The sequence below is a fragment of the Terrapene carolina genome, unplaced genomic scaffold, assembly GCF_002925995.2.
Source record: "Terrapene carolina triunguis isolate 2854851 unplaced genomic scaffold, T_m_triunguis-2.0 Scaffold85, whole genome shotgun sequence".
In the NCBI taxonomy this organism is placed as follows: Eukaryota; Metazoa; Chordata; order Testudines; family Emydidae; genus Terrapene; species Terrapene triunguis.
The window spans coordinates 53,348,733-53,492,911 of record NW_020664436.1 but is presented as its reverse complement, the minus strand read 5'-3'; the positions used below and the strand labels follow the sequence as shown (position 1 = coordinate 53,492,911).

General features: G+C 42.1%; 2 protein-coding genes across 2 annotated transcripts; one reads left to right on the top strand and one right to left on the bottom strand.

The window, feature by feature from the left end:
* The first annotated feature begins 34,612 nt into the window (after positions 1-34,612).
* ENPP1 (ectonucleotide pyrophosphatase/phosphodiesterase 1) lies at positions 34,613-107,553 on the top strand. Its single transcript, XM_026649808.2, has 25 exons — positions 34,613-34,881; positions 60,189-60,261; positions 61,671-61,787; positions 64,082-64,207; positions 64,656-64,716; positions 68,451-68,548; positions 77,545-77,624; positions 79,383-79,502; positions 81,220-81,329; positions 83,172-83,237; positions 84,589-84,661; positions 86,768-86,876; positions 88,615-88,746; positions 89,688-89,719; positions 92,040-92,167; positions 93,448-93,517; positions 96,129-96,216; positions 98,130-98,302; positions 98,836-98,887; positions 101,685-101,839; positions 102,473-102,608; positions 104,140-104,220; positions 105,088-105,220; positions 106,053-106,209; positions 107,235-107,553. Exons 1-25 carry the CDS (start codon positions 34,699-34,701, stop codon positions 107,400-107,402), a joined length of 2,721 nt encoding a protein of 906 aa, XP_026505593.1. The 5' UTR covers positions 34,613-34,698; the 3' UTR covers positions 107,403-107,553.
* Positions 107,554-126,619: 19,066 nt separating this feature from the next.
* On the bottom strand, positions 126,620-129,846 carry CCN2 (cellular communication network factor 2). The gene is made up of 5 exons (XM_024208261.2): positions 129,699-129,846; positions 129,348-129,570; positions 128,753-129,004; positions 128,299-128,513; positions 126,620-127,938 (listed from the first exon to the last, which is right to left on the bottom strand). Exons 1-5 carry the CDS (start codon positions 129,759-129,761, stop codon positions 127,642-127,644), a joined length of 1,050 nt encoding a protein of 349 aa, XP_024064029.1. The 5' UTR covers positions 129,762-129,846; the 3' UTR covers positions 126,620-127,641.
* Positions 129,847-144,179: the final 14,333 nt, after the last annotated feature.

Below are 144,179 nucleotides of genomic sequence, written 5' to 3'. Positions count from 1 at the left end.
ATTTAAAAAAAGGCCTTCTCATCAGCCATTTTAGAGTCAGACCAGACCCAGAAGACAAGGCTGTGCAGGAGAAGAGGAGGGTCCTAGGACCCTGAAAAGGCTGACCAAGCCCCAGTGGACTCTGAGCTAGGGAATGCACTCCACATAGGGCCTGAATGAATTAATAAGGTCCTCCGTGGCCAGTTATGTTATCTGGCTGTACCTGGGGAATAGGGCAGGCGTAATTAGAGATGAAGCCCAACTGGGGAGGAGCTGTGTAGTGATTACAAAGGCAGAAAGCTGAGAGCAGAAGGGGGCTGCAGGGAGAAAGGTTGCAATCACTCTCTGTGAGCATGCAGCAATTCTCCCAGAAAAGGCCATATTTTGGAGTTTAACATACCCACCCACATCATGTATCATTTGAAAGCTTGTTATGTACATTAAGATGAAGTATGATGTAGAGCTCTCAGGCGGGGTGAAAGTAGGCTGGTACGGGCCGGTACAGCGTACCGGTAAAAAGTGACCACCGGTACCGGCCTGTACGCAGCCACGGCAGCACTTTAATGTTGTTGCCCCTTTTGCCCGCCCTGGGCCTCCAACGGGGAAGGGGGGAAAGAGCAGCTGCCCAGGGCCAGCGATTTAAAAGAGCCCAGGGCTCTGGCTGCTACTACTGTGGCAGCGGCTGGAGCCCCAGGCCATTTAAATCACTGCTGGAGCCCCAGGAGGCGCGGGCCAGGCATCATGCCTTCCGGGTGTTGAATGTTACTTTCAACCCTCCGCTCAGGTGGTGCAGTAAGCCTGTAAGCAGGGTCGTCCCTAGTGGGGGTGCGGGGTCCGGGGCAGAAGTGACGTCACTTCTGGGATCGACCATGCCAGGGATGGGTAGGAGAGCCTGGGGGAGGCGGTGTCTCCCTAAAAAGCCAGATGTGGCTTCGCCCACACTCCACCCAGCCCCGCCCAGGGCCCCACTTCGGTGGTGCCTCTGGACTCCAGGGGGCTGGGGCCACATGACTTGCCTTCCTGGGGCTGGGGAAGCTGCAGTGGCACCTTCGTGTGCTCTCCCTCCGCTGGAAGGGGCGGGGCTGGGGGTTGCCTCTCCCAACCAGCAGTTCACCCGCAGCCTATGCGGCGCTGGCCAATCACGCCGGCCCACAGGGCCCCCCAGAGTGCAGGGCCTGGAGTGGTCGCCCCGATTCGTCGTCCCCCAAGGATGGCTCTGCCTGTAGGTGAGGTGAAACAATGGTACCCAAAATGAGAAAGTGTCATTTTTTGCACAGTTCCAGAAACACTGCAACATGACTGTGACTACAGTTTTTACTGTTCACGTTAATTTTAACACCTTAAAGTGGTTTTTATTGTCCAAAGCTACTAAACAACAATGTATTGAAAGATTTGTACTGGTTGTGCCTGGGCAAGGATTTATTTTCAAAATTGATGAAGCTGTTAAACATGTGGCAAAAATGGCAAATATCAACATTGTGTAATATACTAACATGAAATGTTTTCACACTGCATATTCTTCATTATCAAAGTATCTCACAACTGTTTATAATAGTTTGCTAGATTTTCAGCTGAAGTTTGCTGACCAGATCAATCATAAACTGAAGGTTGTGCACAAGTAGCAGTAGATGGCATCTCCATAGTTTGTACTACACAATGGGTAGATATGAATGTACTTGAATTCTTAATGTAATGCTTTTCTATTTGTAAGCATCTGTACATACAGTGTAGCATCTAGTCTGAGAGGTAGAAGACTTTAATTTGTAATTGCCTATGAATGCAGTAATAGCCTTTGAAATAGAAACTAGCTTTTTAATTCAGAGTGGTAGCCGTGTTAGTCTGTATCAGCAAAAAGAACGAGGAGTACTTGTGGCACCTTAGAGACTAACAAATTTATTTAGGCATAAGCTTTCATGGGCTAAAACCCACTTCATCGGATGCATGCAGTGGAAAATACAGTAGGAAGATATATATACACAGAGAACATGAAAAAATGGGTGATGCCATACCAACTGTAACTAGAGTAATTAATTAAGGTGAGCTATAAGGTGAGCTATTATCAGCAGGAGAAAAAAAACTTTTGTAGTGATAATCAGGATGGCCCATTTCCAACAGTTGACAAGAAGGTGTGAGTAACAGTAGGGGAAAAATAGTGTGGGGAAATAGTTTTTACTTTGTGTAATGACCCATCGACTCCCAGTCTTTATTCAAACCTAATTTAATGGTGTCCAGTTTGGAAATTAATTCCAATTCTGCAGTTTCTCATTGGAGTCTGTTTTTGAAGTTGTACTATGGATGTAGAAGCCCTCTACACCAACATTCCACACCAAGATGGACTACAAGCCATCAGGAACAGTATCCCCGATAATGTCATGGCAAACCTGATGGCTGAACTTTGACTTTGTCCTCACCCACAACTATTTCACATTTGGGGACAATGTATACCTTCAAGTCAGTGGCACTGCTATGGGTACCCGCATGGCCCCACAGTATGCCAACATTGTTATGGCTGACTTAGGACAACACTTCCTCAGCTCTCATTCCCTAATGCCCCTACTCTAGTTGCGCTACATTGATGACATCTTCATCATCTGGACCCATGGAAAAGAAGCCCTTGAGGAATTCCACCATGATTTCAAAAATTTCCATCCCACCATCAACCTCAGCCTGGACCAGTCGACACAAGAGATCCACTTCCTGGACACTACAGTGCTAATAAGCGATGGTCACATAAACACCACCCTATACCGGAGACCTACTGACCACTATACTTACCTACATGTCTCCAGCTTTCATCCAGACCACACCATACAATCCATTGTCTACAGCCAAGCTCTAAGATACAACCGCATTTGCTCCAACCCCTCAGACAGAGACAAACACCTACAAGATCTCTATCAAGCATTCTTACAACTACAATACCCACCTGTTGAAGTGAAGAAACAGATTGACAGAGCCAGACGAGTACCCAGAAGTCACCTACTACAGGACAGGCCCAACAAAGAAATTAACAGAACGCCGCTAGCCGTCACCTTCAGCCCCCAACTAAAACCTCTCTAGCGCATCATCAAGGATCTACAACCTATCCTGAAGGATGATCCCTCCCTCTCACAGATCTTGGAAGACAGGCTAGTCCTCGCTTACAGACAGCACCCCAACCTGAAGCAAATATTCACCAGCAACCACACACCACACAATAAAAACACTAACCCAGGAACCTATCCTTGCAACAAAGCCCGTTGCCAACTTTGTCCACATATCTATTCAGGGGACACCATCATAGGACCTAAACACATCAGCCACACTATCAGAGGCTCATTCATCTGCACATCTACCAATGTGATCTATGCCATCATGTGCCAGCAATGCCTCTCTGCCATGTACATTAGCCAAACCGGACAGTCTCTACACAAAAGAATAAAAGGACACAAATCAGACGTCAAGAATTATAACATTCAATAACCAGTCGGAGAACACTTCAACCTCCCTGGTCACTCAATTACAGATCTCAAAGTCGCAATATTACAACAAAAAAACTTCAACAACACACAGCTTCATATAATGAATATGAAAAAGCTATGAGAAAAAGAGGTGGGCTGACAAGAAGTAATGAAGACAATGTCCACAAACAAGTCCTTTTCTGTGCAATGAAGAGGGATGAAGAGTATGTTACAACTCTTACCAACCATGTCATCAACAATATGATAAACCCATTTGACCCTGAATCACATCCAGAGGTGCTTATCAGCATATCTACTGGACTGCATGTAACATCAGATGTACAAGAATCTTTACGAAAATAGCAGATGTTTGTGAAGAACAAATGGAGAGGTTAATGAGAGGTCCACTTGATTCTGATAGGACACATAGCTTCTTCAGCCCAGTCAAGAAATCTGGCATCAGAACTTTTGCTGACATGGTGAAGAAGACCAAATTTAAGTCTGGCAAGGAGGGACAAACACAGCAGCTATTAGTCCAGAATCTGTTTTCACAGAGCTCTGCCCTTAGCATGATGCAGAGATGATGGTTTAGAGTCCTTCTTGCCAGAGGCTTTTCCAATGGTGACATAGCAAAGTCCGTCACCTGTAGAGATGTTGAAGAAGCCCAAATACTTGGACAGTACTCAAGAGGAATTGGGTAGAAGGATACTTCTGCATGCTGTATGAGCCAATATGACTTTTGGGTCTCTTGCTGTCAAAGGAACCATAGAAATTATGTCACCCGATACAGATATTTTGGTCTTTGCTGTTCATTATTTTCCAAAAATGGATGACACAGATAACATGTATATTGAAAAATAACAAGCGTTGCTTCACATCTGTGCATGCAATTTGTGACACACTCACTCCTGACTTTGGCAACATACTTCCATGCATTAACAGGAGGCAACTCTATGTTGTCCCTATTTAGAGCGGTAAAAAACCTTGTGTTTAATGTTGTCAAAACAAAGGCAGCTTACTGCTTCAGAATTCTTGTCAAATTGGGAGAGAGTGACAGATAAGCTGAAATTTCTGCAGCAAGGAAGTTGGTAGCTGTGCTGTATGACCAGACTGTGAAAGAAAAGGAGACCCACAGAGACCTGAGTTGCATGTGCTTCAGTCCAGACATCAAAAAAGGACAAGTCACTGGCCAAACTCCCACTGTGTGAGGACAGTTTTGATAAGCATGTCAAAGGCAAATGAAGATTTGGATGTCTTCGCTCACAGGTAAACCAGGTATTGGATCACCATTGCAACATGGATGAAAAAATGTGGATGATGAACTACTTCCTGTATTCTAAAAAGGCCTGTATTCTAAAAGCATCTTGTAGAATCTCAGACCTTATTTGTGGCTCTACCAGTAGGAGTTGCTGCACAATCAACAGTGTCTGTAGCCGGAACAATCTTCCCCGCACAGAACTCTGTACATGCAAAGGTAAAGAAGACTGTGGTAACCCACACGCTCTCTACAGAGATCATAGTGCTGAACAAAAAGATGATAACGATGTTGGCTAGCAATGTCACCAGCATTATTACGTTTCAATGATACCTGCACACATTTCTTATTAAATTTTGCTTTACCCTTTAGAGTGTTGTTGTGATGCTTTGAGGTCACAAAGAAATTCAATGTTATGCTTTGAAATAATACAGAGTCATTAAACTAACGGAAATAAATGCAAATATTTCAAAGTGTTCATTTTATCATGTTGATGGTGTTGTGGTATATCCCAGGTTCTATGGTCACAGCAGCTTCACATCATCCTTCATCTTAAAGGAGACATCATAAGCTTTCAAATGATGTATGATATGTGTAGAGAAGGTACATTAAGTCAACCAAATCAGTGGTGTCTGCCAGTCATCTACTGGGAATAGAAAGTAGGGAGACTAGGTGGGGAGTGAGCCCTGGGATCCTCACCTGAGTACAGCAGGCTTCCAGGTGGCCAGAGTGGAGCAGGCTCTTCCGGGAAGCCCTGACCAAAGGGAAAAACTGGCTCTCCAAGGAGAGAGCCCTGAGAGGCATTTAATTAAGAAGGATGTAAGATCAAGTCCAGGGAGGGTAGGATGGGGGTTTTGTTTATACTTTTATGCTGGGATTTTGTTAGGAAAGTCTAGGGGAGAGGCCTGAGAGTCCCGGCCCTGAAACAAAGGAGAATCTAGAAAGGTTGTGGGTGAGCAGACCCAAGAGAGGCTGGGTAGGAAGAAGCCCCTGATGTAAGAGGATCAGGACACTAGAAAGCCCTGAGAGATGGGTGTGAGGACCATTGGACCCAGAGCTGGGGTCCAAGACTTTTTGGTGAGGACGTTTGAATGGCTGGACTCTGTTACCCTACAGAAGGGGAATGACTTTAAAGTGACCTGGCCGGAAGGCCAAGTCACGAGAAGAGGGATCACCACAGTGTTGGAGTAACAATTGGCTAGGTGGGAAGAGAGCCACTACATCACAAGAAGTGCTCTAGTGGTGAGTGAACCCCTGACTCTCAGAATGGTGAGGAAATTGGAGAGAGGGTTTTGTGTGCAGGTTTTTATTATATACCTTAGAGCGTAAATACCTCTTATGCTTTGTCTGTGAGTAAAGTGAGATTGTTAGAAATTCTTTTGTGAAGTCAGTGTATCCCTTGCTTTCACCATCACATGGTGCCTGAAAGGGGAGACAGTAACTCAGAGGGTATACAGCTTCAGTAGAATGCTGGGAAAATGCAGGCGCTACTGCAGAGGCTTGTGGGAGCTGGCACTGGTTTCAGGGTATAAGGAGTTGGACTGTGAAGTCTCATCTCTCAGGAATGGATGCTAGATACAGGATCTGTACACCCAGAGAGTGACTAGTGGCCCAGAGCCCCAGATTGTGATTAGATTCTTCTCAGACCTAGCAAGTTAAGAGCATGTTGGATCCAGTGTGTTGATCCAAGTACAGTCTGGCAAGTTCATTGTCCACGAGGACAATCAGCAAAGGTTGTAGCAAGGCTAATCGCTACATTTATGTGCAGGGAACTCTCCTGTCTTGATTCTCTGTGGGGTACTCCTTTTGAAGCTATTGGGAGTTCTGCATAAAAATCCATGGCAATAAATAGCTCCTGTTCTTACACAGAGAACTTGGTTGTTGAAGTCATGCAGTTCAGCTGAACCAGGCTCTTTCTACATGGACTGTAGTTTTCATAAACAAAGGCCTGTGTCCACGGATAAGAGCTCCTCCAGCTCCTTTAGCTGTAAAGTAAAACAGCATTGAACTCGTTCATCTCTCTCTATATAAATACCATTGTTTTCAGACATAACTGGAACTAAATTTGACTTCTATACCCTTTAATTCTATGTTACCAGAGGGAAAAACATGTCGTTGGTATCTCTTGAACTTGAGGGTAACTACAAATCTCTGGGAGTGGGAAAAAGCTGGCAGGAGAATAGTGGAGAAGAAATATTTCATAAAGGACATTCCTATGGTCTTACAGAATCCTATCACACAAGCCAACACAATGAAATGTCCATCACCCCAGCTGCTAGGGCTTGTTTCAATTACAAAAGAAATGGGAAAGTTGTTTTCAGGAAAAGAGTTGGCAGATTTGTGTCTAGCTATGAAAACTGCATCTGCAAAAAGAGTTTCCATCCCTTGGGAAACATCAGCCTTTCTGTTTAACTAAATGCTTTGCAAGAATACACAGTATACTTGAAAAATACCAGTTGTTTTAAACTTCTCCTTGCTCAGCGTCAGAAAGGCAGGATGGCTCTTCTGTGTCTGGAGTCGGTGCTGTTACACAACAGCAACAGAAGCCAAAGAGCATAGTTTACAGCACTCTTTCCCTAACTAAAAAGTTTCAACCACATCCTCCCCATCCCAGGGTACTGTGCCCCTCTAAAACTCATGCTGACTAGCAGTACAGCATGTCCTGCCAATGCCACTTAAGCTGTATCTCTGTTTTGTATCACGACAGGGGAGAAGATCAGAAAACGGCAGTGTGTGAACATGGAATAAAACAGACCTTTCAAACTCTCATCCCATGACACTTTTTAAAAGCCCATTGCAGAGCTTGTCAAAGATGCTGGATTCACAGCATTGCTGACTCAAAACCTCTTTCCACAGAATAAGCAATCTTGCCTTACTTCCTCCTCCTTCAGTAATAAAGAGAATAGTAGTTTATGCGGAACATGACATTCATATGAGCAGCACTGGACAGGCCTACATCCAGTTTTTGTACCAATATACATTTAGAAACTGATATAATTATAGCAGTGCAACCTCTAGTGTGGATGCAGTAAATGTGTTTATTTTGGTAAACGCTTAGATTTCTAAACAGATTCTGTTAAATTGGTACAAAAACTGGGTGTAGACCAGCTTGTTGTCTCAAGTTTAAAATTGCTCATGCTGCCATCCCTGCTGCCACCAATTTTGTGGATGTCTTTCATTTTTTTCTTCCAACCAGAACTGATGTATTAACTATCTATCTATATATAACATATCTAATATATGTTATCTATATCTATATAATTAACGTAATATATTCATAAGATGAAGGCTAGCACAATCCACTTAAATAAATAACTTTTAAACAAAAGTTATTTAAAAGTTAAGTGGATTGTGCTAGCCTCCATCTTAATTAATGTTAACAATTTTCTGTCTGAATACTGCAGCTGTAATCAATGAGCATAGTACTACAGCCACAAGTGGTTTGTGTCAGACTGCTTAATATAAAAACACTTAATTCAGAACTGAAGACCAGATGACTTCTACCAAAGGAAAAGGGTGATTTCCAAGGGTCTGGTAATAACTTCTTTTCACTGGCAAAACAGCTTATACAACTGTTTATGTTTTTGTTGTAGAGATATAGGTCATAAATTTTCTTTGACGTGTTGGTGGGATCCAACATACTGGTACGTAGGATCATGGACAGAGAACACATGTTGGATTGTGGGGCTGGAAGACACTTAGATTATACATTTCAAACAAAACTAGCATTACCAGAACTTCAAGGATCAGAAATCAAGCCCTCAAAAATTAGGAAATACCAACAGTTAAGATAGCTTACAGCAGGGGTTCTCACAACAATTTTTTTGGTGGCCTCATGATGCTGCCACCAACTCTTGCTGGTGGCCGCATTGACACTTTCCCCTTATTAACTTTAGAAAAAACAAATAAATATGCATGTATACACATCCAGTTCATTGCAATTTATTTATGTAGGGTTTTTTTTTTGCAGACTCAATAATAAAAATAATGCTGTGAAAAGTGATATTTTATGTTTAATATAACTTTTCACAGCAAGTCCCGGCAAGTTAAGACCTGGATGAAGGGGTGGGGGGTGAAGCAGCAGAGGCCAGGGTTGAGAAACTGCAGAATTGGAATTAATTTGCAAACTGGACACCATTAAATTAGGCTTGAATAAAGACTGGGAGTGGATGAGTCATTACACAAAGTAAAAACTATTTCCCCACACTAATTTTTCCCCTACTGTTACTCACACCTTCTTGTCAACTGTTGGAAATGGGCCATCCTGATTATCACTACAAAAGTTTTTTTTCTCCTGCTGATAATAGCCCACTTTAATTGATTAGTCTTGTTAGAGTTGGTATGGCAACACCCATTTTTTCATGTTCTCTGTGTATATATATCTTCCTACTGTATTTTCCACTGCATGCATCCGATGAAGTGGGTTTTAGCCCACAAAAGCTTATGCCCAAATAAATGTGTTAGTCTCAAAGGTGCCACAAGTACTCCTTGTTCTTTTTTCAAAATGTTTATTTTGCTAAAAGAAACAATGGAGAAGTGCAGTGTCATAAATAGATCCCAGATGTGTATATTATTGTTAATTAAGGGTTACCCCAAAATTCAGATTTGTAGAAGAGCAAAAAGCAAGGGCATCAGGCACCAGAAAAATGGAATCTAACAGAGAAATTCTTGAGTCTTGCTGAAGGGTGGATGATATATGCCAAACTAACAGACAGTTAACTACTGATAACACATCTCAGAAAGGGAGTTCCCCTTCTTCCAATTTGCTTTGAATGAGGGAATTGAAATAGCAACACTATTAATTAATAAGTGCATCATATAAAATTGCATGATATAGTAATCACTTGCAAATTGACAAAACTAGCTGATATAAAACTTCCAGTGAAACAAAGGAATATATAAAAGGAAGTTGGCTAAAAGTTTAAATGAATTTGGGATCTGTGTGTATTCTTTGTCCTCATGCCAGACGGCAATGTTCATCAACAGTGAAGGGTGGGACATTTGGCCAATGGCTATGATATTAGATATTTTGGGGGAAATAAAACCTTTAGAGCATAGTCTCTGGTGAAGATGTTCTTTTGAGCAGGAAGAGAGAGGCTCATATCCACCCCAGTGACTGCATCTTGCTGATAACCTGAGCAAAGTTGTTTAAATATCTCTATAAAAGTATATTGCAGTGCTTCCCTCTGCAGCAATTTCAGGCTGTCTTCCTGGGTTTCAGGGCATCTCCAGCACCTGGGTCTATCTCAGGGTTTGGCATTCTGAAGAGATCTTGGCTGTCCAGAAGAATCTGCTCCTGGTCGGGGTTGGGGGTCATTTGGGTGTCTTTGGTGGATGCTTGGGTGCCTTACAAGGTTCTCTCCCCCAAAAATTATCCAGAACCCCATTCTGGAGTTTGGTGGTGGCCTCCCTCGTCAAAATTCAGTCCAGCTCCTCATAGCAGAGGCAGGTGGTGGAAGCATTACTGGAGGTCCGGTTGTTGTCCCTTGTGTTATTCTAGCCACACCAGAGCTCCTTTGCATTGAGGTGGTGCTGGTCCTTCTCCTGTATTTACTCTACTAACTGCTTGCAGATTTTGGCATTCTGGTGACTTCTGTTCAGATGGGCCTGGACATGCTCCTCTCCCCAGATGTCCAGGAAGTCCAGGACCTCCCAGAAATGCAGGACATAGCTGCTATAACGGGTATGTGATTTTGGGTGTGTGAAATCGCTACAAAGGGGCACACCAGGCTGTGTGCAAGCATTTGAATGGGGAGGTGACATCCACACAAGATTACCCTGTAGCAGTAGATGGCATACAGGTAAACTGATCCAGATGAGAGGAAATGCAGGGTGGAATAGCTATGGAAGGATAGCCAAAAGTGGCATAGTTAATCCAAAATACAACAGCTGCTGCATATGTCCACACAAACCTTATCCCCAAAAATAACTAATTTCAGTCAGAGTTATTTCACTTCCAAAGCAAATAAATGAATATGGGAGAACATGCCAGATAATTGGAAAAAGGGACTTTTGTGTGTGGATGCCAGGCAGTTTATCCCCAAAAAGTAAAAATTATTCTGAAAAAACTTCCCCTGGTAGACAAGTCCTAATAGGGTGTCCTGTTAGAAGAAGAAAGAGATTATCTCACTATTTCCTTTTAAAAGGAAATAGTGAGTGTCATAGGTTTCACCCCCACTCTGAACTTTAGGGTACAGATGTGGGGACCTGCATGAGAACCCCTAAGCTTAATTACCAGCTTAGATCAGTATGCTGCCACCACCCAAATATTTGAGTCATTTGGGAAACTCTGTCTTCTCCCAGAAAATCTTTCCCTCCCAAGGGAACCCTTCCCTGGGTAGCCTTGAGAGACTCCTCCACCAATTCCCTGATGAACACCGATCCAAACCCTTGGATCTTAAAACAAGGAGAAATTAACCATCCCCCCTCCTTTTCCCCACCAATTCCTGGTGAGTCCAGATTCAACCCCCTTGGATCTTAAAACAAGGAAAAATCAATCAGGTTCTTAAAAAGAAGGCTTTTAATTAAAGAAAAGAATGGTAAAAGAAAAACCTCTGGGAGATAGCATACAAGCTGATCTCACAGACAACAGATTCAAAACGCAGGATGTTCCCCTGGGGAAAAACCTTAGTACACAAAAGAATACCCAATTTGATTATCCACCTAATGCCAAGACAAGTTACAAAACAAAATAAACATAAACCTATTTATTTCCTTCCTTAATACTCACTAGTCTGATAAGAGGCTGATTCCTTGATCTTTTCCACTCCAGCCAAACTGAAACTGTCTCTAAACAAAGGAAACTTCCCTCCTTCCTCTTGAAACATCTTGTTCCCCCATTGGTTCCTCTGCTCAGGTGTAGCTAGGCTAGGTGAACTTCTTAACCCTTTACAGGTAAAAGAGGCATTAACCCTGTTAAACAGAGGCATTATCTGTTTATGACAGTGAGAAAGCTAAGCAGTAAGAATGTTGGTAATCAAAGGTGCTTTGATTGTGTTTATGGTATATTAAATGAAATACATCTACCCTGGAAAAGGCAAGGTCACAGGGTGGGCTGGTCCTTTAAGGGTTTGGGGCTCAGCCCCTCCCCAGTCCCCCATGCCTTATCAGCTCATCCCAGGAGATGGGTTTGTGCTTGGGACTGATGGTTGGGTCAAGTGACCAGGAATCATGTGATGGTAGCCCAAGGGTGGTCCTTCATAGAAGAGAGAACTTGCTCCCTCAAAGAGGAAGAGGCAGGTAAGGGCTAGGAAAGGCATCTCTAGGGGGTCCCAGAATCAGCCTCACAGAGCTCTACGGTTTAGAAAGATCAGAGGCACTGAGAGCTGGGGCCCTCATACATGAGTAACTGAGGAGAGATCCCTACAGGGGATCCAGAAGGAAACCAGAGTCAGAGAGGAGTGGGGAAGAAGACTTACATGCCAGCCACAGGGAAAGGCCCAGTTGAAGCTACCTGCAGTGAGGAGCAGGTACAAAAATACTTCAGAGGGCACTAGGAGCCAGTGAGGGGCATGATGGATTGCTGAGTCTGGAGAGCTGTTGAGTTCTGGCTTTGAGTTAAACTGATTTTTATGTTAAGAAACCTTCTCCCAGAAAGGAAAGAACCAGTTGTGATAGTTTGTTTCCCTGAGGAGGGAGGGAAACTCAGGTGGCAGGGAAGACTTTGTTATTGGCAGTAATAAAGGGGTTCTGAGTCCAGAAAAAGGGACATGGATATAGATTTAAATGGTGAAAAAGGCTTGGCTGACTACTGGTTACAGAAAGATTGCTCAGCAGTGCATACCAGGATCCTATCATCAGTGGACTAAGAAGATTATACGTTGTTATATTATGAACCCCTAAATGTGTTGAAAGCAGATACTTGCAAGGAAATGGCAATAGAATTAGCTGTTTGTGAAAGAGGTACCTGAAAAGTACTGATTATGAAACTGCAACTTAGAAGGTAAACTAGTACAGGCAAGAACAACACCCCACTGTTGAATTACACCCTGGACAGAACAATGAAAGATATCTTGTGAAGACAAGACGTTCAACAGCTGAAGTGCGTGATCTAAGACAAGCTGGCTCCCCCAGAAGATTTTTGCAAACTACGTAGCCCAAGATATCTTGCACAGCCAGCTCATAGAATTTTCCAGGAACAAAAGCAGCAGTAAACAGCTTGTTTTCTTTTAGGATAAGATCCATGGACTAAAACTAGCATTCTGGTCGAGTCTCTTCAAATTTTTGTAAGAAATATGATGTTTTGCTTCGATTGACATCGTTACTTTTTTTTTAATAGGAACAGTCCAATGGACTGCCCCTCGAGAATTGGATATGAAGGACAGTTTTGTTCCTAACTTTTTCTTGAAAGCCAAAGAAACCTGGATGGGAGACGTATGAAGTTTTAAGCTGGCCACCTGAGAAGAGTTCTTGCAGATACCAATCTTGGATAGGCACCGTTAAATGTCTGTCTTTTTTTTTCAACTTGTTTAGGGTGCCTCCCAGCACAACTGAAAAAAGACTGTAGTTGTATCAGTCACATGCTTCATGCATCTTTGTACTACTAACTCCTGCAGTGAGCTGAACTGGGAGTTAAATAAAAGTCTGATGAATAGCTGACTTTCTCCTCAAATTAATTACTTTCTGGAAGTGGGTATTGAACTGATAATGAAGTGCATGTGCATATGTCACAGTGTCATAGACGTTGGGTGAAATCCTGGCCCCACTGATGTCAATGATGTCTTTGATTTAGCTAGGGCCAGAATTTCACCCTTTGTATCTAGATTTCTCTAACAAGTTCCAGTTTAGATATTGAAAGGTAACTTTAAACTAACAAAGTAACCCCCTTGTTGAGCACTGTACACTTATTTACCATAATTATATAGTAGATAAAGTGAAAATAAGGGCCTAATTCTCTCTTATACTAAGGCCCTTTACACTGCTCTGACATTCACTTTAAGGCCCTTCTCAGCTGCTGAAGTGGTGTAAAGCAACTTTAGTGTAAGTGAGAATGGGGATCTAGCAGCTTAAAGAGAATTCTTGAGAGTTGCACTCAGTCTTTAGGCTTCATCTTAATTGTTTGGAGTTGGCGCTAAATAATTGAGAATTCTTTAAGTCCTTGGGACAGTATAACATTTATGTGAAACTTTAAAATGTTAAAAAGGGTCATTACTATAAGTCTATAGTAGGAAAGGCGACTTCAATGGATTGGCTTGTGAGTAATTAATCAAAATTGTTCGAACATTTAGCCTGTGAATTAATGTTCACTCTTTGCTATGTTATTAAAGTCACCATTCCAGAATGGTAGTGAAATAGGAAAGTGGGTATTTACAGTACTCATGTTATGTTGATCCTCGATAACAGTCCAGATATCATTTAGACCCATGTGTCAAGTTTGTATTCACTCTAGCAACAATCCAGTGCTGTGTTATTTTCACATACTCTACGTCATTAGTTGCTGCTGTTAGGGGTAACCAATGAAGCTTTGTAAAACCACTGTTGTTCTTGAGTATTTTTCTTTTGCTAAGCAACTGAGATCCAAAGAATCCAAAAAAAAAAAGATGGTATGGGAAACTAGTTAATCAGCATTAGTTAGCCAATGTTTATTTTATACTCTTATATTTTACAGTGCTTGTCTTAATGCAGTGGTGTTGTAATAGTGATGGTTTTAGGATATTAGAGAGATAAGGTGGATGAGATAATATCTTGTATTAGACCAAGTTCAGCTGGTGAGATAAACAAGCTTTCGAGCTTGCATAGAGCTCTTCTTCAGGTCACCTTGTCTCTCTCACCAACAAAAGTTGGTGAAATAAAAGATATTATCTCATCCACCTTGTCTCTCTAAGTGTTTGTCTTTATCAGTTTAGAACAGGCTGACAGGATAGTTGAAATAGGGGAAATAGAACACCGAATTAAATGGAAGATACAGTCCAACATGGTAAGAACCCTCCTATTTAATATTCTTCCTGTGCCAAAAGGGATTCTAACTAGTTTATTTGTGATTTGGGTTTTTATGTAACCCTGAAATCCTTGTGTGATCAAAATATGTATTGTACTGTACATGGGCCTGTATACCTCACATTTCAACCAGTTTTGGCATTTAAAGTATTTTAATAGAACATAATCAGATTGCAAAAGCATATGTCCAGAGAGACTAATGTTTGGGGTTCCAAAGGCACAGGACCAATTGGTTTGTTACTCAGGTGTGCTGTAAACACAGAACCAATGGAATTATTCAGCATTTACATTGTTATAGCAGGAGGGAGAATTTGACCTATGACCTCTATATTGTGCCAGTATAACCAATGAGAAATTTTCAAATGCTCTCTGTTCTATCTAATGGAATTGTTTGCTAGATGTACATTACATGTATGTACATTGTTAAAGAAAGTGTTGCTTCTTATTTAAGAAGAATTGACATAAATGGTGAGAAGTTGTGCTCTTCTGGAATAGTCATTTCTTCCTCTGCATCCTTACTGTAGTTCAGATTTTCACCATCCTTATTCCTTACACTATACCTCCCAATCCAAGATACCCTCCTCTGTTGCAGTGACCTTTTCTTCTGGTCAAAGAGGAACAAATGGGGCTCCATTCAGCACCCATTAACAGAGCCTTTTAATGGGTTGGAGTGATTTCTAGTGAGAAATAAGATCCTGCCTATTACTACCTGTGACAAATTAGTATATGTATTTTTATCAAACTACAGACTCCATTTCGTTCTGCAAGTGCCTGTGACAGAATATACCCCTGTATTCACACCATACACACTATTGTAATAATCTTTGTACAGAGTATGCCTTGTAAGCTATTCTTTGAAAACTCATAATTTGCTAGTCATTATTGTCCTGGTACAATATGTGTGGTAGCATTGTATGTGAAGTTATTAGATTCCCCTGTATGATGTAATTAACACATGTTCCAAACCCCACAGCCCCGCTCAAAAAGAAGTTGGCAAAGAAGGTCTGTCCTAAACAAGTATCAGGAGGTAGCCGTGTTAGTCTGTATCTACAAAAACAACAAGGAGTCTGGTGGCACCTTAAAGACTAACAGATTTATTTGGGCATAAGCTTTCGTGAGTAAAAACCTCACTTCTTCGGATGCATAGAGTGAAAGTTACAGATGCAGGCATTATATACTGACACATGGAGAGCAGGGAGTTACTTCGCAAGTGGAGAACCAGTGTTGACAGGGCCAATTCAATCAGGGTGGATGTAGTCCACTCCCAATAACAGATCAGGAGGTGTCAATTCCAGGAGAGGAAAAACTGCTTTTGTAATGAGCCAGCCACTCCCAGTCCCTATTCAAGCCCAGATTAATGGTGTTGAATTTGCAAATGAATTGTAGTTCTGCTGTTTCTCTTTGCAGTCTGTTTCTGAAGTTTTTTTGTTCAATGATAGTGACTTTTAAATCTGTAATAGAATGACCAGGGAGATTGAAGTGTTCACTTACTGGCTTATGTATGTTACCATTCCTGATGTCCGATTTGTGTCCATTTATTCTTTTGCGGAGGGACTGTCCGGTTTGGCCAATGTACATGGCAGAGGGGCATTGCTGGCACATGATGGCATATATAACATTAGTGGATGTGCAGGTGAATGAGCCCTTGATGGTGTGGCTGATGTGGTTGGGTCCTCTGATGGTGTCGCCAGAGTAGATATGGGGACAGAGTAGGCAACGAGGTTTGCTACAGGGATTGGTTCCTGGGTTGGTGTTTCTGTGGTGTGGTGTGTAGTTGCTGGTGAGTATTTGCTCATTACAAAACTTGCACAGATACAGACAGACATCATCTTCCTCTCCAAATGCAAACAGATGGACATCATACCAAATGGACTGAAGGTAAAAAATCCATTGCAATCAACATACTACACTGACTATGGTGAGAGACTGTGCCACACACTCTCAAAGAAACTGAGGAACCACCTGATCAGCATCCTGTACAGCAGACAGGAGAAGATCAAGATTGAGCTCTCAGAACTGGAGACTCTCATACAATACCAACCTTCCACACAAACTTCCACGTGGCTGGACTTTACAAAAATGAGACAAGCCATTTACAATGCACACTTCACTTCTCTACAGAGGAAAAAAGACAGTAAGCTATCTAAACTCCTACCTGCCACAGGGGGCTACAACAGTGGTACCCTCAATTCATCTAACAACATTGTCAATCTTTCCAACCACACACTTAGCCCAGCAGAAGAGTCTGTCCTATCTCGGGGACTCTCTTTCTGTCCCACCATCCCCATGAACACGATACAGTTCTGCGGTGATCTGGAGGCCTACTTTCGTCGTCTCCGACTCAAGGAATATTTTCAACGCACCACTGAACAGTGCACTGACCCACAGGAACCCTCCTACCAACACTACAAGAAGAAGAACTCTGCGTGGACTCCTCCTGACGGTAGAAATGACAGACTGGACCTCTACATAGAGTGCTTCCGCAGACGTGCACAGGCTGAAATTGTGGACAGACAACATCACTTGTCCCATAACCTCAGCCGTACAGAACGCAATGCCATCCACAGCCTCAGAAACAACTCTGATATTATCATCAAAGGGGCTGACAAAGGTGGTGCTGTAGTCATAATGAACAGGTCGGATTACGAACAGGAGGCTGCCAGGCAACTCTCCAAGACCACATTCTACAGGCCACTATCCTCTGATCCCACTGAGGAATACCAAAAGAAACTACATCATCTGCTCAAGAAATTCCCAGCTACAGTACGGGAACAAATCTACATGGGCACACCCCCAGAACCCCGACCGGGGGTATTCTATCTGCTACCTAAGATCCATAAACCCGGAAACCCTGGACGCCCCATCATCTCAGGCATTGGCACTCTTACAGCAGGATTATCTGGCTATTTGGACTCTCTCCTCAGACCCTACGCTACCAGCACTCCCAGCTATCTTCGAGACACCACCGACTTCCTGAGGAAACTACAATGCATTGGTGTTCTTCCTGAAAACACCATCCTGGCCATCATGGATGTGGAAGCACTTTACACCAATATTCCACATGAGGATGGACTACAAGCTGTCAGGAACAGTATCCCTGATCAGGCCACAGCAAGCCTGGTGGCTGAGCTTTGTGACTTTGTCCTCACCCACAACCACTTCAGATTTGGGGACAACTTATACCTTCAAGTCAGTGGCACTGCTATGGGTACCCGCATGGCCCCACAGTATGCCAACATTTTTATGGCTGACTTAGAACAACGGTTCCTCAGCTCTCGTCCCCTAGTGTCCCTCCTCTACTTGCGCTACATTGATGACATCTTCATCATATGGACCCACGGAAAGGAGGCCCTTGAAGAATTCCACCTGGACTTCAACAATTTCCACCCCACCATCAACCTCAGCCTGGACCAGTCCACACAAGAGATCCACTTCCTGGACATTACAGTGCAAATAAGTGATGGCCACATAAACACCACCCTATACCGGAAACCTACTGACCGCTATACGTACCTACATGCCTCCAGCTTCCATCCAAGACACATCACACGATCCATTGTCTACAGCCAAGCCCTAAGATACAACCGGATTTGCTCCAACCCCTCAGACAGAGACAAACACCTACAAGATCTTTATCAAGCATTCGTAAACTACAATACCCACCTGGGGAAGTGAGGAAACAGATTGACTGAGCAAGACGGGTACCCAGAAATCACCTACTACAGGACAGGCCCAACAAGGACAATAACAGAACACCACTGGCCATCACATACAGCCCCCAGCTAAAACCTCTCCAGCGCATTATCCACGATCTACAACCTATCCTGGAAAATGATCTCTCACTCTCACAGACCTTGGGAGGCAGGCCAGTCCTCGCTTACAGACAACCCCCCAACCTGAAGCAAATACTCACCAGCAACTAGACACCACACCACAGAAACACCAACCCAGGAACCAATCCCTGTAGCAAACCTCGTTGCCTACTCTGTCCCCATATCTACTCTGGCGACACCATCAGAGGACCCAACCACATCAGCCACACCATCAAGGGCTCATTCACCTGCACATCCACTAATGTTATATATGCCATCATGTGCCAGCAATGCCCCTCTGCCATGTACATTGGCCAAACCGGACAGTCCCTCCGCAAAAGAATAAATGGACACAAATCGGACATCAGGAATGGTAACATACATAAGCCAGTAAGTGAACACTTCAATCTCCCTGGTCATTCTATTGCAGATTTAAAAGTCACTATCATTGAACAAAAAAACTTCAGAAACAGACTGCAAAGAGAAACAGCAGAACTACAATTCATTTGCAAATTCAACACCATTAATCTGGGCTTGAATAGGGACTGGGAGTGGCTGGCTCATTACAAAAGCAGTTTTTCCTCTCCTGGAATTGACACCTCCTCATCTGTTATTGGGAGTGGACTACATCCACCCTGATTGAATTGGCCCTGTCAACACTGGTTCTCCACTTGCGAAGTAACTCCCTGCTCTCCATGTGTCAGTATATAATGCCTGCATCTGTAACTTTCACTCTATGCATCCGAAGAAGTGAGGTTTTTACTCACGAAAGCTTATGCCCAAATAAATCTGTTAGTCTTTAAGGTGCCACCAGACTCCTTGTTGTTTTTGTCCTAAACAAAGGAATGTGTGCTCTGCTTAATTTGCATTTAAGCACTAAGCAGTCATCAAACAGAAAGGGAAGACAAAGTTCAAACAAAAACAGCAGGGAAGATCCTTCCACATAGACACTCTGACTCCTGGTTCTCAGTTGGAAATGTTTTTCAAGAGGGGGACAGAAACTATAAAAGGAAGGACAAATACCCTAAGGCACCCCTCTCTCCCTCCCTGTCCCATGCATTCACTGCACTAGAAGAGACAAAGGAAGCAGCCATTGAACTCTGGGGAAGGGTCCTGACCTGAGCCTTTGGTCAGCAATCTGCTAGAGCATGTGGTGAGAAACTTTGCTTGAATCTAACATAGTTTAAGTTAGGCATTAGCAAACATCTTATCTTTATTTTTCTTGTAACCATTTCTGACTTTTATGCCTCATTACTTGTACTCACTTAAAATCTCTCTCTTTGTAGTTAATAAACTTGTTTTACTGTTTTAATCTAATCCAGTGTGTTCAAGCTGAAGTGTCTTGGTAACCCCATTTGGGGTAACAAATGATGTGCATATTATTCTCTTAAAGAAATAATAGGCTCAATAAATTTGCTCTGCCCAGGAAGGGGCTGGGTAGTACAGGACATACGTTTCTAGGGGGAAATCTGAGACTGGGAGTATGTTGGGATGATTCTGTGGTAAACTTTAAGGCTGATAAGAGTCAAGGTGTGGCTGGCTGGCTGCAGCACACACAGATGGAGCTGGAAGTGACTTATATGCTGGAGGTTGTTTGTGAGCAGTAAGGCATTGTAAAGCGCACCCCAGGTTACAGGACAGGAGTGACATAGCTACTCATTAGTCTGGGTTGTACCCTGGTATGTCACAGCACCATTTGGATTGTAAGTCTAAACATATCTACAGTTTTGCTTTTTACCCTCCATATTGTGCTGAAAGCTCCACAGAGGTGTCAGAAGAAATTTTTGCATCAAGGGACCCAAAGTTCGGGTCTAGTCTCTGGGAGACATATATTATGTCCTGAAAATCCAACCCTTGTTTCTTGGATGATAGTTGAGAGAGCTATTAGGTGTGCTAGCCCTGAAATCCTCACTCTGTAGTTTTAGAAAGCATATTTGTTCATGAAATTTTTTTGCTGATATATTATCTTGTCCATGTGAAATAGGGTTTGTTACAGCACTGAAATACAAACTTGGCATTCCAGACTCTAGCTTCCAGTAAGAAGGCCAAGAAAGCTATTATCTTATTTCTGGAGAACTCTACAGTGACATGTAATATTTGAAATATGATACTGCTATGCAGAACACAGTGATTTTTTTATCAACTTACATTGAACTTCATTTTTGGTCATACCCTGTCCCAGACCCTTTCAATCCAGGATTGTTCTTTATTACAGCATACAGTTTTGTTCAGTCTTGTACTACGTAATTCAGAACTGGATCTGTGCTTGGATTTTCCTTTACTTATGGAGATGTGGGGCAACCACCTCCTTGCTCTCACAGAAGGATCTCACTTTGGATTTTGGGCAAATGTCTGCCAGGGATGTGTGGCTCTTACTTTATGGGCACCAGATCACCTTTATATAATTCTGATCTCCTGATCAAATACCTGCAAAACTTCAGTAACAAAGTACAAGATGTATGAAGAAACTCAGTATATCATCTGCCCCAGAATTTCTCCAAAGGGTGTGTCTAGTTACTGAATATTGAAATACTTTAGACCCTCAGTCATCCAATTCTTACAGCAAATGATTTTGTAAGTGCACAATGGTGTAGTTAAGCAATAATCCAAGTGTACTCCATGGGGAAAATACCAGACACATGCTTCGTGCGGAATTAGGAGTTCATCACCTTTCTTGTAACAGTCAAAGAAGACCAGAAAACGAGAACTCCTAACACTGATGAAATCCTTGTCAATTGGAGACTCTACCTTTGCTTCATATAATTTGTAACTAAAGGGCATTTTTCATGTGTGTTAGACACATGTATTTTTGTCCTTTGACTGCAATGTTTGCCATAGAAGAGTCTTTGGCTGTCTGAATTCAAGTTTGTAATAAAGAAATGTGGCATTTCAAAAGCACCTAAGTGACTTAAACTGACTTTCAAAGTGATTTGTGTTTCTAACTTGTGCGCCTAAGTAACATAGGCCCAAATTTGAAAGATATCTAGGCATTGCTGCACTCAACATCACAACGGCCAACTGATTTAGGATCTTAAAAGATTTAAATCCTAAATCAGCTAGGCTTTGCGATACTGATCACAGCAATTCCTAGAAAGCTTTAAAAATCTGAGCCTTAGGCACTCTTGAAAATCCCACTCAAAATATTTCTTCTCAGAAAGATTGATTTGCAGTACACTTTTTCTCTTCTTCCAGAATTTACCTTTTTAACTTTTCCTATGTGTTTTATTTTATCCTGAAGAGTTTATACTTTAAGGGCCTGTTTTTTTGCCACCCTTACCCATGTTGTCAACTTGAATTGTCAAACCAATGGGAGTAAGGGAGGACTCAACAGGAGTAAGGATGATAAAATCTGGCCCCAAGAAGACAAGCAACATATCATGGTTGGAAGAGAGTTATAGTCAATGTAACTTTTGTATAATACATTTACTTTTTTTTTTTTTTTTACTACATATCAGCTATCCCAACAGTCCTTCAACATATGCACTACTAGTTGACCAATTCCTTGTAGATGTCACAGAAGAGAGGAGAAAGTTGGAGGAGAGGGCGGTAACAATCTGGGTCAGTTCAGGGGGATACCATGTACGGATGGGGTGATGTGGAAGAAGAAATCAAGACTGTACCCATCTAATCTTGTGTTAATTTTGAACTGCAACACAGAGTTTAATTTCTAAAACTGTTATAGTTTGTATAATCAGTTGAATTGCAATGGATGTTACAGCTGCCCCCCCTGAATTTATTGACCTAGGCCATACCCAAATAACTGAAGCTCTGCTCTCTGTTTCCAATTCATTAGCACTGCCTTTAACATCACTAGACTAATAAGTGCTATTGAACTAACTCCTTGTGTTCAAGAGGCCTCGGAACTAATAGCTCTAATTCATTTTCCTTTTTCTACACAGACCTACTTTCTTATGTGCACAGTATCTGGGGAACAATGGATTTCTTCAGACTTTATTTAATGATGCATTAGAACATGGATTTTTTTCTCATTATTATCTCCGAATTGGATTTAGAGAGTAGACCTTTGCTTGCTAAAGGAGATTAAAATACAAATGATAAATTTGACTTTTGACACTAGCATATTTTGTTTCAGTAAAAGTCGCCCTGGGTAAGATTAAAGTCTCTCAGATGTTTCCCATGTTTGTCTTCTCATGTCATGTCTAGTATCTGCTGTAATAGTGACCAACACAATGCTGCAGTATTTCAGCCGCAACTGTTCAAAGGCACTTAACTGTGTTTCAGGATTAATTGAGAGGCAAACAATATTTCTGTATACTTTAGGAAAATGAAAACTTGCAAAACCAGTGTTCCGTGTTGCTAAAATATAGGTCAGTGCTACTGACTGACTGTGCCCTTCGCAGCAGTTTGCCATTATCAATACAAATAATCAAACAGTAGCAATAGCCAAAGAGCTTTTATTGACTTGCACCTGCCCAGTCCAGTGGAAAGGCTGAAATCAGTCCAGACTTTGCTAGTTTCCAATTATAGCAAAAGGCTATGACAGAGATTATATGATCAGGCAAGTTACTGTTAGACCCATGTTCTCCTTGAGGATCAGTAAAACACTTGAAAACAAGAGATGGGCTTTGCAAATTTTATTTTTTGTGGAGTTCTAAAAATAATCTGGTGTTGTAGAGAATAAAACTAAGGGCCTGTTAAACAACCAGAGACCCTCTATGGAAAACCAATGGGTTGTTACCAGATCATGATGTCTCAAATTTCTTAGCTTGGTGGGAGTTCATGACAGTTCCAGAATCTAAGTTCTTTAATGTGCGGCTTGGAATTCATCCCACTACCTGAGGCTTGGATCTTTGCCCTACTACATTCTTTCTGGTATACTGAAAATGGTAATGCTTGGCTTATTGAACATACCTGAGAATAGCTTTAACCCACATACTTCAAGCCATGGTATGTAAAGGGACAATGAATGGCATGGGATTTTTAACTTCTTGGAAAGTAGCTGTCAGAGATAAAACATTCCTTTCTGATATAGATCCATGAAAAATGTGATAAATCCAAACTGAGCCTTTTCTATTACCTTCTGATCTCATTTTGAATCCTCCTCTCCCAGTTTTTTTTATCTAGTTCTGGGAAAACTGAGAAGAATCCACAATCCCATTGCACTCTGACAGTGCTCATCCAGCAGCAGACTGTGTATATCAGGGCTACATTGTTGTGGTGGCACTAATAGTCATCGAAATGTGTGTGTGCTTGATTTTTGTTTTTTTGTGGGCAAGGAAATGTTCAATCTTGGGAAGACATACTGTGTTGTTGTTAGTTTGGGGCTATACAAGGTTCTGTGTACAGGCAGGGATCTTCGGGAAGGGAGCTGTGTGAGCAGCAGAAGAGTTTGCTCTCTGCTTTTGTCTCTGATTAGAGTCAATTCATGAGGCAGAGTTGTTCTCTGGGAGCTGGGCATTAGTGTTGAGCTGGGATTCCTGAAAGAAGGGACTGCCTTGTATACTGAAACAGACCACTTCTGTTCAAGGACTGGTATATGTGTAAAATAAAACAACTTACACTTAGAATATACTTGGACACATCACTGATTTCTCCTCCACTGAAAACTGACCTGCAAGGCCCTGGACATCTGCTCTCAGCAGAGGGGCAATACTGGTGTTGGAATAAGGGCAAACAATTTGGTCTTAGCACAAGGCACCTGGACCCATCTGACAAACACTGATCTCAATGCTCAGTTCCTGCCCTCCTGAATGAACGCAGATTATTGTGACAGTTTGTACCCCCTATGTTCATTCTTTTCATAAGACCATGATAAATTTTGTACAAAGTATGCATTGTGGTATTGTTTGAAAACTTGTAATCTGCTGAACATTATTGTCTTGGTAAACTATGTCTGTCAACAGTGTGAGTAAAATTATAAGATTCTACTGTATGACATTGCTGAGACATGTTCCAAGTTTAGAAAAGCAGGCAAAAAAACGGTTCCTGAGAGACAAAAGGAAAACTGATGCCGTGGCCAGATGTCAACATAATCAAATGGACTATCACCTGATTAAGCGCCCATTCTTGGGCAGGAAGAAGGGTGTGAGCAAGAAATTTATATATTGGCAAAGAAACAGCTGGGGGTTCCCATCCCCCAGACCTCCTGTCTCCTGAACCACAACTGGAGATGATTTTAAAAGGGAAAAGAGAACTCTCAGAAATGAGAAGAGAAGCCCCAAAACACTCCTCCCTTTCTCTGCTCGTGGTATCAATGACACCTGAAGGAACACTGAACTGGGGGAGAGAGTTCAGCCAATAAAGATTAACAAAAGCAGGTGGTGAGAAAAACTTTTGCCTTAAATTAAATTAGTTTGCTAAGTTAGATGTTAATTTGTGCTTTACCTTTTTTAAATTTGTAACCAATTCTGACTTTTATGCCTCATTACTTGTAATCACATAAAATCTTTCTTTCTATAGTTGATAAACTTGTTTTATTGTTTTATCTAAATCAGTGCATTTGGATTGAAGTGTTTAGGAACCTCCATTTGAGGCAACAGGGTTTGTGCATATCATTTTCTATTATTGAAATGACAGACTTTCTATGAGCTTGTATTGTCCAGAAGAAAAGAGCTGCACAGTACAAGATGCACATTTCAGGGGGAAAGTCTCGGACTGCAAGTTTGCTGGTGTTGCCCTATAATATAATTCTTGAGTGACTGGCTATAGCAGTCATACAACATAGAGAGAATTACATGCTGGGGGCTGTTTGTGAACAGACCAGGAGTGGTTGTTCTCACAGCAAAGCAGTGAAAGAGGCACCCAGGTTGGAGAGTTGAGGGGACATGGCTGTTAAACAGTCCAGATTGTACCCTGGGTAATGTCACAACTGTCATCCTAACAACTGAATTAACTTTATCTGAAGTGTATTTATATTTGTGCAGGAAGACCAGTATGAAGAGCCTTATGTTCCTGGGGGCCATATAAGTGCCTATAGATAGAGTCTCAAAGATTGTTCCGTGATGGATTATGGTCAACAATTTTTTCTATTCCCTACTGCTTTCCTTTGGACTCCAATCTCTCTCTCTCTCTCTCTCAAGATATGCTTGCTGTCAGAGGATACAGTGGAAATGCTACGTGACCTTTGGCCTATGGGTAACAATATTTTAGAAAACATTTTCTTCCATGCATGGCAGTAAAGTAAAAATGTAAAGACTCTGTGGGATGCAGCTGAGGCTGTACCATGCCAAAAGTTGGTTATGGCATGGTGAAGGTTCAAGTTGGATAGGCACATCTTAACTGGTTGAGAATTAGGCAAATTTCCCATCACTATGTTTCCTTCTTTCTTCTTGGTGCAGATTATAATTAATCCTTAGTATTAATGATTCTTATTTACTTGTACAGAACTACAGCTGTGCATGATTATTTCCATGCATAAAACATCATAAAGTTCTCAATGTATTTTCTCCTAAGAGCTATTATTGGAATAAGTGAGTAATGTTTTGGGTTCTATTTTGTTTTCAAAAATGGAGAGTAGATTAATAGTTCCCAATGCAATTTATTAACTTGAAAGAAATTTATTAACTTGAGGAGCTAGCGAACAGTGGAGTTTTGCAAGGTGAAGGAGGTGCAACTACGTGACCCTGGAGGTGAGTTTGTTGTCTGTTTGTTTGTTGTTGTGTGCTTGCCACATGCCATGTGCCTGCTTGACTGACATTTATAATGTAGTCTGTTTGGGGTGGCTGTGTGCTGAGCTTAGCAGCCTGCTAGGCGAGGTGGAGAGCTTCTTAATGAGGCTCTAGCTTGCCATCCTTTGATCCCCAATCCCTTTAGGATCCCTGAACAAGGGAACAGGGCTACTCAGGGGAACAGGGGTTTAAAATGCCAGCTCCTAAGCAACCAGAGGAGCTAACAAACAGGGGAGTTATGTGAGGGAGCTTAGGTATATCTAGCTTTCATGCTCCCTCTCTAACATTCTCTAAACTTAGGCCAATAAACACCCGCTCCAAAACGAAAAATAGCAGCAAAAGCAAAAATAATGCCAGCAGAAGTCCAGCAGCAGAGTGTGGGCTATCCAGTTTATTGCACTGAATGCAGCATGTACGATTACCTGCCTGATGGGCAGGTGGCGTATCTGTTCATTCGGTGCAAGCAGCTCATGGCCCTCCGAGACTGAGTACAGGCTCCAGAGTGACTGAATTGGTGGAGCTAAGGGAGACAGAGAGATATACCGAGGAGACCTTCTGGGACAGTGTCTGACAGCCTCTGTGCTGTTGAGGAGAATGAAAATCTCAAGGAAGGAGAACATTAAATGGGAGTAGAGGGAAATGATCCCATAGTTGGGACTTTCCTTCCAGATGATGTCATAGTATCCTCTCACACTGAGGATACCCCTCTGGGGGAGGGGACCCATTTTTAGGAAGAGACAGGTAATGGTAATGGAGGATTTGATTTTTAGAAATATAGATAGTTGGGTTTGTGCTGACCAGGAAAATCGCATGGTGAATTGCCTGCTTGGTGCAAATGTTGTAGATCTTTTGAGACATCTAGACAGACTTATGAACAGTGCTGAGGAGGAGCCGGTGGTCATAGTACATGTAGGTATCAATGACATAAGGAAATGTAGGAGAGAGGTCCTGGAGGCCAAATTTAGGCTGCTAGGTAAGAGATTAAAGTTCAGGACCTCCATGGTAGCATTGTCTGAAATGCTTCCAGTTTCACGTGCAGGGTAAGTTAGACAGGCAGAACTGCAGGGTCTCAATGCATAGATGAAACGATGGTGTGGGGAGGAGGGTTTTATTAGGAACATGATTCCTTTTGGGAAAGGAGGGAAGGATGGGGTTCACCTAAACTAAAAAAGAACCAGACTGCTCTCATTCACTCCCCTGGGACATGCAGGCACAGCCAATATGTTTGCAGTGCATCTGGAACCCTTTTCCACCATAGAATATCCAAGTGACTGGCTCTGCACACAAATAGTGATTCTGCTTTCAGTGGAGTCAATGGCAAACCTCCTATTCACTGAAATAGGCACAGGACTGAGCCTACGGTGAGTAAGGCTGGCCTGGGAAGGGGTAAGACCTTGCTAAACTAATTCAGCACATCTTCCAAAAAAACTTTGCTGTACAATTAAGCTGCATAGTGGACAGTGGAACACAGCAAGGACATGGAACAGGCAAAACAACTTCTCTCTATAGAACCTTCCATGGATCACAAGTGAGAGACCTCCTTTCTATTGATTCATAGTAGAATCACTAGTCTAGGGCTGCCACTAGTCACCCTTAGGGTATGTCTACACTACGAGAGTAGTTCGATTTTACTTAAATCAAATTAGTGGAACCGATATTACAAAGTCGAACGTGGGTATCCACACTAAGGACAGTAATTTGACTTTGTGAGTCCACACTAACGGGGCAAGCGTCGACATTGGAAGCGGTGCACTGTGGGCAGCTATCCCACAGTTCCCGCAGTCCCCACTGCCCATTGGAATTCTGGGTTGAGCTCCCAATGCCTGCTGGGGAAAAAAATGTGTTGAGGGTGGTTTTGGGTAACTGTCATCATTCAACCGTCACTCCCGCCCTCCCTCCCTGAAAGCGCCGGCGGGCAATCAGTTTGCGCACTTTTCTGGTGAGTGACAGCGCGGACGCCACAGCACTGCGAGCATGGAGCCCGCTGCGACCATTGTTGGAGTTATGGCCGTTGTCAACACCTCGCACCTTATCATCCACCTTTTTCAGAGGCAGATGCTGAGAAATCGGGCGAGGAGGCTACGGCAGCGCGGTGAGGACATTAAGTCTGAGAGTGGCACAGATCTCTCACAAAGCACGGGACCCCGCGCCGTGGACATCATGGTGGCAATGGGTCATGTTGATGCTGTGGAACGGCGATTCTGGGCCTGGGAAACAAGCACGGACTGGTGGGACCGCATAGTGCTGCAGGTCTGGGATGAATCACAGTGGCTGTGAAACTTTCGCATGCGGAAGGGAACTTTCCTTGAACTTTGTGAGTTGCTGTCCCCTGCCCTGAAGCGCGAGGACACCCGGATGCGAGCAGCCCTGACTGTCCAGAAGCGAGTGGCCATAGCCCTGTGGAAGCTTGCAACGCCAGACAGCTACCGGTCAGTCGCAAACCACTTTGGCGTGGGCAAATCTACCATGGGGGTTGCTGTGATGCAAGTAGCCAACGCAATCGTTGAGCTACTGCTCTCAAAGGTAGTGACCCTGGGAAACGTGCAGGTCATCACAGATGGCTTCGCCGCGATGGGATTCCCAAACTGCGGTGGGGCTATAGATGGAACTCACATCCCTATCCTGGGACCGGAGCACCAGGCCAGCCAGTACATTAACAGAAAGGGCTACTTTTCAATGGTGCTGCAAGCACTGGTGGACCATAGGGGATGTTTTACCAACATCAACGTCGGATGGCTGGGCAAGGTTCATGACGCTCGTGTTTTCAGGAACTCAGGTCTGTTTAGACGGCTGCAGGAAGGTATTTACTTCCCGGACCACAAAATAACTGTTGGGGATGTGGAGATGCCTATAGTGATCCTTGGGGACCCAGCCTACCCGCTAATGCCCTGGGTCATGAAGCCCTATACAGGCACCCTGGACAGTGAAAAAGAACTCTTCAACTACCGGCTGAGCAAGTGCAGAATGGTGGTGGAGTGTGCTTTTGGACATCTCAAGGGGAGATGGAGAAGCTTACTGACTCGCTCTGATCTCAGCGAAACCAATATCCCCATTGTTATTGCAGCTTGCTGTGTGCTCCACAATCTCTGTGAGAGCAAGGGGGAGACGTTTATGGTGGGGTGGGAGGTTGAGGCACATCGCCTGGCTGCTGATTACGCCCAACCAGACAGCCGGGCGATTAGAAGAGCCCAGCGGGACGCGCTGTGCATCCGGAAGGCTTTGAAAGCTAGGTTCCACAGTGAGCAGGGTAACCTGTGACTATTAATTTTGTTTAAAGAGAAGCTGAACCTGCCACCGTTTCTTGTTAATGTTGACTATCCTCTCCAGTTACATACCCCCTTCACCCCGTTTCCCCCCTTCCAACACACCTTAAAAAATAAAATAAATGGAACTTTGTTCATTAAGACCGTTTTCTTTATTAAGGGTTTTGTGGTAAAGGGTTGAAACTGGGATGCAGACTGTGGTGGGGAGCGGGTGTAGTGATGGAAAGGACGCTTCTAAACTCGAGGAATGACAGGCTCCTGCTCCTAGAGTGGTCCGCAGTGGTGGACTGGTTGTTTCAACGGAGCCAGCCACCCCTCCTTTTCGGGACTCTGTGTGTGGGGGCTATGTGACTTTGTGGCGGGGGAGGACGGTTACAGATCCCCTGCTGTGTGGCTCTGACATCCAGGCTAAGGACCGGTGCATAAGATCTGTAACCACCCTCCCCCGCCACAAACTCACATAGCCCCCCACACACAGAACATGAAAACCACCTCCCAGACTGACCAGGGTGCCTAGTGACTGCAATGTGTGTGTGACCTGCTGCTGAACCTGCCCCCGTGTCTGTACCCTGGTAAAGGTGACTGTCCTCTCCAATTACCAACCCCCTTTCCCCCCTTCAGACACACTCTCCTCTAAAAGAACCTGACGGAAACAGTAATTAACAGAAACGTATTTTTTATTAACAACTACACAGTTAGGGGATGACACTGGGACGGGGGCTTGGGTGAGGTGCTTTTGGAGTGAAGGAAAGGACTTATCAAAACTTTGGGAGTGAGAGCCGTCTGGTACTTGAGCAGTCCGCAGGGGTGGAGTGACTGTTTTCACGGCCCCTGCCGCCCCTCCTTCTTGGGACTTTGGGTGAGGGGGGGATGGGACTTTGTGGCAGGGGAGTGCGGTTAGAGATAGACTGCAGCGGGGCTCTGTCCTCCTGCCTCCGGTCCTGCAGAACATCTACAAGGCGCCGGAGTGTGTCCGTTTGCTCCCTCATTAGTCCAAGCAGCGTTTGAGTCGCCTGCTGGTCTTCCTGCCGCCACCTGTCCTCCTGTTCGCTGTGTGATCGCTGGTACTGCGACATGCTCTCCCTCCACTGGGTCTGCTGTGCCGCCTCGGCTCGGGAGCAGCCCATAAGTTCGGAGAACATCTCATCCCGTGTCCTTCTCTTACGGCGCCTAATCTGCACCAGCCTCTGGGAGGGGGATGCCGGGGTAGGTCGCAGCTGTGGGATGGGAAAAAGGGAGTGAATTCCTCACAAAGATACATTTTTGTGAACAATGAACACAGTCTTTCTCTGTGAACAAGAACATGCACAGCACCTATCACATGTGCACTCAGGACAAGGTCGAATTTTCGGCCTTCCCATTCACTGCCTGGGGTCTTGAAGTACAGATCACACAAGCGGGGCAGGACAGCGGAATTTGGGTAGCAGGCGGACATGGTAAGCCGTAGACTTTTGGCTGCTGAAAGCTCAATTTATAGCAGTGCCCTCCTTTCACGTTCAAAGCAATGCCCCTAGCGTTGGCCAGTTCCTGCTGCCAGCAATCCGGCCAGCATGAACTCTGCCCCTGTCCCACCCCCCTCGCGGCTGTCCCCGGGAAAGATCCCTGTATGCTGCCCCTGTCCCGCCTCCACCGCGTGGCTGTAAACCGCCGGTTACAGTTATGTAAAGGAACAGGCAATCAGTCCCAATACTAACATTCCCCTAATTTAAAGCAGGTCACCATGAGTGATATCACTCTGATGAGGATTTCGGACACCGAGAAAGACCGCATGCTGCGTGAATGCCAGCAAAAACCAGGGCCGTATGTGGCCATGCTGTGCGAGGCACTGATCCCAGAGTACCTGCTGATAGCCTGGCGAGGAAAAGTTTCCTACCATGGAGGACGCAATAAGGCCGCTCTCCCCAGGAACCTGATGCAAAGGCTTTCAAATTACCTCCAGGAGAGCTTCGTGGAGATGTCCCAGGAGGATTTCAGTTCTATCCCCAGACATATTGACCTAATTTTCCAGTAGCTGCACTGTCAAGGACTAAAAAGTAGAGCGCCTAGGGCAAACTAATCATGAGAAACTGGACATAGTGAGATACTTTTGCAGTACTTGCACTGCCAAGGATTAAAAAGTTAAGCGCCTAGGGCAAAGTAATCATGAAAAACCCATTGTTAATATTCCATTCCTGTTCTGTTCCAAATAAATGTTTACATGTTTAAAACACTTACCGACTGATCCTTCCCCTGATTCAGGGTCACGGTTAACGCCTTGGGAGGGTTGGTACGGGATCTCCGTGAGGGTGATGAAGAGATCCTGGCTGTCGGGGAAATCAGCATTTTAAGCGCTGTCGACTGCCTCGTCCTCCTCATCTCCTTTCTCATCTTCCCCGTCCGCGAACATCTCCGAGGAAGCGGCCGTCGACAATACCCCATTGTCAGAGTCCACGGTCAGTGGTGGGGTAGTGGTGGCGGCCGCACCTAGAATGCAATGTAGTGCCTCGTAGAAACGGCATGTCTGGGGCTGGGATCCGGAGCGTCCGTTTGCCGCTTTGGTCTTCTGGTAGCCTTGTCTCAGGTCCTTGATTTTCACGCGGCACTGCGTTGCATCCCGGCTGTATCCTCTCTCCGTCATGGCTTTGGAGATCTTCTCGTAGATCTTCGCATTCCGTTTTTTCGATCGCAGCTCCGAAAGCACGGACTCATCGCCCTACACAGCGATCAGATCCAAGACTTCCCGATCAGTCCATGCTGGGGCCCTCTTTCTATTCTGCGATTGCATGGTCACCTCTGCTGGAGAGCTCTGCATCGTTGCCAGTGCTGCTGAGCTCACCACGATGTCCAAACAGGAAGTGAGATTCAAACTGGCCAGACAGGAAAAGGAATTCAAATTTTCCCGGGCCATTTCCTGTGTGGCTGGTCAGAGCATCCGAGCTCGGACTGCTGTCCAGAGCGTCAACAGAGTGGTGCACTGTGGGATAGTTCCCGGAGCTATTAGCGTCGAATTCCATCCACACCTACCCAAATTCGACATGGCCATGTCGAATTTAGCGCTACTCCCCTCGTCGGGGAGGAGTACAGAAATCAATTTAAAGAGACCTCTATGTCGAACTAAATAGCTTTGTTGTGTGGACGGGTGCAGGGTTAATTCGATTTAACGCTGCTAAATTCGACATAATCTCCTAGTGTAGACCAGGCCTTAGTATTTTGCCAGGAGGCTGGTGAGGGGTAGGGGAATGCAGGGAATTAGAAAGTGTTCTGGCAGGGATATGATGATGAGAGGCACTGGCCTGTATTATGCAAGTCAAACACTAGAGAATTGAATGGCCCCTTCTGGCCTTGAATCTTTCTATAAATGGGAACTATGTATAATGTGGAAAAATGGAGGGGGAAGGGATACAGGCAGAGATGGTGCTGGGAACGGAAGGAGGGGGTGAGAAATGGGAATTTTTAGGTAATACAGTGAAAGTGTCATTTAAATTATCTTAATCTTGCTGAGGTCAGAATTAAAATTGTTCAGTACAGTGTGACTGTGGAGAGTTGGATGTGTGTAACATTACTGGGCTTTAAAGAGAGTTTGTTGAGCAAATATAGAGTATATGTGAGCGCATCTGGATGTCAAGGTGTTTACTTGATAGGGTGAGTGGATTGTGATGGGTTGGGTCCTAAATTCTAACTGGTGATTGCCATGCTTTTAGAGATCACATTTATGAAATGCCCTTGAGTAACCTTAGTATGCATTAACCATTTTAGGTAGTGTGCATGTGTCTGTCTAGCCAAACAACAAAATTGCAACTAAATACTAAAGTCAAGGGCTGCCTGATTTACGGTAAAGCTGCCCTATGCCATTGTTGAATATCTTCCTGGTTTTAAACACTTAATTAGAACACCCACCCGGCATTGCCAAGAAATGGAAAAGAAACTAAACAACAGACAGTGGAAAACACATGCACTAAAGTAGCAGTTTGCAAACTTCTTAAGCTGAGCCCCCCTCCCCCCTTTGAGTTACAATTTTTGGTTGTGTATGCCCCCCCAGATAAAAATAGACACATACAAAGGATGCTTGATAGCCCACTCGTAAACCTAACATAGACTTTAACACAATTTAATTACCTACATCTGTAAGTTGCATATACACAGATACTCACAAATGGCACACCTGAAGTTTGCAGTGTACTGCTTCCATGTTGAATACCTGTCCCTCCCCCCTTGGGTTTTCAGGGTGGGGGAAGATGCATGCAAAGGTCACTGGGGGCAGAGCCAGTACTGGGCACGGAGACTGCCGGGAGCGGAAATTAGCGTGGCCACAGCAGATGTTGACACTGATCCAGTGGCGTTGGAACAATTTGTATGGTGGGGATGCTGAAAGCCATTGAACAAAACTGCAAACCCTGTACATGATGGAAACCACTTCAAGCCAGGAGGTTCTGCCAGACCCCTAGTTCCAGCTCTAGGTTGCCCACTGAGGTGAGTCAGGGGTGGAAGTGTCACTCCCTCCCTGCCCCCCCGGGGGCTAGCACAGGCCCTGCCATGCAGGGCTGGCATGAGCCACCTGGCTTTGCTGCTCCCCCCTCCCCCCCAGGCCCCCCTAGGGGTGTACACTCTGCAGCTTGAAAACCTCTGCACTAAAGCAGTATCTCGAGCTATTACGCTCCCTTTTCTGGGACTGTAGCGAACTGTTAGCAGAAAATATCCCAGTAGAGGAGCTCCTGTGGAGGGTGGTGCTGCACCTGAGAGCAAAGCAAGGCCAGCTTCAAAAGACAGACAGCGTGACAAGACTGGCCCCGAAAACCTTCCTCTCCTCCTGCTGGGACTGAAACCAGGGAGTAAAGAGTTAACACTGTGGCAGGGGTCCCTTTACCAGGAAAGGCAGGAGGAGCAGTTCCCATCGTCTTCAGCTTGACTGAAGGCCCCCCCCCCCCCCCCATGTCTCTGCTTCATTGTGTCCAGAGCTGGGGGGCAGGGGCTGCAGGGGAAGCCTGGGCACATAAGAGGGGAAAGCTTTTCCAGCCGCAAAGGAAAGCAGCGTGGCTCTCCCTGGTAGCCACCCTCCTCCGCCCGCGTCTATTTGGAGCCACGTTATCTCATTCCCGCAGGCGCGACGCGTTTAGCCACTTGGGACAGGGCGTGGGGGGCGGAAGGGCACGGAGTGGGGCGCCGCGTCCTCCTTGGTGAGAGGCGAGCAGAAAACGGGGCAGCGTAAAGAAGCGCGGAGGGAAACGCCGCCTAATACCAGCAACACCCACAATGCAGACAGCCGCGGGCCGGGAAGCCGCATTGGTTGGAGCGGGAGAGCGGGGGAAGCCGCCAGGCGTGCTCCTGGCCAGCAGGGAGGCGGGGCCGGCCGGGGGCTGCTCTGTCACCCTATTAATAGCGGCGTCCGGAGACAGCGCCGCGGGGACCATGGAGGCAGACGGGAACGCCAAGGGGAGCCTGCCCGGGAAGCGCAGCCTCAGCCACGGAGCGGAGCAGCAGGCGGCGGCGGCTGTGCCCATGATCCCAGCCATGGAGCTCGCCCAGGAGCCGGAGAAAGCAGCGCTTAGAGGCAAAAGCAAGAACCCCAACACCTATACAGTGCTCTCCCTGGTAAGAGGCGAGCGAGGTGCTAGGGGCTCTGGGACAGGTGCCTCTAGAGGGCCGGGTCCCGCTGCTCTGCAGAGGGAGCCAGGAATAGCCACAGGTAGGACTTTAGTCCCCTGCTGCAGCGTCCTGGTGCTCCCCTGCTACACTGGCCATAAGGAGCAGGGCAGCCCCGCTTAGTGGTTACAAAGGTCCCCCTGGTGAGTGCTGAAATTCTGCAGAGGAATAAAAAAGCCTGCTGCTGAGCAACCTCCGCTCCTCTGTCTTTGATTCAGCACCATTTCCCCCCTCTGGAGGGCGTACGGGGAACTAGCAATTAAACCATAACATTCAAGAACACAGAACGAGGTGGTGCTTTAATGTGCATGGCTGATGTAGCCAGTGTGGGTAAGTTAGATATACCCAGGCAGAAATGCCAAGTGCCTCACTTTATCTTGCATTCATTTAACTCTGGATTGAAAAACATCTTGTGCGAAGGGCTTTGCCATGTGCTTCAACAGGGAATTTAAAAAAAAAACCTTCTGTCACAAGCTGAGATCCTCGTAGTCGGAGAACAGGAGGCTGAGCCATGAACTGGGGTTCTAATAGTTGCTCTACTCATTGCCTGGCTTTAGGGGAGTCAGTCAGAGCTCTCCAGGTCCAACCGGGAAATTGACCCATTGTTGTCAATGGTTGTCTGCGGTGGGTCATCCTGTTCTGTAAACGGCTCAACTGTTGGGAGGCACAGAACAGTTTTCAGCACGACCGACTCTTCAAGAACACTCCGAGTGGTAGTGCTGAAAACAGTTTCATCCTGCCTCGATTAGCAGTTCAGAGAGTGTTACACAGTTCTGTCAGAAATTATTTTATCTTCTATTTTTATACGTAATAGCCTATCTGAAAGAGATCCCCCCCCCATCTATTTTCCCTGTTGCATTTAATAGCACTCATTTTCACTGCTTCCTCTCTGAACTCGGTTGGTTTTTCCCTATTGTGGGTGTTTGGCAATGCAACCTGGGAGAGGAAAATAGACAAAACTGTGACTGAAAAATTTGTAGTGGACCAGAAGGTGCAGTACCAGAAACTACTTTTAAATTAATTTTTGAAGTTATGTCAATTAGAAGTTTATGGTGTCCCTTGAAACCATTTTCAGTCCTGTTTCAAGGAGACCCATTGCTGAAAGTGGTTGTTAGTAAAGCATCAGTTCCCTAGTACAGTTGCATCTCCCCTGCTCTCATTTTTGCCATCTGTACAATGAAGATAATAATAACATTCATACCTCACAGGGTTGTTATGAGGCTAAAATGATTAATATATATAAAGAGCTTTGGCATCCTTGGGAGGAAGGCACTATAGAAATACAAAATATTGCTTTTGCTTGTGTGTGCATAAGCAGTAATTTTAAAGTACAGTATGTTAAGGCCTACAGCTTTGAGGTACCTTTTCAAATATATATATGAACTTGCACCCTGTTTGATAATTAGTGCTAACATACAAACACTGCTGACACTTTAAAATGAACTGTGTGCCACCTCACAATTGCCTTTAAAAATCTTTAGCTGTTAGCTGTACATTGATCATATGCATACCTGTCTGATGTGTGAACTGTGCATAATCACTTGTGAGTCTTTTTAAATCTTGTCGTAGGTAGTGTAATTATATTATATGCTAAATTCACCCCAGAGTTTTGGGCAGTTTTTTCTGCTGTAGAACTTACTGGCAACCCCACTGGTGAAAAGCCTTCTCTGTGTGTGTGTGATGGAGGGCGGAAGGAGGTGTGGCATTGGAAGGTGGTTACAGCCATACTCTGGGGTTAACTATAGAAGGTCAGCACAGCCCCAAAATTGCTTGGTGCTTGCTGGAAAGGGCTGATGGTGAAAACTTGGCTCACTTTTTCAAGGCACCTGATTCAAAGCAGGGACTTGAACCTAGCTCTCCCACATCCCATGTGCATATCCTAACCACCAGCTTGTCGCATATGTTGGGGTGTGTGGGTGTCCTCTCACTCTGTTCTGACTCCTGTTCAATCTATTCCACTTTATATTAATAATTTAAATATTAATTGGTCCAGAGAACAAGACACTGACTGTGTACTCCAGTGGTTATGGCATTCACCTAGAACAGAGATTCTCAAACTGTGGTCCGTGGACCACCAGTGGTCCGCGAGCTCCATTCACGTGGTCCACGGGTAGTTCCATCTAAGGTGCATGCCTGGGTGGCCGCACACAAGAGAATGACGGGCCACCCACCTAGATTAGTGGAGCTGCGCAGTCGTGGCTCCACTAATTAGGTGCCTGGACCCTGGAGAAGATGCACATGTAAGGTGAGGTGGTGGCCTGGGGGAAATACGGGGTAAGTAGGAGGGGGCAGTGGAGTGAGAAGAAGGGGTGGGGGGACATGCAGGGCTGTGGCGGCCAGAGAAAGAGGCGACTTTTCCTAGCTCCAGGGCTGCAGCTGCCAGGGAGAGACAGCCCTCCTTCCCAGCCTCAGCTCGGGAGCTGCTGTGGCAGGGGCGAGACCCCACCCACTCCTTCCCAGCCCAGCTTGGGGGCTGCTGCAGCAGGGGAGAGAGGGCACATCCATCGCATTAGAAAGGTAAGACTACTGATAATAAAATATGAGTTGTGTGCTTTTATTTGTAGTACAAAATAACATTAATTATTATTAAGGTTTTTTTTATATAGTGCTTTTATCCAAAGCGCTTTGCAATAGTTAGCTAACGGTACAAACAACATTTGGAAAGATCATTAAGTGGTCCCAGATGAAGACCCTGCTCTCAATCAGGTGTCTAACTTGTGTGATACTGGCTATTGTATTATCTATTTTTGTTTTTTTTCATAGAAACATTTCATAACATTTCTGTTCTGTCCTAATGCCGAATGGGAACATTTTTGATATCTCAACATTTTTCATGGAATGGGAAAACTTTCCCACCCAGTTCTATGCTTACGAGCTTTGGAGAACAAGGATGGACCTAAACATGCTTGAAGGTAACATGTGCTTAAGTGCTCTGCTAAATCAGAGCCCTATTTGCTCAACCAGTGTTTTCCCTCAGACTTGTCACAGTATTCATCCCCCACTGAGGATTACATACATAGAGAGTCTGAAATTTTAAATGAAGCATTTTTGAGTAATCCAAGCACAAATAAAATTTTGGGTTTTTTTTAAATCTCTTTAAAAATATGACTTGCCCTTCACGTTTGCTGCTGTTGCTGACACTCTGATAACTCAGAATAGTCACACACAATTTACAAAACTTTCCAAAAAAATGGGGGTGATGTTAGACTGAGAAAAAGTATGAGTATTTGTAGTCAAAGGGTCCTGAAAAGTGGTGTTAGAAATGAAAGTCTCTCCCTTAAACATGGCTATAATGGAGAGATTGTCTCTCCAGTGCTTTTAGGGAGAATATTTCTAGTTGTAGATGTAACAATATGTGCAATGATTTCATACCCAGCTGTGCTAGGATTTTTATAAATACTGAACAATGCATTTGATTCAGGACTGATGATCAGAGAGCACTTGCATTAAGGTTTTCACTTCTTCAGAAAGCAACAGGGCTCATTTACATTCTCCTCTCTCTAGCTTCAGGTTACTCCCACAGATGTCAATGGGAGTTGTGCATACATAGGGCATCATGTGGCTTGCCCCAGTCACAAGGGTGCAAGGCCCAAATTACAGAAGAACTGCATAGCTTCTGTGTGGAGGGGAACAGGCTATGGGGACTCTACCTGTGGGGTTGGGGTGGTGGTTTCACAAGCCCTTATAAGATGCAGAGCAGTACTTAGCAAAGGTACGCCATACAGGAACGTACAGTGGCTGATGGAGGTTTGTGGACAGAACAAAAAGTGGTGTGGAGTTACACCTCCGTGAACTGGGACTGTATTTGGTTCATTGACTATAAATGTGGGGAGTTCTGTGCTTTGGATGAAAAATATCTCACATGGACCATCCATATGAACCTGAGTCAGAAATGGTCTTTAGCATAAATAGAGGGCCAGATCCTTGGCTGGTGTGAATTGATGTATTCTATTGATTTCTATGGATGGATGTCAGTTTTCTCTAGCTGAAGATCTGGCCCAAAGAGTGAAAAAATTGTTGACTAGTGGCCAGATCATTCTCTCCACTAATGGACTCGGATCAGGGTGGAGGGGGAAAAAATGGCGAGAGACACACTTCTGTGGCATTGTTCCCCTTCCCACCCATTGGTGAAAATCAAGTCTCCATGCTTTTTATTGATCTGTCACCTGCCTTTGATACCATTGATTATGAGTTGTTGTTGACTTGCCTGCACACCCTGATCGGGCTGCTCTTCAGTGGCTTCAGAGAGATCTCCGTGGGTAATTGTGGGCAATTGCTCCTCTCCCCAAAATCTCTCAAGTGTGGTGTGCCACAGGGTGCCATTCTGTCACCTTCCTCCTGAAATAGAATTATTCTACTTAACTGCCGGGGGCAAATTTGTCACGTACACATGGGAGATAGAAGAAGGGCAACATGCAGCGTCAGCTATATCTTAACTCAGGAAGTTCCTTTGAGAGGAAATGTAGCCAAACTCCAAACCTGGAGACAATGGAACTTTCTGTGCCTGCATTCTGTAGATAAGTAACTGCTTGGTTTGCAAAATAACACAAGGGGGGAGCAAGTAGATGAACAATAAGGGGTCATAAGAGGGGCAGATACATGTAGCTTGCTAATTATGTATGGTAATGATAGCAAATTTTGGCCAATCATAGAGCGATAGATTATCATAGTCAACTGCATATAATGCTTTGGTGTAAGTGTTTTCTTTGTTCTTGTTGACTTATGAGCTCGAACCCAATTGCAATTGAAATAAACGGATCGCCCCTCCCGGGGCTCCTTGCTTAATTAGCTGTGTCCGTCTCTCCTTATTCCTCAGCTGGAACGGACAGGAATTTCTATGACACTCCTGAGTCCTGTACAACATGTATATGGGCTATTAATAAGGTTAATAAGACATGAGGTTTGTGTCTTCAGTTTGCTGATGATACTCAACTGTATGTCTCAGTCTCCACCAACTCAGATGATGTGCCTCAATCAGTGTCTACCAGAGATCGGTGCATGGATGAGGGTGAGCTGGCTGAGGCTCAATCCTGACAAGAATTAAGTGATAATGGTGTTTTGAGGGAAACAGATTGAAGAGATGGCAGAAATACTAGCCTCTTTGAGGGAGTTCATCTACCATTAGTGAGCAGGGCTGGAAACTTAGTGGACTCTAGACCACTAGCTACTATTTGATCATACTGCAGCAGTAATCCAGTCAGCTTTTTGCCACCTATGTCTGGGTAGGTGGCTGCAGCCTTTCATTTAGGATGCAGACCTTGCCATTGTTACCTCAAAATTAAACTATTGCAATGTGCTCTACATGGGGCTGCATCTTAAAAACATTTGGTGATTGAAGCTAGTACAGACTGTGGTGGCTTGCTTACTAAGGGCATCTTGCTGGGAGCACATGGTATCAACTCTCAACCTTTACTAGCTGCCTGTTGGTCTCTGGGTTTAGGGGGTTGGTTATGACCTATAAAGCTCTCAGTGGCCTAAAACCGGCTACCCTAAAGGATTACCTCTCTTCCCATACCATACTGACACAGCTCAGGTCAGCATAGAACAAGTTGGATCTCTCTCATTAAAACAGAGTAGGTGGCAGCATGCTCTCTGTGAAGGATCTGGCACTCCGGAACTTGCTTCCTCCCGCCATGGTCCAAAGTAGCTCAAATCTGGTGACCTTCTGGGCATGATGCAAAACATACCTCTTTGCTAGGGAATTTGGAGAGGGCCAAGGGTGTGCTTCCCAGGACGATGAAGGGTGGAAAAGAGGTGTGTGTGTGTGTTGCTGTTGGGGTTTTGCTGGAATACTAAATGTGTAGGTTGCTTAGAATCTTGTATACGCATCTTTTTAATTATTATTTAAATCAAATTAAATAAATATCACAAAGAAGACCTTCCATGAGAACCCGGTGGGGAAGGGAAGGAGTTGGGGATTGCTAGGTCTTCCCCTAGAAATCCATGAAAAAACATATGTAACCTAGTGTTAAGATTATGCTGTCAGGTTGATTATTTTCTTTCCCCCACTGCAATTGGGGATGCACTGGGAGTCACAACCAATGGAGGTGTACATGGGAGGTTACTGTGACTGGGTGAGCCAGGAAGCAGCACAGGGGCTCCAAAGAAATGTCCTTTGCCTCTCACAGAGCACCTGAGTTTGGGTAGATCTTTGGACTGAGTTCTAATTCTGTGGGGAAGCCTCTCCAAGGAGGATGATCACACAGAAACCGAAGTCCAAACTATGGATTTTCCAGTCCTGCACTTAAAACCAACCTACACAATGTGTCTCGGTACTTAATAATTTAGAAGTAAGAAAAAACACGATTGTGAGGAGTCACATTGGGTTTGAGCCAAAAGTCCACTGAAATCATTGGGAATTCTCCTCTCTCTAGCTACTGCCATTGATTTCAGTGGGCTTTGAATTATGCCCTTGTGGTATAATTGTCAGTTCTGCTCCAGTAGCTCTGATTAGAAGATTCAACAAAAGCAGCCCAGAGGCAGTGTGATACAACGTTTAGGGGACAGGGCTGGGACTCAAGAGACCTGGATTCTGTTTTTGACTCTGCCACTGACCTCCTGTGTGATCCAAGGAATGGAAAACCTACCTTATGGGAGGAGACTCAAAGAGCGTGGCTTGTTCAGGCTAACCAAAAGAAGGCTATGGGGAGATAGCATTGTTCTCTATAAATACATCAGAGGGATAAATACCAGGGAGGGAGAGGAGTTACTTAAATTAAACACCAATATGCACACAAGAACAAATGGATATAAACTGGCCATCACGTTTAGGCTCGAAATTAGATGAAGGTTTCTAGCCATCAGAGGAGTGAAGTTCTGGAACATCCTTCCAAGGGGAGCAGTGGGGGCGAAAAACCTGACTGGCTTTAGGACTGAGCGTGATAAGTTTATGGAGGTAATGGTATGATGGGACTGCCTACGATGGCATGTGGCCCATCAGCGACTGCCAGGAGCAAAAATCCCCAACTGCTGGAGATGGGACACTAGATGGGGAGAGCTCTGAGTTACTACAGAGAATTCTTTCCCAGGTATTTGCCTGATGGGTCTTGCCCACATGCTCAGAGTCTAACTGATTGCCATATTTGGGGTCGAGAAGGAATTTCCCCCCAGGTCAGATTGGCTGAGACCCTGGGGATTTTTTTGCCTTCCTCTATAGCAGTGGTTTCCAAACTTGTTCTGCCGCTTGTGCAGGGAAAGCCCCTGGCGGGCTGGGCCGGTTTGTTTACCTGCTGCATCCGCAGGTTCGGCCGATCGCGGCTCCCAGTGGCCACGGTTCACTGCTGCAGGCCAATGGGAGCTGCTGGAAGTGACAGCCAGTATGTCCCTCGGTCTGTGCCGCTTCCAGCAGCTCCCATTGGCCTGGAGCAGCGAACCGTGGCCACTGGGGAGCCGTGATCAGCCAAACCTGCGGACGCGGCAGGTAAACAAACCGGCCCGGCCCGCCAGGGGCTTTCCCTGCACAAGCAGCGGAACAAGTTTGGGAACCACTGCTCTACAGCAAGAGTCACGGGTCACTTGCAGATTTAAACTACCGTAAATAGTGAATTCTAACTTGAAGTCTTTAAACCATGATTTGAAGACTTCAGTCACTCAGCCAGAGATTAGGGGTCTATTACAGGAGTGGGTGAAGTTCTGTGGCCTGCAGTGTACAGGAGGTCGGACTAGATGATCACAATGATCCCTTCTGACTTTAAAGTCTATGAGTGAGTCTATGAATCTTGGGCAAGTCACTTCCCTTCTGAGAATCTGTTTCCACTCCTGTCCTTTGTCTATCTTGTCTTTTTTGACTGTAAGTTCTTTGGGACAAGGACACTCATACTATGGGTTTGTACAGTGCCTAGCGCAATGGGCCCCTGCTTTCCGGTGGGGCTTTCAGGGGCTACTTCAATACAATACATAATAATAATAGTAATGTTGTTGATATCCACAAAATTTCTAAAGGATGCCCCTGAAAAGTAATAAGTAGACAAAACAGAAGGTCAGAGTAACTAATGCTGGGATACCAAATGGAGTTTAAAATTGCTATTTCAGACTACCCATTAAAGCTCCATGATATGCTGAATTTTGAAATTTTATGTGCTCTGGGGGGGGGGGGGGGGGGGGGTCTCAGTTAAAAATATTGCTGGTCTTCCTGAAGTATTCTTTTATTTTGCAAGTAAGGTGAATAGCAATATGTCGGAACAAGGACATTATGTAATAATTTTTTTGCCTTTGTTTTTGCAACATTACAACTTTCCTGCTTCAACAATAATTTTATGTTTGAATTTTAAAGGTGTTAATTTTTTTATTGTAAAAAAATAAATAAAAAGTACCAGTTTCAAATTGAATGGGTCCGCTGATTCCTTTTTTATTATATCCCCCAACATGTCTATGTACACTGTTACCCACTCTATTTAATTAAAATGAGAAAATATTAACTTTTAGGAGTTTTAAGAACACAGTCACTTTTGATTTTGTTTTTCTGGTAATCTCATTTTCCAAAGGTGGCTTTGAATATAACACAGCCTATAGAATTTGTTTTAGCTCCTCATTAAGCTTATAGAAATCGTGTGTGTGGTGTACAATTTCTATACTTTTGGATCAGAAGGTGTGTGTGTGGTGGGTATTGGAGTTGGGTGTTGGAGAGACAAGAAGTTAAGGAGTAATCCTTCTCCTTCAGAGCAGGGAAAATCTAGGAAAGCTAATTGTTCCTCTAAGTTATGACCCTTTTTAGCTCTATTTATTTTTCAGTTTTTACTTGCTCAAATGAAATAGCTATCCCACATATCTGATGGTAGAGGGCAAGTACTGATGCGAAGTTGAAACATTATTTGAAGGAGTACTGCTTGGAGCTGAGGCTTTGTTTATATTTAGAAAGTTGATTGGTTCATTTGGATAGGGTATTAGTCTGGGTTCCGTTTCCTGCTCTGCCACAGCCTTCATGTATGACTGTGGGAAAATTAGTCACTTAGTCTCTCTGGGTATGTCTACACTGCAGTAAAAGATTCATGGCACAGCGATGGCTGGCCCAGGTCAGCTGACGACCCAGGCTCATAGGGTTTTAAAATTGCAGTGTAGACATTCAGGCTTGGGCTGGAGCCTGGGCTCTGACACCCTGTGAGGTGGGAGGGTCTCAGAGGCCAGGCTTTAGCCCAAGCCTGAACGTTTACACTGCTATTTTTGGCCCTGCAGCTGGAGCCCTGTGAGCCGGAGTTAGCTGACCAGCTGACCCGGGCTCTGAGACTTGGTGCGACTGTTTTTTTGTCTCAGTATAGACACATCCACTGTGTCTCAGTTATTTATCTGTAAAATTGGGACAATAGACATTTTCTATCTCAAAGGGGTGTTGTGAGGTTCTCAGATACCAGAGTAATGGGGTCCATATAAATATTTTGGTTTGCTATACCTGCATTAGGGGTTATAATTAGATACACTGCTGCAACTTTTCCAATATAGATGAGGTCTGAAAGAGATAAAAATCTAGTTCATGCAAGGCTTACTTCTGATTTATTGCTGAGTCAAATTCTTCCTTGGAGTAACTCTACTGACATCAGTGGAAACTCATAAGGGGTGAATTGTTCCAGTTTGTTTTGCCATGGAAGCTGGATATCTGCTGAATTAGGTAAAAATTACAGAGAATGACAATATAGTTGTGGGAGCAGGCTCAAAATTCTTCCAGGTTTTTCAAAACTTTACTATTGACTTGCCACTAGCCATCAGTATGTGCTCCAAATAAACAATATGGGTGAATTAAATGGGAGTATTAGCATTAACTTCAATGGGGCTAGGACATCTCTCCATATTTTTACATAGGCTTTCCTAGCTAGATATCATAAATTAGGATATCAGGCCAGTTCCAAGTTAGTGTGTTTAACATTTTGAACATATAAAGCACTATATAAGCATTATTATTATGGTTACAAATAGGTTGGGTGAACCTTACAAAGTAACTTTTGTGAACATTAGTTCAAATAAAGAATGCAAAATTCAATGGCATTTCCAGTCTCTCTGTGGACATTCAGATGAGCTGCCAGACAAAATGTCACAAATATTAATGCAAATACATATTTATAGTAACTCCTCGCTTAACATTGTAGTTACGTTCCTGAAAAATGCTACTTTAAGCGAAACAATGTTAAGCAAATCCAATTTCCCCATAAGAAGTAAGGTAAATGGGGTTAGGTTCCAGGGAAACTTTTTTACATATATACACACATACTATATACAGTATAAGTTTTAAACAAACAATTTAATACTGTACACAGCAATGATGATTGTGAAGCTTGGTTGAGGTGGTGGAGCAAGAGGGTGGGATATTTCCTAGGGAATGCCTTGCTGCTAAATGATCAACTAACACTCGGCTGATCTATCAAGGGTTAACACATTGTTGTTAATGTAGCCTCATGCTCTACAAGGCAGCACAAATGGAGGGAGGGGAGACAGCATGGCAGAGAGAGACAGACACACATACCCTGTGTGTGAGAGAGAGACACGCATTGCCCCTTTAAGCATGCTGACCCCACTCTAAGTACACTGCCTTTTTAAGTAGATCAGCAAGTTGAGACAGCAGCTGCTGCCAGCAACTTTCCTCCATCCTGAGCCCTGTCCTGTGTCCCCCCCCCCCCTCACCCCCTGCTCTGTGGAGATCCGGTAAAGGAGCTGGGGGGGATGGCAGGAGGGGAAGGGAGGGGGACACCCTGACATTAGCACCCTTCTTCCCTCTTCCCTCTTTCCCTCTCCCCCTCCCCCCGCACAGCAAGCAGGAGGCTCCCGGGAGCAGCTCCAAGGCAGAGGATAGGCGCAGCACATGGCAGTGGGGGGAGGGACACCTGAACTGCTGGCAATTGATAGCCTGCTGGGTGGCTGCCTCACAGGGAACTTAGGGGAGCTGATAGGGGGGCTGCCGGCCCACCCTGGTTCCAAGCGCCCACCAGCTAGCTTCAACCGGCTGCTCTTTCTGCAAGCAGTGGACAAAGCAGGCGGCTGCCAAACAGCGTTATAAGGGTGCATTGCGCAACTTTAAACGAACTTGTTCTCTAATTGATCAGCAACGTAACAACGTTAATCGGGGCGACATTAAGTGAGGAGTTACTGTACATAATTTTATGCTGGAAATTCATGTAGCAATCTTACGGTATGTCTACACTACAGGATTAATCCGAATTTAGATAATTCGAATTTAGGAAAGAGGTTGTATAAATTCGATTGTGCGCGGCCACACTAAGCACCTTAATTCGGTTTTAAACCATATTAATTCGGTGGTGTGCGGCCACACTACCCCATTAACTTAAACACAGTAATTCGGTGGTGTGCGTCCACACTAACCCTAATTCGAATTAACAAAATCGATTTAGGCGCTACTCCGTTCGTCGAGGTGGAGTACAGAAATCGATTTAAAGGGCCCTTTAATTCGAATTAACTGGCTCTGTAGTGTGGACGGGTGAAGGGTTAATTCGGATTAAGGCAGCTAAATCCGAATTAAGGTCCTAGTGTAGACCAGGCCTTAGAAACTGCTGGTGGATTTAAGTCATCAATTTAGGAAATAGAAGCAATAGTTTTTGATGACCGGTCACACAACATGAAAAGCTAACTATGTGTAGCGAATACTTGAAATAATAGTCACAGTTAACTGTTGTTGAACAATCCAGATGTGGAAATGTGTTCTCATACACTATTTGTCTAGATGATAGTGATAAAACTGCCTGTGTTTTGTCCATATTAAAACTCCTATAATTCTTACTGTCAGTGGAGCTGCACTGGTGTTAGAAATGGTGGGAAATTTTAGGAAAAAATGACTAATGTAGAGAAGACTGTTTTGCCATAGAGCACTGTTTTACCATCTGAGTCATTGGCCTAACTGTATAAACTCTTTGAGAGAGGCAAAATAGGTGAGGTAATATCTTTCTTGGACCAGCTTCTGTCCGTGGAAAGTTCAAGCTTTCGAGATACACAGAGCTCTTATTCAGGTCTGGGGAAGGAAGCTGAGTGTCTGAGCTAAAAATAAGTTGGGACAGATTCAGGGTGGATTTGATTTGAATCATGATTTAAATCACTAGTCAGGAAAACTTGATTTAATCGTGGATTTCTACATAAAAGTGCATTCTTGTTGGTTGTTATAACCTTAATACATATTCTTCACAACTCAGAGATAGATGTAGGTTTCATTTTTAGAAGGTACACACTATACATTTTTAAAGTGATTTATTTTGAAAACTTTTCAGATTAGTTTTACAGCTATATCAGAAAACGAATGTTTGGTTATTTCATTTACCAAAGGTAATTGAAGCAGATATTTATGAAGTCACTGGGAGGTAAACTATCTCCAATTCAACAGGTTAATCATTAATATTTGGAGGATTTTCTTGCCATGCTGCATTAGGAGGAGAACATCACCGGACAGACATTTCAATTGTTTTATTTAACTAAAACAACAACGTTATGTATTCTGGATTTTTTTCTTCAACAGCAAACATAATATTTTAACAAAACAAGCATATGAATTTTTGAATTTAGTTAAACATTCAAGTTTTTTAAAATCAGGTTTGTTTTTGTTAAAATTGGTTTTTAACTAAAATAGTTAAATGGAATATTTTTTAAAAAACAAAAAAAAAATTAAATTGACTGTCAGCCAGGTCAACATGAGAAACTTAATATTGATTTCTGCAGCTAACTCAGTCGTCTTCACCTTCATTTTCCTGTTTGTTCATAATCTGGAAAAGAAAAACAAGCTTTCATGCTTTTTCAGGTCCCAAACATTTTCTCAATTTGGAACGAATTAGCCTAAAGGAAGAAAATATTCTACACCGGCAGAAGAAGCTCCTGCTGTTAAAAGTAATATTATCACTTCAACAGTCTCTCAATCCAACTGCTTACATGACTTCCACCAGTTCACTGGTGTGACTTTCTTTAAAACATCATCAGCAAACATATATTTCTTGAATGGTTCACCCTTAGCTCTGAAGTTTATTATAGTTGGCATTATGGAGGGATGATTGCTGGCTGTCCATGTCATAGCCAACTCCTCTTCTTCGGCAGTTAAGGTTTGACCCTGGTACCGAGTATTGAGAATATTTGCAAGAAAATGAGCTGGAGATAGTGCTTGTCCCATTCGTTTTTTTTAATGCTTGTAATTTAACTCTGTCATTGCATATTACTCTTTTAAAGATCTGACTCAGTTCCTTCCAAATTTCAACAGCATCAGCAATAAAACAGCTATTTCCCTGCATTTTGTTCGAGGCTACAAAAATAGGTTTCAGGGTACTTGGCATGTGTTCAACATTTCTCTTAAGCCCAATGTTGAGACCTTTGGCTGTGACAGTGCCATCTATTTTTTCACAATTTTGTTCACAAACTATCATCAGATTAGGCCAGTTCTTAATATAGTGCTCAAAACAGTCCACTATTGAGTTCCATCCAGGGTCGGCTCTAACTTTTTTACTGCCCCAAGCAGCAAAAAAAAGCCCCCCCCCCCCGCCGGCCGCGCCGCGCCCCCCCCCCCGCCGCGCGCCGCCCCCCCCCACCGAGTGTTAAAGACTGTTTAAACTCTTTGAGTAAGGCCATGTCTACAGTACCACTTTTGTCAGCAAAACTTATGTCACTCAGGGGTGTGAAAAAATACCCTCCTGAGCCATATAAGTTTCGTCCCCATATGTGGTAGTGTGCACAGCTTTATGTTGGTAAGAGAGCTTCTCCTACCAACATAGCACTGCCTGTAGGGGTCTGTTTAATTATGTTGACGGGAGAGCCCTCTCCCGTTGGCATAGAGCAGCTACATGAGAGATCTTCCAGTGATGCAGCTGCATCAGTTCAGCTGTGCTGCTGTAAGATCTCTGGTGTATACATAGCCTTAATCAGAGAAATAGAAGGCAGGGGAAATGAGAGGGGTGGACAAGGTGGGTGAGGTAATATCTTTTATTGGGCCAACGAACTCCACAGAGCTCTTCTTCACCTCTTTAGGTGTACAAGTTTTATGATGTAATCATAAAAAAACAAGAGAAAAGCACAATAGCAGCATTTTCGAATGCCTCTTACATAGGGTTGCCAACAGTCCCTTATAACAAGGGACGTCCCCTATTTTTTCATCTCTGTGCAACAAGATCAGGAGTTGCTGAGCTTCAAAAAGCAGTAAGAAACACCCCAGTGAGTGTAGGTGAGTACTTTTTATTATTAATAAATACAATTAATAATAATTATAATATTGGTAGGAGGGGTGGGGCAGGAGTGCTAAGAAAACAGTTCCATGTTTTTGAAATACAGTGTTGGAAATACATAAGGCTACATTTCTAGAGCATTTTATTAATGTGCAGTGTAATAATATATAGGATCAAAATCACTTATTATATATGCAAAACATGGCAAGGTTCAAACTAAGAAGGAATGTGGTGGGCCAGATCTTAGGCCCTGCTCTGGCTGTTTTGCTGTGCTCTGGCAGTGCAAAGTGGCCAACCCCCCTCCACAGGGATTCTACCTTTGTCCTCAGTGGGTATAGACCAGCTGTAGTGGTGTCTATACCATACTTTTGGCCTCTGGGTAGGGGGGATGGCCAAAGGAATTCCTATGGTTTGCCGATGCCCTGCTACTAGAATGACCCCTGGGGATTATGGGCAGCTGGGTGTACTATAAATCAGAACAACCTTCAGGCTTATGCTGGAGACTGGTTTTAGGACAAGAAGAGTGTAACGGTGACTTAAGGCCACATTTCCTGTTACTTCTGCCTCCATTCATGCACAGAATGCAGCTTGGCTGGACTAGAGGTATAGGCTCAGCGTAGGACTGGCAGTACATTTACACATGCTGCTATGTATTATGTTATAACTATTGAAAGCAGGTGGTATGCAATGCTCTTTGTTTTTTCTTTGGTTATGATTCACTATTGTTGGGATTTAGGGTGACCAGCTGTGTCTGGTTTTCAACCGGAACATCTGTCAAAAAGGGACCTTGGCGGCTCCGGTCAGCACCGCCGATCGGGTCATTACAAATCTGGTTGGTGGTGCTGTGGAGCTAAAGCAGGCTAGTCCCTACCTGTCCTGGCTCCGTGCTGCACCCTGGAAGTGGCCAGCGGGTCCGGCTCCTAGGTGGGAGGGCCATGAGGCTCGGTGCTGCCCGAGCACCGGCTCCGCACTCCCGTTGGCCGGGAACCACTGCCAATGGGATCTGCAGGGGTGGTGCCTGCGGGCAAGAGCAGTGCATAGAGCTGCCTGAGTGCCTCCGCCTAGAAGCTGGACCTGCCGACTGGCAGGAAGCCTGCCGTAGCCCTCACCGCTGCGCCGCTGACTGGGAGCTGACGGAGGTAAGCCCGTGCCCCAACCCCCTGCCCCAGCCTAGAGCCCCCTCCCATACCCTGAACCCCTCTGCCCCACCCCACCCCAGCCTGCAGGCCCCTCCTGCACCCCAAACCTATATCCCCAGCCCCACCCCAGAGCCCGCACCCCCCGAAGGAGCCCTCACCCCCCGGACCCCAACTCCCTGCCTCAACCTGCAGCCCACTCCCACACCCTGAACCCTGAAATCAGTTTGTCATCTCTCTGGCTGCCAAAGCAGTCTCTGACGTCTCTGTGTTTAAGTATTTAGAAAGCTTTGTATGTCAGTGTCTCCCACAGGTAAATGTAAAGAAATGTCCCATCATACGAAAAGTTATCACTCGTTGGTAAACTCCCTAAAGGCTGTTTATAATGGCTCACAATGACTTCAGCTACTTTTAAGGGTTCTTCCCCCTTGAATGACCTTAGGTGGAAATAGCGTGCAATAATAGTCCTGGAATGTTCCGTTTAGATGCTAATAATAGTTTTGGGAGTGTTAAGTTTAGATGCCAAGACTCCATGTTTCTTTGTGAAACAGAACTAACTATGTACATCTGTTAAAATAACCCTCCCTTTTCAGTTCAAAGGAGGTTGTAGACATGCAAACTTCAGCTTGCGCCTGATGTTTTTGCATATTGCTGTAAGGATAATCCAGCCGCTTCAAATGCATTGCTTTAGGGCAGTGGTTCTTAACCTTTACTGCAGCCTGCACCCCTTTGGTTCTCAAAATATGTTCTCGCACCACTTATCAAAAATCAAAATATGTTCTTGCACCCCTTAAACCTAGATATATTTTTGTTTGTATATTCCAGTAATCATTAAAAAATGCATAATGTTAATAAATACATAGGTTTGATGAAACAAAGTAGTTGTACTTACGTGCCTGTGCTTAATTTGTGTTTTCAATGACTTACTTTCTAAAAATATCTGGCATGTCTCGCACCCCCAGAAAGGGCATCTCGCACCCCCAGGGAGTGCATGCACCCCAGGTTAAGAACCACTGCTTTAAGGTAACCAGGATTACCAAATGTGCAGCTCCCACACCTCTGATTTGCAAGCACTCTCTAGTGGTCAGACAGAATCAGTGTGTTGACTTTAACACCTGACCTCCAACCTCACACTCTCTCCATTCCCAAGATGGTAGATTACAAGTAGACATTTAATATGCGCCAACATGGGAATATGTCTGAAGATGCTTAAGAAAAATACTTAGAAACCTGAAATAAATATAAAATATTACATTTACATCTGTTTGATACATTAATCCAGGGCTTCTCAAATTTAATTGCACTGCAACCCACTTCTGACAACAAAAATTATTACAGGACCCCAGGAAAGGGGATCGAAGCCTGAGGCCCTCCCCCCCACCCACGTGCCTTGGCAAGCGCTGAAGCTTGAGGGCTTCAGCCCTGGGAGATGGGGCTTGGTCTTTAGCTTCAGCCCCAGGCCCCAGCAAGTTTAACGACAGACCTGGCGACCCCATTAAGTTGGGGTCGCGATCCACAGTTTATCTAAAGAGTGGGTGTTCAGTGAACTACCCAGTTCTGACACAATATAGGACTGCCCCTCCCTACACATCTCTGTGGCTCATATGCCTTTTCACCTAACTTCAGTTCAGTAAATTTGATTGGTATGATGCAGATGTTGCCAAAGGAGAATACAGAACTATCAAGTATCTTTCTGTTTGCGATATAAAACTGTTGAGCCATCCATCCATTCAATCTCCTTTTGGAAGTTACAAGAAGACAGATAGACTTTGCTCTGTGTTAAACAGGTAACCCCAGCTTCTTCTACACAACATGATCATTAAAGGCTACCTCTCTTCTATGGCAGGTTGCAGAACAGGTTTTCCTCTTTGACATGACTTATTTCTTATTCTTATTCTTATTTGTTTCTTATTCGTAATTTCTATTGTGCTATGTTTGTATTTATATTTTACTGACAAATAAAAGACATGCTACCTTCCCCAAAGAACTTGCAATATTAAGTTCCACCTGATGTGTGCTACACTGATAGCACAAAGCAGTGAAAACCTAGTGGATCTCCCCTTCTCAGGATTTCACAAGTGTTGGGGAATTCTCTGGGTGGTGTAGAGCTGGCATAGGAGAAAGGGTGAGACCCTCCGGACTAGCCCATATAGCGATGGCATGACATCTGGAGACAGTAAACCATGGAAAACAAGGATTAAATAAATGAGGCTGCTTTGTTAATTACGCTTGTCTTGGTTGGAAGGCTTGGGTTGAACTGGGGAGAGGTTGAGTTTTGCTGGGGACAAAAACACTGAGAAAGAGGAAAGACTTTAGGGTAGAGAGTGAGAGGACCATTAGGTGCATGGTAGGTACAGGAAGTAAGGAAGGACAATAGAGGGAGAGTGGGGAGTTGGAAGGGAAGGAGACATTTATTTCAAAATGATTATAATTAACTATGATTTTAGCAGATTTCTTGGGATTGGAATCAGGATGGGAAATACTAGAGAGCTGTCAGCGCAAAAGAAGTGATAGAAGAGAAAAGTGGAGAGAGAGAGGAGGAAAGATAGAGGGGTAGTGCTAGGACAGGGCAAAAGAGAGTGAGATTCTGAATGAACAGGGAAGCAAAGGGGGGCAGGGGGCAAGCAATGGTGAGAAACTTCTCTGTAAATCACCCAGTAAGACACTGTCTGGAATCAGGACTTGCAGCTGAACCTGAGACCAGCTAGCTGACCTACAGCCAAACACCCTGATCAACCAGACTCCCTGAGAGGCATCACCAGGTCTGCTCTTAAGCCCAGCACCAGCCCAGGCTGGTGGCTGCTCAACATTTACGCCTGTAGCTGCGATCACTTCTGTGCTTGCCTTGTTCCAAGCCATACTTCTGCCCTGCCCCAGTCCACTCCAGCCCTGCTTGTTTCCTGACTCTGGCTCTGACACTCAGCTTTGACTCCTGGTTCCTGACTCTGGCTTTCATCATTAGGCATGACCACCCACTGCTTGGCCCATGATAGTGGTGCTCTGGTTCAGGATGGATAAGCTCCTTGGAATTCCAGGGTGTCATATCTGCAATATTCACATTATCCCTATCTTAGTCTCTGTTCCTGCTTCTTTGGAGTCAATGGTGAGATTCCCATTGACTTCAGTTCTGCAGAATCAGATCCTTAGTGAGTGACATATGCGAAACTGCTGCCTAATCGTGGTGTCACTATGCCATCTGTCAAACTCAAAATAAGGATCTTTCCAAATGTCTTCTGGATTACAGCTTTTGCATCTATCCAATCATCTGACAACACTCATCATGTTTATAGGCTAAGGCTTTTCCTGTGTCCTCCCACATAGAGGAAGCAGTGAGATGAAAGATTCATCCTTAGAGGAAATATTGTTTTGTTCCAAAACAAACACACACAAATGCCTTAAAAAACAGCATATTTTTCTTACTGTCCCGTTTTGTTTTGAAAACTTTCTCAAATACTGTTTATCATAGCAACTCTCTCTGGCATTTCAGCTAAATTATATCTGGAAATTACAGGACATGACAAGGTCAAGGGGAACGTCCACTGATGCCAAGCTCTGGGTTTTTTTTAACTTTATTTACCTTCTGCTTTTGACTAGATTCATATGATGCTTCTCCCCAACAACCAAACCCTTTTTTTTACATTTTTTTTTTATTTTCTTTATATTTTTGGCATCTTTAGTTCTCATGAAAGGTGCTAATTTGACAACTCTGTACACTGTTTATCCAGAGACCAGGCACAGGGAGCCGTAGTGTCCTGGCAGTGAGCCTCAACCCTTGTCTGGAGGCAGCATCTTGATGAGTAAGAGAGCTGTTCAGGGGCCTTGCCTATCTGGTCCTTGGCCTCTCTGCTGAGATTGCCCTAATGATGGCAGTTTTGTGGGTGTTATGAGACCTTTTCCTTAGGCAATGCCGTGGGGACTAAAACTTGGCCATAAGTGGTATACTGAGTAGCAATTGTAAATGTTGTGGAAATGGGGGCATGATCCAAAGCCCACTGAAGCCAGTGAAAAGGCTCCTATTGTCTTCAGTAGTCAGACCCTTAATTCAGATCCACATAAGTTACTAAATATTAGGTGGTAACAATTTTATTTTGCTGTGTTGGAGTTAGCTGGCAGTTTGTGGGTGAACTGTCCCATTACCAAGCTACTGAGACATCCAGCCCTCTTCAGCAAGCCTTACTTTTAAGCTATGGGAAGAAAATACCTTAGGATTCTGTAATAGAAATGATTGCTATACAACATCACAGGCATGAAAAAGTGCTTTTTTTATGATGGTGTAACTTAAAAAGATAGAGACTAATTAAAAAAAGCCCAGTAAATAAATATCCAAGGTAATGGGTGAATGCAAGTTTGCAGATCCTCAGTTGGTATAAATTAGCGTAGTTCACCAGCTGAGGATCTGGCCCAAGTTTTTTTCCATGCTGTGTATTTACTGTGAGTTTCTGGCTTGTCTTAAACAGAAGACTATTTTTGTAATGTGTTTGTGGTTTGTGGTGCTGTGAAGCTGCCCAAATTTGGCATGCATGAGGACCCCAGAACATGAATCAGTGTGATTCAACAGTAACATTACTATTTGAATTAGACTTCCTGACCACAGTGAAGGACTCATTTACTTTGGTGACCAGGATCATATTGTGGGTACTGCTTGTTAAGATGAGTTCTAGTCATATTATTTGGAGGTACAAGATGGGGTGGTTAGCTGCCAAAATAACACCAATGATTTGTGGATCGTGTTGTGGTATTTATGCCTCGTCTAGGTTTTATCTAAACATCTTCAGGTTGTTTTTTTACAAATTGTAATATTACCACTTTAGAGCGGGTGGTCCTGCACTTACATTTGTTTTGTTGTATGGCTTTGATGTCACAATTAAATCGATTGATTGTTTCTAAATGTTTCTTTTAATTGAATATGGACTTGTATTGTCTGTTAAGTGTTATTAGTCAGGGGCTGTGTAATTCTGACATATACTGTACCGCATCCACGTATTCTTTTTTAATGTTGTTTCTTAATAGATTGGACATCATAAATCCAGAGTGATTTCTGAATTTTTGTAAAGGGAAATCATGCCTCACCAATAACCTAGAATTCTTTGAGGGGGGTCGACAAGCATGTGGACAAGGGAGATCCAGTGGATATAGTGTACTTAGATTTTCAGAAATCCTTTGCAAGGTCCCTCACCAAAGGCTCTTAGGCAAAGTAAGCTGTCAGGGGATAAAAAGGAAAGTCCTCTCATGGATCAGTAATTAGTTAAAAGATAGGAAACAAAGGGTAGGAATATATGATCAGTTTTCAGAATGGAGAGAGGTAAATAGTGGTGTCCCCTGGGGGTCTATACTGGAACTAGTACTGTTCAACATATTCATAAATGATTTGGAAAAAGGGGTAAAGAGTAAGGTGGCAAATTTTGCAGATGATACAAAACTACTTAAGATAGTTAAGTCCAAAGCAGACTGCGAAGAGCTACAAAGGCATCTCAAAAAACTGGGTGACTGGGCAACAAAATGGCAGATGAAATTCAAGGTTCATAAATGTAAAGTAGTGCACGTTGGAAAACACAATCCCAACTATACATATAAAATGATGGGGTCTAAATTAGCTGTTACCACTCAAGAAAGATCTTGGAGTCATTGTGGATAGTTCTCTTAAAATATTCACTCAATGTGCAGCGGCAGTCAAAAAAGCTAACAGAATGTTAGGAATCATTAGGAAAGGGATAGATAATAAGACAGAAAATATCATATTGCCTCTGTTTAAATCCATGGTACGCCCACATCTTGAATACTGAATGCAGATCTGGTCGCCCCATCTCAAAAAAGATACTGGAATTGGAAAAGGTTCAGAAAAGGGCAACAAAAATGATTAGGGGTATGGAACAGCTTCTGTATAAGGAGAGAGTAATAAGATTGAGAATTTTCAGCTTGGAAAAGAGACAACTAAGAGGGTATATGATAGAGGTCTATAAAATCATGACTGGTGTGGAGAAAGTAAAGAAGGAAGTGTTATTTACTCCTCAACACAAGAACTAAGGGTCAACAACTGAAATTAATAGGCAGCATGTTTAAAACAAACAAAAGGAAGTATTTCTTCACACAATGCACTGTCAACCTGTGGAACTCTTTGCCGGAGGATGTTGGGAAGGCACAGACTATAACAGGGTTCAAAAAAGAACTAGATAAGTTCATGGAGGATAGGTCCATCAATGACTATTAGCCAGGATGGGCAGCGATGGTGTCCCTAGTGTCTCTGTTTCCCAGAAGTTGGGAATGGGCAACAGGATGGACCACTTGATTACTTGTTCTGTTCATTTCCTCTGAAGCGCCTGGCATTGGCCACTGTCGGAAGACAGGATACCGGGCTAGATGGACCTTTGGTCTGACACAGTATGGCCATTCTTATGTTCTTCTACAAATTCAAGGGGTTGCCTTGTGTTACCCGTTACTCGAATATCTATAGCTAACTATAAAAATGTTTTTCTTTTAGTTAAAGAGCTCATAGTTAACTGAGCCATGAGCTTGTAAAGTATTGAAAAGATTTTCACCACAGCATAATACATAAATAATCCATAACGTTAGAGTTCAAAGGACTAATTCTGCAACTTGTTTCCTTGACAACTACTCCCCTCCCACAAAGCAAAGTTTCGTCAAGTAGATAAAGGCTACTCTTTCCAGGAAATATTTACCTGAAATTTGAGACTGTTTCCTAAAACTTTTTTCCCCTTCTGTTTTCCACCTGCTCTTGCCACCCCAAAGCATTTTCTGAAGTAAAGATCTTTTTATTGGCACACTGTTGCCTTAAACTGTTTTCCTTTCCAGTGTTCAATGTGCAGCACATTATTATGCTATTTACTAGTGCACTTATGGAGTTGATGGGTTCGCTCTAATTAGTATAGAGTTGATAGATGGTAATATATGCACTTTTTTTAAAGATTTTATGGACCTGATCCAATGCTCAGTGAAGTCAGTGGGACTCTCTGGACTCAAATGGATATTGTACCTGGCCCTAAATATTTGCGCATCCACCACATAAATCTTGAATGATAAAGAAGAATTGTAATTCATTGAGGATCCAAAATCAAAATGTATGAGATGGGCTGTGGTCAATCAAGTCTGACACCTCACAGTAGGTTACCACATTTCAGGCTAACACTAGTAATAGTAACTAGGAAGTGGAAAGGCTTTTTATGCCTAAAAATAATAAATAAATGGAATACTTAGTCTTTGTTACGGGACATGCTGCTTTTGAGGTTTATGGCCAATGGGATAGCTTAGCTGCCAGTGTTTTAACACCCTAACGGGGAGGAGCGGATGAAATGAAGAGAACCTAAAATGATGGATTTTGTAAAACTGGAAATTAAGAAGCTGTTATGGCAAACCAGCTAACCTGTGTATAACTCATAGCAATTTAACAAGAGACATTGCAATTGTAATCAGGACAATTGACTTGTGTGTGGATATCAAATAAATGTTAATTAGGCTAGCAACCCAGGGGTCGGCAACCTTTGGCACCCGGCCTATCAGGGTAAAGCTGCTGGTGGGCTGGGCCAGTTTGTTTATCTGGAGCGTCCGCAGGCACAGAGCCCTGCAGCTCCCACTGGCCATGGTTCGCTGTTCCTGGCCAATGGGAGCTGCGGGAAGCGGCGCGGGCTGAGGGATGTGCTAGCCACAGCTTTCCACAGTTCCCATTGGCCAGCGAACCATGGCCAGTGGGAACTGCGGGGCTCCGTGCCTTCGGACGCTCCAGATAAACAAACCGGCCCGGCCCGCCAGAGGCTTTACACTGATGGGCTGGGTATCAAAGGTTGCTGACCTCTGCTCTAACCAATTTACTTGTATTGATAAGAATCAAAGAGTAGAGACTAAGTGTATTTGTCTGAGGTTACCTACTTCCTGTTAGAAGAAACTAAATTAGCTTGTAGATGCTAAGTCCCTTTCATGTCTTAATTGCCTTTATATTATTCATGTGACTGTGTTCAGTTAACCTGAAGATCAAAGATGTGAGACCCTGCAGGAAACTCGTAATATTATCTATAGCAGGGGTCAGCAACCTTTCAGAAGTGGTGTGCCGAGTCTTCATTTATTCACTCTAATTTAAGGTTTCATGTGCCAGTAATACATTTTAACATTTTTAGAAGGTCTCTTTCTATAAGTCTATAATGTATAATGAAACTATTGTTGTATGTAAAGTAAATAAGGTTTTAAAAATGTTTAAGAAACTTCATTTAAAATTAAATTAAAATGCAGAGTCCCCCGGACCGGTGGCTAGGACCTGGGTAGTGTGAGTGCCACTGAAAATCAGCACGCGTGCCATAGGTTGCCTATCCCTGACCTATAGTGTCTTCAGCTTCTCTATCCCTGTTATAATGAATGACAGGCAGTTCCCATATATAAACCAGTGTAACTAGATTACCTGTGTATGCGTAGGAAATGGAATGTTAACTTCAAAGGATGGGTCAGTGTGTGCTCAACAAAAAAGGAGGCTACAGTCACATGCTGTGCTCAAAACACTTGACAGCCTGTTTCAGCTACAAAAGAGAAACCTCTGGCCTGATTCTGCATCTCTAGTATGCTGACCTTTAAACAGTAAAGTTTGAGACGTGGGACTAAGATCTTCCAAGAAGTTACTTGGAATACCCTGGAAAATGCATGGAAAGACTCTAACAGACTCTACATTCTGACCTGTTGAAATGATTCAAGAGAGACTTTTGTGCAAACCAGAAAAGTCACCATCAATGCTACAATTCTGATCTGAGAACTTGGCAATCTCTTGTAACGTACATGATTCTTTAACCATTCAATAATTCTTTTTTTCCCTTTTATTAATACATCTTTAGTTAGTTACTAAGGGTTGGCTGACAGTAGGGGTGAAAGAAAAATTGAACTCTTGCCATTACGGGGGCCGGCTCTGTCCCCACTCGAGCGGGAGGGGCCTCGGGCAGAAGGGGCGGGGTGGGGGTCAGCGTCCCCAGCCAGCCCATCTGAGCTGCCTGGCTCGGGCCGCCTGGAGCTCCAGCAGCGATTTAAAGGGCTCGGGGCTCTGGCTGCTGCCATGGTAGCGGCAGTGGCGGCCAGAGCCCCGGGCCCTTTTAAATCGCTGGTCCTGGGACAGCTGCAACTTTTGCCCGCCCCCACCATGTTTAAAGCCTTCTGGGGGAAGGGGGGGCAAAAGGGGCAACGACATTAAAGTGCTGCCACGGCAGCGCTTTAAAGTCAGCTGTATGAGCCAGTACCGGCGGCCACTTTTTACCGGTACACTGTACCGGCCCGTACCGCCTTACTTTCACCCCTGGCTGACCACATAATATTTGGGTAAGATTTGAAATACATATTGACCTGGGGGTAAGTGTCTGATCCGTTGGGAATGGTAGAACCTCATGTATTGTGAATTGGGTTTTCAGTAACCTCTCATCATATAACACCAGTTTGTCTGGATGGGAATGAAGGGCTGGAATGCCTAAAGGGGACTGCGTTTTAGCTTCTGGTAAACCAGTGTGGTTCTACAGAACCCCTGTTACTGACTTGATTAATCTAATTATAGAATAAATCACCAATTTTTGGTGTGTCTGCCCTGTTTCTTGCAGTCTGCCCTGAGTGTGGCATTCTCAGTGTCTTCCATTCGAGGCACCAGTCACAGAAGCATTTAAAAGTCAACTTTTTCATTTTGGGGAAGGAAAAGCATTGTAAGCAATTGACATAGGACAGTATCTGGTCCTAATATTTTTAAAAGGAAGATGAAAGAAGTAAAGGTCCTGTCGTGTAATCTTGACTTATGTGAATGGTCTCATTGAAATCAACAGGATTACTTGCACAAGTAAAGACTACTTGTGTGAGTAATGGCTATGGGATTGGTCTCCTAATCTGTAAATTTATCAGCTTCTGCAGGCTTGCATGACTTAATATAGACTGGATAATTAAATTTTCATTACCTAAAAGAGGGGTTTCAAAATGACCTACAGTGACATTTAACTCCGTTTTTATTTTCTTTCCTCTATTACAGGTACTGTCTGCCTGTGTGCTAACCATAATCCTAGGATGTATATTTGGACTGAAGCCTAGCTGTTCAAGAGATGGTAAGTAATGTGATTCTCCAGTATAAATAGTCTGAGGAATTCCTTTTTAAAATTCATCAGGAGGTTATCAGAGTATCATCCTTATGTTGCAGGGAAAGGCAGTTGTGTGCCTTACCTGAAGTAGTTTCAATTGCCAGCACCTTAGTCCAAGGACTTGCCTGTGGGAATTCCTGTGGGTCTCTTCTAGTTCATTGGTGTCTTTCCCTCTCACTTCCCCCCCCCCCCGTCCCTCCCACTATAAGGTTTGCTCAGACAGGAGACTGGGAGGTTGTATTCTAGGAACTGGAACAAATGAGGAAACAATTTGACTAGTGAAATGAGTAAATCCTCCATCAAAGAAATCCAAGAGGGAGTGGATTGTGACAGATTCTGACCAGACTCAGAACACAGAAATGCCATTGAGTTGAGTGTAAGGCCTTTTCAAGCTCAGGCAATAATCCTGTGATGATATTTACCCTGATGCTCCAATTACTGTTAAATCCCCACTGGAATCTGTTTGATATTGTTCTACCATTTTACTCAGGCTTTGCAGAGAGAAACAGGATTTTTTTCGTGACCGATTAACTGATCAGCAGAAGGAGATGAGGTGGACACTTGATTCAGCAGTTGACTTCCATCCTCTATTTGTCTTTCTCTTTTAGTAACTGTGAAATACTTATGTCAGACCTTGTAGATGGGGGCTAGTACATGTGATTTTATTTATCAGTAAATAAAGCAGCTACCTATATACACCTTTACCACGATATAACGCTACCCGATATAACACAAATTCGGATATAACATGGTAAAGCAGTGCTCCGGGGGGCCAGGACTGCGCACTCCGGCGGATCAAAGCAAGTTCGATATAACGCAGTTTTACCTATAACACGGTAAGATTTTTTTGGCTCCCGAGGACAGTGTTATATCGAGGTAGAGGTGTGTGTGTGTATATATATATACATCTCACCATGATAGCTAACTTTAGGCAACCACAGGATATTGGAAAACTAGAATAAACACATCTATCTAAATAGTGGTACAATAAAGCTGTGTCATTCCCTACAATGATCTTATTGATGTTCTAGGCATATTGACCAATTCAGGATTAATGTTTAGCCATTGACATCTAAATTCCCACCTCGTATTCCCTACCAGCATCCTAATAGCCACACACTGCTTGTTTGAAAGAAACAATAGAAAAGACATGAAGGAATGTTAATCATAATACTTTTAGTCCTTAATCATACCCCTATCTGGAATAATTATAATGGTACAAAGTCTGTGTCTAGAGCAAGTGCTAGTTTTCTGTCCTTTGCAAATATTTAGATCTTGTTACCATTGTGTGTGAGTTCTGCCCTACTTTTTGCTAATAGCTGCTAAGTTCCTAATACTGAGATTACTGAAAGTAATGACACTGTCCAATATTTCAGTCAAAACTTGCAAAGGCCGTTGCTTTGAGAGGACATTTGGAAGCTGCCGCTGTGATGGAGATTGCGTTGAACTTGGAAATTGCTGCTTAGATTTCCAGGAAGCATGTATACAGCCAGGTAAGAGTGAAAACATTGGGGAGACAAAGGAAGCAGTTACATCATCTACCTTATAAATTACTGCCACCGGCGGGAGTGCTAGTGAAGACAGGTCATCATCAGCTCCTGGCTGTTTAAACATCATGTTGCTGAGACCTGCTGTAAGAACATTGTGGTTAAAATGCCATTGATCTGTCTATGCTAGTGATTCCATGATTGCTTTCATTGATGGAGCTGCAGTGGTTACTAATATTTTAATTTTATTATTATTATGGCAGCAAAGTCCTGTATCTGGCACAGGCAGCACTGGCTGGCATGGGGGGAAACACAGGAGGGCCCCTCCCATTCTCTGTTCCTTTATGCCCACTCCCCACCAAAATGAAAAAGGAAGCGCATAGAAGCTCTGGGGAGACTGCTCTCCCTCCCCACTAGAGCTGAACAGTAATGGGACTTTCCATTCATTGAAAAATTCTGAGATTTTGAAGTATTTTTGTTCCATAGCAAAACATCTCAGTTTTTTATGTGCAGTAGCTGCCTGGCCCAGCAGCCACCCAGTGGACCTAAAGAGCGACATGTGCCTGATTCAGGAAAACACCTGAAAAAAACCTGACACAAACTATGAGCTTGATCTGGCTTTCATTCCAGTAACCAAGAGTTTCACCATTGACAATAGTGAGAATAGGATTGGGCACTGTGGCCTCGATTCAGGAAAGCACTTTAACATGTGCTCCATCACTACTCAGGACAGCTCTTGAAGTGAACCATTATGGGAAGGCCGGATTAAGCCTGCTTGCTATGAAAGATATAAATTGCCGCTACTTTGGGAAATCCATACAAGGCTGCCTTTTATTGTCCTTGATCTGTGGCAATATAACGATACAGTGTCATATGGTATCACTTATAAGTGGCTGTTATTGCTTTGTGCTCTGTTATGCATGTGTGGACTCCTTAAAACTCATCTTTGCTTGTGGATCAGGAGGCAGAATTTAGCCCTTAATTTTTACATTACTCTTGCATGTATACCTTACCTTAGACCTTAGTCCATCCTGTGCTTTGCTGCACATTGGGCTACCCACATTTGCCATCCTGGCCTGTCAACTGCCCTTCTCTCCAGATCTTCCCATTTCATATTGAGGTGCTTGATGTCATTCAGAACTGTTCGTTTCCATGTTATTCATGGTCTTCCTCTCTTTCTTCTTGCGTTTTCTGGCTTTCATTCAAGAGCGGTATTTGGTAAGCGTTCTTTTTCCATTCTCAGCACATGTCCCAGCCACTGATGTCTTCTTTTGTAGATTATTTGTGAGAGGATATCTTGTTCAGTCATTTTTATGACTTCTTCATTCGTCTTCCTATCTCTGTTATTCCCAATATTCTTCTCAGACATTTGTGATGAAATGCATCCAGCTTTTGCATATCTTTCTTGGTAAGTTGCCATATCTCACCGCTTTATGTTGTGATGGCGATAACAAATGCTTTGTACACCATTCAGTTTTGTCTTGAGGGAGATGTTTTTGAGTCTTCCAAATGCAGCATTTGCCTTCCCGATTCTTCTACTTATTTCCTCGGAACTAATACCATCTTGTCCACCTTCTCCAGTTTCTCTTCTTCAATTTTGATTTCTGTCCCTATAGTCCCCATTAACATGACTTTACATTTCTTTGCATTGTATCTCAAACCTATCTTCTCCATTACTTCTTTTACTTGGTTTGTGCATTTCACTGATCAGAGCCATGTCGTCAGCAAAGTCTAGATCAAATAGCCTTGCATTGTTTCATTTTAGACCATATGTAACAGTGTCATATTGTTTTAATCCATAGTCGATGACTAGCATAAAGGAGACAGGATGCACCCCTGCCTTACACCTGTCTTGATGCTGAATGGATTACTCAATCCATTTTCCATTTTAATGCAGCATTTTGAGTTGGTGTAGAATGCCTTCATAATGTTAATTAATTTTGTTGGAATTCCTTATTGTTCCATAATTTTCCACATTGTTTCTCTGTTTACACTATCAAATTGATGGCAAGACTGCCTTGGAATTCAGTTGTGTTCTCAGTAATCCGTCTCAGGGTGAAAATAGCGTCTGTGCCCAATCTCCCTTGTCTAAATCGAGATTGTTGTTCACGTAGGATGGTGCCAGTGCCGATCCCAAGCCCGGATCAGAAAGGAGGAGGGTTGGTCAATGGGGCGGCTTCCCGTCACCGTTTATATATATATATATATATATAAGTTCTAGCTACAGAAACTACTCACATAAACCTGCATGTAGACAAGAACTAAAAATTGTACTTTTTGCATTTGATTTCTGCTTGTAGCTCATATATGGACCTGCAATATGTTCCGGTGTGGAGAGAAGAGGCGGCCAGAGAATCGTTGCTCCTGTTCAGATGATTGTGTGGAAAACAAAGATTGTTGTGTCAATTATTATATAGTTTGCCAAGGTAAATTCCCATCTTACCTTCCCAACCACACCCTTCTTGTTTGAAAGGAACAATAGAAAAGTTACAATTAACATTGCTTTCTAACTCTTTTAGTCCTTAGTCATACTGTTAACAGGAATAATGATAACAGTACAAAACTTGTATCTAGAGCATGCCCTAGTTTTCTCATTTTTTCAAATCGTTAGATTTTGTTACCATTGTTGCTTGACTTCTGACCAACTTTTTGCTAATGGCTGTTAAGTTCTTACTACTAAGATTACTACAAGTAATGATGATGCCACCTGAGAAGTCCTGGCCTTTCATCCTAACGGTGTGAAAACTGAAAGAAATATTTTTTGCCCCCCACCCCCCCTTTTTAGAAATTGTGATGGACATTTAGCAGATCAATTTTATTTAATTTAATATGAGAACTGTACAATATTTCTTAATGTGACTGTACCTATTTTAGGAGCGAAAAGTTGGGTTGAAGAAAAATGTGAGGACATTAATGAACCCCAGTGCCCATCAGGGTAAGGATAGTCTCTCTTTATTTGGAAGTTTGCATTTAAAACAATATTTTTAAGGGTAATGTTATCTCAGTTTACAATCAAACAAACCACTCCTTACCTTATAATAGTAATTATACTCCATTATTATTTATAGTGTACCAGTAACATTACAAATATAGTTGTTTTTATCCTGGTAAAAGGTTCAATATACAAGCACCATTTTATAACAATCTCCCATAAATGTCCAATCCTGCAAGGTGCTGGGTGCTCTCTTCTTCCATCTCAGAATCATGCCGCATTGGGCCTTTTAAGGTAACAAATTTCTTGCTGTGGTATAAATGGTAGATATTCCAGGCTTTTGAACTAAAAACAATTGTGCTCTGTGCAACCAACTAGAGAGGCGTGGGAGTCAATTGAAGTATTATTCAGGGCTGTCAAGTGTCATGCATCTTGCATGCCCTGTCATCCCTGCATGCAGCTCAGCCTGAATCTTACCTCTGGCTGACCTGTAAACTGCAGCAGCAGTGGGCTCTTTTGGTTGCTAGAGGCCACTGTGAAGCATGGAGACGGGAAGCCAGGTGGCCCATAGGACTCCTGTGGCTGCTTTCCCAGTAGGAGTTGAGCATGGAGGGGTCAAGCAGCAATGAGAGGAAATTAAGGGGTGGCAGCAGCAGCTAGTATCCCCACTGGCAAGGCCAGAAGATAATGGGACTCAGTACTGACTCCAGCCAGACACAGCTGCCCTCCCAGACAGCACAACCCCAGCACCCATTCAACTCCTACTACACACCTACCCCAGTGCCCCCTAAGCAGTAGTCAGGCAACTACCCTATACATGCTCCAGCACCCTAGAATCCATCCACCTAATCCAGCAACCCCAGCTGATGTCCCTATAGGCATTAGGTTTTGGGCAGTTCCATGTTCTACATACCACCACTGCTAGGTGGAAGGTGTATTGACCATACGTGGAATTTTATGATCATATGCAAATTATCTACAGTATGCAAATTAGTTCCTTAAAAATGTGCATAAAATGTCACCATATGGAGCTGCCAAGATTAGTGTAGCTTCTATAGTTCTTATACTTTATAGATTAAATCAGTTCAAACTCTCAGAATTGTTTGTTTGTTTTGGTTTTGGTTTTTACCTTGGAGGACCAAGCCACATCTGGCAATTTAGTAAAACTGACTTTCAAACATAAGGATAATTACACTAGCCAACAGCAAATTATTTACTTGAGGTTTCAGGAATTTTGCCATTCAAGTCTTGTTTGGGATTCAGTCTGGGCTGTGAGCACCGGCTTCTGAAACCAAAATAGCTACGTTATATTTACTATGGATATGCCACATGCATGGGTGTTTGGGACCACTGTGCAGATGTCTTCACAGTCCCTACTTACTCCAAATGGAATAATTTTTAAAATATTTTTTGCCCATCTCTTCCTAATTTGTTCCCATTATGTGGATCAGTTGGGTTATTACGTATGAAATACTTAAATACATAAGGAAAATGCAGCATGAATAATTGAAAATGCTAACTGACCTTTGTAAAAGTTTTAATTAGAGGAGTTCATATTTCACATTGAGGAATCTGTGCTATCAACATAGCTCAGTATATCTCTGAGGCAGCAGGTGTGCCATGTGGTCCAGCTTCCACATCAGGCCTACTTCTGCAGTCTTTACCTAAGCCACGTTTCCATTGTGTAAGGAGTGAGAGATCAAGTCTATTACATCAACAATGAGCATGAGTACAAGTTACAGCTGCCAATGGGTAGTAAGAAAAAAGACCTGCATTTCATGCACATATTTTGACCTATGAGATGATCAAAAAATGAGCCTTAAAACTAGTCAGTTGCAGACTTTTGTGGGATGATTGGCTTTTACATTTAGATAATGTCAAAAGGTTTCATTTTGACTATCGATTTGTTTAATTTTGCTTTAACGTTGAATATAATATGTATTATAAAATTATTATAATTTTATGTTTAGATGTTATTGGAAACAATTTTTTCCCCCCATTGAAACATTTCAGCAACGAAATGATTCTACCATATATGGAAAAAAATTATGTTTACAAAAATAAATATTTGGGAATTTCCTTTCCACAAAATACTTTTAAATGTTGACTTTCTGTTCCGGTTTGGAACATAAACAACTTTTGAAATGTCAGCATTTCCCACAGAAAGAAATTCCAGTTTCTATCCAGCTCTAATTCCACCTCCCTTTTGGCCCCCACCTTCGTGAGTGAAGAGGCCTTGCTGAGCCTGTCTGGGGTTTTGAGAGTTAATTCCCATCCAGGGTTCAGAGGCAACTCAAAGGAGTTGCTATCAGCTGCAAGCTAACTTGGTGCTGCTGAGTTCTACACCTTAAAAGAAGGGGTTGTCATCCTCAGAAGCCAGACAAGATCAGCAGAAGCTGATCAGAAGCCAGAGCAATGGCATAAAACATAGGAGCTACCATTTATGGTTTGTGCTTTTTGTTCTAGCAGTTTTGAGTTTACTGCATGGAAGGAATACTCAGCTAGAGACTTTTACCAAACTAGTGTCTATTGGTGTTCAACCAGAAACTCTTCCATAAAACCCAGTCCAGAAAGGTGATGTGTGTTCTAGTTTGAGTCAGACAGACAGACAGAGCCCCCCACCAATGATAACAAATGAAAACTGCATGCCCCGTTCCTAGAGTGGGGATAAACAAGAATGCAAGTGAATCTTGCTCAGCGCTCACTTTGAGCTAATAGAATTGCTCTTGGGTCTCTACAACAACTGGACTTTTTTGTATTTTGAGTGTGTCAAAGTGTTTCCTAATGTACCGTTACTTACTTGGTGTTTCCTTGTCATGCTTGCATATTTTGTGCTTTTAAATCACTCTTAATTCTTTGTTTTGGGTTGCATTGGGTGGGTTCTGATGGTCCAGAGTAGAATAAGGCTCTGATCCTACAAATACTTAAGCGTGTGCTTAACGTTACTCACCTGAGTAATCCCACAGACTTCAACGGGACTGATCACATGCTTAGAGTTAAGCATGTATTGAAGTCTCTGCAGGATCTGGGCCTACATGATTTATGCAAAGGGATAAATTATTTTTTTCTGAAAAGAAAAATCCTTGTCTTTTCCTGTGGTGGTGGAGAAAGAATGTGTCGGATATCCTTAAGTTTCAGGTTAGGCTATCTCAAGGGGGCAAAATATGTAAATACCAATCTTTTCTCTGGCTGATTCAGAGAAGGGATTTGAATCCACATCTCTTACCTCTAAGGTGAGTGCCTTAATCAGGCTATAGAGTTATTTTTGCTATTTGGCGCAATTGACTTTTAAGCATTTATACAAAGTTGACCAACTCCAACAGGAGCGAGAGCGATCAATTAACTGCAGAATGACCTATAGCCTGGTTGTTAAGAGTGCTGGCCTGGAAGAGAGAAGATCTGAGTTCAAGTCTCTGCCCCAGAATGGGCTTTAAACCCCCATTTATCATGGCCCAGGCAAGTATGTTAACCATTGGGCTAAACCTTATAAAAGAGCTGAAAGACAAACTTTGCTGACCTTGAAAAACTTTTCTCCAGCAGAAACTATCAGGTCAAATTTATGAATAGTTTCTAGTCGACTGGAACTGCATTTTTCAGCAAACAAACGTTGAAAAATTTCTGCCCAGCTGTAATTGTGAACATTAATGAGTATCTGTTTAGCTCTTTACACTGAAAAAGCAGTGTAAAGATATTAAATTCCATGTTTTTCTTTTACTCTCTTATTTCTAATTGTTCAGGTTTGCAAAACCCCCAGTTTTGTTGTTTTCTTCAGATGGCTTCAGAGCAGAGTATTTGCACACCTGGGGTGGACTTCTTCCTGTTATTAGCAAATTACGTGAGTAGATTCTCTGTCCAAGCAATAACATGACATTTAATTAATTAAGCTATCCATTGTTTTAAGAGTACAAGGAGAACTCTTTTAAACATTTCACCAGGAGCTGGCCAAGTATTCTTTGGGCTCTCAGTGAGAGACTGAAAATGGTTGAGCAGCCCTTTCTGTGGTTGAGCAGTGATAGTTTTGCAAAATAAAAAAGCAGTTAGATGTGATGTTTTGACTCCATACCATTTCTAAAGTATGATTCAGCCTGCAGAGTGACTTATATTTAGATGGGGAGGTGACAAAATAATGGAAAGAGGGGTAGAAAGTATTTCAATATTTTGAGAAGGAAAGCGGGGTGGAGAAAATATGAGAAATGACTAATAAAATGCAAGAGCTGATGCATGGAGTAGGAAAATGATGATATTTGAGTGAGGAGTTTCATTTTGTTAAGTGAATGAGTGACTAGAAGCGGCCATAGTCTTAGTGCTTTTTTCAACAGGTTTTGTGGTGTTTTACAGAATATAAACTTTTAGTTGTTTTCTTTCTTTTTTTTTTTAAAGCCCAATGTTTTTATCCCTTATAACTATAAGGATAATTGAAACATAAGGCATACAACCAAACTCTTGACCACTTGTAAAAATTCCATGGTACTTGCCTGAGTAGCAATGTCAGGCTTGCTGTGCTGTCCAAATTACAATCTGGAGTGACTACATTCTGTTTATCTAAAAATAACAAGTGAAAACATTCTCTCCTTAGATATTAAAAATGTATACACTTGGACTGAGATTGAGATGGAAATAGGAGATAGACTTGTTGAAAGTCTCTGGGTAAGGATAAAAGGGGTAAAAAACAAGTGATGCCATGGTAGGGGGTCTATTACAGACCACCTAAACAGGAAGAAGGGGTGAATGAGGCTTTTTTTAAACCGCTAACAAAATCATCCAAAGCACTTGGTGGTGATGGGGGACTTTAACTACCCAGACATCTGTTGGGAAAATAACACAGCAGGGCACAGATTATCCAACAAGTTATTGGAATGTATTGGAGACAATTTTTTATTTCAGAAGGTGGAGACAGCTACCAGGGGAGAGGCTGTTCTAGATTTGATTTTGACAAATAGGGAGGAACTAGTTGAGAATTTGAAAGTGGAAGGCAGCTTGAGTGAAAGTGATCATGAAATGATAGAGTTCATGATTCTAAGGAATGGTAGGAGGGAGAACAGCAAAATAAAGACAATGGATTTCAAGAAGGCAGACTTTAGCAAACTTAGGGAGTTGGTAGGTAAGATCCCATGGGAACCAATCTAAGGGGAAAAACAATAGAAGACAGTTGGCAGGTTTTCAAAGAGACATTAAGTGCACAAGAGCAAACTATCCCACTGTGCAGGAAAGATAGGAAGTATGGCAAGAAACCACCCTGTCTTAACCAGGAGATCTTCAATGACCTAAAAATCAAAAAAGAGTCCTACAAAAAGTGGAAACTAGGTCAAGTTACAAGGGATGAATATAAACAAATAACACAACTATGTAGGGACAAAATTAGAACTGCCAAGGCACAAAACGAGATCAAACTAGCTAGAGACATAAAGGGTAACAAGAAAACATTCTACAAATACATTAGAAGCAAGAGGAAGACCAAGGACAGGGTAGGCCCGTTACTCAATAAGCGGGGAAAAATAGCAACAGGAAATGTGGAAGGTGATTAATGACTTCTTTGTTTCGGTTTTCACCAAGAAGGTTGGTGGTGATTGGATGTCTAATGTAGTGAATGCCAGTGAAAATGAGGTAGGGTCAGAAGAGGATAAAATAGGGAAAGAACAAGTTAAAAATTACTTGGACAAATTAGATGTCTTCAAGTCACCAGGGCCTGATGAAATGCATCCTAGAATACTCAAGGAGCTGACTGAGGAGATGTCTGAGCCTTAGTGATTATCTTTGAGAAGTCCTGGAAGATGGGAGAGATTCCAGAAGACTGGATAAGGGTAAATATAGTGCCTATCTATAAAAAGGGAAATAAGGACAACCCAGGGAATTACAGACCAATCAGCTTAACTTCTGTACCCAGAAAGATAATGGAGCAAGTAATTAAGCAATCAGTTTGCAAACATCTAGAAGATAATAATGTGATTAAGTAACCGTCAGCATGGATTTGTCAAAAATAAATCATGTCAAACCAACCTGATAGCTTTCTTTGACAGGGTAACAAGCCTTGTGGATGGGTGTGTGTTGATTTTAGTAAAGCTTTTGATACTGTCCCGCATGACCTTCTCATAAATAAACTATGGAAATTGAACCTAGATGGAACTACTATAAGGTGGGTGCAAAACTGGTTGGAAAACCATTCCCAGAGCATAGTTATCAGTGGTTCACAGTCATGCTGGAAGGGTATAACGAGTGGGGTCCCACAGGGATCAGTTCTGGGTCCGGTTCTGTTCAATATCTTCATCAATGATTTAGATAATGGCATAGAGAGTACACTTATAACATTTGTGGACGATACCAAGCTGGGAGGGGTTGCAAGTGCTTTGGAGGATAGGATTAAAATTCAAAATGATCTGGACAAACTGGAGAAATGATCTGAAGTAAATAGGATGAAATTCAATAAGGACAAATGCAAAGTATTCCATTTAGGAAGGAACAATCAGTTGCACACACAAAAAATGGGAAATAACTGCCTAGGAAGGAGTACTGCAGAAAGGAATCTGGGGGTCATAGTGGATCACAAGCTAAATATAAGTCAACAGTGTAACACACTGTTGCAAAAAAAAGCAAACATCATTCTGGGATGTATTAGCAGGAATGTTGTAAGCAAGACATGAGAAGTACTTCTTCTGCTCTATTCCGCGCTGATTAGGCCTCATCTGGCGTATTGTGTCCTGTTCTGGGCACCACATTTCAGGAAGGATGTGGACAAATTGGAGAGAGTCTAGAGAAGAGCAACAAAAATGATTAAAGGTCTAGAAAACATGACCTATGAGGGAAGATTGAAAAAAATGGGTTTGTTTAGTATGGAGAAGAGAAGAGAAGACTGAGAGAGGACATAACAGTTCTCAAGTATGTAAAAGGTTGTTACAGGGAGGAGGAGGAAGAAAAAAAATTTTTTTTTAACTTTTGAGGTAGGACAAGAAGCAATGGGCTTAAATTGCAGCAAGGGCAGTTTAGGTTGGACATTAAGAAAAACTTCCTAACTGTCAGGGTAGTTAAGCACTGGAATACATTGCCTAGAGAAGTTGTGGAATCTCCATCATTGGAGATTTTTAAGAGCATGTTAGATAAAAACCTGTCAGGAAAGGTCTAGATAATTAGCCCTGCCACAAGTGCAGGGGACTGGACTAGATGACCTCTCAAGGTCCCTTCCAGTTCTATAATATTCATCACAATTAGAGCTGACTGGAGGATGACAATTCCATATCACTGCAACTTTCAAAGTTTTGAAAATTTGTTTCAATTTTGTACTGAACCAAATCAAAATCTTTCAAACACTTTAATGAAATAAAATTATGTCAAAAAGTCCATTTTTGATTAAAAGCTGAGCTTTTTTTAAGGTTCAGGGCACTCCTGATGAGAGAGACTAACTTTCACATTCTCTAGTCTAGTGACATGGGTACTGGCCTGAGATGTGGGTGATCCAGGTTTGAGCCTGCTCTGCCTGACTCAGAGCAGAGCTTTTCATCCCAGATCACTCTGAATCAGACAGAGCGGGTTTGAAGTTGGGTCTCCCACATCCCAGGCCAGTGCCATGCCATTAAGCTAGTGAGGGCAAGAGTTAGTCTGTCTCTGGTCACTTTGGACCAGAGAGCCTTGGACCTATGAAAACTTTAAAACTGATAATGTTTTGGCTTTGATGAAATTTCATTTAGTTGGAAATGTTGTGACCAGCTGAAGTCACATCCTGTTATGTAAAATAGTGGGGGATGTTGTTCAGCGATAGACACCTTTTACCTTATTGGTGCCTGCATTTAATTTGCAGGTTAAATGATTTATGGTATGTATATGCTGGGATGTGGAATATAGCCCAATTTTGGCTGTCAATGCATGGGGGCACAAGGAGGATAGGATATGATGCAAGGAGCCTTAGCCTCTCCTTCATGCCCTGTGCGGAGGACAGCCACAGTATGGATAGGGAGTGCAAGCCCTGTGCTAGCCTGGAGCCAGCAGTAGCACTATCTGACCCAAAGGGGGATGAAGTTGGGGTAAACAGGCCTCACCTCCACACTGACCAGCAGAGCTGGGCCAGCACGAGAGAGGAGATACATGATGGACCCTTTCAAAGTTTGAGGCTCCTGATGTAGTGTGCACAACTGTGGGCCCTTGGAGGAATTCTGGCAGAGTGTCTTCATCTGCTACTGTTACAGCACAATGACTACTCATCTTCTCCATGATTTAGTCAAAGGACTGAAGCCTGATGAAAGCCATTGATGTCAATGGCAAGAATCCCATTGATTTAAGTGGTCTTTGATTTTGGCCTATAGTTTGTAATGAAACATTCTGGAATGGTAGGTGCTATATGTAAATTATTGTCATTTAATATTGTAAATCAATGTGTTGCTAACTTATTTTCATAACACACTTAATAAATTAATAGCACCACATAGCCTCTGATCTGGCAAATAGTTACACACAGGAGTAACTATTCATGCATATGTATTTGCAGGACTGGGACCCATGGATATAAAATTCCTATTCATTCCACTTAAGAGTTAGGATTTAAATAGCCAAATTGGGGTCATCAGAAGCCCCCATAGAACAATGTCTCTGCAGCATTCATTATTAGACATGGGGAAAAAAACATATTTTTTCCACTTTATTTTTGTAACTAAGATTTTATTAAAATATGTATAATTACAAACAAAACACAGTTTTTGTTCATAAAGATAAGTGGGTGCAATTCTACTCCATTTCTTGAATCAATATCAGTTTTAAACTGGAACATAAATAACAATTCATCAACAATAGCCATTCTAGGGTCCTGATCCAGAGAACCCTTATGCATGTGCCTAACTTTACAGTGTATAGTGCTGCCGAAGTCAGTGGGACTACTGATGTCATAAAGTTAAGCCTGTGGACAAGTGTTTGCTAGATGAGGGCCTAAATTCCCTGCTGGACAACCAGCAACTTATGATATATTATAGGAAGAAATGATTAAAAATGTCTGTTTCTGGTAGAATATTAAAAAACAATGAATAAATTGCTTCACAATTGATGGGAAAATGTCAGATGCACTTCATTTGCAGGACACATTCATTTATAATACTGGTTAAATGATGGGGAAAAAATCACAATAAAAACCCCACCAAAATTCATCAGACAAATTAACGAAGCAAAACAATAACTATAGTTTCCTTCCATAATACATACCCCCTTGTGGAGGGCTGCCATCATCCTGACCGTCCATCTGTAAGGTGCCAGAGGTAAGGGGTTGGCATTCAGAGGTCTTCCAGGAGTGTGTATTGTTACAACCTGGCCCAGTCTCCCTGGATGGTCACCAGTCTGTTGTGAGTGGACACAAATGCTAGGTCCATGTGTTACTAAGCCAACTGGGTTTCGGCTGAGACTAGTCATTGTTCCTAGCTCTGGTCTCTAGGGCATACACCCAGGCTCTAACCTTTTTTCTGAGCCCTTCCTTAGGACATGGGACTCCACGTTCCAGCTGCCTCAGACCTCCCAGGCCTCCTAGTTGCTTGCACACACTCCCTCAGAGTTCCACCTAGCTATGGGCACTGTGGCTTCTAGTTTAACCACCACAGGACAACATGGCAGGAAAGCAAAGAACACAGGCTTAGCAAAGAAATTTCTTAACCACAGTCACTTTACTCTTTAACAGCACTAAAGTGACAGATCTTTGCAAATTCATAAGTCTGAGATGCACTCTCCCCTAGATTGATCTCACCCCTTCTATGAGTCCGAGGTCTTGTCTGCATTTCAGGCTAGCCAGATTTCCTCTTCCTCCAGCAGTCTTCTTGCATGTGGTGATAGATGGCCCTACTCACAGAGAAGCCCTCTTTTATAAAGTCTTGCTTCCTTTTTGGCCATGTGCTCCACTGCTATGCTTATCCCTTCACCCCTCTGGGCTCTTGTGTAGAGAGTCCATTGTTCCTTGGCAATAGGCTGGTAATTGAAAGACCCTCAGTGGCCCTAGATTGTTGTCTTGATGGCTTCTTAGAGATCACATCTTTCCTGGGCAGGGTAGCTTACTAGAATACATTGCAATAAGCTTGCTTTGAGCAAGGTTAGACATGAGTTCATCATATAACAAAAAATGGATGTCCTAATCCAAACTGGAGGTGACAAATTGGAGTTCACAGTTTGACCCAGATATATCCCACTCTGTCACATGTACATTTTGGTTTGGGAAAAGAGGGTTGCAGATTTCTTTGACTCTTCAATACATCAATTTTCAAACAAATCCTCTTTTTGTCTTCAACTTTATCTGGCTTTGAAATATGGGAAGTGAGCCAAGTAGGATAGAAGACAAAGTAAAGTCCTTGCCAAAATCCCCATGGATTTTGGTTAACAAATCCTCAAGATTTATATTTTCAGCCTTTGAAAAATAGCATCTGGGGAGACAGCTAGGACAAGTTTGGAAATACTTGAAGGGGTCACTATGTCCCAGAGCACCAGAAAGACTTGGTAGGGAGGATGCCTTTTATTATACTCTAAAAAAGGAATATTATGAATTTTAGGAGAGGGTTTGGCCTGTTCTTATTTTATCTAAATTTGTTTTTCTCCAGTTGATGCCTAGTCCAGAGCCCATTGAAAGCAACACGAGACTTTTTCCAGTGGATTCAATGTGTCTTAGATCAGGTTCGGCGGAAGTAGCAAAATAACATGTTGGATATAAAGATTTCTTGAACTCGGCCAACATCTATACTATACTGAACGTATGGGAGAGAATGATCCAAAGTGCATGCATAGATTACAGAGCAGAAAATCAATCTGATGAATCATTAACTTTACGCTTATCTTTATCTTTTACACAACGGGTAGGCAACCTATGGCATGGCACGCGAGCTGATTTTCAGTGGCACTCACACTGCCAGGGTCCTGGCCACTGGTCCGGAGGGCTCTGCATTTTAATTTAATTTTAAATGAAGCTTCTTAAACATTTTAAAAACCTTATTTACTTTACATACAACAAAAGTTTAGTTATATATTATAGACTTATAGAAAGAGACCTTCTAAAAACATTAAAATGTATTACCGGCATGTGAAACCTTAAATTAGAGTGAATAAATGAAGACTTGGCACACCACTTCTGAAAGGTTGCCGACCCCTGCTTTACACACAACTTTTGGTCTTTGTGTGGTATTTTTTTATACTTTAGTGAGGGTTATTTTCCTAATTTTCAGAAGAAGAGAACACCTATTTAGGTGCTTGAGTATAGATTTAGGCAACTTGCTTAAGGAATCCAAATTTGACCATTTTGGCCTAACATGAATGACTTTTCATTCTAATATATATTGTCAGTGATTTTTTTTTAAAAAAGAGACCCACAATTTTATGGCAAGAACATAAGTTTGAGGTTATGCCTAGAGAACATGATAAATACTCCCTTTTATGGGATGTGTATATAAACTGAAAGCAAAGTAAATAGCAATTTGTGACATACCCTTAAGAGACCTGGGGCAAGACAGCATTTATAGCCTTCAGTCAAAAGCTACTTTGCTTCTGGGAACTCCCAGACTGAAATCATTATTGGTGCTCACACTGCACAGCACTCTCACCAGCTGCCAGATCAGTGTTCTAATTGGAACAGCATAACTTCTTTGGTCATTCCTGTATACATCTGCACCAGATATTGTTCAAAAGACCTGATTCTTTGACCATTGACTTCAGTGGTCAAAGATCAGCCCCATAAGGAGTATCTAGAATGCATTTCTACTACTAGCTGTTAAGTCAAATGTTACTTGTTCATTTCTGACATAAATACAGAACATGCTCATTTAAAGTTGTGCAATGCTCCCTTATAATGTTGTTTGGCAGCTGCCTGCTTTGTCCACTGCTTGCAGGAAGAGCAGCCCGTTGCAGCTAGCTGGTGGGGGGCTTTGAACCAGGGTGGACCGGCAGCCCCCCATCAGCTCCCCGCTCCCCTAAGTTCCCTGTGCAGCAGCCACCCAGCAGGCTACCAGTTGCCAGCAGTTCAGCTGTCTCTTCCCCCACTGCCATGATCTGCTCTTGCCCTCTGCCTTGGAGCTGCTCCTGGGAGCCTCCTGCTTGCTGTGCAGGGGAGGGGGGAAGAGGAGGGCTAATGTCAGGGTGTCCCCCTCTCCCCCTATTCCTCCCCGCCCCACTCCATATAGAGCAGGGTGGGGACAGGACAGGGCTCAGGACAGAGAGAGCTTGCTGGCCGCAGCTGCTGTCTCAACTTCCTGATCTTTTTAAAGGCAGTGTACTTAGAGTGGTGTCAGCGTACTTAAAGGGGCAATGTGAATCTCACTCTCTCTCCCACACACAGGCTGTGTTTCTCTGTCTCTGTCTGCCATGCTGTCTCCCCTAATTCCATTTGTGCTGCCTTGTAGAGTATGAGGCTACATTAACAACAGCGTGTTAACCCTTGAGGGCTCAGCCGAATGCTATTCCATCATTTAGCAGTAAGGCATTCCCTGGGAAATATCGCACCCTCTTCCACCCTCTAACTTCACCACCTCCATCAAACTTCACAATCATCATTGCTGTGTACAATATTAAATTGTTTGTTTAAAACTTATACTGTGTGTGTGTGTATACAGTATATATAGTTTTTTGTCTGGTGAAAAAAATTTCCCTGGGACCTAACCCCTGCCCCCATTTACATTAATTCTTATGGGGAAATTGGATTCGCTTAACATCATTTCGCTTAAAGTTGCATTTTTCAGGAACATAACTACAACATTAAGCGGGGAGTTACTGTATAAATTCTAGAATGTTGAAGAGTGCAAACTCTACAGGGGTATAATTTTTAAAACTGAATGTATACATAGTTGAGTCTTGTGAAATTTTTTCACTTTTGTAACTTTACATTTTTCCCCCTAGAAAAATGTGGAACATACACTCCCAACATGAGACCAGTGTATCCAACAAAAACGTTCCCCAATCACTACACCATTGTCACAGTAAGAACTTCTGTGTTTTTCTCTCTAGAAGATACATTGTTCTGAATTTATTCAATTCCAGGGGAAACAGGATTTGTGGATTATTAAACCCAACAAGAAAAATACTTAAGATTTCCCACAGGACTATGAAAATGTAGATTCCACACTTTTCTTCTTTTCTCTTCATGCTAAGATCTGGCTTAATGTGTGACAATCACTATATAAAGACTACTTATGCCTGGTTAGATTAACTTGATCCTGATAATTAATAAAAACTATCCAATACCAGGTGTAAGAATTCCTGTGGCATTATAAATTGGTATGCTTCTTCACTTTGTGCATTGGTATGAATCTGGCATAATCTGCTGAATCACAGTTTTGGCCAGTGGAGTAGAAGCAAGCTAGGTTCTTTTCTCATTCCTTTTCTTTGGGAAGATATGTGCCTTATGCCCCTCCCATGGAACAGAAATTGTGACATTAAGTAGACATAAATGAGGTCTGAAATGGAACCAGCAATCTGAATATCTCATGAGTTTTGAAGGTGTGAGGAGATCTAAGGCTGTCTGGGATTCAAATCTGGTTCAGAAGCAGCCCAAGGGTGGAAGGTGTCACAAACAACTGATCTCTAAAGTTTCTCCCATCTTGAATATATACAGGAGAAAATAAACCAATTTAAAAAAAAAAAAAAAAGCTTCCAAAACTGGATTGTGTCTTATTGCCTTCTATGGTATATCAGCAGACTCCCTTGAGCTTCATGGTCAAAGAGTTTAGAACTCAAATTAAGACTGATGGAATCACAGCCTCACTGCCTTCTGCTCCTGACTCATCAGTGCTGTTGCCTCTTTGGGTGGCGTGGCAGTGGATGCTGTTATGTGCACAGTCTCTGGGTCTCTACTTATTTTTTTAAAAGTTGTTTAATGCCCCCCCTCCCCACAAGACACACACTCCCAAATTTGAAGAGGTGACCTGGTAGAAAGAGTTTTGCTCTGCCACCATGTAATGGGGTCTCCCCTAACCTGTCATCAGACCATCCTCTGCCTCAGTTCTCCCACTCTTATGAAAGCTGGAGAACTAACTCTCCAGATAGTGTGTAAATAAAGCTCCCCACTGTCACTATGCCATTCCTTTTTCTGAGGCATGTATTTATTCAATCACAAACACAGTTCAACATCAATCAAAATAGGTAAACCAGGCACACAGCAGGTATCCCCAGTCTGGCCTTTCACCTAGCTGGAGTGGTAAGCTCCCTTCCGGCTCCTTTCCCTGTCACAGGGTCTCCTCAGAAGCCTCCCTACTCCTTGCAGCTCCCCATTCCTCACCATTGAGCTACTTGTTGGTTGGTTATCTTATGGAGGCATCTAGTCACAGGTGGGGATCCTCCCAACTGCTTCATGAAGGCCATCCCATTCTGTGGCAAACCAGCTGTGCTACCCTTAAGATGTCAGGCTAAGGTTATGCCTTCCATTTAGGCTCTGTTTTGCCTGAATGCCTCTAAAAGAGCATAAGAGAAAACTATAGCAAGTAGGCTGTAAATTCAGCCAGAAGAGGTCAAGCCAAATTCAGACTTGGTGTAAGTCAATAGACTTGCATCCACTTACACAAAGTCTGAAAAATGCTGCGTTACCTTTGAGAAGTGTCAGTCTGTATTTGATCTTTGTAGCAGTGAAATGTGACCCTGTTAGATCGTTCTGTGACTTGTGGCATTTATAGTGACGTGTACATAAGGATTTCTATAAAAAAGATTTTCTTTTTTATACAATGGCACAATCTTAATTGTAGGGGCTGTATCCAGAATCCCATGGTATAATTGATAACAAGATCTACGACCCCCATAGAAATGTTTCCTTCACACTTAGAAATGAAGAGAAGTTTAATCCACAGTGGTACCAAGGACAGCCTGTAAGTATTAATAACTAATATACTGCTATGAGACACAAGAGATAGTGGTTATGTTGTTTAGTTATTTCTCAGGAAAATGGTGATACTGAGAAACAATGTTATAGAGAAAACAACAAGGAGTCCTTGTGGCACCTTAGAGACTAAAAAACTTATTTGAACATAAGCTTTTGGGAGCTAGAACCCAGACTGGGAGTGATTGGGTCATTACAAAACCTAAACTTAATTTCCCCAATACTAATTTCTCCCTACTGTTTCTCACACCTTCTTGTCAATTGTCTGTAATGGGCCACTCTCTTACCACTTCAAAAGTTATTTTTCCTCCCTTGGTATCCTGCTGTTAATTGATTTATCTCATTAGACTGACCTCATACTTGGTAAAGCATCCCCCATCCTTTCATGTATTTATACCTGCTCCTGTATTTTTCACTTCATCTGATGAAGTGGGTTCTAGCCCACGAAAGCTTATGCCCAAATAAATTTGTTAGTCTCTAAGGTGCCACAAGGACTCCTCGTTGTTTTTGCTGATACAGATTAACATGGCTACCACTCTGAAAAAAGTTACAGAGAGCATTTCCAAGGCAGCCAAGAAGCTGTCACTCAGCATAACTACATGATTACATTGTTGCAGCTGTAAAATGGATTTGAAATAGCTTACAAGTAAACTGCAATAATGAAAAAAATAGGTGGCAGGATTTTTGTTAATTATCTTATTTATATGATTTTTATGGCAATTACCCCCGTTTAGAACATTTTCATTATTTTCAGCCTCCTCTCCAGCCCCCCTCCAAAAACTATAATTCTGTAGAATGGTTCCAGTCCAAGGTCCCTGTGGATCCTAAGTGGGAAAGGCATCTTGGTACAGTCCAACTCCTCGAATACCGAGAGCTTGAAAAGTCATCTAGCATTTTCACACACTCCAGCTGCAGTGGCCCAAAGATTCCCACCCTTCCTCCTCCTCTCTTTTCTGCCTGGGAAATAATGCATTAGAAAGAACTAAAACTAACAGTTTGTGTGTGTTTTTGCCTTTCTTTTTTCCATTTCTCTGGCTTTTATGTCTGTCTCTAACTCTTCTCTCTCCATCCTCTGTCTCTTACCATTTCTTCCTCCCCTCCAGCCTATGCTACTTATCTTCCCTTCACTAGGTCTCCCATTTATCATCCTCTCCCAACTTAGTTTCAGCTTCCTCTTTTCACCCAACTTGCCGTATTATTGCCAACCTAAACATTCAAAAATCATGAATTAGGCCTCAAAAAATCATGATCTTGGCTTAAAAATCATGAGGTTTTTCAAAAAATACGTTTTTGGTTCTTATTTTCCTTTTGGGTTTTGAACCTTTAGGTTATTCTCAGGCAGGGCCAGCTCCAGGGTTTTTGCTGCCCCAAGCGGCACAAAAAAAAAAAAAAAAAAGCCCCCGGCCGGCGCGTCGGCGGGAGGGCCTTCGCTCCGAGCGGGAGTGAGGGACAGTCCTCCGAATTGCCGCCGAATAGCTGGACGTGCTGCCCCTCTCCGGAGTGGCCGCCCCAAGCACCTGCTTGGCAAGCTGGTGCCTGGAGCCGGCCCTGTTCTCAGGTCACCTTTTCAAGCTTTTCTCCACAACCCTGAATGCTAGAACTTGTTTTTTTTAAATGAAAGTGGAAATTCTCGTGAAATAACAGAACTCCAGGAGCTGGGGCTTTATGACAAACACTAAATAATTATACTTGTCCTCATCCCACAGCTCTGGCTGACAGCTATGCATCAAGGTCTAAAAGCTGGTACATTCTTCTGGCCTGGATCAGATGTGAGAATTAATGGAACTTTTCCAGACTTGTATAGAAAGTACAATGGGTATGTAAAACATCATGGGGTGTGTGTGTGTGTGTGTTTCTTTGGTAGAGCAATAAATTAGGGGAGAGGTAATCAATTATTTTATGTCAAGGTCCACATGTCTTGGTCATGGTCCAGACTCCAGAGAAAATAATACAAAAATAATAACAATAATGATGATAATAAGTAAATAAAAAGATTTCAAAGTCTGTTCAAAAGCATCTGGCGGTCTGGAGTTGGCTCGTGGTCTGCCCATTGACTACCCTTGAATTAGAGTGTGAGAGAGTGTCAGAGAAATAAAACATGTAGGTTGGTTCTGCTTCCTTTCCTGGTTTGGATCAGCTTTCACAAAACGATAGATGACAGACAGAGGATAAATATCTTCCTGCTTACTAATATAGTCCTGCACATTGTGAAAAAGCAGAATCCCACTAGCCAGAGCCTGCATTTTCCATGATGCATGTTGTGTAACTGGCTGAAGAACCTATTATGCTATAACATGGTGTGGAAAAGTATGTTTATAGGAGAGGTATTCAAAAAATTTGCCATTTAAATCTGGTGATGCTTTGATGTCTTCTATTTACACTTGGTGCAAATATTTCACAAATACCTAGATTCTAACATTGATCACTCAATCTGAGCTCTTCCCTTACATGAAGTGGAAAAATCTTTACATGATATTGTCTATGTACTTGAAAAACTATGTAATGAGATAGTTATGGAAAACATTTCACTGTCAAATTAACCTTATTGCAAGTTTTCAAGGTATTTCACAGTAAGGGAGTAGCCTTTATGGTCAACTGTTAATCATACCTATGAATAAACATTTCTCTGCAGTGGAAAATTTTTTATGTGCATTTGAGAATCATCATTAATAATATCAAAATCTTCCCTGAGGTCCTCAATCTTCTTCTTCTCAGGTCCTATTTTTCTTGTCACGTAGATTCTTACTGTTGGTTGCTTGTGGGACATTCTACATGTTTCTCCAGCTAGTTGAACAGGATCACTTGGAATTGCATTGTGTCATTCAAGCTACAACTGTCATCAGCAACAAGTGGTGCTGCCTCAGGCTACGTCCTCACTACAGGGGGCGGGAGGTTGATTTAAGATACGCAAATTCAGCTACGCGAATAGCGTAGCTGAATTCGATGTATCGGAGCCGACTTACCCCACTGTGAGGACGGCGGCAAATTGACCTCCGCGGCTCCCCCATCGACGGCGCTTACTCCTATCTCCGCTGGTGGAGTAGAAGCGTCGATTCGGGGATTGATTGTCGCGTCCCGACGAGACGCGATAATTCGATCCCCGAGAGATCGATTTCTACCCGCCGATTCAGGCGGGTAGTGTAGACCTGCCCTGAGTAACATATAGGCTGTTTTCAGTGGGTGTATACTAATCTATGATTGTCAGTCTACTTCAGAGTTTTGATTCCAGATTTTACCTATGTATGGTCATTATAAACTTGGCATCTGGGCTCACATTATAAACACCAGGATGGTTTTAAAAATACAGTATATGGGACAAATCCTTCTCCTCTTATGTGATCATGCCTGGTGAAATCAGTAGGATTGCTTGTATGAGGAAGGCAGGCAAGATTTAGGCCCTTATCCAAACTCATGGAAGTTAGAGACTCCTGTTGACTTCAATGGGCTTTAGATCAGGCCCTTAGCCTTGTATTGGTAAAATTTGCCATCACTGTAGTACTCCAAATAATTAATCTAGATATATTTAAAGGATATCCAACTTTAATGTTGCCAAGTGATTTCAATTATGTTTGTTGAAATGAAGACAGGTTTCTTAATTCACGTGAACATAATTTTCAGTTCTTTGAAATACAGTTGCTATTGTATTGTTCTGATACAGTTCAATCCCATTTGAAGAAAGGGTGATAGCTATTCTTCATTGGCTGCAGTTACCTAAAGATGAAAGGTAGGTATTAAATTTCAAATGTAAAGCTCGTGTTTACAGTGTTAGAATAATGAAATAATAATTAACAAATACAATGCAATGTAAATGTTGTTTATATTTAATATAATACCTTGTGTGCATTATTTCAATAACTTCATAAAAACATAAGAATGGCCATACTGGGTCAGACCAATGGTCCATCTATCCCTGTATCCTGTCTTCTGACAGTAGCAATGCCAGATGCTTCTGAGGGGATGAACAGAACAGGGCAATTATCAAGTGATCCATCCCCTGTCGACCAGTCCCAGAATCTGGCAATCCAAGGTTTATGGGATTGCATCCCTGACTATCTTGGCTAATAGCCATTGATGGACCTATCTAATTCTAATTATCTAATTCTTTTTTGAACCCAATTATACTTTTTGTCTTCGCAACATCCCCGGCAATGATTTCCATAGGTTGACTGTGCATTGTGTGAAGAAATAGTTCCTTTTTGTTTCTTTAAACCTGCTGCTTATTAATTTCACTGTGTTATATGACAGGGTAAATAACACTTCCTTATTCACTTTCTCCACACCAGTCATAATTTTATAGACCTCTGTCATATCCCCCCTTAGTCATCTCTTTTCCAAGCTGAAAAGTCCCAGTCTTTTTAATCTCTCCTCATATGGAAGCTGATCCATACCCCTAGTCATTTTTGTTGCCCTTCTTCGTACTTTTTCCATTTCTAATATATCCTTTTTGAAAGTGGGTGACCAGAACTGCACAAAGAATTCAAGGTGTGGGCGTACCATGAATTTATGTAGTGGCATTGTGATATTTTCTGTCTTATTATTTATCACTTGCCTAATGGTTCCTAACATTCTGTTAACTTTTTGGACTGCCATTGCACATTGCGGATGTTTTTAGAGATCTGTCTATGATGACTGCAAGATCTCTTTCTTGTGTGGTAACAGCTAATTTAGATCCCATCATTTTTGTGTGGATAGTTGGGATTATGTTCTCCCATGTGCATTACTTTGCATTTATCAACATTGAATTTCATCTTCCATTTTGCTGCCCAGTCACCCAGTTTTATGAGATCCCTTTGTAACTCTCCGCAGTCTGCTTTGGATGTAACTATCTTGAGTAATTTTGTATTGTTTGCAAATTTTACCACCTTTTCCCAGATCATTTACAATCAACAAATTAGTTGTTTCAAGCCTGTTTCTAAGCAAATTGTCTATTTCTTTCCCTTCTTTTAAAATGTTTCCTCACTAAATAATGCACAGTTGTTTCTATTATTTAATATCCATTGTTGAATTATAATTTTTTCTGGACTATTTTTCAATGTGTATGTAAAATATTACATTTTTGGTGCTGTTTGATATAGACCACACTTTTACACTCTGTATTTAGAAGAACCAGATACCTCCGGCCATCGTTTTGGACCAGTCAGCAGTGGAGTAAGTAGGCGGTTTTGTTTTGTTTTGTTTTAAAGCTCTGTATTGAGTTAGTGATGAGGCTTTGTATAGCATGTTAAATTAACACCCATAAACTGGAGCACTCATCTGCAGTGTATTTACTAGAACAAGGACTTTGTGGGAGGGTGAACATGACCTAACATACATAGTAAAAGGGCATTTAATAAATGTGCTGTTTTCAATGCTAACAAATTAGGTACTATCTTTTATTTATAATTTAAAATTGCAAATGCGGAGGAGGTTGTAAATGGTGTATCTTTTGTCTCCCTCTCCCCTTTCCCCACTCATCATATGCTAGTTCTCCCTTTTGACAAAAAATACTAGAAATTTTTGGAAAGGAAAAAAAAAAAAGTTTTTCATGAACATTATCAGTTTAGGGGAAAAAAACAAACACTTCTCATTTTGTAAAAAAAAGTGGATGGGGGAGGTGGGCTGAATGAAACATTTAAACCAGCTCTAATCTTAGTCCACTTCTGTGGATGGCTATTCACGTTGTAACTGGCATGGTTGCTGGCTGTCTCAGACTACAGTTAGGTGGATATGAATGATATCTCCCTCCATGTCAGACTTTGGCCATTTTGGCATAGGGCAGAGGTTCTCGACCTTTTTCTTTCTGAGGCCCCGCCCCCAACATGCTATAAAAACTCCATAGCTCCACCTGTGCCACAACAACTGTTTTTCTGCATATAAAAGCCAGGGCCGACACTAGGGGGTACCAAGCAGGGCAGTTGCCCGTGGCCCCATGCCACAGGGTCTACCACAAAGCTACATTGCTCAGCCTTTTGCTTCCGCCCTGGATGGCAGAGCTCAGGGCCCCGGGCTTCAGCTCCATGCAGTGGGGCTTCGACTTTCTCCCCTGGGCCCCAGTGAGTCTAATGCTGGCCCTGTTTGGCGGACCCCCCGAAACATGCTCATGGCTCGCAGGGGGCCCTGGACCCCTGATTAAGAACCACTGGCATAGGGGAAGCAGATATTACCACTGTCTGTGCTGTACCCATTCAGCAAATAAGAGAAGCCTTCATTTTCTGGGATGGGTCAATATTACATCCTTCAGTAAATGCACTTACAAAAACAAGAAGAGGTTGAAGGGGGAAAAAACTATTCAGTGATTTGGGAACATTAGAGAATGGTACTATCTTGAACTCAGGAAAAGTTTTGGCATCTATAACTGACTTTTCCAGATTTTACTGGAGCTATTAACAGCAAGAGGCTTTCAATTTCTCTTGTGGGGGGCTTTCACTGAACACTGTTTCTCTGATAATACTGAAAGATCAATGTAGTTCTTTAGTTGATTAACTGCCAACGAGAGCTCGACAGTGGTGTCTCTGTCTCCCCTCTCCTCTCCCCCGCTTCTTAGGTAATATAAAACTCAGTTATCCTTATCTTTGGTTAGTAAATAAAACAACATAGATTACATATGTCAAAAACACTTTGAAGAATAAAAAGCACTGTAAGGACATCTGAGTAGCTCTGTAAGAGCATGATTCTGCAACCCTTACTCACACTGAGTAGAATTACTTATGCAAGTAGTCCCATCAAATAATGTAACTAGCTGATTATAAATATTAATTGCTCGTATTGATTACTTATGCATCTAAATTATTCTTGCAAGTAGTCCCACAGAGTCCACTGTCACGAAGTACTAAACATGAAAAAGGTTGAAGAATTGAGCTATAGGATGGCATTTCTTTTGGTTTAAAATTAAATTTTCAACCAATGATTAAGACTCCAAGTCACTAGTCCATCCCTATGTTCCCAGTTAAAATGATCCAAATGACAGAAGTATATAATTTATTTGAAGACGAAACTGATTGGACTATCTTTTTATAAGAAATTCTCATTTTAAACAAATAGCTCATGCTTAACCTGAAGTGAAATCTTGGGTCTGACCATGAAATCCTTATTCCCATGTATAGTTCAACTGAAACCTATGCGAATACTTATGTGAATAGAGTTTGCAGCAAGAAGTCTTTTATTTGTATATGGGCCATACTGTGTCTTACATTTTACATTCACCAAATACAGATATATTAATTCATTTCTAAATGCTTAAAATCTATTTTACATCACCACATTTCTATTCTGCAGGTCATTCTTGCACTACAGAGAGTGGACAACATAGTTGGGATGCTGATGGATGGTCTCAAACAAATGAATTTGCACAAATGCCTAAACATTATTCTTCTATCTGATCATGGTAAATTGATGTGTACACAGTGGCAAAATGAGGACAGACACATGCATGGAATTAAGTGGCAGGCTGCAACTTTTATTCACCTTTAGCACAGGGAAGGGGCACTACCTGCCCATCACCCACACTCTTCTATACCAGATATTTAATTGATTCTAGTGTGGGGGTTACAGGGCTTATTATCAATATAACCCTTAACTCGGGGTAGGTTCTCCTCAGCCTACCCCCCAGGACTCCGTCCTAGCACCATCCTTGCTGCAAGAGGGACAGAGGATGCAGAAGGGTGCGGACCTCAGGCGTGAAGGCCACTAAGTCTGACCTTGGCCCACAAAGGCCACAAGGTCTCACTCGATCCCATGAGCCCAAGGCCCATCACCAAAATGCCATTTTTTTTACCTCTGGGAACCATTCATTTTATCCTCTTAACTGCACTGGAAACCTGCCACAAACTGTGATGAATTAACAACTCAACCCAAGTACATCCGTTATATATTAATCACATTCCTGCCTAACCCACTGTGGTTTGAAGGTGCCTCTAGGAAATTGAAAAACTCCCTGGCCCTTTGCCAACTGGCCCATGGGAGAAAAGATTCCTTCCTGACCCCTAAATGGTCAATCAGTTGGACCCACAGACTCTGTAAGGCTTGGTTCCCATTCCTAGTTTAAGGAGAGTAGGCTGGGGCTGATGGAATGGAGCCAAAAGAGGCTCCACACGGTCCCCACGCCAGGTTAAATCCTGCGAGCTGGGGAATGCTGGCCAATCAGCACCTCTACCCTCCCAGCTGGCCAATGGCTGCAAGAGACTAATGTCAGACGAAGTTACTTTTGGTGTCCCTCAGCAAGTGTTTCCCTCTCTCACTGCTGGGACTGTCCATTTTCACCAGTGGCTTCATCAAGTTCTCTCACACATTGAAGCAGGTGGTGGCATTTTGTTTTCATAGTAGACATGCTTAAAGTCCGATGTCAGCTTTTGTACAGAAGAATATTCTGGACCTGATTCTTATTTACGCCCCAGCCCCTTTATAGCTCTCTGGTGGTGTAAGTGGGCCTTAATGTAAATTACATTTTACAGGGCCAGAGCAGTGTAAAGGGTCCTCATTGTACCTGAGAATCAGGCCTTTTATTGTTAATTTGTGGAGTTGGTGGGGGGAATGAAATAATTCACTTTCTTTTCAGATGCTGCACCCAACTCTCTCTTTCCCCATTCCAGCTTAAGTGATTTCAAAGCAATAGAGTCCATTATAATTAATAAAAACTAGTTATATTCCTAAAACATCCTGTTTTTGTTCTTCTTAAGTAGTCACTGTGGTGTGCGTATACACACTGCACAAATGAAGCCGAAAGCCACAGCCATGGCCTATTATTTCCACTAGTTGCCTCTGACCTGTCTTTTACTGTAGGGCTATGTGTATAAAACTTAGATTTCTGACTACAGCCCAGAACTGAAAAGTTATCCATTCTGCTGGTCCAACCCCCACAGTATCCTTTATTTTTCTCCTTCAGTAGGGAAAATCTATTGCAGTTTTCTTGTGAAAACTGTCATGAGGGAATGTTACTGGGCTGCTGAAAGGGTAGATATTTATGTACCTATGAGTTCACATTTCCTTTCAGCTGTCCAGATGTCTTGTGCTTGGTGATCAGGAAAGCCACATTTTCTCTTTGTACAAAACAGCTACATGTTCTGTTATCAGTATTGCAGATTTGTACCTACCTCTTTTAAAAATAACACTTTTCCCTTTTGCAGGCATGGAAACAGCTAGCTGTAGTAAAACAGCATATCTGAACACATACATGGAGAATGTTCAAGATATCACAATAATTCCTGGCCCTGCAGCTCGCTTAAGACCCCAAAATGTTCCAGATGAGTATTTCTCTTGTATGTAGTTGCTAAACTAATTTGTGTTACTTGATTATCTATTTCTAAACTTTTTAAAATTAAGTGAGGATTAATTTGTATAGAATATACTGATATTCCTCAGATTCAGTACAAGCTTACGGAGAAATTGAACCATAAGGGTTGGGGAAACTGTTATGACCTAGAAGCATAAATCTTCTGCTCTTAAAGGCATTTAAAGACCTAGTTCACTTACATGTGTAGCTGGGGCCCTTAATCTCTATATGGTTTAGCCAAACACAAGTTATTGGATTCAATACAGGGGTAACTAGGAGAAATGTAATGGCCTGTGATATACAGGAGGTCAAACTAGATGACTTAATGGTCCCTTCTGGCCTTAAACTCTATGAATCTTTCCTAGTCTGGACCCTATCCTTTTCCAAGGAAGGTTGCTGGATTAAATTCATTTTTTTTTCTTTTGGTGGGATTTTTCCTTGGAAGTTTATTAAAAACATGTTTATAAACACTTTACCAAAGCTAAGTTATGTCAAGAAAACTCCAAGCTATTAGACTAGCACAACAGTTACTGCTTCTTATGTGCACATTGCAATAAATTCTGGAATGTCAAATTCTAGTTGGCAACATCCTTTTCTGTCAACACCATTTAAACGATAAATATCTGAACATTACAAGTAAATAACCAAAGTGATTGGAGAGAAGAGAATGTGAAGGAAACCTCCCCTAAAAAGAAAGCTAGTTAAAAAGTATAGCTTGAAGATTTTCTTACTGATTTTGTTTTTACTATTGGTTGCTTGGTTTTCAAACAGGAAAAATAAGTTGCTTACATTTAGAAATGATTTTTAACCTAGATGACTGCATTATGTGGTATTGAATCAGTATTCCATATTTGGAAGCCTTTTATTTTGCATCTTTTTTTTTTTTTTAAACTTTAGGTGACTAATTTTTACATCTGACTCTTCCAGTTGATTACCAGCGTGTTACCAGACAACTTACAGTAAGTGTTGTCTTTAGTGTTGGCTCATGCTTCTTAATTCATATTGACATTTATTATTATTTTTACAGCAGCAGTATGCTAGGCTCCTTATATAATATATGAAAAGAGAGGGTCACTGCCCCCAAAAGGTTACTACCCAATTCTAGATATGACACAATGACAGGAAGAGAAACAATAGGGAGAAAAGTGGACAAGGGTTACAGTAATAAGAGTTATAAGAAATAGCCAGTAGGATTTGTCAAGAACAAATCATGCCAAACCTACCTAATTTCCTTCTTTAACAGGGTTACTGGTCTAGTGGGTATGAGGAAAACAGTAGCCACGGTGTGTCTTGATTTCAGTAAGGCTTTTGACACAGTCCCACCTGACATTCTAATAAGCAAACTAGGGAAATGTGGTCTAGATTAAATTACAATAAGGCATGTGCACAACTGGTTGAAAAACTGTACTCAAAGAAAAGTTACCAGTGGTTTGCTATGAAAGTGGGAGGGCATATCTAGTGGGGTGCCACAGAGGTCAGTCCTAGGTCCAGTACTACTCAATAGTCAATATTTTCACTAATGACTTGGAAAATGGAGTGGAGAGTATTCTTATAAAATTAGTGGATGACACCAAGCTGGGAAGGGTCACAAGCAAATTGGAGGGTAAGATTAGACTTCAGAACGACCTTGACAAATTAGAGAACTGAAATCAACAAGATTAAATTCATTAAAGACAAGTGCAAAGTATTACGCTTAAGAAGGAAAAATCAAATGCACAACTACAAAATAGGGAATAACTGGCTAGGTGGTAGTACTGCTGGAAAGGATTTGGCGGTTATAATAGTCAACAATGTAATGCAGTTGAGGAAAAAGGCAAATATGATTCTGAGATGTATTAATGGTAATGGTATATGTAAGACATGGGAGGTAATGGTCCTGCTCTACTCAGCAATGGCGAGGCCTCAGCTGGAGTACTGTGTCTAATTCTTGGTGCCACACTTTAGGAAAGATGTGGACAAATTGGAGACATTCCAGAGGACAGAAACAAAAATGATAAAAAGGTTTCGAAAACCTGACCTATGAGGAAGGTTAAAAAAACTGGGCATGTTTAGTCTTGAGAAAAGAAAACTGAAGGGGGACCTGGTAATAGTCTTCAAATATGTTCAGGGCCCTTTTAAAGAGGATGCTGATCCATTGTTCTCCATGTCCACTGAAGGTAGGACAAGAAGTAATGGGCTTAATCTGCAGCAAAGGCGGTTTTGGGTAGATATTGGGAAAAAGTTTGTAAATATAAGGATAGTTAAGGACTGGAATAAGCTTCCAAGGGAGGTTGTGAAACCCTAGAGGCTTTTAAGAACAGGTTGGACAAACATCTGTCAGGGATGATCTAGGTTTACTTGGGTCTGCCTCAGTGGAGGGGGCCAAAGTTGATGACCTTTTGAGTTCCCTTCCAGCTCTACATTTCTATGATTGTGACCTCAGTGACTCACTTTTGGCTGATACTTGACTTAAGTTTTGTGTGTCATTCATTAGTCTTTTCTATTTTTAACGCCTCTCTCAGCTGACATTGCATCATACTCACTGTCCAGAACACCCCATGCAGAAACCTCCTTATTGGCCTCATCAGGATTTTCTAGTCCCTTCTGTCCCCATCTCTGACTCCAAGCATGGTGGGAAATGGTGTCAGAGGGCTCTGGTAGCTATTATTATTGTAGTTTGTAGGGTAGGACCCCCTAAGTGGCTCAGTCTGGTATTCCAGGAGCTGGCAAACTCGAAGTGGGGATTACATAAAGGAAAAGGGAATGTTGGTGGGGGAGAATATTAAATATCCATGGGTGACCAATATATTAAAACCTTTGTATGTGTATGATTTTTCCATAATAGAGTGTTGCAGCATTCTCAGACTGGACAATTAAACACCACTAGACTTTGACATCCTGTTCATGTGACGCCTCTTACATAAGAGAGACCTCAATGAATAAAGGTCTTAATACCAGCCAGTGTTATCAAGTCCAATGTGGTCAGAACCTCATCAGAAAAAGGAGCAAAAAATTAGATAATTAAAAAAAAATTAGTTGACAACATCCCTTAAATATAACTGTTAAAATGCATATTGACCGATTCTCAAATGTAAGTAACTGATATTTATGCACCATCCAATAGGTCTTTGAGTGTGATGGAAAGACTCCCATTGACTTTAACAGGAGTTGGACAAGACCCTTTGTCGTTAAAGCACTGCTAAGCACTTAGTTTCTGATGTTCATAAGAATTTATGCATGATGGTCATGACTAGTTTTTTCACACATTATTAAATGTATATCTTAATTTAAAAATTTCAGTGCATAGACCCAGATCAGCATTTCAAAGCATTTATGAAAGAGCTCTTACCCAAGCGTTTTCACTACGTCAACAACGACCGAATTGAACGAGTACATTTTTACTTAGACCCCCAGTGGCAACTCGCTCGGTAAGTTACCATTCATCAGTATTTGATTATACAGTAAAGAGTTTCTTGACTTGTTCTTTTGCTTTGGAGGAGAAAAATTAAAACAAATGAATGGTTCTAGATTGACAGCCATTGGAGACTGAGGTCTCTGTTTAGCCACAGAACAGGTGTAGCACAAAATAAGCTTTTTCCTACAGTGCCCTTGTCCCTGATTTGGTGGGATCACCTTAGTCTATATAAATTTCTCCTTGCTAAATATTCCTAAGGTGTTGGTGGGTTTTGTGATGTGGATACTTGTCAATTAAGACCCCATTTCTGGAAAGCACTTAAATACCTGCTTAATTCCCAAAGCATGTGCTTAAAGTTAAGCATGCGTATAACACTTACCCTGGACACCTACTTCTCTGTTGCTGCTGGCGGCAAAAACTGCCTTCAGAGCTGGGCATCTGGCCAGCAGCAGTTGCCACTTTCTGGCCACCCAGCTCTGAAGGCAGCACTGCCACCAGCAGCAGTGCAGAAATAATCCGGGGTGGGGTGCTAGGATGCCCGAGAGCAGCCCCTGGCATATGTCCTCACCCACCAGGGAATGCTTCCCAGGACAGGTGGAGGATCTGGGGCTCCCCACAGCGGCCTGGACTGACCCGCTACAGCCGGGCTCCTAGGCACCACCCCCCGCAGTCACTGCTCTCCAAGGACTCTGCCAGCCCCAGAGGCAGGTCCCCCCACATAGGCTGTGAGCAGTCGAAGGGTGGTGGGGAGCTGAGGAGCAGCCACAGCCCCAGGGTCCTGAGCAGCAGCAGCAGGAATAGACGAGGGAGCTCCATGGCTTCCCGCACCATGGCACCAGCCAGTGCAGCAGCCATCCCATGCTGCCTAACTCTGGCTTCCAGCCTCCAACCTGGCCAGGGGTCATGGCCTCGGGGGAAGAGGCGGGGCTGGCACTTAATTGAGGAGGAGCAGGGGGCAGGACTATGGAGAGGGGTGGGGCGTCCTAGCAAGGGAGGGTGCAGCCACCCCTCATTTTCTGTGTAGTCCACCTCAACCCACCCACTGGGAAGAGGCTGGCGCTACCCATGACTTGCAGAGATTATATCTGCAGATGACAGCCTCTATTCTTCAAAATTTAAAGGTTTACTCCTGCAGAGCTTACAGACTCTGTAGGCCCCTGGGGTATAGACTTCACTTTAGTTAATGTCCCCTTTTATATGCAGACAAACAAAGCTACTGAATATATTTTTACATAAATGCATTTTATAACATAAGTATTATTGGTTACATACCCTGTGACTTCTTTTAAATAGAAAACCATCTGAAATCAAATATTGCAGTGGTGGATTCCATGGCTCAGACAATCGCTTCATGAGTATGCAGGTAAGATTCAGAAAATGGTAACGCTTATGATAACTTAATTCACCTTATTCACAGGTTGCAAGGGATGATTTTCGTGCATATGTTTGTTTAATCCAGGACACACCCTGTGACGGGGTGTACCAGGCCTTTGTGGCCCCCTGCTGCAGGCCATGCTGTTCTGCCACACCCTGCCCCAGGAAGCAGTGAGGTGGGAGAAAAAGAGAAGCAAAGATGGGTTCTCCTTGCTTGCTTAGAGAGGCCTCAATGGAGCAACCATCTTGGAAGCCACAGCCAAACTGAGCCCAGCAGGCTGAGATAAAAGGATCTGTAGAGCCTTAGCGGGTCAGTTCCTGGCTGGGATGAGAGGAGTGAAGAAGGGGGATGGAGCTAGAGAATAACCTGTGGATGCTGGCCCTGAGATAAGGATGGAGATAAAGGGCCTGGCAGGAAGAGGCCCGTGGAAGTAGCAGCTATGGATTAGAGTAAATAGTACAGTATGTGGTTGCAGTTTATAGGGTCCCTGGGTTGGAACCCAGAGTTCCCCTACTAGCCATAGGTAAAGTGTTATAAACCCCAAGAAGGGGACAGGTCTTATTTGGGAGCCCGAATAAAGGGCCCAGAGCTAGGACTGATGACCCTGGCAAGGGCAAATATGCTATATAGTTATTGGACTCTTTTGAACCCCATCTGGGGTATTATTTGGACTTTGTGTCTTGGCTGGAGGGCCAAGTTGCTGAAGACCATCAAGGTCAGCTGGCAGCCTAGAGTGGTCAGGAAGGCATTTAACTTATAAGAAAAGGGGAGAGTAAAAAGACGGAAGATATGAGCACTCAGCACAAAATCAAGATGCTGAGAATAAAATGAATCAAGGATAAAGTTTGCAGATGACACAAAAATTGGGGGAATGGTAAATAATGAAGAGGACAGGTCACTGATAAAGAGCAATCTGGATTACTTGGTGTAAACTTGGCACAAGCAAACAATATACATTTTAATACAGCTAGGTACAAAGAATGTAGACCATTCTCACATGATAGGGGTTCTATTCTGGGAAGCAGTGACTCTGAAAAAGATTTCAGGATCATCAGTTGAACATGAACTCCCAATGCGATGTTGTGGCCAAAAGAGCTAATGCAATTCTTGAATGTATAAACACGGACTCTTGAATAGAAGTAGAGAGGTTATTTTACATCAATATTTGACACTGGTGCGACCACTGCTGGAGTACTGTGTCCCGTTCTGGTGCCTACAGTTCAAGAAGGATGTTAATGATAAATGGGAGAGGGTTCAGAGAACTATTAGAGGATTAGAAAACGTGTCCTATAGTGAAGAGAAGAGAAGGTTAATGGGTGACTTCATTAGTTTATAAGTATGGGAAAGAAATATTTAATCACTGAAATATTTATTTGTAACTTGAAGCTAGACAAATTCAGATGGAAAACAAGGTGTAAATATTTAATGGTGAAAGTAATTAAGCACTGGAATATTGTGCCAGGGTTTGTGGTGAATTCTCCGTCACAGACAATTTTTAAATCAAGATTGGCTATTTTTTTAAAAGCTATGCTCTAGGAATTACTTGAGGAAGTTCTATGGCCAGTGTTATACAGGAGGTCAGACTAGATGATCACAATTGTCCCTTCTGCCTTGGAATGTATGAATGTTTCTGTTCATTTCTGTGCTCCTTCTATAGAGCTGGAGTTAGTAAATACAATGGAAATTTGACTCTTACTTCAGAAACCTGTACATGCCTTCAACAATTATGTATTGTTGAGATCAAACTGTCTTAAAAGTCATAGTTAAACATATGTAATTGACTTTACCCCATATTTGTATTATTCACCTAACCTGGCCAACTAGCCTTCCCAATCCCCCCCCTCACAAGAGGAAGGATTGTTTTATGGTTAATTCAAAGGGACTGAAAGCTACACATGGGTTCTTTTATCAGCTCTGCCACAGAGCTTGTGTGACCTTGAGAAAGTGACTGAATCTGAGATTGTGATCATTGTTTGCAAAGAGCTTTTAGATCTTGCCGAGGAAGGTGATATAGAAGGGAAACAGTATTATATTGCTTCTGCGAAGATGGGTGTGATCTATTGGGTGTGCAGTTTTCATGCAGAAAGAGAAAACAATGAGTGCCTCAGACTAACGGCTTGCAAATAAGCTGTTCAGGTGACGTATGCCAGTCATGTTGGGCCAACTGTTACACTATGTTCCTTTTAAGTGATTTTATTTAAGTAAACATATGGAAGCGGAATTAATTTGCTCAAAAGGAGGGAACTTTCATACATCACAAGGTTTACATTTGCTGAAGATAACTTTTAAAGCCAGCTGTGAATCAAACTCAGATTTGCTCAGACTTGTCCACCTCCTACATCTTCTGCAAATGCTTCTTCTACCTCTTAAAATTTCTTCCATGATTAGCCCTTTGTTGTCATGTGAAACATATATCTTTAAAAAAGAAATCTGCACCTAGTTCAGTCCATGGCACACTGTATATGTTTATCATCAAAGATGCGGTGATTAAAATGTAAATGGATAAAAGTGATTTCAGTTTATGTAATAATATGTACACTTTTTTTACTGTAATATTCCTTAAAGACAAAAGTAAATTGGAGTTTTGTTTAAACTGTAGGCTCTCTTTATTGGCTTTGGACCTGGATTCAAGTTCAAGACTCAAGTTGACCCATTTGAAAATATTGAAATCTATAATTTAATATGTGGTAAGAATAAGCAATCTTTTTTTCCCTCATGAGCCTGTGAAAACCTCTTGGGCATAAAAATAAAAATCTTAATAAACACGTGTTTAAATCTCTGATGAAGCTTCTCCCTTAGAGCCTAATGTGTTTCATAAATTTGAAGTCATGTGTATTCCTCAGAAAGATCAGACCCCTAGAGTAAAAAAGCAGATTAATATGAACTCTCTTTCTGATTGGAACAATTTAACTTTTGACATAAAAGAATTAAAACAATCTGTCCTGCCCCTGCCAAAAAGTAGCCTTTCTAGATTACTTGATTGATGTGTTTCCTGCTTTCCTTGCATGCCTGTGTGCTCACCTACTGCACATCATCATGTAATTTATTCAGGACACTTGTCTCTTTATTTCCTGTAACATTACTATTTATTGCACCCGCAACATCAACCTAAGATCTCTTTCTGTAAACTGGATGCCTCGTTGGCTCCTTTGCTCTCCCCTCATATTATGGTATCTCTTCTTCCCTTTTACTTTTCTCTGTTCTTGGTTTCCTTAGCTCACCACTGTCTTCCATTGTCTGTCTATAATCCTCCACATCTCTCTCTCCACCTGCTAGTTCCCTCTATGTCCCCGGGGGTCTCCACCTGTCTTTCCACCCTCTGAAGCACAGTTGCCAACTTTCACGCAGTAAATAAGCACCCAACTTTCACAATAAGCCAAAAATCAAGCTAATCCTATTTCAAAACAAGGCCAAACCAAGCCAATCCCTAAGAACCCCAAGACTCTGCGACTAGATCCTCCTGGCATGCAGTCTTGGACTGTGGTGGGCCTGCTGTGCACCTCGACTCTTTCCTCCCCTTGCCCCTGCTTGCCATCCCCCCCCCCATGCCACTGTTTGCCAGCAGCCGATCAAAAAAAAAAAAGCAACAAGCTACAAGCCAAAAACTAGTCAACAAGCAACTCACAAGCCAATTAAGCCAAAAACAAGCCCAATTTCTGCATTTTTTTCATGGGTTTGGCATGTCTGCTCTAAAGCCTCCCCTGAAAACTCCTTCTTCCCTTTTTTTTCTCTGGAATTCTATTACCAAAGGCCTTGATCCAGAAAAACACTTAAGCCTGTGAATAGTCCCACTGAAGTCAGTGGGAAAGCTCTGGTGCCTAAATGTTTTAGTGGATCAGGGCCATTGGCAGGAAGCCGTGTCCCTTTTTCTCTTACTTGCACATACGTTGTTGCTTCCTTTTGGGACTGTTGCTACTATCATTGATGAAGAATATAGTAGACCAGTCACTAGTTAAACTCCACTACAGCTATGCAAGCTTCTCCCTTGAGCTATCACCTCTTATGGGGAGAGGCAAGAGTGGAAGTCTGTATTGGCAACTCAGAGGAGCCAGTTCAGCTGTAGGCCCTAGTGCCTTCAACAGGTACCCATGCCAGCATCTCAACTTTCAGAAGATAATTGATCAGGAGTTCCCCCAAAACCTGGGTGCTCAATAGCCACCAACTTTGTGCACCAATTATTAGCCACTATTTCAGATTTGGAGGCTACAAGTTCAACTCCCACAAGGTGCAAGTGTTGTGTGTGTTTGTTTTTTTACATAGGGGAGCATTGTCCCTTCCCTCTCCACTATCAGGAGGCAGGTGGATGAGAAATGGTGTCTCCCTCCTTCACTACAAGTGACCATCACAAGTGGTAGCTGGCTGTGAAAGCAGCTACATAAATCTGCCACCTGACTTAGTTTGACTGCATGGAGTACTAAGACAGAAACAGGCAATGCTGCAATCATGGCACCCACATGAGTATAGTCACAGCCAAACTCTAATACTGCCATGTATTTTTTAGTCAAATAACTTTGTTAGTCTCTAAGGTGCCACAAGTACTCCTGTTCTTATTATATATTTTTTTGGTTCCCCCTTAATGTTCAGTTTGAATTGTTTGTAGATTTGCTTGGTATAACACCAGCCTACAACAACGGAACTCATGGAAGCCTAAACCACCTTTTAAAGAATCCTGTTTACATTCCAAGACATCCAGAGGAAGGAAGTCATCCATCTGTATATCCTCTCATGAAAGCCACCTCTTCATTGGACATTGGTTGCTCATGTGATTTGGCAGTAAGTAATTCAGATGGATAAAACTGCTGAGCCAAAATAATTTGTTTGTAATTATGTCTGAAACTGTATACTCCTGACTGTGATCACTACATTCATAATTTTGCCATCTGTAGGCCTGATAGAGTGCCCATTGACATCAATGGAAATATTTCTATTGATTTTAATGAGCAATAGGTATAGAGGGCCTGATCTACCTTTTCACGTAGGACCAAATGCTGCCATTGGAAGGCAAGGTTTGACAGAAAAGCACTGAACTCTTTCCTTCTTGACTTTATCATATGGGAATCTTCCTCCTGTGGAGGATAGTTGTATATAAAATTGAAGACTTTATTTTCTTAATTTAAACCTTGATTATGCATGCTGTCGATGGGCAGCCCTCCAGTTGACTTCACTGGGAGTTCCTGTGTGGAAGGCTTGTGGAACAGAGGGCTTGAATTTGTTAACAAAGGGTTTTGTATATTTATTGTTGAGAACTCTTGGCAGGGAATCGTGCTCTATACAACAAATAGTAGCATCCTATGTTTGTTTTATAGGGCTTGCCCATAAGGGATTTTCAGCAACAGTTAAATCACACTGCATCAGAAGGTAAGCATTTTATTTTATAGGAGAAAATGGTTTGTTTGTGTGTGTGTGTGTGTGTGTGTGTGTTTTAAATAAAAATATTTTTTATTTAAAAGTTTGACCAATGCCTAGATTTATCCTGAGTCCTACTCAAGTACATGGGCTGAACAACGAATCTCATCTTTTACTGGTATTTACCTGAACTATTCATCTTTACAAATAGATCCCTCTGTCTTGTAAACTGCTGTTCTTTAAAACTCTATTACTATGCAGTATATTTTTATAGAAATGTAGTCTATATTTGAGGCCATTACTACATGGTTGCTCTGTTAAATACAGAACTGATATGGCATATAGGGCAATCTACTTCTTGATTATCTAGATATACTTGAATTCTCCTATGGTAGGTTTTGAATTTGACAACATGGGATACATAAGAATTTCATGAGGAAAAATTAGCTAGGAAAACCCCGCAAATGTTAATGCCTAGATGCCTGCATATATGATGAAACATAGAAGATCTTTAGACAATCTAGAGTATTAGTCATAAGAATAAAATAGGTATATTTACATGGTCAATAGTATATCTGCATTACTGTGATTTGTAATAGAATATATTCTGTTATGACCATATTGAAGCTGTTTTTTCCCTTTTAAATGAGCCTTTGACCAATATCCGGTGACTAAGTCATCAGAACTAAAACCTAACTAATGGTCATGTGGAATGCATCTGCTGGCATTAATAATATCAAAAATAGATTCAGGTTGATTAAAATGTCAGAAAGTTCAATAAGTTGATATGGACCTCGTTCTGTGTTTGTATTCAAGACAGAGGTGACATCACCACCTCCCATGAAAATAAATTCTGTGCCCATGAGTAACTCCCATTAATAGCTATAGGGTTATGTCCCCATTGAAGGCAGGATTAGACATTTTTTGTCCATTCATGAATAACTGGATGCTTTGGCAGATATGTGTAGACTGCTGTGGTGTAGGCCGTGGGATAAGAGTTTTTCATGAGTCTACTCAACAATAACAGCAGATACTTTAAAAACATACCCCAGAACCTCTTAAAATTCTTGCTTTCAGTATTTTGTAGCACTCATGCAGATGATCAACAAAATGAGATCCACTTAGTAACTTTTTAGGCCTGATCCTGGGAATTTTGCTTGAGTTCCCAATTCAGCAAGATATTCAGTGGGTAGTCCCATTGAAGTTATTCGGACTATGACTTGCTTAAAGTTAAGCATATCCTTAAATACCTTGCTGAATGGGCCTGAGTCAATGGGTGCAGGATCAGGCCCATAATTCCAATTGACTCACTTTTGTAAAGATGTAAGTCTAAGGGCCTGATCCTGCACCCATTGACATTAATGTTATTGTCTTCAATGGAAGCAGGACTGTTCTACACATTTAACAGTTTAGATAACAATACTCCAGTAATTCAGATCTTGATATTAAAAGTTATAGTGACTACACTTACCAAATACAGTAGAACCTCAGAGTTACGAACACCAGAATTACAAATTGACAGGTCAACCACACATCTCATTTGGAACCAGAAGTACACAGAGCAGAGACCAAAAAAAGAAAGAAAGAAAGAAAGGCAAATACAGTATAGTATTATGTTAAATGTAAACTACTAAAAAAATAAAGGGAAAGTCAAAAAAAATTAACAAGGTAAGGAAACCTTTTCTGTGCTTGTTTCATTTAAATTAAGATTGTTAAAAGCAGCATTTTTCTTCTGCATGGTAAAGTTTCAAGGCTGTATTAAGTCAGTGTTCAGTTGTAAACTTTTGAAAGAACAACCATAATGTTTTGTTCCGAGTTACGAACATTTCAGAGTTACAAATAACCTCCAATCCCGAGGTGTTCGTAACTCTGGGATTCTACTGTACAAGTGAAAGGAGTCACTACAGATTAAAAAAAACCACAGTGATTATTGTGCAGAAAGCAAACCGATAAATCCCTTCTGGATTGTAAAGAAAAGAATAGTTCATAGCCACACAGGGAAAGGAGCCACACACAATTACAGTGGTGCAAAAACATTAAAATGTTCACTGTCCTGAATTATTCTGCACTGTATGGAGAAATTAGGCACACTTTTTATTAGAGTGACTGTAATTACACTGTACTGTAGTTGCATTGCAATTACGGTGTAAATATATTGTAATGGCACTTTTTCCTGCTTTCTCGGGCCAGTTGGTAGAAAAAGGGTGTAAGGAACAGTCTCTGGCTATGACAGTAATTCATTGTGGAACTAAATGCACATCCTTATGAAGGACTAACCAACATTTCACTAAGTCATTGATTAATGAAAGGATTTAAAAGAGAGACATTGAAATCAAAGTCAATTATATGACTTACTGCTTCAGTAAGACTGAAGTCTGTCCCTATCCTTTCAACATATTCCAAACCTATCAACTAGTCATTGTTTCTCCCTAAACACTAAGAGTGGTGGGTTCCAGAAGAAACACTTGAACTGAAACACCCATCCAAATTTTGGGGAAATTTAGGACCATCTCTAATTTTAAATGGTTACTCTATACTGGCAAAATGCATTACTTCCTCTTTGAGTTTAATTCTACTATATATTTAAATATCAGATATTGGTTATTTGCCAATCTATTGCATGATCATGGAAGTGCTCTGCAGGCTAGTACCTTTCTCTTCCTCTTGTCTTAATCATGATTTTTCTGTGTGGTAGTTGGAAATTGTGGCAAGAACTTGCCATCACAAGAAATATGAAGGTGCACTGCAGAAAATGTTAACAAATATGCAAAGCGTATAGAACTTGTAATAACCCCTGTTTCTGCTCTAGTAAAGAAGATCGAGAAATACAGTTTGCCTTATGGGAGGCCCAGGGTTCTACAGCAGAGAAGCACATATTACCTCCTTTACCATCACCAGTATGTGAGTGGATACAGCCAGGATCTCAATATGACTTTGTGGAGTGCTTACACTGTTAGCAAATATGTAAGTATTTGCTGGCTTCTGTAATGCTTTGTTCTTCCTCCTTTAAAGTAAAATAGACTGAAACACACATGATGGTATAGAAAATTACTTTATTTCATAGAAATATTTTTCTTAGAGTGGCCTTAGATTAAAAACAATTTAGGATCAGCAGAGAATGTTATTCAGTCTGATTACTTGGAGAAATTGCAGGATTTTCAATAAATATGTGTTATTTAAAATACTACGTATCATACAAAAATATACTTAAGAATAAGCTACAGGGAAACAAATACTTCACAAAAAATAAAATCCAGGACTGCTAAATCACTTCACTGCCACAACACCTCCCGAAGGCTCTCAGGCACTTCTAACATGCACATCTAGGTTTTCTTTTGATAAGGGAAATTCTTCCCACAGCACATGAAATGCCTCAGTTCTGTCGTCTTATTTATAAGATACTCATATGAAGCAATTTTTGCCTCATCAAAATAAGGACGCAAGAACATTTAATCCTTCTTAAACTTAGTCTCCTCACACAACTAAGGACAATTGCAGACAATTTTTTAGGGTTTTGTAAACACAAATATGGAAGTGAACCATGATGGTGACTCAGCTATTTGTACAGCAAATTATTATTCTTTTTCTGTTCAATAGGATAACCGGACTGCCTCTGTGGAAAACTTGTCCAACTGTTTACATGTGGACATTCGTATCCCTTCTAGTTCTAGCAAGACTTGTTCATTTTACAAAAATCACCATCAACTGAACTACGGATTCCTTTTCCCTCCAAGTAAATTCACCGTCGTCTTCACACAACTTGTCTGAGTTCTGTCATCCCTATGTTTTGTTCATGCAATAGTGGAAGGGGGCACCCTTTGTAATAAAAAGATCCAGGGAATTAACTGAAGGCATGAGGTTGCTACTGCTAAGCCATTTGCAGTATAGTCCATTTCAATCTACCATTTATGCTAACATGCAAGGAATAGGAATCTCCAAACTTTACTTTGGCAGTTGGCAGGATGCCCAAGATGTTCTTACTCCCAGGATTTCACCCAGTATTGGTCTAGCTGTAAATTTTTTGCAAGTGATTTTCTTCCTTTGCTTTATTCAAATCACTTGCAAAAAATTTACAGCTAGACCAATACTGGGTGAAATCCTGGCTCCACTGAAGTTGATGGAAATTTTGCCATTGACTTTAGTAAGGCCAGGATTTCACCAGCTGTGAAAAGTGTAACTGGCTAGGCCTGCCCTCTTAGTTACAGTGTATTGGTTCACTAGATGAAAACCTTTGCATCAGAACATTCTTCATCCCTTTAAACAACAGCATGGAATTATTTCCACCGTCCTTCTGGAGGTTTGCGAGGTAGTCAAGTTTCTAACATGGCACCTCACGCAGAAAGGGCGGGAAAGTTTATGAACTCTGAATCAAGTCTTATGAATTGGGAAAATACAAATAGTGCAAGTTTCAAACTTTCTTCCTAAGTGGCGGTTACTATTTAAAAAAACCCACAGTTTGTGTACAGGAATGCTCATGTCAAATACTAGGGTGTAGCATTCAGTGGGAAACTTCCTTCAATCAACTAGAATTGACCTCATTTTATATCTGAAATACAGTATTGTCCCATATCAAGTCTTCAGTAAAATAATTAATTGTTTGCACTTAAATATTTTGGGCCTGATTCTCTAACACTTTGTGTAACTATTTATACCTGTTCAAAGTGAATGTGAAACACTGCTATTCTGCTCCAGTAGCATTTTACCCCTACTTTGCACAGATATAAACGGCTACACAAGGTGCTGGGCAGGTATTATTGGTATTATTTGGTATTATTTCTTTTTGATTATTTGAGCATCTACACTAAGTTTTGGGTGCTAGGGCAGAATCTTCTAGGTTTAGATAGAGCTGAGCCCTTCTGCTTTTTTTTATCTATTCTGCAGGCAGAATGACTTGGTAGTAGGCCCTAAAACTCATGCAGTGATCCAGAGGTGACCAGTGAAATCTAAAAGTGTGCACTGATTTTTACATTTTCAGGAATGTGTCCACTTTATATTTGACAACTGCACTTACTGGAGCTGCTGCCTAGATTGCTTCATTCTCTATGCACCTGGTCCAACACCCATTTAAGAGAATGAACAGACCCCTGCATTGACTTCAGTGAGAGCAGAATCAGGCCCCAAGTGCATTTACTCTTTTGAAATAGGTCAGACCCACAATAACATTTTTAAGTTGATCTATTTAACCTCCATGTAGCTGGCATCTCATGGCTTTCCAAGTGACCCTACAAAGTAATGAATAGTTGTTTATCATTCATTTCTTTTAGATCTAAGAAAAGACACAAGGAAGAGTTCCTATGAAGTCCGACTTAACAGCAACATTGTTCCTATGTATCATGAGTTTAAAGGTAATTATGTATATTTATTTACATGCAAAAGCATTGCTGATTTGCTTGTTTCCAAATCATTGCAAAAGATCCCAGGCTCAGCTGCCTCTGTAAATTAAGTCACAGCCAAGATAATTGGTAACAATTGGGCCAGACTGTGAACTCCTTGCTTACATGGACGAGAAGTTACTCATTTGAGTAGTTTCACTAAAGTCAGTGGAATTGCTCATGTGAATAACTGCTCGCCACAATGAGTTTGGGGTTCCCAGTCTCTGGTCCCATGTAAACAAAGGCCCAGAACTCATTTCTTAATTTAACATTTTACAATGTTTTGTTGCTTATTTTTCCTCCTGTCTGAATTTCACCTGTGTGTATTTTGGGCAGAGTGTCTTTAATGGACATGGATAAAGTTAAATAATTGACACCAGTTCCTAGTTTAGGAATGCTTTCTAGGCTCAAATATGGTCTTGTACCTGAGTTTCTTATCTGAAATCTAGTCTGCTGTAGTAATAAGGGCAACAATCTCACATCTAGCAGAGAAGGGATGTGCAAGCTAGACATGCATGAGTGAGGTGGCGCATGAGGTGCATGTAGGGCACAGGGGGATTGAGTTGGTATCTGAGAAACTAGGTACAGAACTACTCCCCCTGCTAAGCAGGTCTGCCTCAGCCTAGTACAGTTATATTTCACATGGGGAACATAAGATGGCTCACTCTTAACTGGGACATCAGTCTCTCAGAGGTATGGGGAGAACTTTGGAGACTAACAATAAACACCTCTTTTCTTCTATCTTCATCATAGCTGTCTGTATACTGATAAATACACAGTGCAATTATTTTCAAAAATTCTCCCCGACATAACATTTCCCACTACCATATTGTATTCCAGTGTTATGGAACTATTTCTATGATGTTCTGCTGCCAAAATACACTCTGGAAAGAAATGGTGTCAATGTAGTCAGTGGCCCCGTGTTCGATTATGACTCCAATGGGCTGTACGATACTCCAGAAAAAGTGAAGAGGTGGGAATTTTCTCCTTTCTAATGCTGATTTTTTTTCTTTCCTTTTTTTATCATTTCATAATAATTATGACACTAGTTGCCAAAAAATTATCTCCCAAGAGGAGCTCCTGGATACAGGATACATCAGCTAATGTGTAGGCAGTCACATAGCTGAAAACACATCACTTTAAAGCTAATAGCCCAACAAAAGAGAAGGTAAAAAGAAAAAAACACCCCAGAAGTATGGAATCACAAACCCTGTATGTTAGGTCCACCTGGGAGCTGTGGCAGCTGTAAGAATGGGGTTTTACCTAGAACTCCATGAGACTGCCTCCAGTACTGGAGGAAACAGGAGCAAATGAAGGAGCCCATTGTCTTTGGTAGTCTGATTCCTTCCTGATTCAGAGTAACTGGCTAAGTTCTATTGATAGACTTCTCTGTAAAAATTTGCTATTTTCTTATAGTTGGCAAGATTGGTTCAAAATAACAGATGAGCTGGGCGTTCCTTTAACTGAGCCAGAGCTCTGAACTCTGCCAATAATCTACTTTAGATTCTCACCTATTTTTATGACAAATCATGGTTTTCCCTTTTTGAGACCATCACTAGACCTACTCTTTAGACCATCAAGCCAGCCAAACTCGGCTTGTGTGACAGCAGTCTAGAATGCCCTTCAAAGCTCAGAGTATTCTACTGGCATATTCTAGTGCTAGCCTTCTGAAGGTTTCCCTTGGGCCAAGGAGGTTAATAAAACCTGTTTGCTAAAGTACACCAGGTGTCATTGTGTCTTTGCGCTACATTAATTTGATAGTTTTAGAGGAAGTAGATCTAAAACACCACCTCTTTGCATTTCAGATTAACCCGTGACCCAGAAGTTCTGGTTCCAACTCACTATTTCATTGTGCTGACGAGTTGTAAAAATATTTCCCAGACCCCACTGCAGTGTGAAGGGGCTCTAGATGCCTTATCTTTCATTGTACCTCACAGGCCAGACAACAGTGAAAGCTGTACAGTAAGTAGCCTTTGTTTAGCGCCATGTATATATCTGAAGCCAGGCCTGACTCACACTGCAGACAGAGCAGTGATGAATTAGTTAATGGCTGTAAAGTCCTTTGAGGTATTTTATAATGGTGTCCTAGAGTGAGATTAAACAATTTCATTTACAAAGGTGGGTTTATAGAAGTGTGGTATATCTATTTACATGTGAAAGTAGCTATGTTGTGTGCTTTGCTCTTTTGAATTGTAAAGAGTGGCTGGGTTACAGCTGGTGGGTTTGAAACACAATAGAGTGAGAGAATCTTATTATGACACTTCAACAGAGACATCTATAGTATCAGCACCAAATCACAGTAGTTGACACACAAATCCATTACTGTTGACATGATTACCTCCCCTGCCACTGGATTCCACATTTTTATAACTCAGTAGGTTAAAATCAGTTGCATTTTGAGTTTACAAGGTCACTTTGCTAAATTAATACTGCCTGTTATACAAGACAGCCAACTTTAATTTTAATTTTTAATATTTGATAATGGGCTCTTCAATCTGGCAGAGAAAGGCATAACGATCCAATGGCTGGAAGTTGAAGCTAGACAAATACAGACTGGAAATAAGGCATACATTTTTAACTGAGAGTAAATAACCATTGGAATAATGTACCAAGGATTGTGGTGGATTCTCTATCATTGACAACTTTTAAATCAAGATTGGATGTTTTTCTAAAAGATCTGCTCTAGGAATTATTTGGGGGAAGTCCTATGGTCTTTGTTATGCAGGAGGTCAGACTAGATGATCACAATGGTCCCTTCTGGCCTTGGAATCTATGAAACTGTGAAAACAAGATCAGGTGCTATGTTTAGCTATATTTGTAAATGCTTGATATCCACTGATCTCTTCAACTTCTTGGTTAGGTTGTGTGAAAATTTGTTGCCTTAACTTCTACAAAACAGCCTTCCACTAGCATATTGTATGTGTAATCCTTGGAACAGAATTCTGCAGAATATCCCTAATTTTTCTCTTGTTTCTCTATCCCAACAGAGACACAAACGTGACTTTTTGTGGGTTGAAGAGCGAATGAGGTTTCATACAGCCCGGGTCAGAGATGTAGAACTTCTCACTGGACTCAGCTTCTACCAAGACAGAAAACAGCCAGTGTCTGATATTTTACAGTTAAAAACATATTTACCAACTTTTCCCATGGAGTGAAATTCACAACTCATTTTGTAAATACACTATTTTATCTACAGGAAAAAAAGTCTTTAAATGAGCTGGAACACTTACTGAGAGCCGTTGACCATATTGAGAATTGGAAAGAATCTGTGCCACATTCATATCTCAGGGATATTTGATGGACTAAGTATAACACAGAAAGACCGCTCCTGTTGGTCTTACTCCCACTTGAATGTGGTAGAATTGTGTCTGTTATTAAAGCCAATCTGCCAGCATTTGAACTTTATATACAGAAACACTGAGAATAAAATTATAATGGCACCTTCTAAATCTTTTTAATTACATTGGAGTGGAAGAAGTTTATAAGGGAGGGATAATTATCAATATTTTGATCAAAAATAGAGACAATTGGCAAGTATGTTAAAGTCCTGGAAAGCCATTAAAATCCTGATTAATGTAGCATACACAGTGGTTCCTTTTCATTCTGGCTTCTAAGGGGGGGAGAACGTCTAGTGAATTAGACATTGAGCATTGTTCTATTAAAATATCATTCAATGTACTGCATAAAGCTATATTGCATGTGTTATGGCATCCACCCCCAAGTGGGTCATCAGTAAAGGAAGAGCGTAAGACTTTCAGCACCAGGGCACAGGCCTCTAGCTAAAGCAATATCTTTTTTAACTGGTAGCTGTAGTAGACCAGGAACTAAAGAGAAATATGCAGTTACACACGCGTTCTGTGACTATGTTGGATGTGGTGCTTCAGAGTACATGTATAATAAGAAATGAATCAAATAGAATCTAAGAACAGTTTTGGAGAATTATTTCACTCCAGATGAACCTAGATTTGATTAATACATTTTGTTTCTTAAAGGTTCAAGGTGGTTTTTAGAGTTGGTGGAATAAATTTGTCATTTTAAGGAAAACTGACATTTTGGGGGGAAAATGCCATTGCCCAGAGGACCATTGCTTTCATTTTCATTAATAGTGAAAGATGATTTCCCCCCTCCCCCCCCCCACTAACATTCAAGGCTGATTTTTTTTTCCTGAACCCCTTTTCAGCACAGTATGTCCCTAGAGAGGCACCAACTGACTAGATCCCATCTGCATTTCCAGCTGTGTCCTTATTCCCCAATATACCTAAATTGCTGTTCACTTACCTTGCATGCAGATACAAAGCCAGATGCAAAGCCACCAAGGGCAGCCAGCCAGCTGTCTTGGAAGCTGTAGTACTGCACAACCAGCTACTGGTGATGCAATATGCCGTCACTTCCATAATATTCCCACTTGGTCTCCTTTGGTCTATAAAGACTAGACTCTCTACATAGGATTTCTTTTATAATCAGTGATAAATTTCTACTTTTTTAAAACCACAAACTACATTAAAAGAATGTAGAGTCTGTGGCAGAGCACTAGAGAGAGAGATTTATGCTCTTGTTTAGCCTAGAAATGTAGGAGCTTGATCCAAACCCCATTGAAGTCAATGGAAGCTTTTCCAGTGACTTCAGTAGAACTGGATCAGGCCCCTAGACTTTCTCCTTTCACTGTGTGTATTTTCTTGAGCTCTTCTGTCACAAGCATAACATTCTCCTAAAGTAGTTTCACTGTGTGAAGTGCAAGTGTGTTGCAGCAACATTGCATCATGACTGTGATAGCATTATTTAGTGTAACGGCTTTGTAACATCAACTTTGACAAATAAAAAGCATAAGCTGTTGCAGTTTGTTTCCATTTTTATGCCAGATACCTTGGTCAGTCAAATACAAACGCCAATATATGGATCTCCTTCTTAACAGGGTCAGATTACAGCAGAGTCTAAGAGTCCATTAAAAAACGGTTTCTAGCCTTTATGGGGCGTATCCACGGTAGGATAAAATTTACCTTTTATCCTAGTATAGACACTTTTATGATCAAGAATTTCTCCATAACCACATAACCAAAGTATAAACAAGACTGTTTCTCTTCAGCTCCTACCTGTAGTTTATCAACTTCTATCCGCTTCTCTTTACTAGAACATACCAAATCCCTATTAATAGATCTTCCCCTAAGGGATGTCTCTGAACTGTGGGATCCTCCACACCTGTCAGCTTTCCTGCAGCTCTCGGGGCGGAGACGAGAGAGGAGGCTGGATTGGGAATCTGAAGAGGGAGAGGAGACCGTGAACCAGAGTGGAGGGTTCTGAGACTGGGAGATGGTGGGAGAAATGGGGTGGGAGGACCAGAAGTCAGTTGTCTGGGGAGGAACACTGAGATCGGACAAGGAGCTGTGGAGTGGGAGAGATTGGGACTAAGTGTAGGAGGGGAAAGGAACTGGGAGTGGGTAGGGGATTGGGATTCAGCGAGCCTCTTGGGGGAGTCTAGAACTGACTGGGGAAAGAGATGGGGACTAGGCTGAGAAGCCTGAGGAATATAAACTGGGACTGGGCAAGTAGCTAGGCTGGGGAAGAGACAGGACTAGGACAGGTTGGAGTGGCAAATGGGGGTCAAGTTTGGGAGGGGGGAATGGACTAAAGAATCTATCCATTAGAACAGGGGTTCTCAACCTTTGAGGCTCCCCCAACATGCAATAAAAACTCCACGGCTCACCTGTGCCACAACTGTTTTTCTGTATATAAAAGCCAGGGCCGGCATTAGGGAGTAGCAAGCAGGGCAATTGCTCAGGGCCCCACACCATAGGAGGCACCGTGAAGCTAAGTTGCTCAGGCTTTGGCTTCAGCCCTGGGTGGTGGGGGTCAGAGCCCCGATCTGTAGTCCCGGGCAGTGGGGCTTTGGCTTTCTGCCCTGGGCCCTAGAGACTAGAATTCTTGGTGACCCTCCTGAAACCTGCTCATGGCTCCACAAGGGGCCCCGGACTCCTGGTTGAGAACCACTGCACTAGAGGACACACTCCTTTAGAGACTGAAATGGAACCCAGGATTTCTGAATCTCACCATGCCTCTGAAATCAATAAATATCTGTGAAACCTTCAGGTGAATTGTGTGTCATCCCTCTCCAGTGCAGGTCCACACAGAGCAGTGGTGGGCAACCTGCGGCCCGCGGGCTGCACACAGCCTGTCAGGGCAAGCCGCCAGATCATTTACATTTGCACAGCCGCCCGCAGCTCCCAGTGGCTGCAGTTTGCTGTTCCTGGCCAATGGGAGCTGTGGGAAATTCATCTAAATAAACACATGGGGTGAGATTTTTCAAAGAAAATGCCTAGTGGATTTGGACACCCAGCTTCAATAGATTTGTAATAGGAATGGTCAACCCAGCCCCTCTAGGTGGCTTTGAAAGTTCCACCTTTAAAACAGAGCAGACATTAGCAAGAGGTTGCTTCCTAAAATGGTCATATTACCCAAGGCCTGTTTAGCACTCAGACCCTTCAACTTCATACAGGAGCTATGAGCTAATGAGGGAACATAAATTATCAATACAGGGAATTGTTTTATTTGACAATTTAATACGGCAACTTTAGTGGCTAACTTTTCTATTGTGGTTGTTTTAATAATATATATCACATTGGACCCTGAGGAAAAAAATATATGATAAAACTAAACCGCTCCCAATAGAATGTGAACATCCTACTTTTGAATGTTAATGGCAAGTGCTTTAGCAACCAGACTGAAATATGTTAGCTAACAGACTTTGACAATCTTGGTTAACAGAGATATACTTTTCATCTGTGAATGCCAGGAACCACTGTCAATAGTATGGAAAAATACAAATTGTATTAAAATTCTTTAAAACTCGAATAAATGTAATGGATTGTCAAGATCACCATGGATCTAACATTTCATGACAACAAAGTTTGGAAGACAAAGTTTGCAGTTTGTCTGTAAATTTCTCCCTCAATAGGGCACAAATTACCATAAATGTAACCCCTTTTGTGACTGTGAAGTTGGCCCACAAGAGCTGCAGAACTGTGCTCCAGAATTGTAGCTTTCTTTTAAAAAAGAGTTTCAAGTCCTTATGATTGCGAAGAGAACCTTCCCAATGTGATCTGGATGTAAATAACACAGCAATATCGTCCGAAGTCTGCACATAGCCAGAAACATTAGCCGTAAGTCTTAATTGTACTCTTTTATCTTAGTGGGCCATTAACCCTGAAACCTACAGATGACAGTTTAAAATGCCATTGACTTTTTCATTGGTGATCGTTTTAGCAGAAACTAGCATGACTGGCTTCCTGAGGATGCCTCTGACCTAAGGGGGAATCCCTATGTACTTCAACAGATTGCTAAAATAATGCACTACATTTCCCATCATGCTTCAATTCCTGGGTCAAAGTTCAAGGACCGCAGAGTCCTTCTCCAGATACATAAAGTTCACTTTGCTGCTGTTTTTCCTTCCATGTAGGATGCTCTAGGGCAAAGATAAGGTGAGTAAAATGGTTCCTAGATTTACCTTGTGATGTAAAATATAAACAGTTTAAAATTAACAGAATAAGAAAAGTGCCTTCTTGAAACAAAGGGCATTCATGGTTTGCTTACACAGTACTGGTAACATCACGATTTTTTTGAATCTCCTTTCTGAATCTACATATCTATGTACTCGTCCACTACCATCAAACAGTATCATTTCAGGGCTTAAACTCTACCTTAAATGCATGCAGACAAATGTGGTCCACTCCACTAAGCGCTTGTAGTGGAGCTTCACTTATCATGTAACTAGAACGGGGCGAATAATAGATTTTTTTGCTTCAGTGGCTAAGCCAAAAAACAAACAAACAAAATGGGGTCAAATGAAATGTTTCATTCTTCTTCGAGTGCTGTCCCTGTGAGTGCTCCACTCTAGGTGACAGTGCGTCCCAGCACCGTTGATTGGAGATCTTCGGTGGCAGTGCCTGGTCGGGACCCACGCGCTCAGCTATTGTCTCGCAGCATCGTTAGTCTGCCTTGAGTGTGCGCGTCCTGCACCCCCCTAAGTTCCTTCTCAATCGTCCTCGGCTGAAGACGGGACTCGGGGCAGTGCTCATCTCTTCCCTGGTTACTGTAGGAAATAAGTAGAGAAAAATAGAAATAGAACGCCTTCATGCCTCCACCTTTACAGAACATGGACGACTTTAAGCAATTCTAGGAACTTTTCAAGAGAGTGGCACTCAGCCAGGACATCCCTTTGGAGGAAGTCCAGGTGACACAACATAAACTCCTCAAAATCCTCCAACCCTCTGCACCCTCAAAGATTGCACTACCCATAAATGAGGCCCTCATAGAACCAGCTGATACTCTCTGGCAGACCCCATCTCCATCCCACCAACATGCAAGAAAACTGAAGGTAAATACTATGTGCCCACGAAGGACATCGATTTCTTTTTTCCCACCCACAACCCAATTATCTTGTGGTGGATGCAGCGACGCACAGAACAAAGCAGCCACAATACTGGCCCACTCTGCAAGACAAGGACCTCAAACACCTTGACCTCCTGGGCCACAAGGTTTATACCTCTTCCACTCTACAATTTAGAATAGCAAATTATTCTGCCCTCCTCGCAAGCTCTGACTATGACAACTACAACAAGCTCTTTGATTTTGCCTCCCATATCCCGGAGGACAGGAGAGCGGACTTTGTCAGTCCTGTCAAAGGATAATTGGTGTCTAGGGCAGCACTACAAGCGTCCATGGACATGGCAGACACAGCAGCTCGCACCACTGCCACTGCAGCGGTGATGCGCTGGTCTTACTGGCTGTCTGCATCCGGTATCCCCAAAGATCTGCAGACCAAAGTGGAGGATCTTCCCTTTGATAAAGATGAACTCTTTTCCAAAACAAAAGATGAAGTCCTTCACACTATGAAAGACTCAAGGACCGCTTTGCGCACACTGGGCATATACCCATCCCTCCCCAAGAGACAACAGTATCAACCTTATCAGAGGCCCCGTGCACAACAATATCACTGACCCCAGTCCAGACCGTATGATACTGGGAGAAACCGCAACAGACCTCCTAGGTGCAAGCAAAACCATGCGCAACCAACTACTTCCCACCCATTGGGAAACAAACAGCAATTTTGAAGTGCTGGTCGGGGGTCTGCGCAAAGACCCCTTGACTCCGCTGCCTATTTGCTCATTTGGCCACTGCCTCCAGGCTTTCCACCATGTCTGGTAACAGATCACGCAGGACCGCTGGGTCCTGGAAATAGTTCAGTCAGGTTATTCCATCCCTTTCCTATCTTCCCCGCCCACCCTTCCCCGTCCCTCTTCAGCGACCCCTCTCATGAGCACCTCCTCTGTGTAGAGGTGGCTCATCTTCTCCACCTAGATGCAGTGGAACATGTACCAATGCAACATCAGGGAAAAGGGTTCTATTCCCACTACTTTCTGACCCAAAAGAAAAGCGGGGGATGGAGACCTATACTAGACCTACTGAACAAATTTGTATGTGTACAAAAATTCAAGGTGGTCACATTGGGCACAATAATACCCACGCTGGAATAAGGGGACTGGTTCACAGCCCTTGACCTACAAGACACCTATTTCCATATATCCATTCATCCAGCACACAGACACTTCCTGCGATTCACACTCAGACACGACCACTTTCAATACAGTGTACTTCCATTCGGTCTCTCCACAGCACCAAGGGTATTCTCCAAGACCCTACCTGTAGTTGTAGCCCACCTCTGCAAACACGGGATTATACTTTCCCTCTACTTAGACGACTGCCTTATCAAAGCCAACTCCTAGGATGAGCCGTTAAAAGTGACGAACTTTACCATCTCCCTCTTCCACAGTCTAGGCTTGCAAATAAATTTCCAAAAATCCACCCTGATACCTACACAGCAGATACCGTTCATTGGAGCTCACCTGGACTCAATTCGAACCAGAGCCTCGCTTCCACACACCAAATTCCTCACTATTACGCATCTCATATGCACAATCTCTGTTTGCTCCAGAATACGGGCATGGACCTGCCTACAGCTTCTTGATCACATGGCAGCCACCACCTTTGTGGTCAAATACGCCAGGCTGCACATGAGATGCCTTCAGGGTTGGCTCAACTCCAACTACAAACCCAGCAGACACAGTTTCTGCATAACACTGACTCCGCCAGCGAAGGTATTGGCCTTCCTACATTGGTGGACAAAACCAGAGAACCTATGCACGGGTGTTCCCTTCCACCCACACTCCCCAGTACTCATGCTCACCATGGACGCTTCCCTGATAGGTTGGGGAGTGCACCTAGGCGAACACAAGGTACAGAGCCGCTGGTCCCTATCAAAGATGCGTCTGCACATCAATCTTCTAAAACTCAGAGCCGTCAGGTACGCTTGCCTTCACTTTCTTCCCACCATAAAGAACAAGTCCATCCAAGTTCTGACGGACAATATAGCATATATATTCTACATCAACAAGCAGGGGAGAGCACGATGTCACTCCCTATGCACAGAAGCCATCCGATTATGGAATTGGTGCATACAACATCACATAGAAATCACCGCTTCCTACCTGCCTGGGTGTCACAACACTACTGCCGACACACTCAGCAGACACTTCTCCAAAGAACATGAATGGGAATTACACCCCACGATACACTGACAGCTCTTCTCCCACTGGGGCACTCCATCGATAGATCTGTTTGCTACTCCTCAAAACTGCAAATGCCATCTATTTTGCTCCAGAGTGGGACTCGGGAACGCATCTGTAGGGGATGCGTTCCTCATTCCTTGGAACAACTCCCTCATTTATGCTTTTCCTCTGATCCCACTGATACACAGGGTTCTATCAAGATCACAGAGGACAAGGCCCACGTCATACTTATTGCCCCAGTTTGACCCAGACAGACATGGTATCCTTACCTGCTACTCATGTCCATCCATCCTTCAAGGACTCTCCCCGACAGGCCAGATCTGCTCTCCCAGAACTGCAATCGGCTTCTCCATCCGCAGCTCCAAAAACTCCATCTGACGGCTTGGTTCCTTCATGGTTTCAATCCCACAAATTAACCTGCTCGGAACAGGTCCAATATATCCTCCTGCACAGTAGAAGACTCCACTCGTAAGACTTACCTGGAAAAGTGAAAACGCTTCTCCATCTGGTGCTTCCACAGATGCCTGACACCCCAGACTGCAACCCTCCCTGATATCTTAGACTACCTTTTTGAACTAAAACAGGATGGGCTTTCGCTCAGTTCTATCAGAGTACACCTCGCGGCCCTTACCACTTTCCATGACACGCTGGACAGCTATTCACTTTTTGCCTACCCCACGCAAATTCTCTACCCTGAGATTCATTCACCAGTAGCCTCCTGGAATCTTAATCTAGTTCTCCGTGGCCTCATGAAACCTCCTTTCGAGCCTCTGGTTACCTCATCCCTGCTCCATATGTCTATGAAAGTGGCTTTCTTGGTTGCCATAACTTCAACGAGAAGAGTTGGTGAAATAAGTGCCCTGATGGCCTACCCTCCCTACACCATTTCTCCAAAGACAAGGTTACTATGCGACCCCACCCCAAATTCTTCCCCTAAGTGGTGTCTACCTTCCACCTTAACCAGCCAATACACTTACCTGTATTCTATCCCAAGCCTCACATGACTCCACAGGAAGCGGCATTACATACCCTCAATGTCCGATGGGCTCTTGCATTCTATCTTGACAGAACTAAATCATTTCGTAAATCCCCTAGGCTATTTGTTTCCACTACCGAGAGATCAAAGGGTGATGCTATCTCTAAGCAAAGACTCTCCAAGTGGATCTCGGACTGCATCAGATCCTGCTACCAGACCCAGAATGTTCAACCACCAGAGAGTGTCAGAACTCATTCTACTAGAGCAATGTCTACATCCGTAGCCTTCCTCCACAATGTACCTATTACAGACATAAGCAAGGCAGCCACGTGGACATCTGACCACATGTTTGCCAAACATTATGCTATCACACGGGATACCACGGTAGACGCCACAGTTGGCCATACAGTACTGTCTACTGTCATTACTGCCACAACTCCAAAATCCCAACCAACCATATACATTTAATTTATGCCATTAGTGTAATTCTCAGATATATTTCAGTCCACAATTTTCTACCAGTGGTTGTAGCTTGAAGAATAAGCAACATATTATACTTCTTAGATGTCTTAAAAAAAAAAAAGAAAAGAAACAGCAATTGAGCTATTGTGTTCCAAACACATTTCTAAAGTGTAACTTTTTTTTTTTTTTTTGCTTCTTGATAACCAGTGTGGGGGATCAGAAGCACAGTTTGTGACTGGTTGGGAGGTTTAACTTCAGTGTTACCCACCAGCTTGGGAGTATCTGCTCTCCCTTTTGCAGCCTGCCCTGACCTTGGCATGTCCAGTGAGGGAGTATCTGCTCTCCCTTTTGCAGCCTGCCCTGACCTTGGCATGTCCAGTGAGGGAGTATCTGCTCTCCCTTTTGCAGCCTGCCCTGACCTTGGCATGTCCAGTGAGGGCTGCCCCGGGCATCCCCGGTCACAGGGCAGAAGTCAGTTCTGAGAGTGTCAGATCCTGTTCAAGTATCGGGGGTAGCCGTGTTAGTCTATATCCACAAAAACAACAAGGAGTCCGGTGGCACCTTAAAGACTAACAGATTTATTTGGGCATAAACTTTTGTGGGTAAAAAAACTTACATCTGCATCTGAAGAAATGAGGTTTTTTTTACCCACGAAAGCTTATGCCCAAATAAATCTGTTAGTCTTTAAGATCCTGTTCAAGTCTGTCCCCACCCAACACTGAGATCCTAGGAGCATCCTCAAGGAGCTGCTGAGTCTCAGATGGCCACGCAGGCTCTGTGTGTGTCACAGAGCAAATCACAGCAAAGTTCGCTCTGAAGGCAACAGAAACAGCCTTGAGCTGTTTTCATCTACCTTAGCGCAACCATTGCACTAAACGTGGTTCAGCCCTTTTGCAAATATGCCGTAGTGACCACAAGGTGTCAGTGTAATCTAAGAAGACAAGCTACTGTTCTAGTATTTGAAAAACTGCTGAACTGTAACCTCTTGAATCATAGGAAGATATTGAATGAGAGGTCACTGAAAAGAGATATATAGCACGTGATAGGTACATAGTATGTGTTAGTTTAAGGATTTGAGGAGTTATTGCTTTGATCTTGAATCAAGGTGCTAATATGAAAAATAAGTAAAAACTAGGTTAGAATATAGTGTATTTCTACTACACAGGATATAGAACAACATTGTATATCAAAAGTGCTCAAATATTGCCCCACCAAGGGCTGCAGTAACCTACCTAAATTCTCACATAAAATAAAACAGAGCAGATTGCACTTGCCTTCATCTTTAACAGGGAAGGGCAGCCAAGTGAGACTACAGGTTCCTTCATTCTCTTGGGAGGAGCTGGATCCTCTTGTAGAAAGGTGTAGTTGTGTTAGCCCCACAGGTCAGAATTTGGCTGCCTCTGGTGTCAGTCTATGAACAAAACACAAATTCCAGAATCTGTATAATGGGTTCTGATGAATATAAGATATATTTAAAAAAAAACTTTTTAGAGAACAAACAGTGAGTACCGTTGAGAATTTGGAACAAATGTCTCTTATCTCTCAGAACCTTCTCCAAATGAAACATTAGACAGAGGTCTTATCAGCAGGCTTTGTTGTGGTTACTCATTTGGACTCAGTTACTATGGTGTAGCTGCCATGTCTGTCTGCATCCAGTCACTTGCTAATAAATGTGCAATTCATTGCTTCTAAATTGCTTTGGGACTTTCCATAAACAGTCTCTAATTTTGTCTTGAAACAAAAGGTACCTAAAAGCAAAATAAAAGAACTTGCATTTGTGTTCTGCTTATTAAAAACCCATCTACAATAGCTGCACCTAAAATGTTTCTACTAGCTTCTACCAGTTTGATGGAATTTCTTATACACCTAAGGGGAATACTGTTAGAATGTACTAAATTTTATCTTATTAAGTAATAATTACTGATATACAAACAAATATTAAGTTATAAAGAACTCTATTCTCTAGCTTTATCTGCCTGTATTACTACACATTATTTATACAGGAAACATAAGGTTATTGCCCTAAGAGGTGTACAGTCAAAGAGTTTGTCTACATAGAAAGTATTGCCACTTGAATTGTACCAGTTTAGGTAAAACAGTGAGCCTCCCATAGTGTGGGTATAGTTATACTGGTATAAAAGTGCTTATACTGGTATAGTTTATTCTAGGCCATGTCAATGCTACAGAGCCGTGGCCAATATAACTGTGCCAGCAGAGCCCCCTACTGTAGATGAAATATAAGCAGGCAGATGGAGTTCTGCCAGCATAGCTACACCACCTCCCTAAGGACAATAGCTCAGCCAGCAAAACTTCATAGTGTAGACCAGGCCCCTGTTCGGGAAGTGAAATAAACTATATATTGTAAGGTACCTTTATGCTGTTATAATTGCATCATGTGTCCGCACTAGGATTTATACCAGCATAACTGCTGGATTTTTAAAAAATCACACTCCTAGCAGACAGTAATGCCAGTGTCTCTGTAGTATAGACTGCTCTAAGAGTCTGCCCCTGCATCCCTTACTCATATGAACAACCCTGTTGTCTCCACCCCTAACTCATTTTCCAATACTTTGTAATATTACTAATGAAATGTCTGCATTTTCTCTTCATGCCTTCTTCATGTCTCCCTTTCTACCCTAAAGTTGTCCCTTTTGTTGTTCTCTTTATCTAATTTGAGTCCTGGTCCCATTGAGACGATGCAGGGGTAATAATGCCTGTACCTGATCTACACTAGTGGTTTGACTAGTGCAAGTGCTGGTGCATTTCCACCACTGCTAGATCTCTAGTGGGAGAGTAACTGAAAATCTTCAATGGAGATGAAGCCATACAGTGAAGAATTTAGGAGCTGCTTGAGAGTCTAGAGGATGTTCTGCTCAAAGATGGTATTGAAATAGTGACTGCAATGAAAGAACTTTTTGCTCATCGGCTGCATCTTGGTATGGGTATGTGGTAGGCACAGAGGAGGAAAGGAGAGATTGCCATTCAGTGACACCATGCTTAGAACGTAGTAAAGCAACACTGATAAAACCATGTAAGCCTTGTCCATGGTGCAGCTTACACCATTGCTACCACCAGGTTGTGAATTACACTTACAAATTTACTAGTCTAGACAAAACCCAAGATGAAACTGATAGAAAAATCCAGTGCAATTCATTCAGAGGCAGCCACAAAAATAAGACAAGCTAGCATGCTTCATTAACTCTTACAGAGACAAAGTGCGTGAGGTAATATCTTTTATTGGACCAAATTCAGTTGGTGAGAGAGACAAGCTTTTAAGCTACACAGAGCATTTCAGGTCCTTTTAAGCTTGAAAGCTCGTCTCTCACCAACTGAAGTTGGTCCAACAAAAGATATTACTTCACCAACCTTGTCTCTGTAATATCCTTTGACCAGCACAGCTGCAACACTGCCTCCATTAACTCTTGGCATATCAGATGTCACAAATAGATAATTTAATCTAATAGGTGCAGATAGCTATTTCACCTTGGCACAAGTCTAGCCTTAGAAGAATGTATGCAAATGGACAAAGGGCAGATGCTATTCCCCCCCCCCCCCCCCCCCGTAAATCGTTCACATTTCCATTGCGCTGTGTCTTCTCACATATATGGTACCCGGGAGAATATACATTTGGGAGAGAAGCCAAAACAATGGTACTTTGCCACTGAAAACAAGGAACTCCACTGCTGAAATAGCTTTAGGGGACAATTCAAGAGTAGAATTTTTAGTGAGATGAAAATAAAGTAACAAAGGCCTTGGTTGTGCTGTGTATGTGCAGAGCATCACAAAGGTAGGCATGGAACTGCATTGTGCCAAAGGGAGCCTTAGCTGTACCCTATTCTGGGGTGCAGCTCCTACGTCCACACTATGAGGATGACTGTCAGATGGGTAGACCTATGGGCCTGCCTCTTCCCCTGTCCTATCTTACCCTCATTGGGATACTGTGGAGACCTAGGAGAGTAGAGACAGAGCAGTCCACGTGTTCCCTCAAAAAAAGGGGCTGCAATTCTATTTGACTTTTACCTGGTGGGTTGGGGGAGGCTGTTCATGATCTTGTTTGCCCTCCTTTCTTTCCTCCTCTGCCCTGCAGGTAAGGCCATGCACAATCTGTTCAGAAGTTCTCAGGGTGTTTACTGCTAGCTTAAAATGCTATGGCTCTTCAGTAAAAAAAACTACACCACTCCACTCAGCAGTACCTGGTAAAACATTTGGAAGAAAAGCCAAGAAATGACGTGTCATGTAGATTGAACTACCCCCTCACTCCTAACCTCTCTAGCTCAGCAAGGCACCCAGCTTGCTCCATGCATGGCTGTGACTTACCTGTTCTCTGTTAATAAACAAAGGACTTCCATCTCTGTGGTGGTCAGTCTTCACCAACACTAAACTAACTAATAAATCATTGAGCATAGAGTCTAAAAAAGGATTGGCCATTTATATAGATATCAGAAACAGCCGCAGTTATAAGGGATTTAAACAGAAAAACCAAAAACAAACGGTAAGAGTTCTGCAAGGCATCTGCACTACTTGTGCTTCAAGGCATGAACCAAAGTTATAACTTATTCTATAACTAAAACCCTATGTTTTTGTCTGAAACAGCTGGTACTGGCCACTGTCAGAGACAGGATTTTGGACTAGATGGACCACTGGGGTGATCTAGACTGGCAATTCCTATATTCCTAATGAAAAGTAAATACAGGGTTTGGTTTGGGGAGAACAAACGATTTTATCCTACTTCATCTTCTGGTACATTATATTGGGCCAAATCCTGAAGTCCTTACTCAGTTAAAAGTGAAGCCATTGGGTGCCTTGTCTGATTAAGGATTGAGTAAAGACTTCAGGATTTTTCACACTGTAATTTGAGAAATAAAGGGATATTTAGCACTGTAACATATTACAGTATCATTAATAATATGTCTAACATCTTTCTGGATATCACATATCTCTAGGGTTAAAGCTTGAGTAGCATATTAATATTTCAAAGGCTTATTTTCTGAATTCTATACAACTACCTTTTGCTTATCAGCCACAAAAACTTCTCAGTTGCCTAGTAGGTTATAATTTTAGCCATTCACAATATGTTTTCCTATGTAATTCAGCTAAATTTCCAAATTCTTGTGTTCATCTCAATAACGTATTACCCTGCTTGTCCACTAGATGCCAGTCTCTGTCTTTTCCTGATATGGAAGTACAGCATTAGATGATGCAGAGAAGAATATCTCTGAGACTAACAAATTTTTATTTGGGCATAAGCTTTCGTGGGCTAAAACCCACTTCATCAGCTGCACGTAGTGGAAAATACAGTAGGCAGGTATATATACACAGTACATGAAAAGATGAGAGTTGCCTTACCGAGTGGGGGGGGTCAGTGCTAATGAGATAATTCAATTAAAGTGGAAGTGGGCTATTCTCAACAGTAGAATACTAAGCGAGGAAAAATCACTTTTGTAGTGGTAATGAGGCCAATGTAATCAGGGTGTCCCATTTCAAACAGTTGACAAGAGTAACAGTAGCGGGAAATTAGTAAGGGGAAATTAGTTTTTGTAGTGACCCATCCACTCCCAGTCTTTATTCAGGCCTAATTTGATGGTGTCCAGTTTGCAAATTAATTCCAGGTCTGCAGTTTCTCGTTGGAGTCTGTTTTTGAAGTTTTTTTGTTGAAGAATTGCAACTTTTAAGTCTGTTATTGAGTGTCCAGGGAGATTGAAGTGTTCTCCGACTGGTTTTTGAATGTTATAATTCTTGACGTCTGATTTGTATCCATTTATTCTTTTGCGTAGAGACTGTTCAGTTTGGCCAATGTACATGGCAGAGGGGCATTGCTGGCACATGATGGCATATATCACATTGGTAGATGTGGAGGTGAACAAGCTTCTGATGGTGTGGCTGATGTGGTTAGGTCCTATGATGGTGTCAAGGGACAGCAATGCCCCTCTGCCATGTACATTGGCCAAACCAGACAGCCTTTATGCAAAAGAACTATGGTAGTCTAACCCAGCTGAGGATCTGGCCCCTGTTGTATAAATCAGTTACATGCTCTTTTTTTCTGAAAAGGAAAAAGTTCGTGTTAGCTGCTGAAAACTAGTAAAAAATTTTCTATACCTTTCATAGGATTAACTTAAAAAGACAAGCAAATGTTTGGAGTGCATTTCTCTTTCTGACCCAGCCAGTTTTGCCTGAGTGATAAATGCAGGCACATCAAATCTAAAATCTTGTCTACCCGAGAGAAAATGCACAGTGCTATGAACCTTTTGGTTCTTATAGCATGATTATAAAATGCCTTGCATCCCTACACACAAGTGTTTCCAGGGGCATATATACCATACCAGATTGGACTTGCTCTTGGCAAATCTAAATACCATTTCAGTGCTAATGGAGATAGCTTGCTGGTGTAACAGGACAAACAGTTAAATATTCCTCTTCTTTCTGTCTTGCAGTGCACCTGAAGCTTTTCACTGCTTCTGGCATATATTCTGGGAGCTATGGGGGAAGTACCCAGAGGGCACTGTGACTGAAATGGCTTAGATTAGAACACACCATTGTTTATGGGGGACAAAACTGCAACAATGCAGAACACAAGTCAGCATGATGAGTGTGAGCATACTCCATCTATGTTTCATTTGGGAATGGTTCAACTTCCTAGAGTAGACATGGTTTAAGGGTAATTAGCAGCTGAAGGGCCAGATCCTATAATCTCTCTCCTAAATTCCTACAATCTGCTTCTGCTCACCTAATGGTCAATCCGCAATACAATTACAGCTGTATCGAAATCCAATTGCCAAGAGTTATCTTCTGACACAGGAACAATACAGTTTCATTCTTCTAGTGCAGATGTGACATTAATCATGTTCCTGAATTCTGTTAAAGCTTTGAATGTGTCAAGAGCTTTAGCACACTTTGGGGAAAGGTTCCCTGAAGAAATTTCTGGTATTTCCTGGTTCCAGTCAGACTGAAAATACTGTAAGAATGTGGTGGTTTTTGGTACTTCCATTTATGGGCATATGTGAATTAGAGGGAGGGGAACAAGTGGAAAATGGAACCAAAAAATGTTAACTGAGCTACTTTTCTCAGATTCTCCTTGGTTTTGGGGCAAAGCCTTGCATTGGTATTTCATCCTAACTGGCTGGACAATTTTTTTTTTTTTTTTTGGTAACTACTTCCATATGGAGGCATATAAAGTATACTACCTCATGAATGAGTTAAAGCCACATTTTAGCTTTGTTTCTAAAGAAGCTGGGGATTCAGGGATAGGGTACAAAGTGAGGAAGGTGGGATCAAGTTACATGTTGTCATGGAATATTCCTGTTCTTTTACTTGTTTTGTGTCCTTAATGTTTAGCATAACAGCTAGAGTGCTTTCTTACAGCACAGTGTTTGGTAAAGACGTTACACTACAAGAAGGAATGCAAATGACCTAACTGCTGTTTGCTATTTCTAGTCGTGTGTCCAAAAGCCAATTTTCTCAATTGACTCCCTTTCTTTGTGATTCAAACAACTGGATTCTGTTCAAAAAGCTTATTTGTTCCTATGTGGTTACAGATCATTAAAAGTGGCTCATTCTTGAAGAGGTTCTTAATAGGTGTCTTCTGGATGTTTGTTAGTTATGAGGAATCTGACAAAATTCCACCTGGAGAACAATGCCTGCCTCATATGAGGGGGATGTAATCCATGTCTGTAGTTCACATCTGTATTGTGTTAGAATGCTGAGCTGCAAACCATGTAAGTGCATCGTGGGTGCCCATGGAACAAAATACTGAAATGGGGAAAGTAGCTCATGTTTTTTGACAAGTCAGTTGACACTCTGGTCTGCTGCCATATAGATTGCTTCTTCTAATGCCTAACTGAGTAATGTTCATTAAATCAGTGTCAAATAAGTGGTGGCATTCTAATTACTATAGTATTAATGTAGCAGAACATTCATTGGAATGAATATACTTAAATACAGTAAACAAAAGTTTTTTAAAAATGCTGACACATCAAATCCATGTGGTAGAGCTTTCTGAAGAAGCAAACTAGATGGAAACTGATTTTTTTAAAATTATGTTATTTCCTTCTTACCGCCCCATTCCTAGAACATGATTCCTGTTATGGGCACTTTCTGCTTTTACTGATTTCTAAATCATAAGCATGAGGGCAGAAAGCAGGGAACAATATTAAGGTTGAGAGGCCTACATTTTAACCTATTTTTACTCTTAGGATTCCATATAATTTAAACATGCACTTCTTGATTCCAGAAAATGTGTGTGTCTTCGGAAGGAAGTGCTACAACAATACAATGCATAATTACATTCCCATGAGGCCCTGCAACAACGTATTCAGGATACTGGGTTTCTCTATTAATATGGCTGCACCGATCTACGTTACAAAATGGCAGTCATGATCTTGGGGCGAGAGAAATGCAGATCTTAATGTATTACAGTTACACATGACATTGTTGACTTTTTACATAATACTTGAGAGGCACAACTTGTCAAGCAACTTATAATAAGCATCACTTTTGCCACTTATGACCTCTAGTGACAGTAGTAAGTGTTCATTAGAAATGTAACAACATAGGGAATTTTCATCCATTTACAGTATTTTATTTTTACTAAATTTGAACTTTTTTTTAATAGGAACACTAACAATGTCAAACACCAAACCTCTAGGGTCATTACTCCCATCACCTGCTTATTAGACAGTGATTATCTTTTCAACTTTAGAGCATTTACAGTGATAACTGTGGCTGAAGTCCAGGTATGTTTTTGTCTTTCAGGTAGAAATGACAGTTCTGCTATTACTGGGGGAGGTGGGATGGAACTGAGGTAGTGGTTGCTTAAACAGTCCTTCTGGTTATGTGAATGTAGAGTGTTTCCAGAGTGAACAGAGAGCTGCTACACCATATTCATAACCTGCAAGGAAAATACTGGAGAGTCAGAGGAACTATTAGAGGCAGAGGATACCCAAAATATTTCAGATGGGCACAGAAAACCACTTCCTCATGCCAGCTGCATTCCTCACATTTTTGAGAGGAAGGGGAAATGCTTCTACTGATCCAGTGTCTACTGATCTCACTGGAAAGAGTCTCATTGACGTCAACAGGCTTTAGGTAACCCCAGTTAGTCTGTCATTAATGCAGACTTGGTGTAGTGTCCAGTTGACCCAAGTTCCAATTTAAATCAGTGGCCATTTGAGGGTGCTCAGCATATTGCAGGCTCAAACTTTTTTTCAGCTGACACTCTTGTCTAACTGCCCCAGGGAAACGCTGGGCTAAACTTGGCTTCCCGAAAGTGATTCTTGTTAGAAAGTACCTGGATATCTGAAACAAGAAAATGCTTCAAATGCTGAAGTTGGTTTTAAAGTTCCTACTTTTAAAAGAGTATAAAAATGTATGTTACTCTGATGACGGAATTAACACAGGGTTGAAGTTCATAGCTAGTATTTGGGGTACAGATGGCTCATCTCTTGACTTACTCTGTTTTGCTTACCTAAGATGGGTTTTAAGATCCCATCCGGCACCTTTTAATAATACCTAGCTCCCTTCATCAGTTGATCTCAGAGTGCTTTACCAAGGAGGTCAGTATCACCATTTTACCAATGGGGAAAACTGAGGCACAACAGTGAAGTAACTTGCCCAAGGCCACCCAGCAGACCAGAGGTAGGACCAGGAATAGAATCAAGGTCTCCTGAATCTCTGTGCAGGGCTCTATCCATTAAGCCACATTATTGTCTTCATACAAACAGAAATCCCACTGGCTCTTCAATGGAAGTTTTACCAAAGTAAAGACTTCTTGATTTGACCCCAAAATGAGACACTGTTTCAATTTAATGATGCTTTAAAAATATTCCCTATAATTTAGCTCAGAAGGAATCTAGGTGCTTAACTATTAAAAAAAGTCCAGTAACACTGAACAGCTTACATAGATGTTGCATAGCATAGTGCTGAGATACCATCATGACAAGCATGACATAAAAACCTAGATAGCTGAAGTCTAAAGCCACTTAGTGCTATAATATACATGTCCTAATTACTGATGAACCAGCTGTGTCTTAACAGTGTTGAGTTCAACCCTCCAGGACCCCTATTTAAAGTTTGAAAGACTAAATGCCCTCCCCCACCCCCATCCCATCTTTCATTGACCTATCAGTGATTATGAGCTGGCAAGTTTGTGTTGAAAGAGACATGAAGTTTAATTCTCAGTGTATTGATTTCTGGGGAACAAAAACAAAAAACCCACCAACAAAACATTGATTTTTATATATCACAAAATAAACACTTGTATTGATGAATATGTAGGAAGGGAGGGGGATAGTGTTGCGCAAATGAAATTCCAAGTCATTTATATAAAAAATATAATACTTTATTTTCAACTAGAAAGGTGCAAACATGTAACTTTTGGTCACACTTCTCAACAAATAAACTGTTCAAAGAACAGCCACAGTCAAAGAAAGAAACAAATGCTCCCAGGTGGATAAACTGATCAGCTACAAAAGAGCCATTCATTTTACTTAAAGCCATTTGTTCACTAAAGCTGAGGCAACCATATTTTTACCATACAAATGGATGTTTCCCAAGGATGCAGACACCTCATCTTTAGCAAACAATCTGTCTTGATTTTGATTCACTGGTCACCCTAACTGAACAATTTCCATTAGAGGATCTATTTCATGCTTTGAATGCATTGTCAGACAAGCTTTACGTCCTACCTATTTCTTTCAAAACAAACAAAAAAAAGCTAACATTAAAGTATCAAAGCATTAACAAAGGCACAAAACTTTAAATTAATTTAGATAACTGTACATATATATACAGTATTTACAATATTAATAAAAATCTAGCTTGTTACAGGCAAATTAACTGCCACAAGCTGTCCAGTCAAATAGACATGATTCTGATTCTTCTTGAACAAGTCATTTGAATCAGTGTCAAAGCTGAAACATTACAGTCCTGACCAACAGAACACATTTTACTTAGCATCTTGCTGGGTAATGATTTACATTCCAGCCATTGCTGTCACTCAACCAGTGTCAGCACACATGCTAAGGGTCTCTTCTTCAATTGCACTACTAAGTGGAACACACGTTACCATACTAAGGGAACATTGATCTTCCTGCATATGCCCCCTAGTACTCCCTAAACACCACTCCATGAACAGTGTCCTCTGAAGCTGTGCTTTGCTGTGGTCCCATGAGCCATTTTACTTTCTTCTTCAAACCAATGTTTGGGGTCGGAAGACAATTTGTCTTAAGTCACATGGAACAGTCTGAACTTTTTGGAAACAGATTTAAATACTTTGTGCTATCGAATCATGTTTACAAAATGAGATGCCAATCAGGTCAAGTTGAGAGCCTAGTGTCTCCTGCTTTATGCCATGTCTCCATACATCTTTCTGTAGTACAGAGACTCAAAGATGTCATTGTCTCCAGGGCAGTTGTAGTGGCATGCACAGGTCTTGATGAACATCATTCTCCTCTTCATGACCTCACCGTCAGGGCATTTGAACTCCACAGGAAGAGTGGCTGTTCTGTGGGGGGTGCAGCAACGTCCATCAGTGCAGACCCCACAGAATTTAGCTCGATAGGTCTTCACACTGGTACAGCCAGAGAGCTCAAACTTGATGGGCTTGGAGATTTTGGGGGTGCGAATGCACTTTTTGCCTTTCTGTGGGGCAACAAATGAAAAAAGTTTAGAAGCCTTATTTAAAAGATTGTACAATTTCCATTCATATTTCTATCCATTAATTTCATCCTGTTATTATATGCAAAGAAGTTAATATTCTGATCCTCATGAAGGTTTCACATGCAAACAAGACAGTTTAAATAGTGTTCAAATTGTATTATACTTATCTAATGGCTAAAATAGGTGCATTTATTTATAACAATTCTTAAATATTCACTACTGGGATGAGACCTCATATAATATTTACTTGGTTCTGAAAGTGGATAAGTTAGAGCTATACATCTGTAAAACTGGGTCTATGCTGAAACATCCTTAGAAGTGTATATTAGATGGCATATTTACCTTGATATTTTCCTCCAAGTCTGCCTCACAAGGTCTGACCATGCAGAGTCTGCTTTGCTTCTCCAGTCTGCAGAAGGCATTGTCATTGGTGACTCTGGTGGAGATGCCCATTCCACAGGTCTTTGAGCAAGCACTCCATTCCGTGGTCTGGACCAGGCAGTTGGCACGCATCATCATTGCCTGGTCAGGTCCGTAAGTGTCTTCTGGTCTGTAAGCTGTGGAGCACAGGTCAATAGGATGAGATTGTGGCAGAGAGAAATAGTGCAGATGCTATCCTCTCAGTGTATTAATGTTGCACAAGCATAGGATCATATTTATCCTTGGTGTGATTCCACTGAAGGCACTGGAGTCACATCAGGGCTGAATCTGGTCCATTAGGATAATCATCACTGCACTGTGTATTTCAATTTACTGCATTGGCAGGCCAACAACATTCATTAAGATCTCAACTCACCGGCTAGAGCGGGTCCAACCGCCGTCTGTTCTCGGAGCTCATCGCACACCCATTCCTCGCAGCACTTCCCAGGGAGCTTAACTCTTCGTGGGGAAGGGCAGTCTGGGCTGGGCAGCCGGACATCCATGCTGCACAGGGGCACGCACCCCACCGCCCCGTCCAGGCAAGTGCACTGGTATTTGCAGCTGCTCTGGAAGGACTCCCCGCTCCTGTACACCATCCCTCCGAACACACAAGGGGCGCCGTCCCGAGCTGCAGACAGTGAGAGAGGGACAGCCGGACATAAGAACTGGAAAGGCAGCAGCCCAGCCACTCGCGCTGCCACTGTGGGGAGGGCGCGCAGCAGGAGCTGGGGGGGCCGTAGTTTCCACGGCTCCTGCTGAGGGGGAGGAGGCGGGGATGACAAGATCACCGCTGGGCAATGGAGCTGTGCCCTGTAGAGAGAACCCACTCTCCCATAGAAGGCAGCCAGAGGGGGGTTGGGCATGAATTGGACGAGGTCACTTTTAAAGGCTCCAGCACCCCAGATCTCGGCCCTCCCCGCTCACTGCCGCCCCCCGCGGGGAGAAGCAGAGCCCCCCCGGACGCCACTTACCGGTGCACACGCCGATCTTGCGGTTGGCCGGCGAGCCGAAGTCGCAGAAGAGCCCCTTGTGGTGGTCGCAGGGGTCCCGCTCGGTGCACAGCTCGCCCAGCTGCTTGGCGCACACCCTGCAGCAGCCGCAGCCGTCCTGCACCAGGCTCACCCCAGCCGGGCACATGGGGGGCGGCCCCGCCCCGCACTGGCACTGCCCGCTGCAGTCCTGGCCGGACACCTCCTGCAGCGAGAAGGAGACGGGAGGGGGTCAGGGGAGCCCGCCTCGCTGCGCTTCGGATCCCCGCGTCCCCAGCGACCCTCCCTCCAGTCCTTCAGCTGGGGAGGCGGGCGAGGGGGGGAGGCACTTACCGAGCAGAGGAGGGCGACAAGCAGCGCCACGGCGAAGCTGCTGGGTCCCATTCGTGCGGCCATGCTCGGCAGCGGCTCTCGGCAATAGACGGGGCAAAGGCTCCTCGGCTTGTCTGTCCTGCGGGCGGAGGGAGTCTGAGCCAGTGGGCCGTGGTGTTGAGCTGGGTTCCCTGTCTGCTGTCCGATCGCCTCGCGAAGTTCCCGTCTCTCTGGCAGGAGCGTTGTTCTATGGGTCTGAAGCAGGGAGCCTGGTTGCTTTTATACACTCCAGGCGCCCCGGGCTCGCCAATCGGCTGAATGGAGTCCTACACAAACAGCGACATTCCTGACATTCCTCCCCACCTTCCTGCCTCATCAACTCGCACCGGATTGATCCTGACCCCTTGACACTCAGCATTCCTCCTGTCTGCAAAAGCTGGCACACTTCAGCACACAAAAAAGGCGCTGTATTTCCATCACCAAATGGCATTTTCCCCCTTCCAGCCTCATACTCCTGATTTTATATGATGTAAAATACCTTTTAAAATTATTTTTAGATGACAAACCTCTGTTTCAAACTGCTTTTGCTTTGCCCACCCTACCTCCAAATTACATAAATCGTATTAACAGGCACTTCACTACAAGATACAAACTCCTGGGAATTCTGAACCAGCTAAGACGTCTTAAATATCTATCGGGACAGGATACATTTGAACCACCACCAGCAGCCCTGGTAACAAGAAAGGAGCTGTTTTAAAACCCACAGGAGTTCAAAAGAAACTGCATGTAAAATCTGTTATAAACTCAGCATTCTTCATTACGGAAGGAGAAACTTTTTCATACTAACTATTGCTGCTGCTGCTTATAATATTATCTGAGAAGGTGTAATTTAGAGGGAAAGTAATTCATGGATACTGTTAATCAAGTTTATTGGCTTATAATAGCTGAGACTAATTTGCTATAATTAAAAATTAACCTTTTACTTGAATGGGAGGTTCCATTATTCTGTCTTTCAAGGAAGCACATTCTTTGATATTAAATTATTCCAGAGAAAAATACTCATCAATAGTAGATAAGAATCTGTTGTTCGATTCAACACAAGCGATTAATGCTGTGACAGGCAGCTAGTTCAAGTGGTGGGGGGGAGCAGGGAGAAAGATTGTGGGGATGGTTGCTAGGAACAACCATGGGAATTCTTTTTCTTTCTTTTTTTTTTCTTGGCTAGAAAATACAAGACACTACTAATTTTAAAAGGTGGATTGCTCTCTACTGACTTATTTAGAGAGTGGGTGACTAGCCTTCCCTAGATACACACTTTTTCAACTTTGGCAACCAGTTTTGGAGCACTGAACACTCTGGGCATTTTGTTACTACCAAAAAAAGTCATAATTATATCATGAGGATTGGTTATAAATTGAGTCTGTGTGTTACTGAATCATACTGAATATTTGAAATGTGTTCCTTTCCCAATAGATGTTCTCTATGAATAGAGAGAGTGCCTATTTACCCTGAAATACTTGGCACAATGAAGTGAGGCTGAAGTGTGGAAGAAGTGTCTCTTATTTCCCACTGCCTGCCTGCAGCTGTCATTTGTGAGTAACACATTCCTAGGGCATCTCTGCTTCCCTCTTGCTGATTATGCCTCATAAGATTAAAAATCAGTTTGGCTTGTCACCAAAACCTGTAGCTCTTAAGTATCTTGGTCCTTATTAAATAATCATGAACCAGGTTGTTCTTATTTATTTCAGCAGGAAGGATGGCTTCCCAATCCTGCATCATTTGTCTGTGCAGTGATGTCATGTTGATTGACCCCAGCTTTAACACAATGAATGCCAGCATGTTGACTTTTGACCTGTTTAAGTATGCTTGTGTTTATTGAGACAGACAGAGTTAATGCACTTTGTTAGGCAAATTGAAGTCTAGATGATGGATATTTTTAAAAAGATGTTTGCATATAACCACTCCCTCCTCCCACACTTTCACACTTGTGATACAGCAACATGGAATTACAGTTTTACTAAATTCAGAAAGTGATCTCATCTCTTCTACTGAATTTTAACAGACTGAATCAGTCCAATTCCATTATAAATAACATCACTGGCAAATGGTTATTTATGTTATCAACAATTCACACTCTGGGCCTAATTTTCAAAGATAGTGGCCTTTACGAGAAACCTTAATCCTACTTTTGGATGCTCAGATTGATTCTTGGGCTAAATTCTGTCCTCAGATACATACATCACTGGCTTGTTGCTTTTCTGAGGGCAACATTTGACCTTTAGGCATGTTAATGGCCATTCTATAGACCCTATCCAGCTTTTATGGAAACTAATGGTAATCTTTTATTAACTTTAATGGGAGTTAGACTGGGCTGTAGTACTGAGGTGCTGATCTGAATGCCCAAATGCAAGATTTGATTGTCCTGTTTAGACACTAGCATATGAAATTTGGGTCAGTAATGTGGTAGCTGATCTGTGAAGAGTGGTGAAATGATAAACATAATCTCTCCTGTGTGTGTGTGTGTGTAACTTCCATTAATGTCACTGGGGAGACTGGGTATGTGTGGAGGGGAGAATGTACCTCAAAATCTCTCTAATTTAAAAATCCAATATTCTATATTGTACTGCAAAAGTGTATTTATCTTCTTGGCACTCCTCTTTGCCTTTAAATTAAGGTTCTTGGCACTCCTCTTTGCCTTCAAGTTAAGGTTATGCCATTGCTTCTGCTAAAAATCCCAGTTTTTCATAAAGAAAGTATATCTTTGCTATTTAAAAAAATCCAGAGGAATAGTTATGGTAAATAATACATTTCCAAACTTCTGAAGCTTCCCAAAATCCATATTTACCTAAAGACTGTGATGACCCCAGTACTGGGTAAATAATATGCATACCAAACTATGTATAACATGCATACCAAAATGCAAATGTAACCAGGTAAACAGACTGCCTTTTAAAAATGCCTAAATATGGTAGGAGATCATCAGAGAGAGGCTCTAGACATGTTTCATAGCTTTCTGTGTAAGAATTTTTTTCAGAGAAATAATTTTTTTTATTAAACAAAAACCTAAGAAGTTCATTGACAGAAAAAGTATGTTTTAAAGTAACAAAACACCAGAAAGCCAGGAAATCCAAAGTGAAGGGCCAAGTCTGTCCTTAATTCAAATCACATAATGGGCCAAATACAGCTGTCCTCATCCATCTGTTGTTCATTGTCTGCAGTAAGAGTTTGGCTGCAGGACTAATTCTGTGCTTGCTGTGTAAATTGGGAGTAACCTCACTGGAATCTAAGGTGTTTCACCAGTGTAAATATGCCCAGAATCCAACCCTGCAGAATTTGGCTTCATGTTGTTTTATTTCTTTCACTGTTTATAAATGACTCATCGAGTGTGTGTGTGTGTGTGTGTGTGTGTGTGTGTGTGTGTGTACATGTACAGGGGAGGAAGTAAAGTGGAAATAGGGGCTTCTTATAACATTACGCTTCTCTAGCCTATCCTTATTGATGAACAGTATGTCGTGGTTTGAAGAACTACATCTTGGAGTTGATTCATAAAAGGTTAAAATGCACTAATATTGAGTTATATACAGGTGTTTATACAGCAAATGCTTTTTGGCCAGTATATTTTTTCTGGTGAAATTAAGAATTCACTATGTTGGCAGCACAACCCTATTGACACAGCTATACCCGGTATGTGTGTGCCTGCATCAGCTTCAGTTGGTACAGTTCCTTTGGTTAAGTCTTGTAAAATGTACAGGTGTGGATATGCTACATTCTTTCCCTTATGTTTTTCCTTTTTTTTTTTTCCTTCCCCCCAAAAAGTTCACTTGATCAAGTATCAGACATACTGAAACCTGGCAGGACTACAGGAAAGTGGCTAGACTTGGAGTGTTTGTGTACTTAAAGAAGGAATCTTGCACATTTTCAACTTTCAGTCTCAGATATTTTCTTATAAGAGCAATTGGAAGTCTGAGCCAGCCCTCAAAGCGGAAATCAATAGCTCCCAGAGAAACATACCCAAGGAATGTGAATCTGATCCAGGAACCATACGCAATGCACATACAGTACCGTCTTCCTTATAGGAAGTCTGGCCGTATATGGACATGTGTACCCTGAGCTATTTTTCATCATGATGGTCTTGTAGTTGGCTATAGACATTTCTAGTTTGCCTCAAGTTTAACAATGTACATTAATTTCCCTCCCCAAAAGCCCTCCAGAATATTTCTTAAATTGTAATAGATATTATCCTAAAATCCTAAGGGATCCAGTTAAACTTACATTAACATGTATTTGTTTAAAATAAAGATACTGCAGAAGTGGAAATGAAGTAAAAATAAAAAGCTATACTCTGTCTTGAATTTGCTGCCCTTCTGTTTGTCTTTCTTAGAATTCATGTGATGACTCATTCTGTATAGCCACAGGTATAGAAAGTGCTCAGGTACAATAACTGCTACAGATTCACTAACTTTTTGCGGTGGGGGGGGGGGTTCATGAATTTGCGAAGGCAGAGAAAAATGGAGAGAAAACACTTCTTTTTCCTAAGAACTGTCAAGCAGCTTTTCCATGTTTTCCATCTAATTTATTCCCTCTGTATAACTATAATACTGTGGGCTAGATCCTCAGCTGGTGTACATTTTCTTAAATGAAACTTCACCAATTTACACCCACAAATCCTGCCAATGAGATTTTACTTGTTAATGGCATTAACTCTTCTTAGAAGCATACAGGCAAAGAGAGACTGGATGGTGTGGGGGATGGCTTCTGACCTACAAAGGTGTTTATTACTAAATTGCTGGTTCAAATCCAATACTAAAGACACAGAGTTAGATTCTATGTTGATGGAGCTTCTTTTTGAAATCAAAATCACCAGCAGAGAATTTGGCCTCAAATTGTTACCCCGGAGACCAGCTGTGGAATTAAGTAGGGTTCAGCAGCATGAGTAAGGCTATGCCATAATGTGTAACTCCCTATTCATAGACCTGAGTTCATTCTTATTCCTCAGTCATAGATATTGTCACTTAAATCTGTGATATTTTATTACTTGAAGTGTCACTAGAAGGGTTGCTTTAAACTTCTGGCTTAATTTTCTGAAAAGTCACCACTGTTTTTCATGGACATGTGTGGTCTTAAAGTGGTAAAGTGATTACTGGAAATAAAATAATCTTAATCATGAGAGTATTCCAAACATATGTAAAACTATCTATATTAAGTCAAGATTACCTTTAAAGTGAACTGAAAGGCATTTTATCTGCCAAGACCCAGGTCCAGAGCATCTGGATTTCCCCTGAAACATCTGATGGCACCATTAACAGTGGAGGGAGCTGCATTTATTGCACTAATGTAGATGTCAGAAATGTCATTAGTATTTGACGGGAAAAACAGAGCCCTTAACACAGGTCATGGCATGTGAGTGAGGAGGGAATTGATTCTCAATTATCAGGCTCTATTTATTCCCAGGTTTTGCTCGCGGGTATAGGATTTCCAGCAGTTGTAAGCCCAACTAGTGTGGGATTGCAATGACTCAAAACAATCCCTCCTCACCCTGCTTTGACAACGGCTTGAACAGTCCAAAAAAGTGAGTGGAGCTGGCTGAAGATGGGACATGCTATACCCGGTATGTGTGTGCCTGCATCAGCTTCAGTTGATACAGTTCCTTTGGTTAAGCCTCTGGATTCAGTTCAGTCCCCTAGGCAACCTTTGATGTCCTCTCCTGGAGGATCCCCTTGGGAGAGTGGTGATGGAAACACTGCCTGCCTTCCCTCTCCTGAAGGCTAATGCCCTTGGTGGCACAGCAGGAAGGTGCCCCCCTTCCTGATCTCCTACATCAGCAAATCAATCCCATTTTGTTTTAAAATGCATTTGCTCACATTTTCTAAAGTTTGCACATAAATTCTATTAGGGCCAAACCAAGGGTATTTTGCTGAGTTAGGCATGTAGGATGGGCCCCTTGTTGACGTAACATCTTAGGAGTTCTTATTTCATGTACAATATTATTTTTAGTTCATTTTTAAACTTTAATGTCTTCCATTTGCAATATAAAGGATGTCGTGGTACGCATGAATTTCTCCTGCCGCTGTTCTTGTATGCTTCTTCTTGGTCCTGAATCACCCATTCTGGTATTATTGGAAGTCCTAGCATGTTGTAATAAAAACAGTGAGACTTGGTCACATCCCAAGGGAGGTCTGAAATCCATTGTGATCATTTTACTGCTCTGCATACCAAAGCCATTATGAATTTCTCTCTCTTACCCTTGCTGCAGGAGTGCGATTAAGGCAATCCCATACATATTTGAGCAATATGCTCATCTGACAGAATGTTGAAAATAAAGGCCAAAATGTTTGAATGTGTGTCTATACCTAGGCACCTCAGTCCCTACTTAGACACTTAGGGAAAAGTGGCTAAGCTTCCAGAAAATTTTGCCCAATCAATAAACTTTTTGTATTGAGCCACAGAATGACAGAAAGTCATTGGGTCACCCACTCTGTCTCTGTCATTGAAAAAGAACAAGAAAAAGAAGAAAAAGTGTTGCAAGAACTGATGGTTTGACAGTTTGATGCATAATGACAGTTCTGTTGCATCAATGAGACAGGAATGTCTGTTTTCAGGAGCTCTATCTGTGAATATCAAATTAACATACAGCAGTAACTTCTGTTGTAACTATAGAATTTATGTGCATATGTAAAGGTGGGAAAGTCTTATATGGACAATATGCTTATTTCTAGTGTTTGAACAATTTTGTTGATTGAAAATGATTGTCCCACACCCTCATCACTCTGGATCCATTTTTTCTTTCTCTGTCTTAATAAAAGTATATGGTGTCCCTTTAGGTCAAGTGATAGAGGCCCGTCCTTTTGGAGAAAGGGCACTTGAACTCCACCCATAGAGTCATAGATTCCAAGGCCAGCCCAGAAGGGACCATTGTGATCATCTATTTTCGCATTTTGTGTTACTAGACTTGGAAGGATTAGGGTATTTTTTTTTGGTAAATATCAGTAAACATCAATTTCACTATACACACACAAACCCACGGAAACATATGTCCATCACTAATAGTAGAAATTTACAGATAGGCAAAGTAAGAAAAATGCTTCTTGAGTACTTATTAGAATTTGATTTTTATATTTTTTAACATGTGATGTTGACAGTTTATATTAGTAGATCCTTGTAGACTGCTGCAGTTTTAATTCTGGTTATAAAGCTTTTAACTTTTTGAAAACAAAGTCTACTGTCATTAAAAAAATGTTTTTTGCTGTGTTGTTGTAGCTGTAATGGTCCCAGGATATTAGAGAGATAATGCGGGTGAGGTGATATCTTTTATTGGACCAAATAGTGATAGAGACAAGCTTTTGAGCATACACAGAAGAACAACTCTATGTAAGCTTGAAAGCTGGTCTCTTTTTACCAACAGAAGTTGGTCCAATAAAAAATATTACCTCACCTACCTTGTCTCTCTTGTTAAATAATTTGTTGACCCGCCCTGGTGTGTCTGATCCTCCTTCCCACCCCCCATAATTTCCTGTAACTGTGAAATTTAAATTGGTAAAAATTGAAGATAATGCTTAAAAATAAACATCTATATTTTCCATCAAAATTATAAAAAAATAAAAATAGAATTCTGCCACGCCTGTTTATAACACAGGCCAAAGAACTCCCCCAGAATAATTCCAGTTGCAGCTAGAGCATATTTTTTAGAAAAATATCCAGTCTTGATTTAAACATTGTCAGTGATGGAGTGTCCGCCACAACCTTTAGTAAATTGTTCCAATAGTTAATTACCCTCACTGTTACAATAGTGTGCTTTATATCCAGTCTGAATTTATCTAGCTTCAACTTCCAGACCTATTTGCGTATGCAGTTCAGAGTGGCCAGAAGAATAACAAGCAATAAGTCCTGGAGTCACAGATTGTTTACTCTGTCTCCATTAGCTGTTACTATCATACTCACTGACTTTGTGGGTGCTCTGGGGCTGAGGCACCCACAGAAAAAAAAATAGTGGGTGCTTAGCACCCACCAGCCACCTGCCGATCAGCTGTTTGGTGGCCCCTGCTGATCAGCTCTTCTGCAGCAGGCAGGAGGTGCTGGTGGGAGGGGGAAGAGTGTGTGTGTGGGGAAGAGGCGGAGTGAGGTGGGGCACTGGCGGAAGGGGTGGAGCAGGGGCGCGAAGAGTTGGAGCGAGGGTGGTGCACACTTGGGGAGGAGCAGAGCGGGGGAGGAAAAAGGCAGAGCAAGGGCGGGGCATGCTTGAGGGGGCGGAGCAGGGGAAGGAAGAGGCGGAGTGAGGGTGGGGCATGGGGAGAATGGACGGAGTGGGGGCGGGAAGAGGCGGAGTGAGGGTGGGGCCTTGGGGGAAGAGGCGGAGTGGGGGCAGGGCCTCGGGGCAGATCGTGGGTGGAGAACCCATCCAGAAAAAGGAAAGTCGGAGCCTGTGATTAGTAGTGTAGGGTTTATGACTTACAGCTGAATCGTTCTGATTTCGTCTAGCAGAGGGGCAGTAGTGCATCCACACTATTACCAAACTTTGTAATCTTGCAGCCAAGGCTAGATTACTGCAATGTGCTCTACTTGGGGTATTTCTGGGACACTCTCGGAAATAGAGGCTTCAGCTAGTGAAAAATACAGCAGCTTGCCACTTTTGGAAATGAGCAGCTCTGCTCAGGTGTTGTGTGTTGCTGTATTGTTTGCTTCTGAGTGCAGTTTAAAGTATTGTTACCTATTAAGAACTGATGTTGTGCTCAGGGCTGTATAAGACACAACACTTCCTGCCCTGAAGATTTTAAAGAAAATGCAGATTGGCTGGGATTGCATTCAGACAGTCCTAAAATGTTCTGGTACCAAGTAATCGGATGCTCTACCTTTTTTGTTCCTGACTCTTCCTGGTAACTACAGTCTGAATCCCTCTTACAGTTTGATTACTTAAACTGAACTCTCTGAAACTGGCTTGGTCTCTACACTGGAGGGCCCACAGTTTTGCAGTCTGTTCCCTCTGGTGATCCACAGAGACCAAATTTTAGAGCTTCAGGGTATACTTAGGGCCTGGCCAGATTATCTTTCAATTAACAAATGGGGTTAAAACTGCAGCAGTCTATGAGGATACTAATTTATGTTGTTGTGAAGTGGGGAGATGCCAAGGAAAATGGCAATGTCTATGATCTGTGTGTGTAATATATATTACACGTATATGAGTATATCTTCTTATGGTGATCCTTGTGAATGCCAGCTCTATTAGTACTCAGTATATTAGTGGCATCCAAATTGGTTGTCCATCATCACATAGAACCTTATGAAAATCATTGACACTACATTATTTTCAATGCTTTTATAGTGTGCCTCAGCAATAGTGTAGATGAATTGTTTTCATGTATCTTTTATAACTAGGAATGTCTTGGTTGGGAAAGCCCTCTGTGGTCTGGGTCCTAGTTTTCTTTGAGATTGCTTCTCTCGTTGTGCTCTTCCCTAACAGTTGAGGTGGTTGAGCTGGCATTTCCCTGATTTATACATTTGAGGTCTGGGTGTCTTCAGTGATCGGTCCTTGTCTCAGGAATTCACTTCCCTCCTTGGTCTGACACAGCCTGAGCAAGTTGACCTTGGTGTAACATGACAAGGCTGGTGTGTTTACTCAAGCTTTACTGAGGTGGTGGTGGAGTTGGATTATTGTATGTGCCTTTAAATTGTATTTGCATGTAGAGACATTGATAGGAAAACTATATAAATTAACAAAAGCACATAGTGACTGCAACACACTAGCTTCTTATTAAGATTGTTTAATTTTCGGGAGAATGATTCCAGATGATTTAGCTGCCAGCATGGTTGGCTAGTTTTGCAGCTAGTGATCTGTGGTATGCACAGATGTGGTATGTAAATAGATCTCTGCAAGTGACGCAGATGGGGAACCTAGGGTGTAGCCTAGGACATCCAAGGTTATGTTGATGGGGCTTCCTTGTTGACCTACGGATGTATGGGAAATTTAACAACTAAAGGATCAGGTCTCAAAACCATCTTATAACCATAATCTCACCAGTGTCTGTGGGGAATTCATTCTCAGACAGTTTGTCACATACAGTCGAGGAAAGTAGAGTGTGGGAGAAATATGCACGGGGAGGAGGGGAAACATGAGGTACATTTCTAAGAGATCTTGATTTCCTACTGGAACTCAACCAGAAAAAAAGAGTTGTCTTTGATACCCATTGGGTTTCCCCTCCAATTGTATTTTACAGTAATAGTGCAGAAGACTACAGTTTACACTAGTATTACTACAGACACCATGGTGATGAGTGTCCTTTAATTAATAAACATGGAATATTTAGAAATAATGTAACAATAACACCAAAGTGTTTTTGACCAGTATTGCTACTTAAAAAAAAAAAAAAAAAAAAACTTGTATAAGAAATATAAATATAAATGGGCCTGAACTTCACAGGTTGGAATCTAAACTTTCACAATATTTGGAGTTTCCATCTAGCATTTTGGTTTGACCTGTATGGAAAATGGATTCAGTTGTGAAGTTCAAGTTTGCTTGGGCTTTTGTTTGAGGTCCATTTCTAGCAAAGAGGTGCCCTCTGATGAAAGAGCATGTTGAATACAGTACAGAAAAAAATATGTTAATTCAATGGTGTGGTTAATATTTATGATTATTTTGGATTAAATTGTGGTTGCTCTGGGATGTTCATTTATTGCCTTCTATTGTTTTATTACCGTGCACTTACATAGTTCTTGAATTCTTCAGATCAAGACAGACACTAATTAATTCTCACAATATTCCTCTGAGCTAGGGACACAATGATACAAACTGCTTTTACAAATTTCAGGTGAGTTTTAATATCCTCTGTAAACTAGCTGCCTCTGTGTGAAGATCATTCTTAAGGAAAAGGTGTCATGTAGGTGTGGAATTCTTGGGAACAGCTATTTTCTCATTTCTCTGGCCCATATTTCCTGAGACTCTATACAGACATTTGTCTAATTCTTTCCTTGTAAATAGTGATGGTGCTGTACGTGACTCACTAAGTGTGCCTTGGATTTCTTTTCTTTCTTTCTTTTTTTTTTTTTGCCATCAAGCTGCCACAGGGGGGAGTATAAGTTTGGAAAGCGCCATGCTAGTCTGTTCCAATCTGATATTTCACCAACTGTAATGCATTTCACTTTAATATTATGTACCAGTGAATGGGTTATATTAAGGAAATTAGATATAACTCTGACATTAATGCAGGACGATTGGTCTAACATGAGAAATGATGAACAATGCCTGCTACAAGCACCAATACTGAATATTGTGTCCAAATTGCTGAAGATGCCGTTCAAGAATACAAAGAAAATTATGGTAAGGAAGTCCTTGCCCTTAACTTGGACACCGAAAATAAAGTGGGCAAAATGAATGAATTCTTCAGATACAATCTGTCTAGACTTGTGGTGGAGGGGTATGCAGCACGCTATTCAAATGTTGTTGAGGAAGTAGCAACACATTCATAAAGCACATTGAGAAATTCAAAAACTCTTTCACAGCCACCATCAACCTTTGGTTGACTTTAAAAAAGAATGGAGGGTTTGGCTTCCAAAGGACACTTGAAAGACTTTTCAGAAGATAGTGTTTCCATATTTGAATTTAGCCAGGGTAAGTATATTGAAATTCTCATGAAGCACAAAGATATCTTTGGTCAAATCATAGCAAACATTTTACATAAAAAGGAAATCTATAGAGGCAGCAAATTTACAAAAAACCTGAAAGCATTTTTATAGGGACTTGACACTATTTCAGAGTCTCATTGGAAGTCTGGCTTGAGCTAATTCAAGTTAAAACTAGAAGCACAAAGACAAAATAAAAAAATAATTCAGAGCAGCTATGTAACCTTTCCACTAGCCAACCCAACTGATACCAAATACAAAGATCTTAGCGTGAACTCAGAACTGAAAGAGAATGGAATGCATTTAATGGAATATTGTCCTCTGTTCTTCCCTTTTCTCATAGAATTTCAAATTGAAGATCCATATTTCTTCCCTAAATCTTTATTTGTAAAGGAGATTGTGTCACAATCTATTGTACCAATGTGATAGAAAACAACAGAAATAAAAACTTGAAAGACAAGACAGTTTAATTCAGAATTTTGTCAGTTTTCAAAATTTTTGTGCTCCTGTCCAGCTAGCTCATTATCATGCATGTACTTTTTAAAAGCACATTCAATTTAGTTTATCCAAAAGTTTACAATTGGCCAGGTGCTGAAAAGGCAATAAATTGGTAACAATGAGGTAACATCTTTTATTGGACCAAGTTCTGTTGGTGAAAGAGACAAGCTTTCGAGCTCCACAGAGCTCTTCTTCAGGTCTGTGGAACTCGAAAGCTTGTTTTCTTTCACCAACAGACGTTGGCCCAATAAAAGATGTTACCTCACCCATCTTGTCTCTCTCATATCCTGGGACCAACATGGCTACAACAACGCTGTATGTAAGGGCAGATATTAAAGAGTGATGGGTCTAACTAGTTAGAAGCCTAGATACCTGATTATTGTGTTGTCATGTCTTACAAAATTGCAAGTTTTTTTTCCATTCTGGACAATGTGTGCCTTTTGAATGTTTGAGGAATAAATATGCTTACAAAGTGAACAAATTGTGTGTTTTGGGTTTCATTTCATAAACTTTTCATGAGTATTTCAGGTTTCATCACTTTATTTTTTTCAGAAAAAAAGGTGTTGGTTGTTGGGCGATTAATTGGTTGTTTGATGGAGAAAATCACAGTAATCCTATTTCTGGGTTTTGCTTCTGAGAAAGTATTGTATAGTAGTTAGAGCACAAGCATGGGAATCAGGATTTCTGGTTCTTTCGCTGACTTACTGCTTCACCTTGAGCAAATCATTTAGCCTTCTGTATCTCAGTTTTCTCCATCTGTAAAATGGGGATAAATAAGGCCTATGTAACATTCTGGCTAAATGTGTTTATGACCCCACTGGCGTTTGTTCACATAGAAGATAAGAGTCTACTACTGCTATAATGTAATAGTTACTCTTTTAGCTCAAGTAGTGGAGATATGTGCTTCTGGTTCTGAAAGTCACAGGCTCAATTTCTTCAGAGAGTCTATTGTACACCACTTTTATGGAGGCGAGTCATAATTTGGTAACATATTAAAATGTGTTATTCATTTTATTATGATAAATTCCAGTAATAAAAACATATGCACTGTATTTGGAGTCTGAACTAGTTGATGAATGGATGAGGTGTCTGATTTTATTCCTGGAAGGCCTGTCGATACAAATCTTGTCAAAGCTGTGTTTTTGGTTCAGAATTCATTTGGAAACCTGGCTTTGCTCTAGGAACAACATGTAGTACTAAATTCTCACTATTTAATTATTAAAAATATTTTAATATGCACAAATAAATAGCCAAGTTAACAAAAAGTCTGTCATATACAGGCATGGTATTGCCAAGAGCCCAAGTTACAACAAGGTTAGCCCTTTAAATAGCCAAGTTAAACAAGACTCACAGCATACCCAACACTCCCAGAATTAATGAACTCATGCTTGGGAGCTGTGGGGGGAACCAGGATGGGAATAGCAAGGAAGAAGAAGAGGCAAATTAATTCTGAAAAGTTAGACGAGTATTACTCCTTGCTATATTTGCACAGTATGGTGCTGAACCGGCACCATTGAAGCTAATGGGACCTTTTCCATTTGACTTACACGAGAGAAGGGCCAGGCACAATGAAGCATTCAAATAATGATTTCTCCCCCTTGTAACAAAGATTTTTAATGAGAAAAGGAAAGGTGTACATAGTGGAATCAATTTTGTGTTACAATTATTCAACTTATGATGCTGCCACTTATTTTTGGGGTTTTTTTTTTGAAGTCTCACTGTCGGCCATAATTTCAAGAAAATTGGTTTAGTATTTCTTGCTTCTGGACTGTCACAAGCGGTCCTAAACAGGGATGATAACAAAACTTCTCTAAAAAAGGACAGAAAATTTTTACTGTCGATGTATGAAAATGGCAACTTTAAACAGTCTATTTTTAGCTATTTTAGCTAGTTAGCTATTTTTGAGTTGTGAGTATAAACTTTGCAGTAAAAACATTTGGTAAAGAGTGTTTTTTTTTATCACCTTTGCATAGTTACAGAAATAACTTAATATATTTTGCTTAAAGATTCTAAACAAATTCAATTTTGAGCTGAGACTAAGCACAAAGATACTTTATCCCTAAAGAAATGTTTTTATGGAAGTGAGGAGCAGCTGAAGAAAGTGGGTGTAGGCGTTTATACAATTAGAAATACACAAACTAAATCCAGATATAACTAATCAATCAGATTGAACCCAAAAAACCAAGCTACAGGACAATAAAGTCCCCTTTGCCTAATTCATAACCCTCAGCCCAGCTTCTTACCAGAAGCATGAGAAAATAGGTGCACCTTAAAATATGGCACTGCAATAGGGTGACCAGACAGCAAGTGTGAAAAATCGGGACAAGTGGTGGGGGGTAATAGGAGCCTATATAAGAAAACGACCCAAAAATCGGGACTGTCCCTATAAAATCG

Excerpts from the sequence above, each read along its gene's own strand:
- ENPP1 (XM_026649808.2), top strand. The coding sequence starts at position 34,699 with ATGGAGGCAGACGGGAACGCCAAGGGGAGCCTGCCCGGGAAGCGCAGC. Across the intron at positions 68,549-77,544 it reads TCCTGTTATTAGCAAATTAC|AAAAATGTGGAACATACACT; the intron begins GTGAGTAGATTC and ends TTTTCCCCCTAG. Across the intron at positions 92,168-93,447 it reads CCCCAGTGGCAACTCGCTCG|AAAACCATCTGAAATCAAAT; the intron begins GTAAGTTACCAT and ends TCTTTTAAATAG.
- CCN2 (XM_024208261.2), bottom strand. The coding sequence starts at position 129,761 with ATGGCCGCACGAATGGGACCCAGCAGCTTCGCCGTGGCGCTGCTTGTC. Across the intron at positions 129,005-129,347 it reads CAAGATCGGCGTGTGCACCG|CTCGGGACGGCGCCCCTTGT; the intron begins GTAAGTGGCGTC and ends CACTGTCTGCAG. Across the intron at positions 127,939-128,298 it reads ACTTGGAGGAAAATATCAAG|AAAGGCAAAAAGTGCATTCG; the intron begins GTAAATATGCCA and ends GTTGCCCCACAG.